Source organism: Meriones unguiculatus, chromosome 2 (assembly GCF_030254825.1).
Source record: "Meriones unguiculatus strain TT.TT164.6M chromosome 2, Bangor_MerUng_6.1, whole genome shotgun sequence".
Taxonomy (NCBI): domain Eukaryota; kingdom Metazoa; phylum Chordata; class Mammalia; order Rodentia; family Muridae; genus Meriones; species Meriones unguiculatus.
In genome coordinates this window covers 99,984,826-100,129,004 of record NC_083350.1, presented here as the reverse complement: position 1 = coordinate 100,129,004, position 144,179 = coordinate 99,984,826, and the positions used below count along the sequence as shown (strand labels likewise).

Sequence of the window (144,179 nt, the reverse complement as noted above, 5' to 3'; positions counted from 1 at the left end):
GAATGTGCTTCTTCTTGCTTGTTTTTTCAAAACAGGGTTTCTCTGTGTAGTCTTGGCTGTCCTGGACTTGCTTTTTATACTAGGCTGGCTTCAAACTCACCACAAACTGCCTGCCTCTGCCTGCCTCTGCCTCCCTCTGTGCTGGGATGAAAGGTGTATACCACCAAGCATTTCTTCTTTTTCTTTACTATTTTTTTTAATACAAGAACTTATATATATCAGAATGGCCTAAAATTCCAAAAATATCACCTTTGTCTTTTCAAAAATGACTTTGAACTTCTGACCCTCCTTCATTTCCAGAGGCTAAGATTATGGGCATGCCCAGTTTCATCTATTTCTTATTTTATCATTTGTAATTTTTGCCCCAGGACTGTTGCTGTGTTCTTTGGTAAGCCCATATTGAGAATCTCTCTATACCTTGTAACTTTAATGCTATAAAGTATACTCTGTGTACTAGTTATTACTTTATATGGGAAACTGGCTGATATCACAATGTCTGTCTGCCATTTTATTCTCAATCATTCTTAATCTCTTTCCATTTTTCCTTTCCTTTCTCTTCTCTTATCTTTTCACAAATTTGAGATAGGGAAGATCTCACTAAATAGCCCTGGCAGGCCCAGGACTTGCTATGTAGACCAAGATGGTTTCATTGTCACAGAGATCTGCTTGCTTTTTCTCCCAGAGTGCTCTTAATAAAGATGAGTCACCATGCCTCTGTCTACTGAATCATACAAGATGGAGATCTTCTACAAATATTTTTCATTTTGATGAAATTAGGTCAGTTTTCTGTAGCTATATGACACATGTATTTGTCTTAAGTTTGTTATTTTTTATGTTTGTTTTTCTTGCTTTCATTGCTTTTAAATATTTTACATGTAGCTTCTTCTTTATTGCTCTATGTGTAGGGCTTTTTTCTAACAGCTTTGAAGATGTTTATGTGTTGCTCATATTATTCTAAGTACTTTTCATGTTCTGCTGATTTATATAAATATGGGTTTTTCTAAAAAGTTTGAAGCCTTTTATGGTGTGTGTGCTTGCCTATCTTTGTAACAACTTTTCATGATATCAACTATTCTCACACATTAATCTACCATGAGTAACAATAAAAGGCTTTCTCCTTCCCTCTAGGCCCCGCCCCTTTCCTCCTCCTCTCTCTTATCCCATGGTAGATGCGCTTCTATCTTTTATGACTACCTTGGCAACACTGAATAAATGTTTCCTTCTTTTCCACTATGTGTCAGCTTTAATTGATTTTCTTTGGTCTCTGTCTGTGAAAAAATATTAAGAGAAATCACTGTGAACATTTCACATTCCATCTTATATTCTCAGAGTTTTGAGGCCATAGCATTTCCAATTCCCCATGTTTCTACCATTGTGAAGTTTTCTTTAAGACAATGCCAGTGCTTCTTTAAATCTGAATCTTCCATTGGAATAGATAAAATTTCCTTATTGCTCTGTTGCAGTAATATTTTAAGTTATTACTTTGTTGGCACATGTTTACCACCTAGCAGAATCTTCATGAAGTAGTCATATAAAACAGCTTTTGAATTCTTCAATATTTAAAGCTAATGATTTTCTTTGGACCTGAGTGGAGTTTTGACTACCTTGATATTTTAACATGACACTGTCTGTTCTTTAGGGCTTCATATGTTATAGATTGCTTCGGGAGATTGAAATCAGTGCTCTTCGTTTTCATTTTTACAAGTTGCTTTATGACTTTGACTGGATATCCAAGAATGGGTTAGCATTCCCTAGCAATGCATTGTGACTGAGAACTTGGAGACATTCCCTCCCGAAACTCGGGAATGAAGCACACTTCTACCAGAAAAACTAATAATATATTTTTCTAAAACTGGAATTTTTTTCTTTATGTGCTTTAATGCTGATCTTCTTCATTAATTTGTTTTTTCCCCTCAAATTCCAGTGAGTTCATCGTGTTCCTGAGCCTGCTCATGTAAATACTCTTAGGCACCGTCTTCCTCCATTTTCTCACCCCTTTTTTTAAATCTCTCTTCTCAGCCTTCACTTTCTTCCCTTGGCCATTCCCTTCTATCTGCTTTCTCTTGCTTCCTTACTTCTGTTCTTCATACCACTTTGTGTGATTTCAGGGGAGACCGTACTCTTACATTTCCACTGATGTGTCTTTATTCTTTGGTTCCTGTTTTTTTCTTTTCTTTCACGTTCTCCTCAGATCTCTAGAAGCTTGTATTTTATCTCATACTGTCTTCTCTCCATCTCTTTCCTAGGGCCCAGTACTCTGAGTTGTTTTATTGCATCATGGACTCAATCATATTTCACTCACAGTTAAGCATATCCTTATGCTTCCATCTACCTTGTTTACACTTTAACTCCCCCCACCCATCCACCCCGTACCTCAAGGCTGGGGATGTGGTGCAATGGCTGGTAGTATAAGATCCTAGGCCCAATTCCTCATACTGGGAAAAACACATATCATTGTACTTATGCTTCTCTTCCTTAATTGTTTTTATTGTAGCATTTCTGTGTGGTATTCTTATATATTCCTTTTTTAAAATATTTCATCTTGAAATTGGTTTCCATTTCCATGACCACTATTTGTGGGGAGGTTCTGTGTGGAGGAGACCCCAAGGCCTTACATTAATTGGCTACAAAATTTTTTCCTAGAAGATTGTGTGTAATTTCTTTGAACTTTAAATATCTCCCTAGATCAGATATAGATTCAGCTGTGAAGTGGTTCATGATACAAACTTTCTTTTTTCCCCACAGTCACAGGACCAAGGCTAAAATGGCTGAATATTTGGATTTTTTTTATTTTTTATTTTTATTTTTTTAGCTTTACTCCTTTCTTTTGGCACAAATCAAACCCATGGACTTGCCAGGTTTGGTATCACATGCTTAAATTTCAGCACTTGTAAGAATTTATCAGGAGGGTTACAAGTTGAAGGCCATTGCTAGATTTCACTGTCAACCTGACAAAATCCAAAATCACCTGAGACAGAGTCTCAGCTGAGGGATGACCTAGACCCAATTGGCCTATAGGCATGCTTAGGCTGAGGGGCATCGTGGTTGCTAACTGATATAGCAGGGCCCGCCCAGCTGCGGGCAATGCCATTCCCTGGGTAGGTAGTCTTGTGCTACATGTAAAAGCTAACTAAGGGGGCTACAAATATGGCTAGTGATTAAGAGTGTGGATGGCATAGGGGGAGAAGAGGGCGGAAGGGTAGGATTGGGAAGAGATGAGGGAGGGGGACACAGCTGAGATACAAAGTGAATAAATTGTAATGAATAATAAAAATAAAAATTAAAAAAAAGTGAATGGCTCCTGCAGAGGACATGAGTTAGGCTCCTAGCACCTTTGCCAGGCAGCTTAAACCACCTGTAACTCCACCTATAGGCCACTCTGGTACATCCGCACTCATGTGCACGTATCCTCACACCAATATACACATCATTAAAAAAGAACTAAAAAAGATATTCTTAAAAATGAGAACTGTTAGTGAGCATAAGCCTGTGAACCAGCCAGAGAGCAGCTGGTTTCTCCGTCATGTTTCTGCTTGAGTCCCTGTTCTGACTTCCCTCCACTGTGGACTGCGTGTAACCTCTAGGCTGAAATCAACCCTGTCATCTCTTAAGTTGCGTTTGCTCTGAGCACTTTATCACAACAGCATAGATGACGCTAACACAGCCAGCCAAGGCTACACAGAGAGACCCTCAAAAATAAAATAAAATATCCAGGTGTCTTCTATCTCCATCTTGTACCTATTTCATCTCTCATGGTAGACTGTTGAGGTCTTTTCCTTATATTTGTTTTATAAAGTATAATGTGTACAGAGTAATTACATATTAACTTGAAATGTTCCTAATTCAGTACACTTATTTCAGGTACTTAAATACATTTAAGTACACCAGTTACTTAAATGCTTTTTAGTATGGTCAGAAAAAAAAAAAAAAACAACTCATCTCACAGTGGGCTGATGGGAATATTTGCATTTACTACACACGCTTATTCTGGTCAGCAAATTTTAATAATCAGTTCATTATGTGTCATCATTTTCTACAATGAATAAATAATAAATAAAACTAAGTTTTCCTTAAAATATGCATTTTTGTCCTTTGTTTTAAAAGGATATAGGAACTAACGGACTCTGAGATGTAAAGGGTTCAGTGCTTAACTTTTACAGGTCTTTTTTTATTCATGATAAAAACAATAAAACAACTAGGTATATAGTACATGTGTCCTATCAGAGCTTGATGACCTTATCTGATTTCTGAGTCTCCTAGTCAAAAAACATTTGTGACTCCACAAGATGACCACATGGTAAGAGCAGCACTAGGGATCTGTGTCTGATTGGAAGTAACTGGAAGGTCTTGACTAGAAACCCTGGGAACAGAACTGATAGAAAACATACAGACACAAACACAGACGCAGACGCACGCACACACACACACACACACACACACACACAAACGTGTGTGTATGCAGCTTATTTACTTTTATATTGCCATGACTAAGTTAACTTACGCAGAAATGTATTTATTTGGGGCTTACAGTTTCAGAGGGTTAATGTCCATGAACATCAGGGCAGGGAGCATGGCAGCAGGCAGGCAGGAAAGGCACTGGAGAGCTTACATCCTGAGACATGGATATGCATCAGAGAGCTAACTAGGAATGGCTTGGATTTTTGAAACCTCAAAGCTGGCTTCCAGGTTCAGGACCAATCATTCTCTTTAAAACCACCATATGATTAAAAGAGGATTTATTAGATCAGTTTATACAACATGGTTCTGGTGTTCCAACAATTGCTGCCTCACACAAGAGGATGCCATAGTTGTTCAGCTCACAAAGCTGGCTAGGTCTCTGCAGTGCCAATCTGAGGCTGAAGGCCTGGAGGATCCCCAGAGAGCTGTTGGTCGTCAGTCTATTTTGGAATCTTGAAGCAGGTTCTAAAGTCAGGGAAGGAATGCCACAACAACAGGGTAGATGAATTTGCCACTGAGAGTGCAGACAAGGAGGCAAAGTCCATTTCCTTATTCCATGGTCTTTCATGTGGGCTGCCACCTGAAGATGCCACCCAGATTCAGGAAGAGTCTTCTTGCTTTAAGTAATCTGATCAAGAAAACTTGTCGCAGCCATGCCCAGCAGCTTGGGTTTCAGTTGGTCCCATATGCGGTTGAGTTGACAACCAAGAATGACAACCAAGAATGACCACCACCACTACTGAATTGTGTGAATTGCTGCCGAGGGAGAAAAGCTTGATAGGGATCCTCCATGGTAACATCCAAGATGTTATATCCAACATCCCTGACTTCCAAACTCATGAGGTGTTACCCTCCTTGTCCCATCTGCCCTAGCCTACAAAATCCTTACATGGTTCTCCATCTCTGTTAGAGTGTCATGTGGAAGTCTTAACATGGAACCTTGCCTATGTGCTTCACCCATCCACCTCTTGCCCATCCACCTCTCTCTCTCTCTCTCTCTCTCTCTCTCTCTCTCTCTCTCTCTCTCTCTCCCTCTCTCATAGCCTCTATCTTGCTTTTACTGGGGTAGTAATCCTTATATCCTTCATACTTGGCTTATTCCCCCACATCAGGGCCTTTGTACATGCTTATTTCCTTGCCTGTAGATGTTTTGTCTCTCGTATCTTCCTAATCAAGTAGTAGTATCCTCTAGACTCCAGATTACACATCTTTTTTTCAAGGATTCCTTTCTGGTCTTCTTGATAGCAGAGTTAGTTTTCCTTCTCTTCAAATCTATCATGTAATTTTCAAGTCCCCTCTAGTAACTACAAGCTCTGTGAGTCTACCTGTTGGCACAATATTTCACTCCCAGTGCTTATCACAGTGTCTAGAACCTAGCAGGTACTTAATAAACAATTGTTGAATCAATAAGTGGAACAATTAGTTAAGAAACTATCACTGAGAACTAACTTGTATCAGCCATCTGTCTTATTTTATCACAAAACAGGCATTCATTTGAGAAATGATATAAAGCAAAGGTATTTTTAAAGAAGAAATAGAAGGAAGAAAATGAGTCTATTTAAGGGTCCTGGAGGAAATTTTTTGATGTTGTTAAGTTTTGCATATTTACTTCATGTGTTGCTTGAATATGAAAGGTACCCAGGAGCCTCAAATTTGCATCCAAACTACCCAAACTCTTAAGTTATAAAAATGAGCAGGGACTCTTTTAAATACATTTCTGGACATGTAGTTGGCTTTTTCTGCTTGTAATTGAATTAGAATTACAAGAAACAGATCAAATTTTCCCCCGCATTTCTTATTTCACCTCTAGGTCCAATACTAAATCAAATAGATGATAGCAATACATGAAATAAGCTTTTTCATGCACTGTGCTCTAGGCCTCTCTGTTCTGGAACAAGATGCATCTGCTACAAGTTCAGAGCATTAATTTCTCCGGTTTGTCCTGTGTTGTTGTGCGTGATAAGCATGGCTACTTACGGGACTCATTTGGGTTTGTGAGAGAAGAAAGGGGAGAGGGAATGGTGGGAGATGAAGGGTAATTCGTTCAGCTGCATTCCTTCTCCAGATGAGGAAGCTGGGGAGAGAAAGAGGCCAGGTCCAAGGCTACACCTGATATGAGTCAAATAAAATTTTCTCATGATACTGGCTTAGGGAGAGAAAGTAAAAGTAAGTGCCAAATAAGTGCCAAAATAATGTAATAAATACATACCAGTTTTCAAGTTCATGGTCCTTAAACATGTGTGTGTATCTGTGTGTATATGTATATATGTGGATGTTTGTGAATGTGCGTGCATGTGTGTGTGTGTGCATGTTGTATGTGTGTGAAATGTAAAGTGCTGGTTTTGATCTAGGTGGTACTTGAATGGCCAAAACAGTGCACAGAACCTTGGCATTAGAAGATCCTTTAGTTATTAACTGAACAAAGTTATGATTACATAACTCTCTCTGTATGAGTGGGTATATGTGTTATGTTATATGCATGTGGTGTGTATACACAAATCTGTATCTGTGTGCCTATACCTGTAGGCATGAAAGGAGACCAGATTAGAATGTTGAAAGTCCTGCTCCACTATCCTCTATGTTATTCCCTTGAATGGATCTTTTAATGAACTTAGAGTCAGATTGGTGGCCAAACAATCCCAGCAATCCTCCTGTCTCTGTCCCCAACAGTGCTGAGTTTACAAGCATGTGTAAACCGTGCTCAGCTTTTTACATGGATGTTGGAACCCAAACTCAGGTCTTCATATAGTCACAACAAACCCTTTGACCCATTGTGCCTTTTATCCAGCCTCAGAATCTTAGTTTCTGTATTGTCAAAATCAGAATATTGGAACCTGTTTCCTAGACAATCTCCTTTTTCAGTGAACCAATATGCAGACAATGGGCAATTATGACATTAAACAGCTCATTATTGCTGTAAGGAACAGGTGCTATAATATGTGCGTATTAAAGGTGCATGCTTCAATCATATATCCTCTTTGTCCTAAGGCTGACGGCACCATTTGTCTCTTCTTGGTTGGAATTGGCTCTTTCATCCTACAGGGGCAGGCCATTGAGGGCTCTCAGGAAAAGCACCATAGAAATCATCACGTCAGCCTTACCTGACGTGGAACATGTACTGATTTTTTTTCTGTACTGTTTAAGCGGTTTATAAAGTGACCCCTGTGGTGGTTGCTGTTGTAAATGACAGATAAACTTTCATGCTCTTGTGACTGAAAATTGCAGCTATGGGCACACCAAACTTCCGTTAATGTATTGATGGGGACAATATTTGCATACTGCTTCAAAGTTCTTCCAGTTTAAAAGACTTGACTATCAACCAGGAAAACAATATGTGTGTGTGTATGTGTGTGTGTGTGTGTGTGTGTGTGTGTGTGTGTGTGTGTATTAGTGCAAAACCAGCAAATAAATTCAGTCTGTCTCAAGAAGCAGATTTAATCCCTCAGGAGAGAGCAGCTCAACAACAGTAAAAGAATATAATGTAGTAAGCTGAAATGTTCCAAACCTGCAGGTTCTGGGTTTTTTCCATTAGGAGTGCTACAGCTTTGCAGGAGAGGCAGTTGAGTTTAGTGGGATAACTAACATCAACTTCTACTTCCAAACACCTTGAAGAAGGGTCTGAATTAGCTTCTGGGTGATACAAAGTTGTTGAAAGATTGGTAATAAGAACTCGAACTCTGTTTTTCCCTGGCATATCATGGTGCTTGATAAAGCCACATTTCTTTCTGTCTACGCTTCCTTGTTAGTGGTAGTAGGCTTGGAGGAGGCACTAGCAAACAGACAAGCAATCTAAGACTACCCCGCTTCATAGGCGTTTTCCTACTGGTGCTGGGCTCTAGTGCCTGGCATCTCATTTCAGATAGGTGTCTATGTGTTTGTATACACAAAAAGCCCTCGAAGAAAACATATTGTTAATCTGTTTCTATCCTTGGCAATTTCTAGGCCAAATGTCCTGATGGCTGTATATAATGGGGTAGTTTGAAGTTAGTCACAAATGACTTTACTGATCTGGATGAGCTCATGGGTCCTTGATGTAGCCTGGATTCCTGCATTTGTGTATAATACTTGTTCAAGGACCAATACACAAGAGAAGACAGAGGCAAATGTTTCTCTACTACACATCCACCTCTCCCCGTGTTCCCAAATAAGACTTAAAACACTGATGTTAGCCTATAAAGCTCTTGACAATGAATAAGATGAGTATGGCTTGGGATCACACAAATGTAAGAACTCAAGGCATCGGGTTGTTTGTGCTGACACTAATCTATTCAACCATACCTACTAGAATTCCTCTCAGAAGTTGGCATCACACGCATGAATTTGTAGACTGAAGGATCAACAAGTCTTCTTTTTCATCACGTGGGTACAACTCCTTATCGTTTTTTTTGTTGTTTTTATTAATTGCAGTTTATTCACTCTGTAGCCCAGCTGTAGTCCCCTCTTTTGTCCCTTCCTAATCCCACCCTCCCTTTTCTCCTCCAATGTCCTTCCCCCAGTCCACTGACAGGGGAAGTCCTCCTCTCCTTCCTTCTGATCTTAGTCTATTAGGTTTCATCAGGAGTGGCTTCATTGTCTTTCTCTGTGGCCTGGAAAGGCTGTTCCTCCCTCAGAGGGAGGTGATCAAAGAGCAGGCCACTGAGTTCAAGTCAGAGACAGTCCCTGTTTCCATTACTAGGGAACCCACTTAGACACTGAGCTGCCATGGGCTGCATTTGTTCAGGGGTTCTAGGATGTCTCTATGAATGGACCTTGGTTGGAGTATCAGTCTAACGGGTGCCCAGATGTTTTTCTCTCCCCTTGTGGAGCTCCTGTCCCTTCTAGGTCTTTCTATCTCCCCCTTCTTTCATAAGATTTCCTGCACTCTGCCCAAAGTCTAGCTATGAGTCTCAGCATCTGCTTTGATACCCTGCAGGGTAGAGTCCTTCAGAGGCCCTCTGTGGTAGGCTTCTGTCCTGTTCCCTGTTTTCTCCCTCTTCCATTGTCTGTTCTGAATGAGGATTGAGCATCTTACCCAGGGTCTTCCATCTTGCTTAGCTCCTTTAGGTGTACAGATTTTAGTATGATTATCCTACATTATATGTCTAATATCCACTTATAAGTGAGTATATACCATGTGTGTCTTTCTGGGATATCTCACTCAGGATGATCTTTTCTAGTTCCCACCATTTGCCTGCAAATTTCATGATTTCCTTGTTTGTAATTGTTAAGTAGTATTCCATTATGTAAATGTACCACAGTTTCTGTGGAGCTCTGGGTGTCTGCCTATCTCGACCTCCTTAGACCTGGAGTTCAAAGCAGGAAACACCACACAGAGCTTTTTCTCATGAGTTCTTTATTACTCTATGATGCAAGTACTTTCCCAACGAAACCACTGTCCCAGCCCAACCTTTCCTCTTTCATCTTCTCCTCTTTTTTTTAATTTTTAAAATTATTATCATTTATTACAATTTATTCAATTTGTATCCCAGCTGTATCCCCCTCCCTTGTTTCCCTCCAATCCCTCTCTCCCTTCCTCTTCTCCCAGAATGCTTCTCCCTTTGGACTTCCTTCTCTTCCATCAGACCCTAGCCTATCAGGTCTCATCAGGACTAGTTGCATTGTCTTCCTCTGTGGCTGGGAAAGACTGCACCCCCAGGGGGAGGTGATCAGAGAACCTGTCATTGAGCTCATGCCATAGAAAGCCCCTGCTTCCCTTATTAGGAACCCCACTTGGAGACTGAGTCTATGGGCTACCTCTGAGAAGGGGTTTTAGGTCCTCTCCATGCATTGTCCTTGGTTGGGTTGTCAGTCCCTGCAGGGCCCCCAGGGCTCAGTTTGTTCAATGTCCTTAGTCATCAGGGAAATGAAAATCAAAACAACCCTGGTATTTTGCCTTATACCCATAAGAATGGCTAAGATCAAAAACTCAAGTGATAACGCATGCTGGAGAGGGTGTAGAGAAAGGGGAACCCTCCTTCATTACTGGTGGAAATGAAACATATACCACCACTTTGGAAATCAATCTAACACTTTCTCAGAAAATTGGGATTAGTGCTACATCAAGATCCAGCTATACCACTCCTAGGCATATATCCAAAATATGCTCAACTATACAACAAGGGCATTTGCTCAGCCATGTTCATAGCAGCCCTATTCAGAATAACCAGAAGCTGGAAACAACCAAGATGCCCCTTTATAGAGGAATGGATACAGAAATTGTGGTACATTAACACAATAGAATACTACTCAGCTATTATAAACAAGGAAATAATGAAATTTGCAGAAAAATGGTGGGAACTAGAAAAGATCATCCTGAGTGAGGTATCCCAGAAACAGAAAGACACACATGGTATATACTCACTTATAAGTGGATATTAGCCATATAATATAGGATAAACATACAAAAATCTATACTCCTAAAGAAGCTAAACAATAAGGAAGACCCTAGAGAAGATGCTCAGTCCTCATTCAGAAGGACAAATGCCATAGACATTGGAAGCAGGAGAAGACAGGGAACAGGACAGGAGCCTACTCCAAAGGGCCTCTGACAGAGTCTACTGATCGAGGTATAAAGGCAGAGGTTGAGACTCATAGCCAAACTTGGGGCAGAGTGCAGATAATCTTATGAAAGAAGGGGGAGATAGAAAGACCTGGAGGGGACAGGAGCTCCAAAAGGTGACCAGAGCCTTCTGATATCTTAATTAAGTTCCTGTGCAATGAAAGGCGCTGTCTCACAAACAACAACAAACATATAAGATAGATGGCTCATAGGAATGAGACATGAAGTTCACCTCTAGTCTCTCCAAGCACACACATGTATGTTTGCATACACACGCATACAAACATACACGCACACACACACAATTAGTTTAACTTCAAATGTCTTGAAGCCAAGATTTTATTGTATTGTTTTCAGAATTTTTTTTTTTTTTTTTTTTTGAGACAGGGTTTCTCTGTATAGCATTGGCTGCCCTGGACTCACTTGGTAGACCCGGCTGTCCTTGAGCTCACGGAGATCCACCTGCCTCTGCCTCCCTGCATGCTGGGATTACATGCGGTGCCATGTGCCACCGCAGCAGGCATTTCAGAACTTTGCTTTGCAGGCTGTGGGCAGAGCATCTGCCTTCTTGTTTTCCTGGTTTCTTTTTTCTCTCCTCGGGTTTTCACACAGGGATGCCCCTGGACAACTCCCTGATGTTTTGAGTTTGTAATTATTGTTGGTTCTGCCCCTTTGAATGTGAAACAGAATCACAATGGGTTTCTGTGTCCTCGCTGACACTGTGCTGACTGCTGCGGAAGCTTTCCTTCAGTGTTCCTCCTAACTGCTCAATATCTCCATCAATGTTGTATAGTAATAACAAAGAAACTGTTTGTGTTGGTGCTGCTCAGGGAAACCAGCAATGATGGAGACCTGATCTCACGTTCAGATCTTCCGTGCAGTATGCAGATGTGGCAAGCTGAGCTTACTTGCAATGTGGACTGTTGTTTCACTTGTGAACTTGGAAGCCAGTTCAAGGTTCAGGTCATAGCTCCACTACCCAGAGACTGTTTAACTTGCAACAAAATTGTTCAGCAACTTTGTGTTTCAGTTTCCTCATCTATGAACTGGTTACAGTTGTTAGGTCCCCTCACAAGCTATTGAGAAGATTAAATGGGTATATTTTTAAGGCATCAAATATTTAGACTAACACTGTCATACACAAGATCTCAATTGCCATTTGTCATTACATTTGTTACTAATTGAAACAAAAGCAACATTTCCTGATCCCTTACTCCTTTCCCCACATAATCTACCAACTACCATGTATCAGCTCTTCCTTCTTGTTGCTACACATCTCTGTATGTTTTCAACAGCATTTCAATATAATGTGATAGTCTCTCTCCAAGGTACTGGTTGACAATATGGGGAAGCATTCACTACTGTTTGTCAAAGCTGTTGCCTCAAAGTCAGCTTTCCACCCAGAATTGTCATATGCTGTCTTAGCTTCTAGCACCTTCTGAGGTTTGTTTGTTTGTCTTCCTTAAAAAATATGTAACAAGTAAGGAGTTATTTTGCAATATGGTGGGGTCTTTAGGGTTCTCCCATCCTGCTGGCTTCAGTCCTCCCTTTTAATTGGCCACTGCCCAACAACCCTAGCCTTCCATTTGCCATCTCCTCATCTGTGATCTTGACAGAATATAGCTGAATTCACTAATTATTATCCACATTCCAAAACCGAGGAAAGCTAAAACCAAGCTTGCTTCTTCCTTCTTCCCTTTCTTCCTTTCTTTTTCTCTTCATGCCTTCCTTCCTCCTTTCATTGCCTCCTATCCTTTCCATGTTGCTACTAAAACTGTTTTGGCCTAAAGAACTAACATGAACTTACCTGTAAAGGTTTCCATCTTTATATTATCTCATACTATGCCAAATATGATAGCTCACCAATATATATATATATATAAATTCTTTTATAGTAACCAGTGCCTGAGATTGTGGAGATGATGACATTATAAAATAAAAATATATCCATTTTCTTTTAATCCTGAAGTACAAAATATCTCTTGATTTTGAGTTTTAGCATCTAGATAAGAAACTTGAATGGTGTGTGTGTGTGTGTGTGTGTGTGTGTGTGTGTGTTCAATGGAGGCTTGAGGTATACTTCCTCTGTTGTTCCTCAGGAGTCATCCACGGGGTTTCTGTTACTTCACACGGGGTCTCTCACTGTCCTGGAGCTCAATCAATAGGCTAAGCTGATTGTCCATGGAGTCCTAGGTCTCTGATTTTCTCTATCTCCATGGTGTTGGGACTACAGATACACACCAAGCTTTTCTATGTGGATTCTGGGGATCCAACTCAGAGCCTCAGGTTTACGTGGCAAGCACTTTATTGAGTGGGCCATTTCTCAGCCTAAGATCTGGATTTTTTTTAGCTTAATATTTTTCCATTGAAACCCTGTCTTATCTCTATAAACTGTGAGATATTAAACAATCTAGTTGACCACAAGTACCTCAGATCATTCAAATACCCTACCTGTAAACAGAAATGACAGTAGTGTCCACCCATGGAGGTTAAAGCAAGACTGAATAGCTCATGAAATTATCATAAACATGGCCTTAGAGGACAGATTCGCTTGCTTGTCAACACTATCTTAAAATGTCCGTTTTTGTTTGTATCTCTGGGTGTTGGGCATCTTTTGTAAGAACACACATTAGAGACTTGTGTAAAAGCTCTTGAAAGGGCTGAATGAACAAATGACCTCATTTGGTCCAAGTAGTGATGCCTTGTTCTTTCTTAGAATATAGGTTTTTTTTGTGTTTGTGTTTTTAACTTTTCATTTGTTATGCTTTTCACATAGCTTGCTTAATTCTGGTCTTTTCTTCTTGACAGACTCTGCATTCTTGCTTTCTCCATCCCTGAAAAGTACCTTTCTTTCTGCCTGCTTATATGCTTTTTCTTTATCCACACCCGTTTGAAGTGCACTTGATAAACAGTAATGTTTTCTTTAAATCTCTCTTGTTACCTCTTCTTCATCAGTTGTATTATTTTTCGGAACTGAAGTTCTAATGAGCTCCCCTTGCCCTTGAGGCATCTGCTTTAAGTTATTCCTCTTAGAACACAGGCACAGGCATCCATCTGCATTTGCTAGGAGCCAGCTCTGAATGCAAAATGTATATTTCCCTCTCATGGCTACTACAAACCACAAACAATAGAGATGTTGTAACAGCCATCGTCATTGGCCTTAATGAAACTATGCTACCAATGATCTTTCAGTTTTCAAACTTTCATTTCCCTCCTTCCCATCTCTATTTATATTAAAGTCTTCAACCTCAAACTCTTCAAGAGCTTTAGCCACTGACCCTGGCCATTTTTGTTCCCTGAGAAGGTTTTTCTTCAACCCTTTCTTCATCTGCTAATATTGCCAGGGTCCAGAAACTGTTCCTGCTGTTTCTCTTGCCACGTCCTCGGGCTGATGCCTTCTCTCACAGAACAACTCAATTTCATTGGTGGAAAAAAGCAAAAATGGGTCCAAAGTTGTGCTTCACTTTACATTGAAGATGATAGATCTTAAAGCAGTGCTTACATGGGCCTGATCAGCCTTCCATACTCTCTTAGGAAGTCCATATTTCCATGTAAGTGACAAAGTATCTCTCCTTGACTGGACTTCAAAAACCTCCTCTGAGACCATGTTCCCAAATAGCTCAAACCATGAGCTTTTTTAATAGCATCATAATAGCATTTTAACCACAATGTTGAATCAATTTAGTGAAAATTCCTCACCTTCATTGTTTGAACAGCTTCCACATCTAGTCAATTCCTCATCCCCACCTTTTAATATTTTATCTTACCACTCTGCCTTACGTTTAGCTTCTGTCAGACTTACTTAGACAAAATTCCTCTTTCTTAATATTTTCCTTGGCATTTTCCATTCATTGGCCCAACTTCAGTCCTTGGCATTGATGTTCAGAGTTTAGCTGAACTCCTTCCCCACAGCAAAACTCCCACTTCAGTAGTTATTGTTGGACAAAGTCAAGAATTAACCCCCTTGTCTTAACCAGGCATAGTGGTGCACACCTGTAATACCAGAACTCTGGGAGGCAGAGGCAGGAGGATCTCTAGATCTCTGTGAGTTCCAGGCCAGCCTGGTCTACAAAGTGAGTCCAGGACAGTCAAGGCTACACAGAGAAAACTTACCTTGAAAAACCAAACCAAAACAAAACAAAACAAAACAACAACAACAACACAACCTTCTTTTGACAAACTCTATGTACTTCCCTGCTCCTTTGCTCTTGTTGCCGATCTTCTCTCCTTCTGCAATGTAAAAATGCCTGCCTCTAAGTGAAGGCTGATCCATCTTCCATATCCCATCTCTCCTTGCCTTGCCAAGGATTTTATTGTTCCTTTATCCTCTCTTTCTTAGTAAATACCACGTATTTCTTAGTAAATACCCTTTTCATAGATAGCTGTATCTTGTCATCACTTATATGCTTTGGGGAAAAAAAAAGATTGTCCCTTGGACACAAACACAGGAACTTACCATGTCCCCCACAGCTCCTGGATAATCTGCGGTCTTTCATGACCAAACTTTTCAAATAGCTACAGGACATAGATTCTCTGCTTTCTTACTTCCAAGTTTTCTCTCTCAGCCTGTTTAAGATGGAACTGCTACTTCTAACATCCTGTGTAGGCACCTGTGAATTCCACATGTCTTAGCCCAGAGGACTGCTTTCTCTTCTTCCTTGACCTCCAGCAATGATACACACAGTGGACCACCTCCTGAGATGGCCTCTTTCATGAGTTTCTGAGGCTCCACAGTCACTCTTTCTTCACTGCCTCTTTGTCTACCTTTAAATGTTGGCTGTCTAAGATCTCCAGCTTTTAACTTGTTCTCTACATTCTGTGCAGTTTCTGTGTTTGAATCTTTTTTTTTCAAAAAAGAAAAAAAGTTTCTCTATATGCTTTTTCTATGTTGACATTATACAGACTTGCATGTTCAACCCAGACCATCATTTTTCCCTCTGTATTCTTCACCTGTCACTATCACAGCCCCATTCAAAACCAGCCCCATCAGCCACAGTCTGCCCTACCCCACATACAGACAGCTCTACCACTCTCTCTTCAATCCTATCTTCATTGTCTTGACAGCAGTCCTCCATCTTGGCCCTTAGTACCTTTCACTGGCTCAAATAGTTACCTCTGCACTTATCTTCTTGGTTCTACAATCATCTTGCTCTAGTCTAGTTTTCACAGGGGATGTAAGATTATTATTAAAATTAAATTTTGATTGTATCTTCCCCCTGTTTAAAACCCTTCAAACATAGTCCCTTGCAGCTGGCACAAAATTGAGCTGTGCCTTAGTTTTTGTTTCTCTAACCATCACCTTACTTATCTCACTGCATCCACGACAGGGTTCTTCTCGTCTTTCAGACACAGAATGATCTTGCTCTGTCTGGAACATTTCTCCCACACAACCCACATCTCAGATTACAGATGTCTGCTTCAAAGACATTGCTATTTTTCCCTAATTGGAAATTAAAAACAGGAATGTTTTATTGGCTAACTAATTTTCTATCACCAAAGCATCTCCTACTCAAATCGCAAGTTCTTTGAATGCAAGGGTGGCATATTTTACCCAAGAAACATGTTCCTATCTTGCCAAAGTGTCAGCCATGTAATGAGTTTAAGAATTTCAATGACTGAACTAAGAGTTTAGATGATAGATTCTAGTACTTCTTAGGGTCTGGTTTTAGACCCTAAGAAGTTTAGAAGTACCTTGTAGATTGATATAAGATTTCAGTGTAAATTATTACTTTGCATTTCATAAAACTATGCTCCTTGTCAAAGTATAGGAAAACAGTACCTTTTGACCTTCAAATAATTTTGCCAAAATAGAGTCTTTTGGCCATCTCCACCTGCCCTACTGTGTCTTAGAATCCTCACAGTACATGTCAGCCCCTATTTTTTATTTCAAACTCCATTTCGTACTGATTTTCTAGGATGATAGTAAAATTTAAAAACCAGGATGATAGTAAAGTTTTAAAAAAAAAAGAGTATTACTAATCTTACTATAGTACATAATTTTGTTAACTCTAAGAACTCAGATATTAGCTAGCCAATTTAGGCTGAACATTCCTTAGAGATTTTAACAAAAGAAAGTATGAGGTGGAATAAAGTATAGGTTGTAATAACCATAAAGTGAAACCTGTGGGTCTCTATATCTATATAGAAATTAGTTTTTAGTATAAAGCATATAATAACATGTATCTTTACTACATTCATAGAAATGTTTTTTTTTTCTTAAGTGACAATTATTCTTATATTGATTGCCATCTCCACACAGTAATATATAGAGATAAAAACACTCACTACAGTAATAATCGACAGTGGTATTCATTTTCTCATGATCTGAAAAGGTATTTTTTTGAAGCTAAAGTTTACTTGTCATACAACTACAACTCTGTGACAAGAATTCAATATATTTAATAAGTAGTTAGAAAGCAGACATTTCCCTTGGGAGTATAGCAACCTCTTACTATGATTATTCAGTACCCACATTATTAGATATGATGAGGACTAGAAGAAAAGTCAGTGTTTTATTTATAATTTATTTAAATACTCCATTTTAACAGAAAGAAGAAGCACATGAAATGAGAAGGGGGACTCATTAATGGCTGACTTTTTCCTGTAATGGATGCCTAAGAGCAGTGTTTGATTTCTTGCACAGATTTTGGCTGTTGGACTAGGAGCAGGTAATGTGCCCTGATTAGAAAATTTTTATGTGTTTTAAAAGAATTAGGAAAAAATGATGCACATAAAATAAGTAAACTGAGAAATAAAAGAGAAGAATCAGTTCTGGATTACACACTGCTGTAAAACTAAACTAAATAAAATGAAATGTTTTCATTGTGAACTTTTATGTTTAACAAGCCCAGACACTCAGAACCCTGTAAGCGATATTAAAGCCTTTTATGAAGGGATTATGGTTTGTATGATGAGTGTTTTAATATAAGTATGGTACACTGCATAAAACATAACTACATTTAACTCACAGTAATTATGAGAGTTCAGGCAAAATTATTTTTCTACTGTGCTATCACATTGATACAGAAATAAAAAATCTTCTGGAACCTTCCAGCAACGTGTCTCTGTTTCAATTATTTTTGGCAGTATGTACTACGTCCCTGCCTCAGCTACCTTTTATATCGACAGTTGGTAGCACAAGCCTTTTAACGCACAAAGGGCAGCAGCGCTTCGGCCAATCTGTGATAAAAGGGAAAAAAAATGAAATCACTATGGAAACTGCAAGAAGGATCTAAAAGCTCTCTTTATAAAGTAAATGTCTGATGTTTGTGGCTATGGGGCTAAAAAATTCATAAATCTCTACGATGCTATCATTTCTGATTTGTTGTCGCCGTAAAAACCAAGTCCACGCAGCTTGACCTCCGCTTCATTAAGTGTCCTGTGTTCGGGAACAGTGAGAATTCAACGGGAAGAGGATCTACGGTGGTCCGCAGGGAGCACCGAGGGGCTCAGAGCATGGTGCGGATTGAAAGAAGAAACTCATTTGCCTAGAACATCCATTTTCTTTTCTTTTCTCACCTGCTCTTCTTTTTCTTTTGATTTGCAGTGTCTTTATGGACTCCATAAAGTCTGTTCTGGTCTGTCTTTTGTTTTGGTGTACTCATTGAGGAATAAAGGTCTGGCACCCAAATTTAACTCAGAAAGCTGTTTCCTCCCACTGCATATCAAGCTTTGATCTTGTGTCGGACACTGCTAACCCTCTCCTCCCCATCCAGTGGAAAGTCACTGACGGAGAAGTGCTTCTCTTCCTACTGTGTGTCCTGGAAGAGGGTACGAACCTGATGGAATTGTGACCACACAGCTCTGATGACACTAATGTGACAATGGACAGCAGCAGGCACCTGTGGTTTGAAGCAGTTTCCGAATAGAAGTCAGTGCTCAAGAGTTTAACATCTTTCATAAAGTACCTAATTGTTATTCAAATATGGCTTTTTTGTTCTATTCGATAATGGTTCAGCAGTGGAAGAGGGACCATGGGGTCAAGAGGACATGGAAAAGTTCTCAAAAAGTGAAAATTTTCAACTTGTAGAATACGTACTTAATTCAGAAGAGGATAGACATTCAAGTAAGTAGAATGTATTTTAGAATCATTTCTCCAATGTTTGCAATTGAGTACTATTTCATATGTTTAATTTTCAATAATAGTAACTTGTTTTTTTTAAACTTTGTGGCAATTTTACTACAGTGGTGAAATGTCAGAGACTGATGTATGTGGTAATTGATTGATTTCATATTGTCATGCTTTATTTAGAAGATTATTAACATTGCTAATCTAATGTTTCAAGGTACTTATGGAAAATTAACCATCACACATTGGCATCTCAAACACACTTTATATGACGACAGTATCCTGAGATAAGCTCTACCATCCCCAACGGGTATTCAGGAAACAAAAAACAGAGAGCAAGACAGAACTTTTCTAGGATGGAGACTGCAGAAAAGTCAGCATGATTTTCAAGGAGGACTCATGGCTCTCTAAGCGACTTGGTCAAAATAGTTCTCTTACTACTAATGACTAACCTGGCTGTTGCTGTGGCCTTTCCAGTTTCCATGGGTACTTTCTCTTACATTAGTGGAGTGCTAATGACCAGTTACACAGACTCCAGTGAGAGTGTATCTGGGCACCCCAGACATAAATTCAGACTTCCTTTCATTTGGAAATATCTAAATGCCTCATGCATACTGACTTCACTGATGCTTTTTGTGCATATAATGAAAGTCAATTATCTGTGGAGAAAACTTGACTGGGTGGAAGGAAACTAAATTGTTTTTTAAAGACTTCCTTAAGCAGCAGTGGCTAGGGAAAGGTCCAATAACATTTTGGTTCGGATTGTAATGACTTTGCCGTATTAATAAATCATGCCTTATTGTGACTTTTAGCAAAGGGTGGGGAAGATAGTGTAGAACAGAAACACCAGAGTGGAGCACACTCTGTGAGGCTCCTTCTCTATCAGGACACGACCAGTTGCTGTACAGCTCTTTCTCGGAGAAGCCAGGTAGGTCCTATTTCACTCAAAGACCTGACTAGAGAATACTGGTTACCTATTAAGAAAAACTCCCCAAACCAGAATTCCTGAAGGAAACATTTGTTCTAGAATGTTCTGGGTTTGTTGTTGTTGTTTGTCTTTCTTTCTTTTTTTTTTTTTTAAGGATTATATGAAGTTGCAAAGGAAATTTTTTGCATTTTCTTTCCTCCTTGCCTAATCCCCTTGTGGGAGTTTCCTAACTTCTGTGAAATGCTTTTGTGTTGGGTATCAACTCTCATCAGTCAGTTTTATGCTGACTTCTTATTCATTGTGCAGGAAGTCTGAGAGAACTTGGGAGCACATTTACAGGAACACAGAACAACATATCGTTTCATTTACACATGCTACAGTGCAAATGCTTTCCTTTTGCTGCCACTCAAAATATTAACATTCCCTTCCCTGTGTGTGTGTTCTCAGACTTGACTTCCAGCAGCTACGGTAGAATAAGGAAGGCAGAGTGCTCTGCCATTATTTCAAAGCGTCCTACTGCTTACTAACTGATGAATAAAAATATCTCACAGGGCTTTTCTAAAGCCAAGTAGTTATCACATTTAAACTATATGGCAGGGAATAGATGAGGTAGGCCACAAAGTAGACCAAATTGTGGGATAGTGAAAGAACAACAAGGCAAAAAATGTGTAAATTTGTTCCTAGTAGAGAGACTGCACACTTTGGAGGGTGTCGAGTACCTCCTAATGTTTCCCATTAAATTATCCATGACCTTTTAAAACAAAGGTCCCAGGAACATGCTGTATTTACCCACCTAGGTATTCACCAGGTAAACAGCTTATATTGTATTCTAGATCTGAAATTCTGCAATGCCTTGGTCCATACTTTATTACATGTTCTCTGAAGTGCATAGTCAGATGTTTAGATTTTTTTTTCCACTTTGAATGTCATTCATGCCAATACTTCCCCCTTGTGTCTTGAGGAACTGTTAGCTTTCCTAACTACTCTTCACTAACTTTTAGGAGAGTAAAGTTCTGGGGAGTGGAAGTCGCCAGGGTATCTTCATGACACTAAGTTGTCATGGTCTTAAGAGATTCTCAAAATTTGTCCATTGCTTTAATTTTCTTCCTTTTGCAAAATCTCTGTAATTCTGCCACTATCGTGCACCCATCAGAAATCACCATTCCTCACAAGTTTTCACTCCAGATCAGAATTTACTCTGTAATCTCAAATCAGCCAATGTAGATAAGACAGAGACTTTTAATTAGAATTTTAATATGTAATCTGAGCCACTTGCAGATTGCGCACGGAGGTAATTTTCTGAGTATCTAGTAGCTGCATGGAGAACTTAGATAGTGCTTGATTTGGTGGAGAGACTGTTTTTAACTTGACTGCACTTGGGTTACTTAAAGGGCTCCTGAAGGGTCCCTCAGAAGCTACACCAGCATGGGGCTTATTGTGGGGGTGAATAACTGAATGAGACTGTGGCATGTCTTACGGGGAGTTATTAACAAATTGGAATAGTCCCTAATATAATGGAGACATTATATTTCCTTCCACATCTCTTCTGGGAAACTCCATTTTGGGTCTCTTAGATCAAGCTATATAGATAAAAAGGGTTAAATGCCCAGGGAACACCAGAGGACTCTTGGCTGCTGTGAAGGGTAAGGGCCTCTCAGTCTCCTGTGTTTGGACTTCATAAACCCAGCATAGGAGCATCAGATTTTCCTTCTGGAAAACTGTTGGCATATCCTGGACTCTTACTTGAAGGGACTTATTTCTCAAATTGGGAGCCAGTGTGAATTATAAGCTTAGACCTATATTGTTGTAGTGTAGGATGACAGAGGCGTTGTAGTAGGAACTTCATGAAAGAAAAACAAGTAAGATCTTTTCCCTACTCCAAAGCCCAGAAAAAGGCGTGTCCTGAACAAATACTGAAATCCACTCATGCAGGGCAGACACAGGTATGTATACATTCTCCTCAGTGTGCCTGTTTGTGTTTCTCTGTGCACATGACTCTCATTAACACTGATAGCCCTCTTCATGTGCACCCAGAAAATGACGTGATCTGACTTTGAGAACTCTCTGTGTTCAAACATGTTAAGAGCTGAATATTTACAACCAATTTGGCACACCAAAGCTCAGTTTTCTGAAGAGGACAGAAGTGGAGCAGAAAGATCAAAAGGGGTGGGGCATAAAAGATAACATCCGGATGGGGTCTGGATAATACTCTAATTAAACACACTTACTCTTAAGTCTTCTCATGTGCTGAGGAGTGAGAGGCTACATGCCCCCTTGACACTGTAGCCTCAGGGGCTAGGAATTGATTCGGTCACCTCTACTGAGACCCAGGGCTCTTCTGTAGAACGTGCTATATTTTATTATCATTGTTTTCATTGGATGGGCTTATGCTAGTTTGCTATTAAGACAGTCATAACAAACAAAGCTGTCCATTAACAGAGAGCATGTCCTTTAAAATGGGTATGTATATGTGTGAAATCTGATTATGCATAGGGAAAAAGTGAGCTACAAGATCCTCTTGTTCTCTTTCTGCTTATACATTAAGTCAGGTCCATTTGGAAAGAGTTTATACTTTTTCTCTTTGCTCAGGTGGAGTCAGTTGACATCTTGAGTCTAATAGAAGTCCCCAACCCCCTCCCCCTGATCAGAGAGCACAACGCGGCCTTTTCAGATGTCACTAAGTTAAGCAATCTTAACTTCTGGGTTTCTAAAGCCTGAATTAATTGGTTAGAGTCCTCGTTAAACCAGCATGACTTGAAATGGTTTCAAAATGCTGAAATTCAGGACTAGAGACACTGTATGCTTTAATGACCCCCACCCAACCCCATGCAGAGTTTTCTGAAACACCCCGATGTAATCTAGGACTAGTTTGCTTTTAAAAAATAAATAAAGCCAACCTAACTGCTTGGGTGAAACTGTTCGGCAGTACATAGCTGTGTTCTACATGTCTCATTACCATTAACAGCCATGCATGACTAAACCTCCTTCTATTGCTTTGAGTATTTACCCTCTGGCTTTGTAAAGTGATGCCTGAGTGTGGATTTTACAAAGGAATTTCGTAACCATCTCTGCTTTCTGCAGCACACCTACAATTTCAGAATATGCACAGTTTCCCTTGGGGAAACCCTGGCTACAATTAATGCTGTTCATTCTAGGGAAAGTAAAGTGCACTCAGTGAGTCTTTTCTGGTTCACCTCTTGTCTTACCTCAATGACAAGCTACTTTCTATTCCCTGTTTTTCGTTATTATCATACAACCAAAAGCAACCAAAAAGCCTCCTTTTACATCCTATAAAAGAAAAACATTCAGCAAATACACAGAGATGAAAACTAGACACAGTGTGGTCTGTGGAGGTCCAGGAATTTTCTATCTTGATCTTCAGACACACCAATAAGAATGGTGAATAAGCCATTTTTCTCAGAGCTTCTGTAATTTGTAGGCATTGGTGAGGAACTGGAGAAGAGAGACATTTAGGGGATTCTTGAGAAAGCAGCAGAGTACACACACACACACACACACACACACACACACATATATATATGTATGACTCATATATATGGGACAGGGGGACCAAAGAGAGTTCAATCCCTAGGAAACCGGTTTAGTAGGGTGGCTTTAGTAGGATGGCTTTTTATAGAGAATGTTTGAAGTGGGTTTTATCCCTATGCCCAAGATGGGGCCCTTTTGGTTTAGAGGACTCCGTCTGTGTGGGACACACACATTCACTGTCAGGGTATTTGAAATAACCTTGGTTTCCGATCTTCCTTCCTTACTGATTTGGCAGCCCTGCTCACACTGCGCATCCAGGTTTGCCCTTATGCACTAAGTCTTCCTCTTCGAGTCTAACACTTCATTTCTTCCCAGAAAAAGAAGGCATTTACCTTCAAATGCAACATTTCAGGACCAGTAGCTTAAGCCCCTCTTTGTAAGGGATGGAAGCTTAGTTCCCGCCATGAGATCATCTGCCTCAGCCCCATCTATTTCTCATGGGTGATGAGAAGACCCATCCTTGTCAGCAAAAGGCACTAGGAAAGAAGGAGTTAAAATGAAGGCAGGCTCGCTGGTTTGCTGAGATCTGTCAGAGGCGGACTGGCTGGCTACATATCTGTCTCTGGAACAATAGGTACCTGTATTCTGCACGGACTGCTGGGCAAAGCCAGCACTCTGGAGAAGGTCTGCCTCTGTCTGCGCCTTCCTGGTGAGACTCCCCAATGACAGTCCTACTTTTCAGAGGAGAGAGAGAGAGAGAGAGAGAGAGAGAGAGAGAGAGAGAGAGAGAGAGAGAAAGCTGTCTACTCTGTTGATGAAGGACAAAGCTTTGATCATTTTTGTTCAGGCTTCACTTGGCGAGGGGTTTTAGGTTCTTAGTCTCAAGTCAGCAGTCGTGCTCGCCCTTTCTTTCTCTCAGTCTCTCTGTAGTGCTCTCTCTTCTCTCTCTAACTCTCTTTCTTTCTCTTTCTGACACCCTCCCTCCCTCTCTCATTTCCCTTCATAGGTTTAATGCAGACAGATGAGTGTCACAGCTGTAACTGAAGCACAGAAAAATAATCAACATATCCGAGCCAATTCCCATGATGGCAAGAGGGGGGACCAGAGGAGGTGACCACGATGACAAGACCATTCTTCCGACAAGTTTTAGGTAAGAAAATGTTTATATGCGATTCTTGTATCTCTGTATCTTTGCGACTGAGAGAGACATCTGTGATGAAAAGGAAGTCTCTATAGATAAATATTTTTTGAGAGGGCATCTTCCCTGCTGTCTCTTGCTTGTGGAACCTGTCTGTGTTCACGCAGGGCATTGTGTTACTAGGATCTTCAGAGGTGAGGTGTGAGCAGGACTGGAAGAAGGGTGAGCTGCTTTTTATGTCTGTGTGGTGACATTTATCATGCTGTTTAAATCCATATCTGTAAAAAAATGATACAATTTCTGTTTGACGATAGTAACGTTTTGTGCAAGGCAGAGCATATGGCTGTGCAGAATTCAAGGGATGTTCTTTCATTCTTAATTTGTAATTATTTTTACTCTCAACTGTACTGAGGTCAGAGAGTTTTAAAAATTAATGAGATTCCCTGTGGAGTTCAAATAGTAATATCTACGTGAGCCTCCACAAAGAGATAAGATTAGGGCAGTTTGCCCTAGACTTGGCTGTCTTACTTTGAATACACGCCATTTGAAACATATGTGGGGTGCAATAGTTTCTGGGAGGTGATGTGATTTGGAGACTAGCCCTTAGTTTATTGTTTAGTGACCAGGCGACTCCGTGTCTCAGACTGCTGAAGATGAACACTGTGTGTGGAGACATTCCTAAAACTTCACAGACATTATTGTCATGAAAATGGAGGGTGTCTTATACTTTCGAGGAAACAGCAAATGATGAATGAGGTACATGATAAGAAGAAAGCCTGCAAATGTGTTTTTATTTTAAGTACCATGTAAAAAACTCAGCAGCTTTTCAGGATCAAAGATTGCTGGAATGAACAAAGAGGCGAGGACCCACACAGGTGAAAATTCTTTGTCATAAAATGAGTCTAGAGCCTGGATTAAGGACAGTGAGTGATTTTCTTTTTTTTTTTAATCTTCATTCTTGCCCAGCAAAGATAGTTCACTGGGTGAGTCCAGGCATTTAAAAAGGCACCTAAGAACTTTCATTTCTCACAATGTTCACAATTTAAAAACATTGTTTATGTTCCTGGTGCAAGACACTGTTTATATGAGAGGCACCACCAAGTAGTCTGAACATAGAGTAATCTGGTCTAAAGATGTTTTTATCCCCAGCTCCCCATTTACAAGATCCATTCTGGGCTTCCTGTGGTATATTGTTATGTAAATACTGTCCGGCCAGGGAAAGCAGGGCTATGGAGATTCAATTTACTTTGAAAGTTGTTCATTATGGCAAGGATGAATGTTATTTATTTGATGCGATTCAAAGGCTGGAAATGACTTTTTCATTGTGGCACCTTTGGTGATGGGTGCAGGGTGAGCTAATCTTTTTAATTTTGGCTTTCACACCAGTGGAGATGAAAAGAGATCTGAACTCATTTATCGGTTGCTAGGTCCTTCTGGAAGCCGAAGTTCTGCTTGTGGTTGCTATGGCCAGGCTGACCTCAATCTCTGTGGTTTGACGGACTTAAGCAGTCTTTTTATTTATTTTTTTTAATTGTGGAGCACGTACCTTGATTTATGTCCAAAACTGTAGCTGAACGTCTTTGTCTTCGGGTGATATATGGTGCAGAACAATTCATCAGTTCTTACGAGTAAACACCGCTGTCCCACTAAAAATATGTTTTGTTCGGAGTTAATGGTATGGAACAAGGCATTCTCCACAAACAGCTATCTTTTATTGTGTTGGGGCCGCGGAAACGCTGAGCAAAGTGCAGGAAATTGGCATCAGTCCTCGCGTCTATTAGCATTTCATTTGTGAGTCGCATGATGAGACAGTAGGTGGACAGAGAGGGCCAGGAAGGGTGTTTCGCTTCCTCACTTTCTCAGCTGGGGCCGCCTAGACTGTACCCGCCTTCGCCAGGACGAGTAAGTCAGCCGGCGCTAGCTCCCGTATCCCAGTGAGCATCGCTTACCCAAGCGCTAACGCACACTCAGGCAGACGAGCGGCGGCTCTGTGCTCGGGTCCAGCAGTCTTAGGCGGGTTCCTTGAGGGAAAGTTGCTGGGTCCGAAGTCTAGGCGATATCTAGGAACCTAGCTTCTGTGTGCTAGTCAATGGTCCGGGTCGCTTGCTTTCTAGACCCTTGTTAGAAAGGAGCCCTGGTGAATCAGAGTCTACGGAGAACGCAGATCAGCAGATGAGCCCGCAGACAGTCCTGCTCCCTTAAAATCTGCTAATTGATGGATGCTGCGGGGAACACTGCGAATAAGATGATAAGGGCAAACTAGGAATCAGGAAAGAAAGGCATATATAGCCACTAGCACCAGTAGATTCATTCTAAAAGCGTCTTCTTAGGTTTTCTTCCTTCTTTTAAAATATGCTAATGATTTTTATTCTAAATCGGCCAGCACTGACGATCCTCAGGAAAATGAGATACAGAAGTGACGCCCTCCTCGAACTAAAAGGTAAAGAAAAAAATATATATCTATATATCTACATAACGTTTTTCAAACATTGCATGTTCTTGCCGGAAGCATTGGAAAGTGTTTTCTAAAATATGAGTATTTAAATTTTGAATAGTTTTCTCTTAGCGTGTAAGGTTTGAAGAGAACCAGTAAGAATTTTGTTAGTCATTTTCAAAAGACTGCCTAGCTTTTGTTAACCAAGTGCAATCAGACGCTGCTTCCTAGGTTCCTTTTTTTTTTTTTTTTTTTTTCAGCCTTGGGAATAGAGAGCTGCTGATTGCTTTGGTGTCGATCCTTATAGAGGGTGGGGGTGGGGGGCTGTCAGCAAAAATAATCTTTTCCGCCCGTAGATTTCATTGTTAGAGCTACCAAACTTCAGCCAGAGCGAGGTCTCTTCTGCTTGAAAATTCTTTAGGGTCCTAGCTTTCCAAAAAGCGGGAATAAAGATGCTTTAATTGTTTAATTGCAGTTGTTCAACTCACGTTCAGCTTTTAGCTGAGAAGCACTGAAAACTTACTTCTGTGTTGCCTTGCTTAAATAATGCATGGTGGCTTGAATTAATTTTGAAATAATTAATTTTTCCCCACAAGATGTTTTGTTTTGTTTTTCTTTTCTGCTATGTGTGTGCTTTGTGAACCTTAGCTTTGCAGAATTGAACTCTGACTCCCTTTCCTGGGGTTTCTGGCCTCAGGTCTTCTCCAAGGCGACATTTCCATAAACAAATATTTAATTGTAGGTATCTGAAGACAAATACACCCTGGTACGTATATGAGTGCGCTTCAAATTGTAATAGACGATGTCATAAATTTCACATTGTATTTTGCTTTGCTGTTATTTCAGAGGATTTTAAGTGAATCCTGGATAGCACTCAATTTCCAGAAATGATTCAGTTCATGCTAAAGAATATGGGGGGAAAGGCTTGTAATGACATTTTGATGACTTTCATTTTAAGGTGTAATAGAAATTGAGTAAGACACTTTAATAGCTACTCTCTAATATCTCACTCCAAATGCTATGTTTTTATTGCTCATTCTAGCTTACTGTTTTCAGATGCTATTAATGTTGGCTGGTAATTGTTTTCTTGTATGAAGGAATCATTTTATCCTTATGTAAAAGTTATTTCAGAGTAGTCTTATTGTCTTTCTCTCAGTTCATCTTGAGATGAAACAGTATTTCCAGCTTGTATCTGCTTTCATTTGTCATACTCTAAGGATGATTTGTTGGTTCTTTAAAAAAGGAGTATTCAATATGATAACCTGTGGTTTAAAGAGCAGACAGAAAATGGCTTGCAAGTCAGAGGAGACTGAGAAAACAGAGGAACTGTCTGATGTGTGCATATTTTTAAATATTTTAACTAGACTAAAAATAATGTACATAAATATGCAGATATTATATTTTTTATTAATAGGTAAATGCAGATATTTCAGCTTAATGAGATCGCAGTTAATATTACCAGGAACATCTTTGCACTTCAATTCTTTCGGGAGCTGTACACACAAGCAGAGTTAATCACATAGCTTTTACAGAAAAGAATCCTTTGGGAATTCAAGTTGTGACACAGTGGATCAGTTTTCATGGAAGTCAAATGAAATCCTTACATCAATTTTCCTGTGCAAGTTACACAAAGTCAATTGCTTCCAAACTGTATTGTTCTAAATGCTAATTAGGAATTAAAAATACAATTTAACTTGATGTGAGTGAATATTTAAAGTCGGAATATAATCCTGCTGAACCAATACACCATTAGTTTCTTTTTTTTATTATTATATTAGAATCAGACCCTCATATCTGATTAAATTATTCCATTCTTGTCATATATTTGAAAAGATCTTGGCATTTGCTCTATTTCTGTAAATGGTATTCTTTTCCAAATATCATTGTAATAGTAGTGCAGCTGGTTACTGAAAGGCTATTTTTTTCCTTTGCTTACCCTAATATTGTCTTTTGTCTTGTTCAAATATTGTTCAAATATTCTTACCTGTCTTCAAGAAAGTTGTATTGACTTTGAAGCTATTTACCTCATCTGTTTGTCAGAGTTCTGGATGAAAATTACCCCAACTTGTTTCATTAGAGCTTGTATCTGAATTATCAAAAGGTCTGGGTTGGCCTTGGAATGTTGTTATTCAAAGGGTCCTTAAAATGCGTTTTCCTGGCTGAGAAAATTTCCCTGTGTCATTCCATTAAGTATTTCCTTAAACTACCTCAGTTTACTTTCCCCAAACAATATTACCCAGTTAAATTACTGTAGAGTGTTAACTGCCAGGGGGTGGTACTTGAGGGAGAGCTGGCAAAGACATCATCTAATTAACTGGTCTAGAAGGTTGGCAAGGGTTCATGATAAAGTTTCTCTACCCGTTTGTATTTGATCATGTCTGTGATCACACAAGAGATTTTAATTTGCACGGTCTTTGAAATGATACCATAATGGTTTGAGAAAATAAAGGTTATGTTCAAAGTTGAATTGTTTGCCACTTACTAAAAAAGGTTGGCTTTGGAATGCAGAGATTGTATTAATGGTGTTTTTAATCTGATTAAGTGATTCTTTCCTCCTGATCTATTTCTTAGTGGATGGCCTGTACGCATACACTTGTAATGACCTTGAGTCCTTCTGAAGTTGCTAGACTTTATGATTTTCTAATAACACACCATAGCACACAGAATCTCTTTGCATCCTTAGTGATGTCTCTAAGTCACATATTGATGCCCTTGATGTTTCTTGACATTATTTAGCCACAGTGTACTTGCATTTATAAATCCAGAGGTTTTCTGCATTTTTCTGACAATTGAGTTCACAGTTCAAATGCAAATCCTGAAATAAATTAGACGACCAGGAGTTTCCTTAGAGACCGAGAGATAAGGTCACAGGTAGTGAAGAGGGACATATGGCGCATAGGTACTTATGAAACCTTGAACATTGAAACAGTTTGGTATAGACAGTTTTCAAATACTGATTCTTCAGGAAGTATTTGAAGAATTCAATTTACTAGAAGTTTAAGAGGTGGAAATCAGACATATTTTTAAAGATACCCTCCAGAAAGCATTCTTAAGTGTCTAAGTGTGTTCATGTATCCCTAAGTTTTCAACAGTATTTATCTGGTTTTGATATATATAAAGACATTATAGATGTACGTATATCATCTTGGAACGTATTTTTCTTGTTGATGTTTGAAATGGCTTAAACATGTCACACACAGTCATACACACACAAACAAACCCACAATCAAACACACACAAAAGCGACATACACACACAAACACAAACCACACATACCACACACACACACACACACACAAACCACTTACACACAGAAACACAAACCACACACACACAAACCCACAATCACACACACACAAGCCACACACACAAACTATATACACACAACACACCAGTCTAAAAGAATGCATGGATAGGTCAGTCGGCATATACTTCAAGGCGTCATCTCAATAACATCCATTTAAGCAGATTATCCAGAAGCATCCTTTCTCTCCCACATTCAGGTCTGTGGTACAGCACACACTAAGGGTCCTCTTCCTTTCCTCTTCCAATGCTTCTTAGACTATGCTGAGACTTTACACGATATTCTACTAGTCAAAGAACTTTTAATTCTTGTTATTAATGGCTAGCACCTATTCATTGCATGCTAGATGAGGCTCTAAGCCCGTCTCTCTCGTTGTCTGATCTTCATAATTACTCTGTAGAGAGGTGTCACCACGCACTTGATTGCAGATGAGGACAGGGAGGTTTTGAGAAGTTCAGTCACCTCTCCCAAGGTCGCAGAGCTGATAAACAGCTGGGAGGACTTGACACCCAGTTTCTTCAGGTTCTGTTAATTTCTCTAGTCAGTCAGCAAATATTATCGAGCCCTTGGAATAGCTTAAATTTGTTTCGGACACTCAAGTCAAGGTGTAGACACGGCAGGCCTTAAAACCCCTGGACTCAACTGCCCTGTCTGCCTAGAGAATGAAGGCACCTCTAGCCACCCTGATTCTACGATGGGACTGATATTTCCTCAACATGCAGTGATTTTCTTGAGCCAAGAGAATGGGATCATAAAATGCCAACCGTTTTAAAACCCCTTACCAAGTAGCTTCAGTCCTTCTTTTTAGCTGCATCATTGCCTGTTTCTAAACAGGAATTCTACACCGGAAGGCCCATCTTCTCATTGCCCCACTAAAGCTTGTCTTGCATCTGTTCTGATTATCCCTGTACCCAAAACAATTTTCCAGTGCCCTTTCAAACAGTTTCTCCTGTGCTCTGTTCCCTGAGTACAAGCTCTTGGATCCCAAGAAGCACATCTTGGAAATATAACCCTCAAATCCTCTTATCTGCAGTGATCATTTGACCCATGACATTTCCAACAACTAAGGTGAAAGGAACCTGGAAAAAATTTTCTCTCATCTTTGGTGTCTGTGTCTGTGGATATGGCCAGCTGACAAGTTGGCAAAGACTTCAAGAAAGCAGCAGTGAAACAAAAGAAGAAAGTAAAAAGTGTAGGTCTGGCAAGCTCAGGGCTAAATGCCCCACTGCCTAGCACAGTGCCTAGCAGGACTGAGCAATTAGCACATACCCTGCCCAGACTGGAAGGGTGAAAGAGAGGGGAGAGACACTGACCACTATTGGAGACTTAGCAGGAAGGGGACATCTTAAATTCAGAACTCAACATCGTTGAAGACTTTCAAATGTTTATATCATGTTTAGTGGTGTCATTAAGGAATGTGCAAGTATATACACTATGATAATCTTCAGCTACGTTTTGTCTCTTGATATAAGCTACCATTTTAAAGCAATGTTTGTGTTTGATACAGATGGACATCTGTTGTTTCTAAGAGTAAAGTGCAATGGTGACATGCTGATGCACCCCGTCATTTGGTCCACAGTGTAGATGAGATAAACTGATGTCACTGGCTTCCTGGTTTTACTCTGCATATGATTATTCCTCCATTATCTGAGGGCATGTTTCCTTATTATAAAATTTGCTCCTCACTCCCCACCCTCACCTTCACCCAAGAGCCATCTCCTTAATTAATATGAAGTTTTACTAGTTAACTCTTTATGGTATATTTCACCTTCAACAAAAGTCAAATCCAGTCTTCCAGAGAACGATCAGATCTTCTCTATGAACATTCAGTTCTTGAGGTTATTCTTATTTATAGTTTTGTTCAACTATATTTTAAAAAAATGTAGCCTTGATGCATGAATAGAAGAACCTACACCTGTTATACTAATATATATGTTGATATGAATATAGAATAAGTATATATATATATATATATATACTTTTATATATATATATACACACACACATATATATGTAATGTGAAAATGTTACTGGAAATTTTGAGCATATTACATTATGTTATATACCCTTTCTGACTTTTAGGGATGCATGCCTTTGAAACTTCTCTGTGACTTACGGATTCCTTGTTCTTTGAAATAAGGGATGGTTAAACTTTGGCCACAAGTCTCTAAGCGGCCTTATCTTTGAAAAAAAAAAAAAGATACTTCTGCAGTGAGCTGTAATAGCAGCAGCTGAGCAGGACACTGGTATCCAAAATCAAACTGAGCTCCATAAGCTTAATCATACAGTGTATTCATGCTGATAAAGGGCAAAGTATGAGCTTGGAGTTCATTTAAGCCCAACTTCTATGGTTCTTTCATTTTGACATTAGTTTTAGATGTGAACCCTGCCTGGCACTTACATGTGTAATTGTTCGTGTCTGGCTGCCATCTGGATGCACAGGGTAGAGTAGTGGATGGTTGAAGATAGTTAGCCCCTGTGATTTTGCCATAAGGACAGGCCACATGAAGTTGATAATAAATATTCAATTAGCCAGTTTTCCCAGTGCATTCTCAATGAGTGAAGCTGGTTGAAGACCCTGACCTACTCTGAAGTTGGAATTATCTCCTGTCTTGAATTCAAAATACATAAACTTAGTGACATTACGTAGTAATTGGAATCAAGAAATATAAGGAAGATACTTTAGAAATAGGCTATTTATAGCTGTTTTTATCAAAAGCTTACAGAGAAACCCCTTTGCATCCACTACTTGGTTGGCTGGATGAGGAATTAAGATGAAAAGAGAAAAAAATAAGGAAAAGGCTGTAAGTGACGCACGAATAATACCATTCTGTTTTTAGGCGTGTTGAATGATGATGCTGTTGATCTTTAAAAGAAATTCCATGTGGTGGCATTTACAAAAATAGTTTCATGTTACCAGCTTTTAATTTTAATTTAAAGGATATATGGAGAATGGTGAAGCTTCCAAGCGGCAGGGCAATTACCTGCAAGGTGCACATATCCTTGGTGGAAAAAGAAGAACCTGGTGACTCTCATTCAATGGTGTGATTATGTTTCACAAGCATCTGCTACAGAGTAAAACTATTTGAGTGAAGAAGCTATCATTTAAAATACCTTTTTAAAGTCCAGTGATTTCAAAGAGCTAAAACGATTTGAATCCTTTCAATAGTCCTCATCTTCATTCCATAATTGCTTGCAGTGACATCTTGTCCACTTGAACTCACCCAGCATCTGACGAACCTCTAACATTTATGAGCATCTTACACTCAGTCTTTCTGGTGCTTTTACATTTTTGTTGGCTAAATACATAAAAAAATGGCAATGGCGTTTTAAAATTTTAATATTTCTCTAGGGCTTAGAGAACGTAATGTTTACATTTCAAGTAAGGACAGAGTTGGTGTCATCTAAGACTTGGTTACTCAAATGCTATCTCTTTCATTCAATAAATGGGATTGTTAAAAACTTGGAAGATGTAGGTATTCATTCACTCGCTATTTTATTGGCTTCTCTTCTCCCTTAGTTGTCTCTTCTAGCTAGTGTTGCTGAGACTACGAGAAGGGTCTTATGTAAGGAGGAAATGTGATCTTTCCCTCATCAACTGTAATAATCAGAGAGAGAAAATGAACCTTAAGGAACTAATTGGTTAATATAATGAAATTACTCTCCAGCAATCGTACTTTAGCACTAGAAAGGAAAAAGCTATTTCATCACAGGTACAAAGCAATATTAGCAATTAAATGTAGCTTTTAGGCTTAGAATATTGGCTCAGATTATTTGTGAGGAATACAAATATGCAGAAGGAAGGCTGGCTCTTGAAAATGGGCTTGAGATTTTTATTCCCAGCAAAAACAAAAAACAAAAAAAAACAAGATGTCTGTCTCATCAGAACTTTTGAAGATTAATCATGTAATTAATTAAACAAGCCCATGCTTTATTGGAGGCTCATAACAAAATGAATGTGTGTGTGTGTATGTGTGTGTGTGTGTGGTTTTGGGAATTGAGGGTTTAGTAAAGTTGACTATTACCACAATTATACTACAGAGTATTCTTCAGAAGTTTGGACATAAATATAAATTGAAATATTTGAAAAACTCTTCATCATTGCTTCGCCATTTGAAATACTGCTGTTTATTTCCGTTCTTGAGAAGACAGGTTCAGACACTGTGATGAGAAATTTGTAAAACTGTCTTTAAAATCTACAGATGTATGATGTCCTATCCATACCTTCATCGTCTAGTAGAAATAATATGACATTTTTAACCCACTTTGATAAAAACATTACTATAATTAAGAGCTAAGCTTAAATTCTTAATTTCAATCTTAAATGTAAATTTTTAGGATGTAAAAAGTGACTTTATTTGCATGAGAATCATAATTTCCCACAAAATCAAAATTTGTCAGCTACAATATTTCAAAATTTCATTAAAAAATTAAAAGCATGGCCTTGTTTTCTTGTGTTGAAAAGCAAAATCCCAGTAATGACTTACTCTCTTCTTTGTTGTAAATTTTGAGAGAAGAGGTGTATTATTTATTCCCTTTACTGCTCAGGTAGGGGAAGATAGAAAATAATACAGCCATTCTTGTGACTTATCTCCTAGATATGACATATGCTGTCCTTTAAGAAGATGAAGGCTAACATCATTTTATTCAGAGTTGGGGGAGAGACAAACAAAGTATAGGTCCTTTCCTACACGAAAGGAGACTTAGAAGAAAACTTTCTGGGACCACTTGTCATACAGGTTGCAGTATCCTATGCGACATGCCAGTCACAGAGTCTCTGTATCTTGAGGAGACAAGGTTCACCATCCACCTGTCTAAACAGATACTTACAGCAGAGACATGACACACCTCTTGCCTAGGCCTAGGATTGCCTTTGGGCCTCCCTCATAAAGATGCTCACCCATTCACAGCTGCCTTGAGTTATATTTCATTTTGATAGCTGTTTGTAGAAGGTGTCTTTGAACTTTATACATTATGAAAGGTGCAGCTGAAAAATCATTCAATGGGATTTCTTCTTTCACATCTCCATTCCCCACAGGGTGACACAGAACATAAACATTAGAGACAAGAGGCATTGCGTCCGACCTGCCACACAAACTTTAGGCTCATAGTGTTTGAAGCAAAGAAAAATCATAGCAGCCAAAACCTGAGCACATGCAAATACTACACACTGGAAAATATAGTAGGTGTTTAAATTTGTAAATCAGGGGAGAGAAAAACAATATTTTAAGGAAAGGGTCAAGTGTTCATTTATAGTCAATTATTTTCATTTTTACTTTGCCTTGCTAAATTGTGCTGCCCAATTTCTTGTTCGTATTTAGTTTTAGTGCTATATCTCTGAAGTAAATATGTTTTAGGGTAGGCATCCTTAAACTTCTCACTCTCAGGAGATGGTGAACCACTATGGTGTGTCTCCAATGTGCTTATTCATAATAATTTAATTTTGACATAAGTTGCTTATCACCATCAAGGTCTCTAGCCCAATAATGTAGCTGACTTATTTTGAATGATGGTCTTCTTAAAAGGCAAATACAATTTTCTAGGCTTCAACTTGAAATATTTAAATGAGCAATCGGGTTAAATTGTTGTGTTAATGTCCAGGAGCACAGAGCAATTTTCTTGGCCCTCTAGTGAATTCATTTCTTGTCAGTAATCAATGCATTTCTGATTCTCACAGGCATGTTCATTTTCTCTTAACATGAAAGCACTGATGGTGGTTTCTGCCTTTTTTTTTTACATTGGAATTTAGTATTTGGTTGATAGTATTAGGTGTTCTCTAAAAGTCTGCTAACCTAAATTTGAGCATACATTTTGAAGAAAGGCTTGTTAGAAGACCTCTGCCCTTGTGTGATGATAGCTGGGGTCTTCCCAGCTCCTTTTCTTGTTCACTTTGAGACTCAAAGAAAATCATTAAGCTTGATGGCCAGATGATAGCTAGAGGCTCTGATTCAGACCAAATTAGATCAGAGTTCCAGACCTACTATTACCTTGGACCATGACTCAGCACTTAGAATCACTTTCTTCTGTAAATAAAGGTTATACTACTGACTCTGTTACCATCTTTTTGTCCATTTTCTTTATGTCAGGCACCATAGCTATAAATAATATGGGGAAAATGTTATAATACGCCATCTATAAATAACTACTTAGAGGTTTGGAGCAGTAAAGAGAAACATCACCAGATAGCTACTTGTTAAGTTCTCATTACTTGGTTCTGTTTCTTCAGTGGACATTACTTTCAGAAAAAGGGACAAAGGGTAAAAAGATACATACATAATTTTTTTTTTTCAAAAACTGTCACTTAGTTTAAGCCTTTGTGTATAGGACTCATGTCTTGCTGCTGTGTCACCGCGGTATTATAGAACTAGAATGCTCATTTCACCCGTGTGGTCACACTGCACAATGATGCTATCTGAAAATATACTTTTAAGTGCTATGAGAGAAGCTTCATGCTTCTCTTTGTGAAGACGTGGATGGAACTCTCAACTTGATGGACTTGACTACTCAGTAAAGACTAGATAAATTCCACTGCTTGGACTTGAAGGGCAGTCTACAAGGCAACCTCAGAAAGGAGTTGATACCATTTGCAAAAGAGTCTGACATTCTCAGGGAGTGTCTTCATAGCTTTAAAGAATTCTCTGTGATTTGTATGACTTGATAACGAAAGAGAAACATGATGATTTGCCTAAAATTTAAAACTTTCATTCTCTTGTAGCTTTATCTGCTGCACATTTTCAGGTCTTTTTTAAACTCTGGCTTCTCCTACTTCATCTGCAGGCTCTTGAAGTCTGTGGGATGCCCAAGTGTGTATAGAAACTCCGAAATAGCACAGTCTCTTTAGTTAAGAATAACATGTCAGTTTTCTTCTCTTGCCTTTGTGTGCTCTCCGGAGCTCACCCATGCATGATATCCCACTTGACTTCAAAAGCAAGTCTATGGCTGGATTAGCTCCACAGGACAGAGAACAAGGTAAGAAACAGTCCTAGTGTTTTTATGGCCCATGGGGGAACTGGTAGAGCCAAGCAATGTGGCTACCAGGATGGGTTTTTTCATTGATGTCCTTCTTGTCTGGACAGGCAAATTTGCATAATACTTAATTTTATTGTCACCATTAATTTTTTATATTTGAAAATCATAAGTACTAATAAATAGAAATTTCTAATTATCAAAGAAGGTTTATATGTAGCTATAATTTCTGTACCTGAGTTTCAAATCCAATGAAAGAGATACAGACATAATCAATTTTTAAAGAGAAAATAATCCAAAGGCAGGGGGAATTCATATACGAGGGGATGTTTAAGCATTAGAAAAGGGCACAGAGTAAAATGTGGAGTAGATGTAGATGCTACACCTGAGGGGTGCTTGCTTTCCATATATTTCCAACAGGATTGATTTTTCTGTCAAAGATCAGGTATGGTCTTGGCTACCAGAGGGCAGTCTGAGTAAGCCGAAGACATTGCAAACTCAACATGTATTCTGGAAGAAGGAATAGAAGTGCTAGAAGTAGGCATGAGATGAACATGGCAGGGGCAAGAGAGAAGAAAGGTATGGAAAAGTAACATGTTCACATCACTGGCAGGTTGGGAAAGCCAACTATATATCAATGTAGACAAGAAAAAGGAGTCCAGAGAGAGGTCACGGGAAATAACACTGCCAGTTCTATGGAGTACTGATGACAGGGTTGTTTGTGAGGACTGAGAGCTTTAGAAAAAGAGCCAAAGAAGTTTCCTAACTCTTCAAAAGTTTTACTATGGGGGACAGGAAATTTTAAAATGGGGCAGGGGAAAAGAATCCAAATGAGTGATCAGTGAGTCTTGAACTGAAACTATAGATACAATATAAGATAAACAGAACTAAATTCAGGATTTGGAAAGGATAAAATCACGTAAAACAGTATTCAATTCTGTAGAAATAGGTATCAAAGCAGCCAAGGGTGTGACAGAACTAAAAATTGCTTGACTGGCTGAGGCAATGCAGCTTTCCAGAATAGTCTAGAAAAAGGACCAACCGTATTTACTGTCATGATTCCTTCCATTGGTCTGTCAAAGAGAGAAGAAAGAGCACAAGGATAATTCTTTGCAATTTAATTTATCCCATTTTATCTCCAAGATCACAAGTATGTGTTGCTCAAATTTACATAAAGCTAAAAGCAGTTTTTAATTGCCTGGCCCCGCTTACTCTAAAGTTCTTTGAGGCCATTTTGCTCAGCATTGTCCATGCTGTCTCTACAGGAGGAAACAGCTGTCTGTGTGGTGACTGAGTCCATAGATTTTGTATTACTGAATCTCAGATTGAATCTCTACTGTGGTTATGTTCTAGAGAATAGAGCAGAAACAGAAAAGAATCGTTTGTCTCCAAAAGCTGCCACTCTGAAGCTGCTTTTGGAGTGGCTGGCATGTGTACCGAGGTTGGAACAATGCTGTTTTGATTTGTCATCAAGCCCTTGGTAGTAGACTTTGGAAGGAAAGACAAATATAGTGAGATTCAAATGAGCTTTCCATGTAAAAAGAAAAGCCAGCGTGTGGAGCTATCTTTCCCAATTATTATCAACAAGTATTACTCTCTTAAGGCATACACCAGATTTTATGACCCCTGGATTGCTCAGTATTTGCTTCCCACCTGTGAAATACTTTTATATTTAATTTCCTATATCTTATAATGCCATGCTAGGCTGTTTACCATTATTTTATTTTACTTATAAATTCTGGAAGAGGGAATCGTTTGTAAAATAATAGTGTAGATAATTTGATGGCTATAATGAAGACTGAATTTGGAGATGTTGGAAAAACTCAGAAGTCTATTTATACTAAGATAAGTCTCTTTTTACTATGCTGTATAGTATAGGAGTTTAAAAATTCAGAGAACCATGGGTGAGTAATTTTTACTCATCAATAAATCAGGTCACCTGTTGGATGTCCCACACTGTACTGATGTATCTATTGTAAAAGATTTATTGTGAAGCATAAACACTCTGATAATGGCGGGCAGAGGTCAAGTAGAAATGAAAGAAAGAAGTTATATTCTAAAATATTAATTATGTAAGAAACAATTTTTCCTTTCTCTCCTTTTTTTTTTGTGAGGAGATGTAATCATAAGAAAACACCAAATCTGACCTTTTCTGTGTTTTGCTTGCTGAAGATGCTGAATATAAGGACTAGGGCAACTTGTATGGAAAGCGTCTCAGATGTGAATATCATTGAAAACAGATAGAACAAAGGGAAAAGGGACAAAGAGGAAAGTTCCCTGAGGAAGCTAGGGGTTCCTCAGAGGAAGCTGAGGTCCGGGCTGGAACTCAGCACACATGATCAAGGGTTCAAGTACAGTGTTTCTATAATGTACTCCCATAGTCATGGTCCCTCCCCATATTCATTCTGGTCTCTCCATCTTACTTAAGAATGTAACCTTGATGGCTATGTACTTGAGGTATGTCTGTTTCTGCTTTAGAGCTTTAAGCATCTGGTGCCTGCCTATAAGCCTAAGGCACCACTGAACTAAAGATTTCCGGGTTACAAGTTCCAGTTGGACTCTTTGGTTCTTTCTTAGCTTTCCCTATGTGTTTGGTCCTGATGATCCATTCTCTCCTGAAAGTTTCCACTTCCGAGGCTTTCATGGTAGCAGATCATCCAAAGAGTTGTCTTCCATCTGTCTCTGTCACAGACTTGACTACTGCTTTTCCTCTAAGTTTATCCTCAGCTCATTGTCCTTCATCCAACACACATTGTTGCCCTATGCTGTCACCCCTGTAATGATTTACAAGATTTTTAGACTTTACATATGTCATTCAAGTCCTTTACATAAAATTCAGAGTTGAGTTCCCAGCAACTTGCCTTGTGCATCAGGTACCCACAAATCAATTATATCCAAACTCATGTTTTCCCTGGTTTCTCATTCTATATTTTCTTTTGGGTTCTGTGATGCCATTGTCCATTTATTCATCAGAAGTAGAAATGCAACAGTCATTTTTACTCTCCTTTTGCCATTTTTTTTCCTACTTCAGACCAAGGGCAAGCAAGAACTAGTTAATTCTCTATCCTAAATATTTCTTGATTCCCTTTGCAATGGTCATTCGTTATCATCACCATTTGTAGTTCAGAATGCTTGTCTCTCGGGGTTTGTCTCCTGCTGGGACATCTAAACCATTTATGTGTCTGATCCATCAACGTCAAGTCCATCCAATACAGAGCCTACAGCAGATCAGCTGTGGCAAAACCAAAGGCTTCCAGTGGTTCCCCTCCCTGCCAGATACAGAACAAAACAGCTCCAACCTACACTCTACGTGAAATCTACCACTTCCTGCCTCTTTCTAGTTTTTATTTTCTTTGACCATTCAGGTCTTATTTCAAAATTGTGTCTCTATCAATATACAATAGTATAGTCTCATACATATAAACAGCATTTGTTTTCTATGCTGCTTCATACTCTACTTTTGTCCTTCTTTTCTGCCCTATGTCCAGCCCTCTTTTAGTTGACACTGTGGCCATATTCTTGAGGGCCTCCCTTTATGTGGCTTGGCCTCTTACCATTCCCAATGGTACTAAGCCTTATCAATACACTATACCTAAGCCAGTCTGTGCATTAATTATATGACTTTCCAATTTGTGTTGATAGCTGTAAGCAACTTGCTTCCTTTCACCAAATTAAGACTTTTTAAAATAAGAATTTAGCCCAGAACTGAAAAAAAAATGTTTGCCCATTTCACTACTGATGAGTGAGCTACTTTCAAATGTTTATGTACATATGCATTTACCTTTAATTTTCTCTTTCACCCCTCAAGGAGTCACATGCTACAATTATATTTATTTTACCTTCTTTCCAAGCACATACACTACATGTTACCAATATCTTATTCTCAGAGATGCCAAAAAGACTAGCTTTCTGGATTGCACAAAGAATCATAATTAAAGAGTCACAGGAAGCTTTTTTTTCTGGATTTCCGATCATTCTCCTTGATGGTATAAGGCACTGCTTCTCTATGATTTTTAAACATTTAAAGGTGTTTTCCAAACACTTTCATCCATTCACATGCCTAGAACATGGAGCTCCCAAGGTGGCCCATTACCATGCCAGAGAGGCTTTTGAAAGCTTTATTCATCCACATTTCAGAAATACATTTTTTATACTAAAAAGTAGCACACTGAGTGTTGCTGTCCCCAAAATACTACATATGCTATTTTCTCAGGAAGAGAAGTGAGATTTATTTTTTGTTAATGAAATGCCAAACAAGCACAGCCAGCATGCCAGGCAGAATGAAGTCGGAGAGCTTTGGCAGTAGTCTGCATTGCTCTATCCACACAAATGTTTTGCTAAAATTTAGCTTAAGCAATTATAATTTTTTTTCTTTTGGCCAGGTTCTTTTCAGGATAAAACTGGGGCATTCGGGAATTGAGGAAGTAGTCACAATATTAGAAACACTTGAAAACACATTAGACAGCACCCAATAGGATTTCAGTTCTTCAACTCAGGCCTTTCTTTGTGCACCCAACCCAAGACTTTGGTCTAGGACCAACAAGAATGTAAATAAGGTAACAAAATTCAGATTTAAGCTTCCCATTCTCTCCAAGAAGGTTTTATAACGAAGCATATTCATTGTCTCTTTCTGTTCCTCTGCATAGCAGAGGAAACAAACACATACCCATGCCTCAAGAACTAACAATTAGAAGTTTCTTTCAAAACAGGATTCTTCCAAAGAGCAGGTAAAAAGTAGAAATTAGACTCAGAGGTATGTTCTGTTTCGCAACCACAGCGTCGACATTTTATTAACACATTGGAATGTGTACAATCGGTGAGTGTTTTAGCTTTCATGGAGAACATGGAAGTCTTCAGTGAAGACTCACCTTTTCTGCAGTGGCTCTAAAGCAAGCAGAGAATATGCTTAAGCACACGACTCTGATTGTGTCCCGACAAAACTTTGCTTACACAAGCAGATAGCCTCCTGTATCTGGCTCCCGGTGGCTCTTTGCTAGTTCCGGTTCATCTCCCATTGCTTCCACTAGTAACTCTTTTTTAGATTTTGATTTTAAAGTCATGAAACTGAAAATGGATATTTACCCCACCTTGTGTAAAATGTTAGGATGTATTCATAGAAAACAGTTGAATTTTTTTAAGGTTTAGGAAAGATTTTATGGATCTTAAGATTTAGTTTTCTTGTATTTGATTTTTTTTTAAATTGTAAGTTAAAAAAAAAAAGGCCGTGGCTTTTATCTGAGTACTTTATCCTCTCTAGTTAAAAATAGGGGAATAGGGGAAAAAAATTCTATCTGCGGTAAACATGAGTTCGCAGCAAGGTGAATTTACCATTACTTTTTACTCCTCGGACTGAAGGTCCTCACGGACACAGTGTTCTGGTTGGGGCTTTGGAAGGTCTTGTGAAGGGTCAGTGGCTGTGGGCCAGGGAAAGTACCTCTTCCATTCCCATCAGGTACAAATATTTACTTGACAGAGCTGTGTGACCAGCAGGCACAGATGCAAGCCTGATTGCTAAAGACTCAGGTTCCTCTCAGTGTTCTCTGAGTACAGTTGCTATGGCCTTTAATTTCTGTATTACTTCAAAAATTAATTATAAAACTAATAATATGCATGGTAGAATTTAAGGAGTACAAAGACATGTCTAGCCACTATTTCCTGCTTACTTCCCCTTCTTTTCCCAGACATAACAGCTGTGAATAGATTGATTGGTTTCTTTCTTTAGACTCTCCTGTAACCCAGGCCAGCTTCAAGCTCACCGTCTAGCCTAGGATGGTCAAATATTGAGTTTTCTCTTTAAAATGTTATTCTTTAGACTCTCATGTAGAACAAAATGATTTCAAGACCAATATCTAGCCTAGAATGGTCACAGACTGCTTTTTTTTTTTTTTCTTTAGACTCTCATGTACCCCAGGCTGGCCTCAAGCTCCCTATCTAGCCCAGGATAGCCTCAAACTCCTGATCGCTCTGCACCTTAAATGCTGGGATGGCAAACTTGCGTCAACAGGCACCGCTTAAACATCGTGATTTTTAAGTACACTTCTCCATATGCATACTTGTCTGTGCGTAGGGAAACATGTCCCTAGTGCTATGTTGCATTTCATGGTCTCTGATTTGCATTCCCACCCCACACTTGCAGTGTGGTCATTCCACGCCAGCGTGTCTCTCTGAATGCCTCTCTCCTTCCTACGGATGTTTTGCTCTTTCAGTCCTTCCTGCTTAAGCACTGTGAGCTGCATCCACTGTGCCTATAACAATATTCTCAATGAGTTTGCATTAGTTAATTAAATGTATTTCTTTTAAAATCCCCTTTCCTCTGGTGGGAGAAATGACTGTGTGCTTGTAATCTGCTACTTTTACAAGCAGATTGCTGGTGGCATTGCAGAGTTTTATGGCACTCTCCTGCGAGTGTCTTCTCATCTTGTGGTGGTGTGTATTTCCGCATAACTACCTAGGCAACCACACATTCTTGATCATCCACATATACAATTGTGTATGAGACAATTCAAATAGCCGACCTCAGAAAATGAAGAGCACTTTGATTGTATCGGTTGTGACAACGGCATCCATGTGGAGAGTGTGCACAAATGCTGAGCTTCTAGGATATTCTCTAATCCTTATAATAATTGCTACATGCTTCCGGCCACATTAAAAAGAAGAGCACTTAGCCTCTTGTGTGCTTTAAGCTCCATTCTTCAAAGATAGTTATTTCTACATATTCAGGATTTGCTTGTAGCCTTACTTCCTGCAAGATCTTTCTATCTATTTCAACTGTGTCAAACTATAACAAAAACAGAAGAAACAGGGATAGACTAATATGTCATTCATGAGAGATAAGCTGACAGAGCAAGAACTGGGTGACGAAGGAGAAAATGTGTCATTTGAAAAAGAACTCTTCTCATTCTAGCTATATATAACTTACCCATTGTAAATGACTAAGGTTATCATTAGTTACAATAACACCTTACATGTGTCTAGGGCCACATAACTTCCAAAACCCTCTTCTCTTCGTTAATTCATCTCATCCTTTGACAGCCTGTCAATCTGCCAGCACAGACCTTATTAGCTCCTCTATGTGTCCCAGCCCTGCAGTTACTTCCTGCTGCTCTTTCTAAACCTGGTACCTCAGATCATAGACACAGGAGAGAACCAGCCATGCACACCTCCCAGAAAGCACAGTGTCTGGCCATCCTGCTCAGGTGATATGTGGAAGTTAGTGCACTGCAGTTCATTTCTCCTCAGACAGAATTCAAACCACTGAAAACCCGAGGTCAGGTAACTAACATTATTGAGGTCATGCTATTTTTTCTATGGAGACATGTGACGGCATTAAATATGGATAGTATGGATTAATTCCAAAAATTTATTCTCTTTTATATCATCAAGTCACTTGGGTTCCATCCATTTCTCTTGTAAATTAGCCTCTGATAATCAAAATTATGACCCCTATGTGCCATAAGACAATGAAATACCTCCTAATTACTAAGAGGTGTTTTTTTATGACTTTTTGATACACAGTTTCAAGGATTTTACTGCCTTGTCATGTCTTGAGATCAGGTGATCTGCTCGTGTTATTAAATGTTTCTCACAATAATACTTCTGTAAAAACAAAGTCATATACTTAGTATTGAATGCAGTTAAATCATATAGGGGATTTTCCCTTACACTTATGGTTAATGCCATTTATTCTGACTTACTTGCTCATTATCTGTATCCTTATTGAAGTAAAACAATGTTGAGTGAACACCGTTAGGATGCTTTATCATGAGTGGATGCCTTCTCTGCCACATGCATGATCAAGTATCACATAAGACCCGTGAGGTATTATTCCCAGCATCTTATAAAGTCATCCCCAGGAAACATACGTTGCTCAAAGCCAAATGACTAATAAGTAGCACAGAAACAAAATTCTATCTATGTAAGTCAAAAACTTTCCACATCAAACCACAGGCATGCCAGAAACTAGTCTTACAGAATTGATGCTGGGAGCTTCAGCCAGCCCTTTCCTGAGCTTGTCAGAGGAGGTAATATCAACCAACAAATCAGAGGTTGAGACATCTTGTTGTCATCTTTATCATTAGTGCCCAATGATGTCCTCAGTATTTTCTTACATTACATCCACCTTGGGAGAGGCCTTGGGAGAGAGCACCCAGTGCTTTATTTTGTGAAGGTGCTTTTATTCATTCAGAATGGAAGCAAGACCATGACATAGCAGGGTCCTTTGTAATCACTTTTTTTTCCCAAGTATGAGAATAGGGAGTTTTAAAAGGAGATACTGGTACAGGAGTTCTCCATTTACCTTGGATACAAAATAGATTTTTTTTCTGCCTTTGTCTGATGAACAGAACAGGAGGTGCTCACTTTTCTTGGAGAGTGTGAAATAAGAGATAGCTTTGAACAAGGGCATCCAGACCAGCTTCTCAGTCTAATCAGAACCCGTTCTTAAACAAACTGTTCTGATATTAACAAGTGACAGAGCAAAGTCATTGCTTTGAACATGCCCACCTGCACGGTGGCAGGAGAAGGTGAGGGACATCTCTAAGGAAGGCAAGTGTGGGCTATTAATTATGTGTAAGGAACGAACAGCCCCTGGGAAGCCACACGCAGCTTGAGAAACCAAAACACTGCGCAGACTTCTACTTTTTAAATGAGAAATTGCTGATTCCAAATGCAAATCGCCCGCTCGTGGAAAGGTGCTAACAAAGCAACACTGTGCCTCTCTGCTCAGGAATACTAAAAATAAATGTCTTCTGTATTTATTAAGCACTTATAATTATTCCTGACATTTCAAGTATAGTGGGAATAGAATTGGAGATTAGGGGAATATAATTTTAGCATGATGTCAGTCTTTAAAGAATTGAATGAGTGGACACAGAAATCATCATTCTTTAAGTATGACTCTACCATTTAATTAGGGAGAGAGAATGAATGAATGAATGAATGAGCGAATCAAGAATGAATGAAAGGAATTCTGTCATCGTTCTTGGATGAGTGTCATTTTGAACAGATGGGCATAATGGCAAGATCAAGATTGATGTCACGCAATAAGACTTATTAAAACTTAAGGACAAAGGGGAATAAGAGGTATGTGACAATGGAATTGGAGCGATGATGTGGGATACGTGAGGGCCCGGTCCCCCATTCCCTCCTGTGACCTTGCTCCTGTGGAAAAGTAGCAAAGCCTAAACAAGGAAGATTTCTGAAGAAAAGGAATTCCAGTGTCAGCACCCAAAAAGGTGACTTTTGCATCTGGAATGTCGGAGGGCTTCTGAAGTGCTGTCTCATTAAAATGTATGACCAGAATTAATTCACATTCATTTTGTTAAGAGCCAAATCACCTGGGTTGAGTTTGTGTGTGGATTCATAAAAAATGAATAATGAGAAATGACAACAGATCCATGCAGTGGCCAGGGAGGAGGGTTATAGGTAAAACAGAGAGTCTTCTTCCCCTCTGTGGGGGAGGGGGTGCCTGGGGAAATAGTTCAGTCACTAAAGTCATTGTTTTGCAAGCACGAGGACCTTTTTCCATCCCCCGATCCCATGTTAGAAAAAAAAGGAGCTGAATATGGTGACACTGTGGAGGAAGCAGAGACAGGAGGAAGCCCAGGACTTACTACCTAACCAAATTAGTCTGCTCCGTGAGTTCAAAGCCAATGAGAGATGTGATGGGTGCTACCTGAGGGATGGCATTAGATGTCTTTTGCACATATGTAAACCCATACACACGGGTATGTGCATAAATATACATGCATACTGGAACATGCATACACACATACCTACATCCAAACACACAAGGACAAGCACACATCCAGAATTTTCATTTGCTGTTTATAGGAATTATTCTGAACCTGTATATGGTATAAAATAAGTAGAATCTTTAAAACAAATGAAAGGCTAAATTTTGTAAATACCTTTCCATGGATTCTAAATATGTGGTAATAAGGGAAAAAGGAAAGAAAAGAAAGGAAAAGAAAAGAAAAGAAAAGAAAAGAAAAGAAAAGAAAAATTTCCAAAAGAAAGTAAGAATTATACATTTTAGTAAGAAAACCTGAAAAGCACATTTAATCGTCTCTTGGAGCTGGGGTGAGGAAATAGGACCCAGTGGGAGAAGAGTCACGAAGTGTCCTCAGACTCTGCTGCATATACCAATATTTTCTGAAGATAATAAAAAAGGCCAGGTGACCACAGAGGTAGAAAGGGAGAGCCTCAGCTCATGTTATCTCAGAGCCAAAAGAACACTGTACTTTAGGTACAGGTGGCTAATCTTTATAATTGAGAGGCCAGACTGGAAGACTCAACCTCTTCTCCTCACTCTGCACAATTTTTGGTTGCTTATCACCCAAGGCAGCATTTTCTTTCCCCACTTCTCTTCTATACAGAGTTCCCATAGAACGTGCTGTCTTCCCTTGCCAGGTTAAGGCATTTATGCTGAACTGATAGCAGGAAACATGTTTTCCTAAGACTTCAACCACTCTTGACCTCCCAATGGATCTAATTTTAGAACTGCCCCTGAATGGCAGCTGGTACCTTGGGGACACACCATCCTCATCTAGAGGCTGAATATTGCCAAGACCTCACTTCACAATGAGAGTCTCCTAGAACATAGAGTGACAGGTCCCTTCTATCTGAGGAGAGGCCTGGATATTGATGGGGAAGAATTTGTGAAGAGATGCCTGTAGGATTAAAAAAAAATGAGAGAGATTGGATGGCCTTTGCTTCACCATCTCTTCGCTCATATCAGATGAGGCTGTTTACACATCCCTTTATCAAAACCATTATTCTGGACTATGGTGCTGCTTTGTACATTAAGGTTTTCCTTTCCTTGGGTTTATCAGGTAATGTCTGATCTCTGAGGCAGGAAGACTTATAGGAGACATACAGGAGCCTCTCACTGTCAGCCTCTTGGGGACCAGAAATTGGTTGTCTCATTGGATGGCACGCAATCTGCTAAGGCACCTCAGTGTATCCCGGGGGGAATGACGCAAAATAGCTTCTCTTTGGCTCTCCTGCTGGGCCTCTGAGCTTTTCATGCTATCTGGTGACAATGTCCATTTTAGGACCAAAGGGAAAGAAGTTTTAGTTCATTCCAATGTGTGTGTGTTAGTGTTTCACTTAAGATACAGTGTCATAGAAATGGGCACAAAAACCTACAATTGTTTCCTAAAACTTGTATTACTCTTACTTTGGGATATTTATTTTTAATAAGATTTATTTATTTATTTTATGTATATGAATGCTCTATCTGCATGTATACCTGCATGACAGAAGAGGGCATCGAGATCCAAGTAGAGATGGTTGTGAGCCATTATGTAGCTGCTGCCAATTGAACTCAGGTCCTCTGGAAGGGCAGGCAGTGCTCTTAACCACTGAGCCATCTCTCCAGCCTGGGATATTTATTTTTATTTGAGGCTCCTTGACAGCCTTTCTCAAGACATCAATGTGGCCCCAAAGGCATCTAAGTACTACGGCAGTGCTTCTCAACTTGTGGGTCATGATCCCCTTGGCAAACCTCTATCTCCAAAACCAAACCAAACAAAACCCACTTACATTACAATTAATAACAATAGTAAAGTTACAGTTCTGAAGTAGCAACAAAAATAATTTTATGGTTGGGGGTCACCCCAACATGAGGAACTGTGCTAAAGAGTAGCAGCATTACCAAGGTTGAGAACCGCTGACAGAGTTCCGAGAAGGGAAGCTGGAAATATAGAAACAGCTATAAAGGGCACACACTCAAATAGAATAGTTGTTAAACTTGTGTCACCACTGTCTGGACCAAATGGACTTGTATGACTATGTGTTGAAATCTGGCTCATGATATACGAGAACAATTAAGTCAGTCATCTTGTCACAGTACTTCAAACCTTTCCTTCCCATATAGATGCAGCTTTCTCTGGCTTGTCAGATAAACGTCTAACATCGTTAGGTGATTTTGACACAGTCCATGCGATCCATGTTTCTGCAGAATAAAGTCATGTGTAGCTATGGGTGACAATACAGTTTTAAAGTCATGCTGTCCCTGTGCCGAAAGGGATTCCCTGTGTCCACCTCTGCCTTCTCTGAAGTGTGTACTTTCTCACCAAAAGGACAGCTTTTGACTGCAGGTGCCTCATCACAGCTAGAGGCTCATGCACATAAACTAAGTGTTCTCCAATGTGCCCTGCACTGAGGTAAGCATTTAGCATAGATTAATTCGCAGTATAGTTATTTTTATTCCTATTTTGTAGGCAAGGAAGCCAATTCATGAGGAGATAAAATAACACATCCAGCTTGCAAGGACAGAGCCAGCATGTGACCTCAGGGGCCCTGATTCCATAGGTGACATTCAGGTCAATGGTCTCCTAGAAGGTTCTATTTAGTTATTTTTATGTGAATGGAAAGTAGCCAAATAAGCATAGTGGTCAGGACAGATCACAACATCACTTTAGTTTCAAGCCAGTGGATTTCATTCAGATAGGAAGAAAAGAGCCAATATAAAGAAATCACCTTTTTGCTTAAGGCTCCAGGAATTGAGAACTTTCAGATTGGTGACCTATGCCTCAGACAGCCATATGTCTATGCAGTAGAAGCACAGACACTGTAGAAAGCCAGACAGGGTTAAGTGCACTGTGTCGGTATTTGCTTTCTAGGCATCCTCATGATCTTCGTAGGAGATGTGGTGGAGATACTGGCAGTGGGAGAGGCTCTCTGTGTTTAGATACTCTCAGGACTCCTATGGGAGAAAATGTAAAACACAACTCCTATTAGATGAATTTCAGTGACGATGACATACTTTAGTTGGTCTAGGACAGTGATTCTCAAATCAGATATCTGATATTTACATTATTATTCAGAACAGTAGTAAAATTACAGTTATGAAGTAGCAACAAAATAATGTTATAGCTGGGGAGGGTCCTCACAACATGAGGAACTATATTATAGGGTCACAGCATTAGCAAGATTGAGAACTACTGGTCTGGAACTCATTGGCTTTATCTCATTGAAGTTGAAAATGAAAATCTAATCAACCAAATATATTACATGTCCCTGTGTTAAGTTACAAATTTTCACCTGGCCAAAGGGGATTTAACATAACAAATAGATTGCATGATTTTCAAACTGAAACAGAGACACTGAAAATTTATTTCAAGAGTCTGAATGGACAGATGATTCAATCATCAAAGTGCTTGCAATGCAAGCATGGAGACCCAAGTTCAGATTCCAAAAAGCTGGCATGGAATGTGTGCCTGTGATCTCAGTGATGGAGAGGCAGAACCAGGATGGTCTCTGAGGCTTTCTGGCCAGGTAGCCCAGGTAAATCAATAAGCTCCAGGTTCACTGAGAGATCCTCTCCTCCCAAAAAATAAGGTGGACAGTGGTTAAGGAAGTGCTTAATAATAACCTCTAATCTCTATACGTTCAACCACATGGATGAGTATGAATGCTACATACACAAATACACACATACACACAGTCACACCAGCAAGAAATTGTCAATCTTGACATTTCAGAAAGTTGGAAATATTCTTCCCTGCAAAGGCCAAGTGATTAGGAGTCCAAAATGAAGCATTTCATCTCCATAATTCATCTTGGGAAGACGCTGTGGTTTATGTGATCACTTTAGATCTGATGGATTCCCACACATTCAAGTCTTCACTTCTGTGTTCTGTGTTCTGTAAAGTCTCAGACTGGATTTCAGGAAGTCTTTAGAGGGCTTTCATGGGGTAAGATATGCTTTATGACTTTAAGGCAGATTGGCCCAACTCTGCCAGCTCACCAATGAGAAAGGTTGGCAAAATTCCAAAGTTGATTAGTCTTATATTTGTTATTTCACAGGGTGGAGTATGTTTGGGTGGATGAAAGGGAAAGCCTATAATTGTATAGCTCTTAGTAGAACATTTCTGTTAAACCTCTTTTTATTCTTAAAAAAAAAAATGGTTGAAACAATCCCAGCACTCATGACAATTCTAGGCCACTCTGTCACCAGAATAGAATTCACCCCAGAATAGAATTCACCCAAACTTGGTACTAAGTCTTGACAATACAAGTCATCAGAGTGTAAATATCAACTCCAAATGCTGATTGCTTTTGTCCTGTTCTTTTTTTTTTCTTTTTTAAGAACAAAATTGTCTTTTGTGAAGGTTTTCCTGTGTAAAGAGGTAGGGTTTTGAACTCAATCCTAACTACTCAGAAAACATTGTACCACACCTGTGTTGTCTAGAAGAAGGATCAAGGTCCAGCTCACTATGGAGCCGAGGAGTGTTTTCATAATTGTAGCCATCACTTGTGCCAGATGCAAACATGTTCTTCTAGCTCCTCGTATCACGTTCTAGGCCATTGCACTGTAAACAAATTAGAACAACAGTCATGTCTCACTACCTCGTTGTCATGGGTCATCCTCACATGATGCTCAGTGATTTCGTTACACTTGGTTAATTAGGTACAGGAGCACCTCCTGATCATCCATGGGTCAGCTATGTGGACTCTAGCTGCCAAAGGCGCTTCTCCTTCTGAACAGAGCGCTTTGCTCAGCCAGTGTAGACATGGCCTGATAAACAATGGAACTTCTCCCTTGAGAACTGGAATGTGGATTGATCTAATTCTTTAACTGAAAGTTGTTCACAGGTTTGATGAATGGTTGAAATGACTGCGTTCTAGTAAAATGGACCCGAAATTGACGATAATGTGATGAGTAGCATAATTTATAATGAACTTGAAAGGGGTAGCACTGAGTGTCGCAAAAGCTAATCAAGGGACTATCAAATCAAGGTTTTTATGTGAGCTTAACTATGTGTGGCAGGGAGGTTCTTGCGGGCTTATATCTGTCAGGTCTTAACGCTAAATCTGTCAGAGTGCTGCCTTGGTCATGTCACTTTTAACCAAGATGTCACCTACATCACGAGAGGCATCCTGCCTTGTGGTCTCCTCCCTCTGTTTTATTGGGGATAGCAAATGCAGAGGGGCACCTCTGTTAACAGTGCACTTTTATTTTGCAGGCTCAGGCTCATGGAGTGAGTGAGGAGGTGCTTTAACAGCAGCCATTGCACTCTGCACAGGATGGCTGCAGGGAATGTATTCAGACATGCCCCAGAGACAGCTGCCCAGGGTGACTGAGGCACCTCTGAGATTGAAACCAGGTGTGTGAAGGGAGCTAGAAACCTGAACTGTTGCCTGTGTTTTTCTTTTCTTGTACTTAGGCCTGCCAAGGAAATTGGGGAAGCTGGTGGCTTAAGACTTAAAACACATCTTAACACCCAAACCAATCTCTCTTAGAATTTGACATATACTCCTACACAGGCTTTTCCCGACTCTCTGTACCTCACCAAAGTTCTAAGCTTTAAATCTTAAAAGCAAGATTATGGTTTTTCATATATTAAAATGGACTTGATTTTAGAGTTGTCTTTTAAAAGTTAAAACTTGAACTTTGATATTTTTTTAAAATCAGTGGTCTATTTCCTCCAAAGTATCTGGTTTGTGGGGGAGGGGAGAAGAGATAAGTGTTATTGGTGGTATGACTCCACTGTGAGAAACCTAAGAAAAATATTACCTTGAAACTCTCTTCAAAATTGATATTCACATTATCTTTAATGGTTGTTAAGTGGTTTAGGAAAACAGCTAGCAACGTTAACAGCTTCAGAAAATACAAACCCTTTCTCCTTAGAAGATTAAGTTGTGCTTAATAGCCTATACGCTTAATTTGTTCAGAATCTACACAGTCTTTGTCGCTGTATTTTGTTAGAAAGGAAGGAGAGGCTGTTTCTACAGGTGTCACAGAAAAAATCGATACTGAGCCACAGATTATTGGATCCCATAGAACCGTGGAGACTTGGCAGTGAAATTCTTCCAAAGGTGAGTAGGGGCATTGATTTTCCTTCTCATGCCTGAGGAAATATGGCACAAGGAACAGAGACTAAATTTAGATTGGAAACAAGTGTGACATGACACTTTACTTCAAAAAAAAAAAATTGGTAACTTCTCCAAACTCTAAGTGTGGAAATTTAGTGATGATCTGAGCATATAGTTTGTTATCATTCAGTTTTTATAGATTTGCATAAAAGTGTGTTTGTAAATTAAAAAAAAATAGCACAATTGTTCGGCATTCTTTCTGTAGTTCAGATTCAGCTTTTGTGTGTGTGTGGGGGGGATAAATCTATCATGTAATGTGGAAGTCTCCCTCCTAAATTCCTGATATGAATACAATAACCTGTTAATTTCTAAGGAAAACAGTCCCAACATTCAAGTAATCTCACTTAAAAGTAGGAGCCTATCACTAACCTTTATGCTTAAATTCTTTTTTCCCATATAATTTGTACCGTGGCTTTTAGACACACACTCAACTTGCGTGTGTGTTTACATTACAGTTTCCTCTGGATGTCTGAAAGTTGAAAGGAAAAAAACAACAAAGCTGTTCCTAAGTCCTTGGTTTTACCGCATCACTTAGCAGTCCATCTGCGCAGGCAGAGGTGTTCCTGGTTTGGCAACTCTAAATCCTGTGTTAAGGCAGCTGAAGAACATTTTACACATCGCTCATCCTATTATGAGCTGCTCTTCCGTCTCTCAACAAGGTAAGAGATGTAGTCTGAACTGACTGCAAGGAGCAGAGGATATTGCATGTAGGAAAACCTGCTATCAATGCACACACACATGTGTATATATGTGTGTGTGTGTGTGTATGTGTGTGTGTGTATATATATATATATCAAGTTATACTAGAAAATGTGGAACTTACTTTCTAAACAAAAGCATAATTGTAGCAATTAAGCTACTGGCTCACCTGACGGCATGCTCATCTGTCCGTGGCAGTGCCCACGTGTTCAGTCCTGGGGCCTGGGTTCTGGTTCTGTCATGTTGTCTTCCTCCTGGGGAGTGATGTGGGGAATTTTTAAAAATACAATGAATTTGAGCAGAGTTGATACCCAGAAAGGGTTACTTGTGCTTAAAAACAGAAAATAGCCAAGTGACTACGTTAATCTGGCTAGCAGGAGATATAGCTGAAAGAAACTCATTTGTGCAATCAGAAATTGATTATAAAATGTCAAACTACAAAAGGCTTGCTAGTTTATAGTAATGAATATGATGATCTTGGCATTGTTATTTTTTAATTGACAACTTTTTTTAAAAAAAAACCTCATTCTCTTTTCTTTAGTCTAAACTTTTTAGATTGGCTGAAACACTAAAGGCTGCGTACAATCTTTACTGAAACTTGGTCACCTACACAGTATGCTGACTCTGGTTGTACCCCGTGTCACTGTTCTGTGCAAGACAACCCACCAGAGGGCACAGAATTGTTCACAGAATAATGGAAAGTTTTTGGATTTTCCATTTAATGAGGTAAGATTTTATCGTGTGCCATGAAACTGCGTTTAATTTGATTACTGTCCCAACATGCTTCACATGCCTTGTCTGGACTGTGGCTCCTTTGAAATGTTTAAAACTAGTCTGTTTAATGATTTTTATGTAGAAATCAAAATGTTTTTACTCTTTTCCGTATTCATTAGCATGTATAACTCAGAATACCATACAAAGTATAAAAATGAAGCAAAAATGGTATACATGACAGCTCTTTGGGGGCAAAGGCCATGCTATTTTTTACTCCTTGCTGAGGTTTAATAACCGGTGTATAAATTCTTCAAAGTGAACAAACCAAAGACAATAGCATCCTTTTGAGTGCTTTGAGGTTCAAATAGGAAACAGAGATTTTGTGATGAGTAATAACCGAATGTGCACTGTTCCAATAGTGAAGTGACTTTGTGAGAAGAGTAAAAAGTACAACCCCCAAAGGTGAGATGACACAGGACCTAAGCCTGGGAACAGTTACGGAAACCTGTGCACCCAATTCAGAGCGCACCAGGATCTAGCGCTTTTCATTTGGCACACATATTGTGTAAACCAAAATGAAAACAGTTTGTTCATGTCTATCCAGAATATTAAAGTGGAATCTCTCATGAGTTACTGAATACTGGTTATTTATATCTGAGCAGTATGGTGCAGCCATTTTCATTCCAGGTTAAGCACGTTTTATGGATTTTTCAAGGTGAATATTTCCTAGAAAATTTGGGGAAGTGAAAATTCAGTGAAGCATGCTTGTCTTTAGTGTTTGAGCTGTCGGAGATGCCAACATGGCAGAATACAATGTCTTCAGCTTGGAAATACTTTATTTGCTTGTTTCTCATCATCCTTTGGGGTCTTTCTGGACTCCCCCTCTCTTCTATTTCTCTTTGATGCTTCTATTGTATTCCACTTGGCAGCTAAAGGACAGAAGTAGCAATAAGGCTGCCTGGCTACATTTTCACAGTGCCACCAACTGCGAGTTAAGCTGACAAACATTTTGAGAGCTCGGCCCATTTCATTCACAGCAGGATAGCAGGTAAAAGCATTTCTGTATTAAAATATACATTTTGTTTCTCTGGGTTTTTGGGTTTAATTTTTCTAGCTTGACAATCAGGGAAGAAATGGCAGTAAAGCTGGGGATCAAATGCCTGGGGTATTTAATCAAATACCCAGCAACTCCTGATTACAGGATACGGAAATTCCACTCTTAAGGATCACTATGGTGAATTTTGTCAACTCAAATGGGTTCCCCCTTCCACACACCATGAAATTGGAGTGCTTCCTTCTCACCCAAACAGAGTACAGTGGGGGAACTGCAATGTGCTCTCCTGCTAACTGCTGGGCTATTGGAAACGAGATGTGTGGAGTACAAATTCTCTTTGCATGTGTATATCTGTACACAACGTGCACAATGGCACAGTTTATGTGTTTGATTTATGAGAGGGAGCCACTGAGGTTCGGTTTCACTGTGTTCTGCTGACTTGATGGTTCCTGAAGTGCAAGCCGTCTTCCATGTTGGGTGAAGCTCACTTAATCAAGCAAACATCCCAAAGCAGATTATATGCTGATCTTTGACTGTGTGACCTTCCACCCCACTGGGCTAAACATTCCTACAAATGGGAGTCTATGGAGTGGTAGAGTGAGACAAGACTGTTTGGGTTTGGTTTGGTTAGGTTTGTTTTTTTCCATGAGCAGGAGTAGATTGAAGGAGTTTGCCTATGATGGGTAAAATTTGGATAAATAAAATCTAATTGCATTCATGCTGGTTATATGTTTAAGGTTAGACCTTTATATGAGAGTCACCTAGGATGAATCAGTATGATACTGTCACATTCATGGTGGGAGAACTGAAGTTCTGAGATAAGGCCTGTTACAAGGATTATAATATTACTAGCTATGAATGAATCAAAAGTTCCTCAGCTGGAGTCCAAATACACAGCTTCTGGAGTCAGTTTCACAGAGCCTCTTCCGCTGGTGTTAGCATCTATGCATGTGCTGTCTTCGGCCTGCCTTGGAGCTTGACTGGCATTTTGTTTTGCATCCTATAGATATTTCTTTTCAGACTAGATCTTATGTTAACAAAGGGTGCAGTGAAAAAGTCACAGAGCTCTTTTCAGAAGTTTGATAAGACAAATTATTAGTTGAAGGCCCATGTATGCCTACACTGTGAGTGTGCCTAGAGTCTTTCTTTTTTAATCATTTATTACAGTTTATTCAATTTGCATCCTGGCTGTACCCTCACCCTCCTCTCCTCCTAATCCTGCCCTTCTTCTCTCTTCTCCCCCTGTGCCCCTCCCAGAGTCCACTGACAGAGGAGAGTCCTCCCCTTCTATCTGACCCTAACCTATCAGGTCTCATCAGGACTGTGTGCATTGTCTTCCTCTGTGCAAGGCTGCACACCCCAGGAGAAGGTGATCAGAGAGCCTGGTTCATGCCAGAGACAGCCCTGGTTCCCCTTACTAGGGAACCCACTTAGGAGTAGTAGTCTACGGGCTACATCTGCGCATGGGTTTTAGGTCCTTTCCATGCATTGTCCTTGGTTGGGGTATCATTCTCTTCAGGGTCCCCAGGGCCCAGATTTATTTAGTCATTTATTTTTTGGCTCTGTTGGTCTCCTTGTGAAGTTCCTGTTCCCTCCAGGTCTTTCTATCTCCCCTTCTTTCATAAGATTCCCTGCACTCTGCCCCAAGTTTGGCTATGAGTCTCAGCCTCTGCTTCGATATTTCAATCAGTAGAGTCTTTCAGAGGCTGTCTGTGGAAGGCTCCTGTCCTGTTCCCTGTCTTCTCCTGCTTCTATTGCATTTGTCCTTTTGAATGAGGATTGAGCATCTTCCTTAGAGTCTTCTTTGTTGTTTAGGTGTACAGATTTTAGTATGTTTATCCTATATTATATGTCTAATATCTGCTTATAAGTGAGTATATACCATATGTGTGTTTCTGCTTCTGGGATACCTCGCTTGGATGATCTTTTCTAGTTTCTACCCTTTGCCTGCAAATTTCATGTTTTCCTGATTTTTAATAGCTGAGTAGTATTCCACTGTGTAAATGTACCATAATTTCTTTATCCATTCCTCTGCTAAGGGACATGGGTTGTGTCCAGCTTGGCTAGAGTCTTAACAAAGGTATAAGGTCCCTTATAATTCAGTGGCTGGATAGCTCCTTTAGCCAATTTGTCCAGGCTGACAAAGTTTTTCAAGCCTAATGTTCTGTAGAGTCTACATGGAGCGCTGGATACTCATTTGATCTAGGGTCAGAATCAATAAGTTTAAAAATATTTCAGAGTTACTTCTCTGCCTAAGGCAGCACCATTCAGAGAGTAGACAAGTCCAGCTCTGCTGTGCTCTAAGTACAAGGTGGGTTCATTTTCTATGATCAAGAAGAGGCCTTTCATTTGTTCATTTGATGTGCTTTGCATTTCCAAATAGTTTTGAAGGGTAGTTATATGTGAGGTCAAGGTTTGGGATGGTAGAACACAAAAGCAACCTTTCAAAAAGTTTTTCTTTTCTTTTAATTCTAATTTGTTGAAAAAATGCTAGAAAAATGTCTTTGTTTTGGGATCAAATGGTTGAATAAAATGCAGCATAGCATACCTGTAATGAGAAGGAGTAAGGGAGGGAAGGAGGTACCCTTAGCTGCTATGGCTCCTAAGGGCCCACTAGGCTAATAAGCTGCTAATGAACTCGAAGCTAAAAAGATGTACCAGTGCTGTGTAATGGTGCATGAAGATAACAGTCCACCTTGATCTGGTTCTTTTCTAATTATTAATCCCAGTGGCCCACAATGCAGGTCAAATACCTGCACCTGTGCCTTTCTGCATAGCGTTCTGTGCACATCTTTCTAAAGTAACGAAAACGGCTTGGGAGGGAGACCTCAATGCCCAGCTGTGTTGCCCCAAAGCAGTGCATTTTAAACTTGAAGTTTGGGGCTGTATTTTAGAAACACACATTTTGCCTTTTATTCTAATTTAATCACATGTACTTCCTTGTTTAAAAAATATTCTATGTGATTCTCTTTGAGTAAAGCTGGTGTTTAATGGACATGCCATATCTACCCCTCTGGACTCTGACAGACTTTTGTTGAATGTTTCCTGTGTTCCACCGACTAGTCTTATGTCTGGCAACCTAGAACACATATCACTCCTATTCAAGTTTGAAAAAATACAGACTAGAGAAACATGGAGTTGTGACACTTGAGTTGGAAACAGGGGATGCCCTGTAAATGATTGTCACAGACCTGAACACATTTTTCTACCCAGAGACTGTAGGCAACCATCCTCGTAAAGTATAAATGAGTTCCCTCTGAATTTGCAAAACCGTTTTGAACTGAAATCAGTTCTTCTTGGCTTTAGGAGGCTGCAGTTTTGTTGTTAGCATCATAGTGACATGGCAACTTCTTCTTGGTTCCTCATCACCACCTTTGACAAATGTTCCACACATCAAGATTGTATTTACCTTTCACTTCCCCCCCCCCCCGTTGCACTCCATTTCTTGACTCAAATTTTATGTACGAAGGTTGGGCAAAACCAGAAGAATGGTCTCTGTGTGCGTGTGTAATCCATTACAGCTCATGTTGGCGCACACATGTACTGGTTAAAGTGGCACTGACTTCAGTGTTTGAATTCCTGCCCATCTGGTCAAATCTCTGCAAGATTTTATTTTTATTTTTATTAATTACAGTTTATTCACTTTGTATCCCCTCTGTAGCTTCCTCTGTCCTCCCCTCCCAACCCCACCCTCCTTCCCATTTTTTTTTTCATCCATGCCCCTCCCCCAGTCTCCTGATAAGGGAGGTCCTTCTCTCCTTCCCTCTCATCCTAGTCTATCAGGTCTCATCAGGAGTGGTTGCATTGTCTTCCTCTATGAAACATTTTTAAACCTGTTTCTTCACCTATAAAATGAGACTATTTACTCTAACCCCCATAGCATGAAACAGAAATTCAATTGTACGATGAACCTAAGAACAATGCTTAGTGCATGGCGAGAGGTCAATGCACATTAATAGTCCTCTTTCATGTATTTATTGTGTGCCTGCACACACACCTATAACCCATATACACCCTTTTCAACATACCACATTATTAATCAAAGCATACTGGCTAATCTTCAGGGGGAATCGTGAAAAGGCACTGCTTGCCATCAGCATTGGCATCTTCCAGTGAGCAGGTGCGTCCTCTTCTTACTCAGTCGCGGTGCCCGATGCCCTGCCTCTCTGCTCCTCTTTGCTGGCAGACTTTTTCAAGTCAGAGCTTGCAGTTCATCCACACAAAGGTGTAGATGACTGAAAACATTTGCTGTGCCACCCTTAGAAAGGCCACTGACCTCTTCTCAGGAACCAAGTGCTGAGCCGAGGCGATCGCGGGCACAGGCAGCAACTGGAGAAATTATTCTAACTGTGCAGTCTTTGCCTGTCCTCGGAACGTTCCCCAGAGTGAGGAGGGTTAACTGGGCCAAGGAGTGAGGTTAGTTCAGCTGCTGACGGTGCCTGCTAGGGCTCTCTGTGGGGTTTGTCTGACATTCTCAAAGGCAGCCTCTCTCTAAGCCTGGGGCCATTTAGGAAAGTCTGTCAGCTTTTCCACTTTTTAAACCATCCCCCCTTTTAATTTGTGAAGGTGGATTTTGAACCTTGCTATGCTTTAGACACAAGCGATAGCACTTTGAACATTTTCCCAATATTATTCTTTTTGTTTGGATATATGTTTTTCCCAGCCCATATCCTATTCACACACTTTCCTCATACTTGCCCGTTGTATTTCTCTCACAAAGGTTTGTGATCAAGGTTGAAAGTTTTTTAGTGCATCAGACAGTATTTCTGACACTTTCTTCTGAAATATTCTATTTTGCCTTTTATGCAAATTGTAGGCAGATTTTAGAATTTGAAGGTTTCCACTTTAAGGTGCAGCCTCACTAGAGGGTCACACTTCAGTAGCCTTGTAATTTATCTTGCACATCTGTCTGCTAAGTGAAAGAATTCTAGGGTGGCCAATGTAGCTTTGTTACAAGATGGCACAGAAAAGCCCTTCCAGGCAATGAGGGGAATTTAAGGAGAGTTAATCCTTTCTAGTTTTTACTAACTGCTTTGTTTATCCCCAAGGTGGTAAGAAGAGGGACTGACCCTCTTTATAAGAACCAATATCATCCGAGGTGGTAAGAAGAGGGACTGACCCTCTTTATAAGAACCAATCAGATCATTGCATTCTGTAAACACCTAAGTGGTGCAGACATTGTTCTCAGCTTCTTAAAAAAAAATCTCAGCACTCAGAAGGCAGAGGTAGGTGGATATCTGTGAGTTCAAGGCCACCCTGGGCTACACCCAAGATTACACAGTTAGACTCTGTCTCTAAAAACAATTTCTTTTTTCTACATCAACTCTCCTCTCAAGTAGTTTTGTTCTAAGAAAGGACTTAGATTAAGCCAGTGTGTTTGGTTGTTTGTGGAAAATAGTTCAGATTATCTCTCCTTAAATTACCCACACAGACTGGAATAGCTTTTTTTGTGGCATCCTGTAACACAGCTGTCAATGGCTACCCTAGAATTCTTTTACTTATTGTACAGATATCCAAGAGGAGAATTTTCAGAGAGAGACATGACAAATGTCCACTTGTAAACAGATGGGCTACCCCAAGGTCAGGACAGTGTGTGTTGCCTGGCCAGGATCAGGGCCCAGGTCACTCTGAAGTTTACATTAAGGCAACAAGACTGTTTTCAAATATTTCAGAATATTCTGCACACATGAGAAGAGATGAATGTTAATGTCTATTGAGTACCTACTGTATGTGAGACACATACAATCATCATCATCATCATCATCATCATCATCATCGTCAGTGTTACATAACAAAAATAATAGTCGTGACGGTAATAGCTAACATGGGGCTCTACAGAGCCCTAAAGAGGCACCCGTGTGTACAAGTTGTCTAAGTTCCTAATCCAACCTGTGACATTTATATCACAGAGGATAATGGTGCACAGAGCAGTGCTTGTTACGTATGGTTCCAAAGATTCTGACATATGGATTTCATTTTGTGTATTTGGGAGCTGAGGTCACTGAACAAGTCACTTGTCCATGTCGCTCCTTGTGGAAGATCTGGAACGCATGAGCTCACTGTACCACACCTGCTTTTCTGATTAGAATTCCTCGAAAGGACTTCCATGTTGTTTCTGTTTTGTTTTGTTTTTCCTCTTGTCTCCAATTAGACAATTTGTCTACTTTGTTTAGTAGAGACAAATATAATCTTCAAATAGAAAAAAGTGAAAATACTAGAAAACTAAAATGACAAACACAAAATAAAAACAACTTTTGTTTTGATTGTTTCTCGAAACAGTTTGTCTGTGTAGCCTTATACTGTCCTCAAACTCACAGAGATCCACCTGCCTCTGTCTCCTAGAGTTCTGAGATTACAGACTTGTGCTGCTACACCTGGACATAAAAAGCAACTTTTTAGAGCTTTTATACAAGGCTGGCTCAACAATTAAGAGTACTGACTGCTCTTCCAAAGGACCCAAGTTCAATTCCCAGCCCCCACATGGCAGCTCACAATTGTCTGTAACTACAGTTCCAAGGGATCTGACACCCTTACACACACACACACACACACACACACACACCTACAAGCAGGCAGGACACCAATGTACATAAAATAAATACAAATAAAAATTTAATAAAAGAACTTTTATACATTATATATGTAATGTTTAGTTCTTATTTTTTTTTTTTAGTTAAAAATCCATACAATATATTTTGGTCATGTTTCCCCTCCTCTAATTTCTCCTCCATCCTTCCCATCTCCTTACCCAATGTGAAAAGATCTTTACCAATTGTGTCTGATAGAGGGTTAGTACTTCAAATATATAAAGAACTAGAAAGAAAACCTCAACACCAAAAAGGAAAAGTCAATTTAAAAATGGCCTATAGAACTAGGCAGAGAGTTCTCGAAAGATGAAATACAAATGGTGGAGAAACACTTAAAAGAAAGGCTCAATATACTCAGCCATTAGGGTAAAATCAAAACTGCTTTTGTCTTAGTGTCTGTTGTGCAACTGAAGAAATTACCTAGTTCAGGATGGTGGAGACCATTACAACTGGCAAGACACACTGGTGGTGAGGATGTGAGGAAGACACACACAAGGGGAACACTCATGCATTGCTGGTGAGAGTGGAACAGCCGTTATAGAGATCAATGTGGCAGTTCCTCAGGAAGCTGAGATCTGCCTCAAGATCCAGCTATCCCAACCTTGGACGGGCATATCAGCAATGAAGATTTAATATTTACAGCAGAAGCTGGCTGGGCACAACACCTGGGTCATACCCAGGTGGAAAATAGATAAAAATACAGTTAAAAGTCACTCTCCGTCCTTTCCGTATTTTTATTTACCCAAACTTAGATAGAATGCCTTAACAGTATACTCATAAGAATTAAATTCGTTTTGTTTTTCATGTGCCTAACACTAAAGCCTGCTGTCTCATCCCTCACCTCACCCAGGAATGGAGTCCCCACTAAATGAGTTCCCTGGAGATAACAGACATACCACTGTATGGAAGGGATATAGCTTTCCTCTCTGAAGGGCAGGCTCCGTTTAGGGAGGTTCAAGAAGCTAAAAGAAGTGATAACAAAAATAGGAAAGCAAACTTTGTAGGTTCTCTCTACAGCGATGGGAGGGATCCTCCCCTGCTGTGGCTTCCTGGGCAGAAGAGACCCTTAACTCTCTATACTGTTTGTACCACTCCCCCAGACAAATCTCAAAGTAATAGGACAGCAAACAAAGAGGCAGCTCATCTCTCCCAGGGCCGGTGTGTGGAGCAGGTAGTTGGTGCCAGAGCTCATTCCATCTGCAGAATTTATGCTCAGAAAACAGGTGAGAAGGAAAGCATGAGTAAACAAAAAAAGGTCAAACCCCACGTTTATATTTATTTAAGATGCCCTAGACTTCAAGACAAAGCTTAGTTTCTTGTGCCCTTGTTCACCATTCTAAGCACACCACCAACTTCTGTAATGTTGTATTATGTCATTATGCTCACGTTGGAACCCTTGTGTTTTCCTATGCTGAAGATGCCTTAAACTTGTGGCAGTATTTCTGCCTCCTGGGTGCTGTGTTTATATGTATGTGCCACCATCCCATGACTACCCTGGATTCAGCCGAGCTTCAAAGAAGAGGTGGCTGATCAGAGGTTCTGTTTTGACCCCTGATTATGCTTCATGTGTCACATCCATGTTAGTGTAGAGCGTCCTCTGAATGTAGAAGTGACGAACTTGGGTGGTTGGAGTCAGGAAATGCTTCAGCAAAAGATTGTCATTAAGTCAAATTATAAAAACAAACAAACAAACAAACAAAAAACCTAACAAGTTGTAGATGACTACTCACAGATTCTTCATGCACATCTCTTTTCCCTGGGACTCTCTCCCAGCACAGTAGCTGTGCTTATGGAATTTTTCATGTTGTTTTCTTGCATCCCCATGTCATGCTCTGTACAACAGCTAAGAGTAAGTGTGGCTAAAAGCAGATTTTACCTATCTTATAGGTAACCTGATTAACACCTATCACATATTGGATGTCAGTCTCCTAGTTTCAAACATTCAACACCCACTGAGTATCTTTATTGTCTTCTTATTTGACCAAATAACAGTAGTGAGTATTTCCTCACTGTTAGATGGATCTTTAGCAGGCATTTAACTTAAAAAAATGCAAGCTTATGTAGAATCTATTTAAAGTATGGACTGTGATAAAAAGGGGCTTTCATTTAAAGAAAATGAGTTACCAAATAAGATAATTTGAATCCCCTTTCTTTCTTTTAAAAAAAAGATTGCAGAAGGCTGAGGAAAATCTGGTCCAGTGTTTGACTAGCCAAAAGATTTTGCGTTTCATTCCCAGCATTATAGATGAGAATATTTTTTAAAAAGGAAATAAGGAAAAATTATAAGTAAAAATAATGTCTAAGTTTGCACTGCTAAATGCAAGACAAACAGGGCCTGGAAAGAGAAGAGATAATATTTTACATGTGTACACAAGAGCATAGGGGCTGGTTCAATATTTGTTGGTAAATGAGGCATTCATGGATCCACACAGAATTGGTGTCATAAACACCAACAATGCAGGAAATGCCAGCTGAAGTGTGAAGGCAACAAAACTCTGTATATGCCGAGAGGGAAGCTAACTAGATGTCAGATGTCAGTAGTTCAGTTTTGACACATATTCCACTCCACCTAGAAGGCCACATGTTTAACATGAGTAGAGTTATGCTCAGGATGGTGCGGATAAACAGGCCTTGATCAATGTTAGCACTAGAACAAACAAACAAACAAAACCTTGGCACTGTCATGGGCCAAAGCTTTTAGTAATTTCAAGTTAAAGCTAGGAATTCAGATACTTATGTAAACTTGTTCTGGTATATAGGTGTATATCTATCTAGTTCACATACTAAGCAAGAGGAATGGATCAATGTGAAATACACACACAGAGAGACAGAGACATACGCAAACATGTATGAATTATAACCACTGTACCGCACCCTCTGGTACAGATGAATAAGGAAAGCCTGTCATATACCCCCCATCATTTGAACTAAGTGTTGTTGCCACATTAGTAAACCACACTCTTCGGCATACAAAAAAAAACATGGGGCTAGAACACAGAGGGTGGGTGCAGACATGAGGTTCCTTTTCACTCGACAGCTAAGACATTTTCCTCGCGAAAACCTGCTTGCTGTCTCATCTTTTCTCTCTCCATCTATTTAATGTACCCTCAGAGCCAGGTTTGCTGACTTCAGAACTGAATGTGCCACTTCCTTATTAAAATGTCAGGCAGCTCTTCACGCACAGCCTCAGAATCCAAACCAGAGCCGCGTACACTTCCTTAGGCTGTGACCTTCTCCTACTCACCCACCTGTCCACGTTGTTCTATGTTTTCATGTAAAATTGAACTTTCTGAAACTCATTTTTTCTTGGAACTCAACCCTTAGCAGCAGTTCTTTTAAACCACAAGCACACAACTACAACATTTGTGCTTATTTTTAATGGCATTCTAGAAATTTTAAGCTGAACAAGAAATGCAAAACTTGTTAATTGTTTATTATAATGACTCTACTGAATATTAATCTAACTGGAAGTCAATGTAAGTACCATATTATGAACTCATTAGACACTCAATTCAATAATTAGGCTTAATCTAAACTTTAAAGACCAGTTTTCTTAAAACGTTTTTCTTAATGTATGTCAACATTTACAGCCTGGTGTAAACTTCCTGCCCTAACACTGTTACCTTCACATCACCTTTCCTTTCTCATTGCTCCTTCCCGACTCCTTACCGGATAGAGGAGTTGATGCTTGCATGGCACCAACAATGTGCCCCTTAACTCATAGTCTAAGAGAATGAAAAGGAACACGGGGAAGTATGCCACAGCACAGTTGGGATGTTGGCACTTTTGTCAGTTTTTTAAATTTATTTTTTTATAGTTTATTCAACTTATATACCAATTGTAACTCTCTTCCTAGTCTTCTCCTGGTCCCATCCTCCCTTCCTCTTCCCCCTCCCCTGTCTTCCTCCTTTAGTCCTCAGAAAGGGGGAACTCTCCTCCCCTACCATCTGACCCCAGCCTATCAAGTCTCATCAGGACTGCCTGAATCCTCTTTTTCTGTGGCCTGGCATTGCTCCCCTCACCCCCACCCCCCAACTAGGGGGAAGCAATCAAAGAGCGGGCATCAGAGTCCATGCCAGCTTTAAGGTATCAACAAAATGGAACAGTATGTCAATGGGTACAGACTGAAGCAAAAGAGACTTAGACAAGAGTTATAACATGGAAACCAAGCAAAAATGGCTACCAGTTTGAGAGGTTCCCTGGTGTCAAGATTCATTAAGTTACAAGCAGTGGAAAGACAGACAGGAGTAGAATCAGGCTCTGGTGAGAAATGAGGAAGTTTATGGATATCTCAGAAAGAGTGAATTGGTGGAAAGGAATGGACTATGGGCATGAACTGAAGCTGAGTCAGCATGGCAGGCAGCTTACAGTTTCTGATAGTTTGGTGTTGAAGTAAAAGAAGGAGAGGGAATGGTTACTACACGTGATGATAAGACCAAAGGAAGCCTTTTGAGAAAGTGAGGCCTCTCCAAAGAGAGGTGCTTGTAAGGAAATGGAAGAAGAAACACACATTACCTACATAGCTACTTAGAGCTAGAAGAGGGTCCTTGGAAGAAAATGAGAATATCTTTCTCTTCTGAGAGGAAGAGAGAAGCTAAATTTGTCAGTGGGTAAATTTAATCAAAATGTACTCTGGAGTTCATTGGTCCTCAGGCAGTAGGAAGTAAGATGGTCATCAGAGCCCTGGTGTGTGGCATAAGCTTGGAGGACTAGAGTCCTAACAGGCATCTGAGGAGGTGCAAATGGAGACATTCATGAGAAGCAGTGTAGTATCACTCTAAGACCTAAGACCATACCTCTTTGGTGTCAGCCTCTAGCCAGGGCTTCATTCTTCTCAGCATCATTGAGTAGCTTGGAATCAGGAGTAGATAAGGGCTTTGATGGATTTACCCAGGGTGGGCTAGTCATCAGAAGTATGGCAGAAGGACAATGGGGCAAAACAGAAACACGTGAGAGGAGCAAGACAGAGGGTGTGGTGGGTAGAGCCTCAGTGCTTGAGGCTTACTCTGCTTTTCCTTGCTCTAGTTTCAGAGATGTAGGCAGAAAGACTTAATTTATTCCTAGGCAGCTTTAAAAGAAGGCAAATATTTAGACAGGAATCAACCTTTCTTTTTTTTTTTTTTTTTACTAGATTCTTCATAGTGTAAGGCAACATCGGCAAAGGAAAGCAAAAGTCTTTGGCTTAATTTTCCTGAGATTTTTACAGTAAAATGAATTCTCGGAAAGTTCATCCTTTGAAGAGGGTTTTAACCAGGGGATCATCAGTCCTTTATGGGAACACCTACCTCTGTAATTGCTTACATTTCCCATTGAATTCAGTTGGTATGGGATAATCAGGGCTGACCTCTGGGGAGAGATCATTACAGATTTATTTATGAAGATTCCACTGTGGGCATATGGATGGATAATCCTTGAGATTCTATTCTGTTGTCATCTGAAGCCAAACCTTTAATTTGCTGCCATCTAAATTTGCTGGTCTGCCTTCAAGGATAAAAATTAAGTTTCCCTCAACACATTCCATGGGATGTGACACAGTTGTGGGGCACGCTGAACTCCCTGGTCCCATTCTACCCTCAACCACTTGAATCCAAATACTCTGCATCTCAAAGCCCCATATTTAAAATATGAATTAAAATACCCGTGTTCTCCTCCAGCTGCAGACTGAGAGCCTTCCTCACAGGAAAAAAAAAAATGATCTTTCAATCATACCCTCACAGGTGAGCTACACAAGGGTTCTTTCTAACTTCTCCTTCTACCTTTTTTTCTTCCCAGCCTTCTACCCAACCCCTTTGTTCGTCTCTTCTCCTTCCCCTCCTATCCCCTCCTCTCTCATACTGAATGAAGTCAGATTGTTCTGGAGACAAACACTAGTAAGGTCAAGCATTACTTTCTTATCCATCACTCCAGTGCCCTGCATTCAGCATCCTTAATGATGTAGAAGCTGTTCCACTGTGTTCCTGATGTAGCAATGATTCATTCACTTCTTCAGCCACTCAACTAGTATTTATTGAGATCCTGCAGTACAGATACCCTCCTAGCTTCTGCAGCCATCTGTGAACGTAAGTGGCTCTAATGCTATTCTTATCCCAAGGTACTGAAGCTTTGGTTTTCAATTTGATTTAGCAACTACAGTGACGTGAAAAAGAAGATCATGATGCACTGAGTCAAATCCCCACCATCTAGTAGAGTGTCAGATGCAGCATGGGTGGTCAGTAAAGCTTTTTGGATAAGTTAATCAGAAGTTAATGCTTCATTAATATACATGTATGTGCATTGCTACTCTGAGTCCTATAATAGAGGACACATATTTAAGGATGAATTCATGTTAACTCTCCGTAGTGCTGAATATAAAGAAATTCATTTAAGTGGATGTGTCTTTCCCATGACTTAACAAATGAAAGCAACTATGTAATTCTGATGCAAATTTCCAGTTAAATTTCCACAAGAAGAGTTTTCTGAGAGTTTTTTTGATGAAGGTGTTATGAAATTCAGAGGCATATGAGAGGCATATAAAGCCCACAAAGAAAAGATCTGCAGTTTTCATTGCTGTCATCTAATGAGTGATTTCTTACTCACTTATTTGTTTTGTAACTGAGCAAGTTATAAAATGAAATGAGCATCACAGCTTTGTCATAGATGAAGATGGGCTATCATGAGCTGTTACTTAATAGGAAAATTTCCCTGATCCTTAAAAGAGTTTGGTATGTTACATATCCATAATAACATTTTTCAAAGACTCCATCATTTTGTTTCTCTCAGTACATGGTTGCCCCATCTGAAAGGAGCATTTTCACCAAAATGGCAGATGCTTGAATTCCTCAGTTAGAATCTCCTTAATCTTTTTTCACACCATGAGCTATGGCTGCAGAGTAATAGGTGAGATCAATATTAATCAGGAATGTTCTCTCTATGCCTCACACATCAGTACTGTAGCTGAATAAGAGTCAGCTAACCTGCTGCAGTGAATTGTGGAAAATGTTTAAAATATTAATTCATCACTGGTCTATTGGCATCCATCAGGCAAGAATGTAGATTCTTTTTAAATTTAATGCCGCATTTTCTATTTTTCTGTTTGAATTCTGGGGAAATTGTGTGTCACCTCTTCATGAGGACACATACAAATTATTCAGAGAAGCTTTTCTTCCCTGCTCCTTTCCATAACTACCTTAGAAAAATCTAAGAAAAATTGTATGGATTAGTGAAATGAATACAGGATTTGCAGAGTGTCACCATAGGTTACTCATGCATTTAAAAATCATTTCACATCAGTAAAACTCAACTTGCCCACATGTTATTTAACCAGCGGAATTTTCTAGTAACTACTCTGAATACAAGTTTTTAAAAGGAGCCAAGATTGCTAGGAAATAATAGTCATTTCCATTGTATTTCTCTATCCAAAGAAAGGCTATTTTAATTGTACCATTATGTTCTTGTGTATACTTTCTAATTCCAAATTTATAATGTCAATGTAGATTAATTTTAAAAAAGAAAAAGAATATAGGATTTGAATTCTAAGACATCTGATCTTATATGGTTTCCACGATTCTACCCAAAACAAAGTTTTACCATGCCTCAATTGTCTCCTGTGGGAATTGGTGCTGTTTAGAAGATCAAATGGAATAACTTCTTACTGTAAGGTTAAAAGCAGAGTTTCAGTGAAAAGAGTGGTATTCACTTTGGAATTGAAAACTATAGGGCAGTGCTTCTCAATCCGCGGGTCACGACATCTTTTCACAGGTGTCACCTAAAACCATTGAAAAACACAGATATTTACATTACGATTTATAACAGTAGCAAAATTATAGTTATGAAGCAGCAACAAAAATAATTTCATGGTTGCAGTCATCACAGCACGAGGAGCTGTATTAAAGGGTCACAGCGTGAAGAAGGTTGAGAACCACTGTTCTACAGAGTGTGACAAAGTAACTGAATCCACGCTGGATGGGTAGTCGAACTGGACCAAACCTTAATGCTCAACTTCCTATCATTTATGTATTTTAATGTAATTAATGAAGCTCTTTGTCTAAACCAACAAGACAATCTTGAGCACATCCAAAAACCCTTATTTATATCCTTAGGGACAGATTTCCTGAGCAAAAAATATAAAGAAGCTGGGTTGTTTGTACGTAGCAGGGTCAAAGAACTTGATAGCTGGCACCCAGCAAAGAGTCAGGGGAAATCACACCTGGCTTAAATCTCCGCATAACTGATCTAAAGCCTCAGTAATAGACCTGGCTTCTGAAATTGCAATATAAGACTAGAATTAAGGAATAGCTGTTTTTAAAAATGGAAGAAATCTTCTGATTACAAGAGTTATTCTGTGAACAAGATATCTAAGGGACATTGTCACCAACTTTATCGTTGCTAAAATAATTAAGTAGAAGCCAGAAGAGTAGGGTCAAGGGTATGTCTGAGTTGAGAGTGGGCCTTGTGTACCTGAGTCTCTGAGTTTCTAGAACAAGTTTTGATCTATAATGTATAGTTTCTTGAAACTCAGAGACTATTGACTGATCAATTAATTAATTTTGTGTATATGGATGGGTTTGCCTGTGTGTGCATGCATGTGGAGGCCAAAGGACAATTCCAGGTGCTATACCTTAGGTACCGTGTATATTTTTTGTTGTTTTTGAGACAGCATCTCTCACTAGCTTAGAACACATCAAGCAGGCTGGAAGACCTGACCAGGGAGCTCCAGGAATCTGCTTGCTTCTGCTCACCTAGTTCAGCCTTTTTACATGGGCGCTGGTTTTCAAACTTGGCTCTTCACTCTTGTATAGCAAATGTTTTACTGAGTGAGCCCATCTTTCTAGCCCCAAGAGCCAACAGATTTCTACATGACAATATGCCTATAGCTGATAACGTTTCAGGGTTTGCAATTTTAGAATTATTTCTCTGCCTAGTGGATTTTACAGAAAACAGAAATGAAGCTTTTTCTTATTTACCAGCATTGTTTGCAAAAAATGATGATATGTGATTTTCACTTTTTTTTTTCAATTTTAAATGGTGACCCTTGGAAATTTGACTGTCTAAATCCATTTTCTTGTCAGAATTAGAAATGACAGGTTATTCTAATGCCCCAATACTAATTTCTATGGCATGTCTGTGTATTCCATCAGCAAACACTTCAGTGAATTTTCTGGATTTCGATTAGTTTGTCCGAAACTCTTGGCAAGCTAAATTTCACTAATAGTCTTCAATTCATTGCATTAAATGCCTGTTCAGCCTTGGATGATATATTGATTTTTTTCTGAGCAAAGTGACAAATACCATTTTCATGACCATAATAGAGATTGATTATACTTTATGGAACACACGCAGTGAGAGAGCTGATCTCAGTGAGACAACATGGGCCTTGGAAAAAATGAAATAAAATATGAATTAATAATGAAGCTAATGAATTCTTCTGTTGATGATGAGAACATAGAAATAGTATTATAAGAAAAAGCGGAACATTGTACAGCAGAGCAAACACTGGAGAACTAAAGACTTTTAGTATTTTGAAAGGTTCTATTTCTCTCAAGACTTTTAAGAAAGTTAGTAGTCGTAGTCTTCAAAGCTCAAGCTTTGACTTGGCCCCCAGCCTACTTGAGCAAGCTTGAGTGTGAGCAGAAGTAAATCAAGATCAATGAAAAGTTAATTTGAAGTATTACAAACCTATAGCGACTAGTCAAAGTTTCTGATGTGATTTATGCAACATACATTTAAAATTCAACTGGTCTCATTTTCACTCTAATTTTTTAATAGTTAGGATAGAGCTATACCTGGCATTAACGTCTTTATTATTCTGCCTCACTGCTCAGCACTCTTTAATTTAACATCTAAGAGATATTGCTTATATCATAAAAATGCATACCTTGTCATAGGTTTAAATTATGTAGACCACTGCAAGGAAATGAAGAGACATTAGAAACAAGTAGTATTTGTGATGTTGAAACAAACTGTGGTAATGGAAGAATCATTGCCAGGAGATATCACAGCCTTATTTTCTCTGGAAAGAAATGAAGAAAGGAAGGAAGGAAGGAAGGAAGGAAGGAAGGAAGGAAGGAAGGAAGGAAGGATTAGTCAGTGTCTGCCTTCCTAGGACGGTACCTATTTATCAGTCTTTTGTCTTCATAAACGAGCATTGTAACCAATATAGTATACAGCATATAGTACAAATCCCCAAATATCTGCTAAATGAACACAACATTTCTGCCAGTGAACTTAAAGTTCTAGAAAAACAACTACAGAGTTACATAAAATACTCAATAGACAGACAACAGAAGGGCAACCCTCGTGTAAGCATTTCCTTACAGAAACATGGGAGACAATTAGTAATTACAGAAATAAGGTAAGGGAGATATCAGTACACACATACTATTACACTCCATGCAATGATAATCTCAAATTCTGAAAAAAAAAAAACTATGCTATTGTGAACCGATATTCAAGATAAACCATTTCTTTGTAAGAACAAATTAGATTGGAAGATGTCATGTGACTTTAAGGTAGGCAGTGACGGAGCTTCAGTTTTCAGAACATTCTCCATTAACAAAGCACATAACAGTTATTATGTCTTGAATTGCTAATGTGCGCTATGAGATACTGCATGGTATAGTTCTTATCTTTATCACTATATGATGCAGAGTGATAAATACCAGGAGTGGGATAAGTGAAGAAAGAGGGACATCAATGAAGCTGAAAAGTATTTAAATATATACAGAAAGTCCAGGAAAAAAATGTCAGAGGCTTTTTCTTTGGATTCTGAATGTCAGGGCAGGAAGATATGGTGTCCGTTTATATAGATTTGTGGCTGAACCTTCAGAATCTAGAGTTGACTATTTCCTTTTATCCTACATTTAGAGATACCTTCACTATTATTTTTTAATTTCCTTCAAATTTCTAATTTTACATTTACAGGAGAATAATTTCATGCAATAACTCAATGAATAAACAACAGTTGCTCAAATATGCCCACATTTTAAAAAATGACCATGAATGTTGTTCATGTTAGGGCAGTGTGCTTACTGCGGTACTACCTATGGAATCGTGCAATCATACCGTTTTTGCGTTTCCTGATCAGGCGTGGTGAAGCTGTTTCTAGTCTTGAACAGACAGTGAGGGGTATGAGTATATTAGCTGTGCTATTATATTTAAAATAGTTGAAATTTGATTTATATCATAACTATTTGATTTAATTTATGTCATAACTATTTGATAATTAGATGTTCATGTTTTTTAATGTTGGAGTTCAACTAAACTCTGATTAAAATCAACACTTGAAAATGTGAAAATAATGACAATTTCATGGCTGAATATTTTCTTTATGAAAATATTTAAATCCTCAGAGACATTTTTGGAATTTAATAATTTATAAATGAGTTGTTTCTTTAAAAATTATTGTGATGAGTATAGAAAAAGGTCCTGCTGGCCCATGTAGAATTACTGATCTCAACCGTCTATAAAACAACCTTTTCAGAAAGAATTGCTATTGCCTGCTTCCTGTTTTGAGCTACAGCATTTCATGACAACCAGATTCCTTATCATATTAAATCAAGGAAGGAGAGGAGGGTACACCTAGCTATTATGAAGTTAGTCTAAGAATTCAGATGCCTGCCATATGCAGGTATTTATTTCAAATTCTGTTTCTTGAGAATTATGAATACAAAATCTCTTCCATCAATGAAAAGATTGATGGGTTAATTAAGATAAAAGTTTCTTTGTAATGTTGAAGTCAGTATGTGTGCCCATTAACTTTTCTAAATGATTTTAAAGGCTGCAATTGCATTAAAATATGAGACTTAATTAAGCAAAAGGAACAGACTCCAGATTCCCCTTCTAACCATCTTTGTGATATGATTGTCTGAAAATTTTAAAGATCTTTGATGCACATTTATTTTTTTCAAATGACTATAAATATTTAAACTACTTGAAACTCAACATGTTTCTGTCTTTTAAATTATAAGTTTAAACAAGAATTTTTTTTCATTGTTAAGAAATTAAAGTGATATTGCAGTGTATAAATTGCAGTGGGAAGTCTTATTGTTGTTCCATTTTTTGTGTCCACTGTGAGTGTAAGATTTTCTCAAAATTAAAGCTCAGACATCATTATTCTTGAGAACACATCATTGTTTAACTTAAATGTCAAATGTCATAATTCAATCTAATTTGCTCTTTCAAATCAAATGATTTTTCTTGAATATCATTTCATAATAGCACAGATTATTTTTAAGAATTTTTTGATGTCTCCCTTGCCTTACTTCTTTATTTGCTAATTGTCTCCCATGTTACATGTATGTGTACCTTCAGTTATCTGCTTATAATGTATTATCATGAGACATTGTAGCTGCTTTTTTAAGCTGGCTGATACTCACTGTTTTACTCTTGCTATAGAGTACATGCAATGGGAGTTGCATGAATTAAAATTATAGATTACACTAAGCTCCATGGGTTGTTCCCTTCCAGAATCTTCACCAGTACTGAATATTCTTTTCTTTTCTTTTCTTTTAACTTATTTCCTTATGTGACAGTTTTGTAGATATTTTACTATTTTTCCTTAATGGTTACTCAACCTAACATTCATTTTTTTTTTTTAGTGTTCAAGGTTAATTTAATAGCAATTGAACTAGAATTATGAGAAGCCGAATAAAAGATATTATGTTAAAAAATGACCTAATGAAAATATTTGCTGACCTCAGTTAAAAGTCAAAGTCATTCTTAAAAATAATCCAGACCATTCATATATATATAAATAAATTATATATTTATATAAATTATATATTATATATATTACATATATATATATAAATGACAAGATTTTGGCTTCTACTTTTAATAAAAAATGAAACTATTAATGTTTACTTTGGGCAAAAATAATTATCGCTACTATATACCTAAATAAAAATGAGTTAACTTTTAACTTTTTGATCAGTCTTTCTTGTCTCTTCTTTAGTTCTCATCTAACAAAATGTTCTTTTTTTTCTTTTTTTTAAAAATTCTTTATTAATTACATTTTATGCACTTTGTATCTACCCTGTGGTTCCCTCCCTTCTCCAGTCCCAATCCCTCCCTTTCTCCACCCTCTGCATGTATGCCCCTCCCCAAGTCCACCAATAGGGGAGGACTTCTCTTCCTTCCTTCTGATCCTAGTCAATTAGGTCTCATCAGTAGTGGCTGCAGTGTCTTCTGTGGCCTGGTAATGCTGTTCCCCATTAAATTAAAGAGCAGGCCAATCAGTTCATGTCAGAGACAGTCCCTGTTCCTATTACAATGGACCCCACTTGGATATTGAAATGCCATGGGCTACATCTGTGCAGTGTCTTCTTCTGTGGCCTGGTAATGCTGCTCCCCATTAATTAAAGAGCAGGTCAATAAGTTCATGTCAGAGACAGTCCCTGTTCCTATTACAATGGACCCCACTTGGATATTGAAATGCCATGGGCTACATCTGTGCAGGGGTCTTAGGTTATCTCTATGCATAGTCCTTGGTTGGAGTATCAGTCTCAAGAAAGACCCCTCTGCTCAGATTTTTTGGTTCTGTTGCTCTCCTTGTGGAGTTCCTGTCCTCTCCAGATCTTACTGTGAAGACAGTTTTCCAAGAAAATGGACCCAGGAAGCAAGCAGGAGTAGCCATTCTAATATCTAATAAGATAGATTTTTCAACCAAAATTAATCAAAAGAGATAAAGAAGGACACTTCATACTCATCAAGGGAAAAATCCATCAGGAAGATATCACAATCCTGAACATCTGTGCCCCAAATGCAAGGCCACCACATTTGTAAAAGAAACTTTAATAAAACTTAAACCACACATAGACCCCCCACATTAATAGTGGGAGACTTCAACACCCCACTATCAACCAAGGACCGGCAAAACAGAAATTAAACAAAGAAACAATAACTTTGATAGAGGTCATGAATCAAATGGACCTCAGGGACATCTACAGAACCTTTCACCCAAACACAAAAGGATTTACAAAATGTTCTTAAGGTTTCCTGCTGCCTCAGAGAAATTAAAATAACATATCCTCTAGATGTATTCAAATCTCTAGCCCCAATGTCTTATCTCTAATGGTTCAGAGTCTCCATGTCTGAAGTGACTCCAATAACTTGAGAGTTCAAGCAGAATGCTTGCCAGGTGATTCCCAAGTCTGCATATTGAGGAAGACTGGGAAAGAAAATTTAATTTGCTCATAGAGTATTGAAGACTCCTTATACTGAAGTTTGTGATCTTTTTTAATGGGCACATCTTTCTTTCTCTCCTCCTTAGACAAATAGAGTCACCTACTCACTCATAGGAGAGTCCAGTCCACTCCATCTCTGTTCCTCCCCTTTGGAAAGCCCTCTTCTCTACCTGTGTTTCATTACAAAGTCCTAAACGTAATGCCAATTCTTACACATGTATGTTTTCCACAGTGGGCTACTTTTATAGGTATCTCTTTTCTCGTATGTGTGGCATTCAGGGCATCATTTTCTTGCTTGTGATTCACATATGATTCTTCTCTATGTCCCTCACATTTTCTTATACAAGCAACACTCCACAAACATGGTTGAATGAGACAAGGAATGATGAAATCAACAGCAAGCCAAAGCCTCCACTTTAACTTCACATCAGGGAGACTATACTGCTCTAGGTTCTAATTGCATGTTCCTTCTTTTGGGGAATACAACAAAAGTTAATGCTTTGCATCGAGTGTATTAACTGCGTATTTACACCACGGATGTACAGTGCTTGAGAAAGCCAATCGACACCAAAGATAGAGTTTTTAGATATTATTTGAAGTTTATGTTATGAAAAGTACTGGCACCCACTTGTCATTCTATCTTGCTAAAGACTTAGCTTGCTTAACTTTAAAAAAGTAGTTCAGTTTTCTTCACAAAAAATTATTTTAATGTTCAGAATAATTCATCAGTAGTTATAAGCTAACACTGTACTAAGCTCATTATAATAAACTACATAGGCACAGACTCTTTTAAACATTTTTAATTCTTGTGGTGTGTTCTTAGAACATAGAGCTAAGATATATGATTTGTATTGACATAAGAAGAACTTGGCAATGTATTTATAAAACACTTGAGGTCTTATTCATGTGACTAAAAATAATACTTTTTGAGTATAAAAAATAAAAACCTATTGACCCATGTTTGTAAGATTGTCTTCTAAAAAAAAAAAAAGCACTGTTTGTTCATTTGAGGAGAATGAAGTTCATGAGTCAGCCGTTTTCCAATAAGATTCCAAAGCACATTTCATCATCTGTTTCCTCTCTTATTTTGAAGGTCGGGTGCTGGATAAGTCACCTTAGAGAAATGGAAGCAATTTATTAATTTGTCATTTGCAGGGAATGAAATTGTGTGGAAGAATAGAGCAAAGTACTGGACACATTTTCTGTTTTTTAAAGCTAGTGATATCTTTGGCCACATTAGTGTCCTGTAGGTCGGTGGGGAGGAGCAGGTGTGAGCTTCCAAAGTGTCTTTACAAGGGTCTCAGTGGGGCTCCCTCCCTCGCCTCTGCAGGAGACAGCTCATCGGTTTAATCCTTATGTTTTAGTCAACCTTTCTTATTATGCAGACAGGGCTCTGAGGCTCAGCTGGATTTTGACTCTGGGAATGAATTGATGGGGCTCTTTGATCTTAGCTGTGTATCGCATCTGTTTTATCTTTCTTCTTAATGCAGTCTTCCAAACTCTAATTCTAGCTAGTATTCCTTGAATAAATCCATAATTATGCAAACAAACAAAGAAACAAACAAATACTGCCATTTAAAACTCAGATTGAAACCTTATTTCCCTCCATTGTGGCATGGTGAGCATTCTTGTTAAAAAGAAAGAAAGAAAGAAAGAAAGAAAGAAAGAAAGAAAGAAAGAAAGAAAGAAAGAAAGAAAGAAAGAGAGAGAGATAGAGAGAGAGAAAGAAAGAAAGAAAGAAGAAACAAACAAAGAAACAAAGAAAGAAAGAGAAAGAAAAAAGAAAAGTTTAATACTCAGGACAAGACTACTAGATTTGTGAATATTTCGGTACCAACTGATATGAATGTATCCAATGGAGTAGGATCCCATGGAACAGAACCTACTTAGAAATTCTACAAAAAAAATATGAAGATCAAAAGATACTTTTCCTTTTTATGAGAATAAGAAAATCTGGATTGCAGAGAAGATTAACTGAATCAAAATAAATGATACAAAAAAGTCAGTTTCAGGATTTCTGAAATATCATTATTTTTCAAAATAAGATCTTCAAAATGAAATAGGTATGTTCTGGAATGAAGTTGGAGTAGAAACAGATAGAGAAATGTAGAGAAAATAATATAGGTTTTATTTATTTATGGTGTGGTTTGGTTTTTGGGTTTGTTTGTTTGTTGCCATACCCCTGAAAGCACACAGAGTAATGACTGACTAGTTAAACTCTAAGTTGTCAAGTTTTGATGTGACTTTGATATTAATCTAGCCTTTTAGAGACTTGTATTATTTTTACTTTTAATTCTCATGGATCTTTATTTTTCTTTAACTATACTGTGATCTTGTGATGATAATGTAATGTCAAACCTGTCAGAATAATTCAAGCCTAGCAAGGAATTGATGTCTCCTAAAAGCCAGAGGCTTTTGAGAGTTATGCAAATGTCTCTCAGAGAGGAAGATGGTGATATGGCTGCAGCTCTGTCTGCTCTGTTTAATGCAGACTTTATCCCAACATATGTGGACTAATCTTACTAATAACGCTTAGTGGATTGTCAGAATATACATTATTCTTAGGTACACTGAAAGATAAAACAAAACTTACCAAGAATTCGGTTCATCAGCATGATTGCATATTGCTTCTATAGCACTCTCAGCTGTGGTCCACACTCAAGGTCCTGTGAGATCTCCAACTCTGAACTCAGACTTTGAAGGCTAAATTTAGTTCTTAGAGGGAATCTTAGAATAACTCTGCAGGAAGGAGGTGTGGAAGGTCTTTCTGTAGGCAGAACTACTCAGAGACACATAGAAGATAGCTTCACTCTTATTATCTACTAGGTCTGTCTTGCTACCAATTGGAATACATTTTTAGTTATTTAGCCAATTAAATGTTTCCACTGGAGAGAATAGACATAGCACCCAGTCAAGTATAGCTCTGTGGTTTCAGTGTTTCAATCAGTTTCCTTCACCTTTGCTTGCTTGGTTTCATAACCCACACACCTGATTTCTGTGTTTTTCTGATGGTGAAACAAAATGTCCATACTCGAGTCTATAAAGAGTCTCAGCTGTTTGAACTTTTTAAAGGCTTTTTTTTTTTTTGGCCTTTCCCATCAAGACAGATGAAAATCCCTGGTTTGGTGTCATGCTTCCTTGTGATACATGTTCTTGGAAGTGTGTTGGAATGATGGCCATTCGGACTATTGATGTAGTACTAAGGGGAATGTAGCTTTCTACTGTAGAATACGTATCAAAAATGATACTAGACCCATGTGCTTATCAATTTGACCTATTTAATTTTCTCACCTGCTTTACTATTAGTTTCTAGTAGTAACTGAGCAGTGAAATTGACCTCTGTCACTGTAAGTCTCCAGATTTCAGCATATAGCTCCAGAAAAGGTGCTAGAGAAAACATTTGTATTGAATTTATTGATGGGAAAATGGTTTCTCTGAAGGACTCACACTAGGATGCCCTTGCATCGACTTTCCCCGGTTGTTCCTTTTGGTCTGTGGCTGTCACACTGTAGCATCACTCCCTCCTTGAAACCCTTTTGTACTCATGAATTTTCAGAGGACCAGGTTCAGGTTCCAGAGTTAGCCAAGTGATTGTCATTTTCAAGACCCAAAAGCATGGCTCACCAGTTAAAACATCATGGTGAGTCTTGGAAGATGACTCAGTTTGTAAACTCACTCTCAACACAGCCGTGAGGTCTGGAATTCAGACCCCAGCACCACACACATGTCCGCTGGGTGTGAAGGCCTACCCATATACATAGAGTTCATATCCCAGCACTCACTCTGATGGTGCCAGTGTTCCCGGTGCACAGAAGGCAGAGACAGGGGAACGCCCAAAGCAGACTAGCTGAATAGGCCAGCTGACATGTTGAGCTCCAGATTCAAACAATCCATCCTGCCTCAATATATGACATAGAGAAATCAAGCAAGGGCCCTGACCTCAATCTGTCCTCTATACACATGCAACACCTGCCCCCACACATGAGAACATCACACACACACACACACACACACGCAAATAGAAGTGCTGAAATCCACTAAACAATTTAAACTAAGACAAAGATTATAAATATCAAAATTCACTGAAGCTAAGTATTGCTTCATGGATATAATTTTCTACAAATGTATTTTGAGTCTGTGATATTCTTTGCTATGTTATAAATATTTTCCTATGGATTTCAATGGAAGAAATCCTGGAAAGGGAAACAAAATCAAGACAAAATCACACTGTATATCCTCTTGTAAGATTTTACCTGAATGGTAGACAACATCTACCACCACACAGACACCAACCCCAACACCACCAGAGACCACCACTCCTACATCTACCACCACACAGACACCAACCCCAACTCCAACCACCACTACAGTCACTCCAACCCTAACACTAACCACCACAGGGACCCCCATTCCAACATCGAATACGACACAGACAACAACTCTAAATTGAGAGTATTATTTTCCCATTCTCCTTTTAAAATAATTATCCTCCAGCAAACCAAGGGAATTAGCTCTTGGCAAAAATAAATAATCATGGAAACTTAGCAAGTGCTTCCAAAATTATTGCAAGTTATATCTGTTTATAGTGGTCTTACTGGTTAAACCATTTAGTTTTAGGTAGCTATAAAAGGAAAAGACATGAATATTTAGTTGCACAAGAGAAACATAATGATCACAGTGAAAAGATTATGTTAATACATTATTTTGTCATTGGGCCAAATATGATGAATATAAACTCTCACTCCATACCTGAGTTTACAAGAAAGAAAATAGATCTAGGTAGGTTAAAAGAAAGTGTGTCTTTACTGGTAAAAATGCTTTGCAGATATGACCCTTCTTTTCACTGGGAATTATATAACCATTTATTTTTCTTTGCTTGGCATCTGCCAGGAGTTAACTAACAAGGAGCAAACTCAAAATTGTGCTTTTATTGTACATTTGCATTGAATCTTAGGACAGAAAATGGCTTACATCCCGCTCAGCAAGGTAAGTGAGAATGGAGAGAAAGAATATCCTTTGCTCTTGCGTGATATTCACGCTTGTTACCAGGCATGACATTCTTACTCTACTGTCCATGATAATTTACAGCTTTGATATCCATGGCGACCAGCAAGAGTATCTGTCGTCATCCAAGAGCTTGGTAGAAATATTGAATGTCAAACTCCATCCATAACTCCTGAATCAAGATTCACATTTACCAATAGTCACCGTATTTTCCATTATCATTTAAATTTGAGAAGAACAGGTAAATGGTATATGTACTGCCAGTGGACATATGGAACTGTGTCCATTTCCTGGATGAAGTTTTCTCCTACATGAAAAACTGAAAGCAATAGTAGCTTTTATGCCCTACAGCTGGCACTAATTACCCAGTGCTGCTGAGAATGAACTGGGAGGATTTTGATTATGACATTATCTCTGATGAGACTACCCATTAGTTATCAAGTACCTTCAGGTATTGACCTAAAGTTAATCTAGCCTATGAACAATAGAGCAATCGCCTTTCTCATTTAAATTCCGTAGACGTTTTCACAGTGAGACAGTTGAAGCAGTTGCCTACCCAAGGCCATAGGTCCTTATCAGTGCAGGTGTTCCTGTGCCTAGCACCAGCTATGCCCAAGACAGTTTAATTGATAGTTGCATTTTTAAAATTTAAGAAACTTTTTGTATTTGAATGGGGAAAATGTGACCCTTGATATATTCTTAGGTGAGTACTGGGAAACCTTAAGATGATATTTGCAGTAAGCATTACATTGTCAGATTTTCATATGTAAGAAGCCAAGGGATGCCTTGGGTTTTAAGCACATGTCAACCTTTGATATATCAGTTCACACTTTATTGTGTACCAAGAACATGTGATATGTGGCTTCATTTGCCCCACCAGAAGCCCTCAACTATGTATCCTTCTGGCATCTAGACATCTTGATGTCTTTCCCTGACAACATGAGAAGGCAGCTCCTTACTTGATTTGACTCTACAGCTGGAGAGAATTTAGGACTATAATTTGAATCTCTCACTCTGAATTAAATCCTGTCTAAGGAAGGCTTTCTTAGAGAGAGGAGATGATGCGGGCATGTAAATATTTTGACATTTAATAGATGAAAAAAAACAACTCATGGAACAAATGGTATAGAAAGTAGCATAGAAATGGGGTTTGGAAGCAAGAAGCAGTGAAGGTTAGTTATGGCACAAGTGGACATAAAGGGCTCTATGCCCTGCTCATCATCCAGACACACAAAAACTGTGAATACCATTCAAAGCTATGAAAAAATGAAAATATCCAGAACTATTTATACAAAAATTAAAATTAATTACCATTCAAGCAAGAACAATGGCCTTTCTTTACAATTTTATATATGTTAATATTTTAAAGCTACACGTATATGTGTATGTGACTATATCACAGAGTGTGTACATCTATTTATCTATGTATGTGTTTATATCTGTATCTATACCTCTGTCTGTGTCTGCATCGATATTTATCTATCTATATCTGTACAAAGTATATTTGTACAGCCGCAAAGTATATACTATGTAAAATAATTCTTTTTATTTCAAGACCTTTCTCTACTCTGGCATCCATCATGAGCAATTCCTAGCATAATTTTTACAGATAGTCTCCCAATATATAAATTAGACACAATACTCTTCTCATACATTAGGATGATATACAATACACATGATTCTATGCTTTTCCTTGCTTTAAAAATGCATCATAGAAACAACTTCATCTCAGAATTTCTTCATTTAATTTAGTAACCTTCTGACATCCTTAGAGTACACTTCTTCCTCTTGCAAATAGAGCTACCTAGGTTCTTTCCATGTGTATTCAATCATATGTAGAAACATCTCATGTATTATAGATCATATGCCATGTGTATGTACATACATACACAGGCTGTGTCTCTAAGTGTGTGTGTGTTCCCAGATTTTTACTGTAAAAGTCTTCATTTGTTCTGACCGAAATGAGTTAAACAACAGCAAATTACTAACCAATTAGCCCAGAAGGCAAAGCAATAATAATTGGCAACATCATTTACTATGTGTTACCTTGTAATTACACCTTTAATTCTTATTCGTCGTTGAGGAAGATATTACCACTTGTATCAATGTTGTTGTTAATCAGTGGAGAAAGGCTGGCTTTGAGTCCACTCATGAAGCTTAACCCTGGACCCTTTGCTGTTCTTCAAAAACAGCGCTGATTCCTGGTGATTCTGTTGTTGCCGTGTTAATGATGGGATAGGTACTGCACATCCATTGTGCGCTAAGCAACTGGCATGCACTATGTGCAGCCTTTGTCAGCGTGCTACAGTATGTTATTGTTACCTAACGGTCCTACTGATGTTTAATAACCTTCCCAAATTCTCAGAGGTAATAAGTTAAGGCCTAAGAATGGAAAGGAGATAGACCTCAGACCCCGAGACTAGGACAAGCAGAAGAGAAAGTTGCAGGCATTCACTTATACATTTGATGCTCTGGAAGACAGAAACACACACACACACACACACACACACAGACAATAGAAATATTATTTATGTGTGTATGATGTAATTAAACATATTCAAGCCATCAGAGGGCTAAGTAGAAATAGCTGTCCTAAGAGCCAACGGGAGAAGGTGCAGGGCATACCAGAAAGAACATGCCCAGTAGAGTCAGGCTTAGTGACCTGTGTAGAGCCCCAGGGGATCTGATCCCAGGAGAGTATTTTCAAATGGAGAGTGACTCACTGACACTCATTCTGACTGCTTCAGCCTCTAAAACAATTCCCACGCACATGCGTCATGTTTATATAACAACAGCCGCCTGTTGTCATGAAAGGTACTGGATGGCTCTGCTCTGAGTTGGCCTCTGTGGCCATGGAGAGCAGAAATCAGCAAGGGTCAAACTAGGTGATGTGAATGCCAAGCCTAGCAGGGGCATGCGGCTTCTCCCGGCCATTCTCTCCGTCATATCCATGGTCTAATTGTCATGTAGCAGGAAATGCTCTACATGGATAACCACAGCCACGGTGAATTCACCTTTACAGCCCTTTAATGGGACCTGTGTATTTGACATGTTGTCTAGGTCAAGTCATAATTTGTGACTGAAATTTTGTGTATTTTGGAGCTATTATTAGTATTTTTTACTGTAGATTTTGTTGTTGTTGTTGTTCTGCAAGTCTTGCAATCTTGGTCATAGCTACACATGATTTTTTGAGTTGAAAGTACCACATTTTCGTTGTTCCAAAACACCTCATTGAACTTCATAGAGATTGGGTAATGATTATTAGAAAGCCATAAAATTCATAAGACTTATTTATATGCTAATTATATTAAGAGTAATAATGAAGCTACAAAATGAAGTTTAGGACATGTGCAACAGATTTTACATGCGTTATGTTACCGTGTGTTAACACCAAAGTCCTACCATATAGTCCACCTGATTACCGTCTTTTATTCTGCCATTGAAGATGAGCAGTTACCATGGTGAAAGGGGCAGGCCTTTCTCATATTCCCTAACAAGCTTGGTGCTCCACAACTACCAGTTTTGTGCCTGTGAATTCAATCGCCCACAGGTTGGAAGATTCAGGAGAATAAAAACGGTGATATCAGAATTAGAAACACACAGATATTTTATGTTACCTCTACAGTGTATTAATTATCTTAAGTATAATTCAGAGAATAGAGAAGAGAGTTGCATGGGGTATTTGTAAACACGGACTTGACCAATGAGACTCTCGGGGTCTCCCCTCCCCTATACCATGAATGATGAGGAATGGCTGAGGAAGGCTGTACTTCCCATTAGGCATTGCTCCTTCTAGACTATTCAGTAAGCATTATCATAAAAACTTAGTTTTCATCCTAAAAAGTCAGTTTTCTCAGTCTTCCTTATAATCACATCATGAGTACCTATGAGCAAATGCCAAAATTTATTTATTAATTTTTCTTTGGAGACATAAAATTCATTCAATTTCATACAGGTTCTACAGCAGTGAAAATTTTTATGTATAGCATATTTTATTCTCTTTGAATTTTCTAAGAGAAAAATTGCATTCTCAGGCTGAGTCAAGATCTTTTAGAGAAATTGTAACTTCCTGAGATGAAATCATTTCATGGGAGAATTGTTGAAACACTTGGCTTTCCTTTTGAAAATGCCTATTTTAACTCCCCCTTTTTTGGAATTGTCTTTTCATCATTTAAAAAATATATCTTTAAAACATCTTTAAATAAATATAAATTAAAAAAATAAATCAATGCATGTTCATCAATACCGGGCCTCAGGAGTGAGTTTCTGCATGATTCAGATGATGTGTGTAGGCTAAGTAGCCACTCTTCATCAGCATACGTGACTCGATTGACTACTATGGGGTCGACCTGGAGCAGCTGCCAGAGCTGTCACAGTGAACACTGTAAGAAGGGCCACTTGAAAACAAAGCATATGGCAAATGATTATCAAAGCTTCTTGGCTTGAAACTGAGCTATGGCAGACAAACTTACATCCTCTGACTTTTCCTGCATCTTTGTTATTTCTCTTTCTATGATTCATTTTTTTTAATGCCACCCTCAAGTGATCAAGGCTAAAGATTGTATTACTCTCAAGAAGAAACCTAGATCAACATAGACATGAATATATAAATAAATTCCAAAAATTTCCTACGTAATTCTGATGGGATTTTAGCATCCCCCAACAAACACCACCCCATATGATATATCCTCCTATTTCCATTGGATAGCTTTAAGTTATATTAAAATAGACGTGCTTATTTTCTTAGGTTTCTAGGCTAATAAAGCAAATGTGGAGGCTTTGAACCCTGTTGTGGTGACGTCCTCACATGCAAAAAGAATGAGCGGAGATAATTTCCTGTGAGAGCGCAGCTTACACAGGCTGATCTGAGGCTACCCTGATATGAAGCCAGATTCCCCAGGTGACGCTGCTCCTAGACACAACGCTGCTAAGGCAGAATGGGATGGGAAAGGAGACCAGAAGGGCACCTGAAAAGGGAAACTGATGAGTGCTTTTTAATCTATCTTAATGTGGATCATCCTGTAGCTTTAGCACTGGGGCTGAGGTTCTTCCTCTCTTGTAACTTTGCACCCAGCCTGTTGTCTGAACTTGAAACCCTCGGAACTGCGTGTCTGAGATCTGAATGTGTTCCTGGTCTCAAATCAATCTTGTCAGTCCTCGGAAAGCAATGCAAGATAATAAGTCGTATTCACCTGATTGCTTTCCTGCGCAGAGACAGCTAGTGACGCGTGTCTCCCTGATAACCAGGAGTTTCAGATCTGAGGCAGGGATAAAGGGAAGCTCGGGAGCTGGCTGAATCTAAATTTGACAGTCGACGGCCGAGGGAAGGGTCAGCAGGGATAGAATCTGTGAGAAGGGAACAAAATTTATCTGCCCTGCTTGCAATGATTAGATGTCTCTTTGTCTGGCTTCCTTACAGCGGGTGACTGATTGTCCCTGCCAGCTGGCTAATATCATAATTAACAAAGTTGCTCCCACATCTGCAAAGTTTAATCGAAAAATTTACCAGTGGTATGATGGCATTGTCACCAAGATCACAAGGGACTCGGAGTCGGCTTCTGCTCCAGGTGGAACGGCAGGGCTGTGTAGCCGAGAGGAGAAAGTGGTGTACTTGTTCAGCCGAAGGTATGTTTCCTTTCTACTTCTGTCTCCAGGGTGGTCTGGTTAAGATTTTTGTGTGGTAGTTCAGTGAGTTCCTTCTTGTTTCGTGACTGAAATGCTTTATCAAAAAATACATATGGGTTTTTCTTTTGATCATTGGTGTGACATTCTCTGAAAACTTTAAGATTTTATTTTTCAGAAATCTGAAAATTCAAAAATATTATTAAATAGCTTTTGATACCAAGGATGGATTGTAGAACAATATTTTGCTTTTCCTATCTGGCTAATTTTTTTAAAAAAAAATCATTTTCAGAGTAACTACTTGGTAACAAATAACAATTGAATATTTGTATTGTGGAACGTTGTAGGTTTTTTGCTTAACCATATAAGCAAAAAGCCGTTGTTTTACCTTCTTTTATGTGTCAGCCCAGTCAGAGAGGGATGGAAGGGCAAGTGCTGCTACATAGTGGGTAGAGCCTTAGTTTGAAGAAGGGCTCCAGTTGGAGAGGGTGGGCTTTGCAGTCACTCAGCACACAGAGTGAGTACCCTCTTCTGCTCTCAGAATGTCCCCTGACACATTGTGCCACTCTCCCTCGTCAGTCTGGTCTGTGATTGTCCTACCTGTATTTTTTTTTCTTCACTGTGATTTGCTTGGCTTGATTGAATATTCAAGCTCTGGGGTGTTTCTCGAATTATAGCCTTCACATATTGTTAATTAATGAGTGTGAATATTGATGAGGAGAGCCCTGTGTGCCTTTGTGAATGTGCCTGTGCACTTTATCTGAGTACAAAGGAGGAAGGAAGGGTCTCAAGACTATGCAAAAGGCAAGTTTGAGTTATTTATGCTGTGTCACACCACCGCCATAATATGCTGGTGATTAATATGCAGGAGAGTTGGGGACTACATTAAGGCTCCTTTGCTTTCTCTTAATCCGGGCCATTTTATCACCACAAAAACCAGTGATTTGACTTTTGCTATCAGTATTGTCTTATGTCTTAAAAGCAATCTTTAAATTCCACGACACCTTTTAAAAAGGGATGCGTAGCATATGAGTTTTAAACATGCCCACTTCAACTTTTCATGATTTGATTCCTAGCCTTAGAGGGTGTTGCACTCTCAATATACGGATTTGAAACTTTGATAATCAGATTTCATATTATCAAAATAAGAAATGAATCACCTAATGGAATTATGAGTTTTGAAGTACTTAGGTATGCAGATAACTTTAGCCACTGTTTACCAAATTGTGGTATAAGTTGAAGTAAACTTTCTCAAGACTTCACTAAAGGTTAATGAATCTGATCAGAAAAACTGGAAGTGAAGATTTTCATTGTTTTACTATATTCTGAGGGTCATTTTCATAGGATAATGTATCATAGTAGAGATCCTTTTATTCTTTAAATAAGAATCCTCTTCCTCTATATTTGCCACATAACAGACAAGACAGTCAATGTATGTCTCAATACACAGTTACAGACTGAGCTAGGGAATTTAAGTATTCAGTTCTTCTTCAAACAGGATTCACATGTACTTCCTCCAAATCAATAGTTTTGGTTCCCAATAAGCTTCATCAGCATAACCAAGTAGATGGTTAGCCCAGTCCGAGACAAAGTGGAAGTCCCTGTAGCCACACACTGCTGCTCTCACGAAACATTACTTTGTGTACTTGAGATCTGGTAGTGTAAGAATAGCTCTAATGAGTAAAGAATGTATCTATGGATTTCAAAGGGCTAGAGAAGTCAATCACAGCTGATAGCATAATTTGTGGCTGTTAAAAAAATAAGATTATCTCTTAGGGTATGTAGAAAAGAACTTTTGTTAGAGTTCTAAAAGAATTTAATATTTTTAGTCGAATGTGGTAATGCAGAGAGATGATTGTGACACATGATGAATAAAATGTGCTCTTTTACATGGAAATATAATACATGTCCTGCAGGTGAGTGGACCCATAGCAATTTTACTGAAGATTAAAGTTTGACTGACCTTTGGTAGGGTGATTAACCTTTCTGAAATTAAAAGCTGCATCTGAATTAGTCTGTCTAATTTAAATGCAAACATCAAGCAGGTCCCAGTCGTTAAAATAATAATAACAATAAAATCCCTGTATTTTAATTTTCTTTTTTGCATATCTCAATGATGTGCTGCCTGGAAAGGGCCAGAGCTCTGGCGAGAGCATTGCTCAAGCAGGAAAATCTAGAAATAATGAACACATAATGGGGAACTGTGGAGGGAGAGTCCCAAGTAGTGTCTCTCTGCTACAAAACCTAAAAGCCTCCAGCACACCCAAGGCAGTGAGCATGAGGCCCAAGTCTGCACAACTGAAAATAAACGCTCTCCAGAGGGAAGCAACGTTCCGAATGACAGCAAGATCTCTGCCCTAACGAGCAGCAATGAACACCGCGTGCTACGCCAGCTTTAAGTTTATAGAAAGGTCCCTCGAAGCATAAGCCTTCTACCTCAGCCTCTCATTAAGCCACCCTGAAAGTTGAGTTCTGATATCTGGCATTTCATTCCCATGATCTCCTGTAGTCTGTGGCTGCAGTCAGTATTTTTACTGGGCTCAAAAACATAGGAAAGAAAAACTCCATCTCTTTGGAATTTCATGAAGTGATTTTGTTTCATTTCCCTTTGGTAAACTTTCTGGACACTTTTGTGAAAAGTTCGCATATTCACAGTGCTTCAAAAACTATTTTGCTTCTCCAGACTATATTAATTTTCTTATTACGAAGTCAGTGGATCTCTTTAGTAGTGGGTTCTTCCACATGGTGAATGTGTCCTCCTTTTATGTGTCTGTGAACTATTAAAATGGTAATAAAGGTTCTTTTCGTACCGTATGCAATTCATTTCTCTCTCTTTTCATCAAAGAATCCACTCTAAATGTGTGAAGGTAGAAAAGTCCAAGGCATTATAGTATAAAATTAAGAAGCCTGAGGTGCTATCATTTATTTTTGCACAAGCTTTTCATGTGTGCTCTTAATGTCCTTCTCAAAAATAGGCTTCTACAGTAGGCCTGTGAAGAAAGTCACAGAAGAAATACTTGTGACAGAGAAACTGAGACGAATCAACCGGCAGAATGACTCTGGCCTCCTCCAGAGACTTACAATACCTCAAAGCATAGATCAATATTATGTTTAACTAGAGTCTGTTTGCTATACGGATAATTTCCTATTTTTAATCACTGAACAAAGACTCACCATAAATTCCGGACAAATGTGTTGTTCTTTACTCTCCGATAAGATGCAGAATATCAGCCTAAGCCTTGGCACACTGAACTGTCAAACTTTTAAAAAATCATTCTTTCTATGCTAATACTTGTTTGCTCATTAAAATAATTCTTACTAAAACCAAAGCCCCCTGAAATTTAAGACCCTCCAAACATACACTACTCACTCTTCAGGCAGAATTACAAATCTTCTTCTCTGACTTTTCACAAGAATGAATGAATATAGATTTCTGTGAGACATTGTTGCAAGTGTAACAACATTCTGTGTGTGTAAAATGCTAAGATGCCAATGTACTGACAGGATCCTGTACCACACTGTCACTAATCACCAGGAATCTTTTCTTACATAAGAGAATCAGTGCTGGGATGGTGAGATGTACATTTCTTAGTGTGGAAAAATGAATTAGTAGAAAAGGAAATGGAAGGGAAAATAGGTTCTATGTTGTTAGGTCTCAGCTCCAATCATATATGTTGGTTCAGTGTGCTTTGAAGGTGTGTGTATGTGTATGTGTTGCCTTTGTTTTCTGACAGTTCCCTTCTGATCTAACTATTCTCTGACATTTTCCCTTGTGGTTGTGAAATAACGTCATTTACCATTAAAAAGCCAAGATTAATCCATGTGATATTTATGGACTACATATTTGAGTTGGGGTCCTTCTGTTTAAAAATGCAGACTTTTAAAAAGCAGCCATTGGTGGTATTTAATTCATTGCTTATTGTCCCTTGCTGTGTATTGTGGCAGCAACTTGAACTCACAAAAATCAAGAGTATGCCTCCCATGAATAGTTTTATTTCACCGAAGGAAAGAAAAACAGAGAGTGGCTGATATAAAGGACTTTCAGGATTTTCTTTCCATAGCTAAAAAACAGTCACCTACAACTTTTTCTCTTCAACAGACACTCGAGTAAAAGTATTGGCTGATAGCAGTAACTATTTCTTGTAATCTGTGTGATAGAATCTAAAAGAAGAAAATACAGAAGAAATGATAAACACTATAATATTAACTTTCCAGAATAGTGAGAGCCATTAAATTCCTTAATTCCAGTTTTCACATAATGTTGACCTAGTAAAGTCAGATGGGTGTGTGGCATAGTCAAATGACATAATCTGTCCAATTGTACTAAAATTATCACACTATTTAGTTTTCTAACAGACAGTAGGCACTTAAAAGTTTATCTTCAAGAGGTGGAAAGACAGCTCCACAGGCCTGAAAACCTAAGATCCAGTCTCTAGCACCCACTGTAATAACTGACACATAGCACAAATATCTATGAATCCCAGAGCACCCCTACCTGGAGGAGGGAGAAAGAGACAAGGTGTATCTGGGCTAGCCTGAGGTCTGCAAAAGCGAACATGAAACACTGTCTCAAACAAAACAGAATGACTATCTGACACCCAATACCATTCTCTGAGCTCCAAACATATGCACAATGACACCCCTTACACACACAACTTAAGCACATACAATACACACACACACACAATACAGACACAAACAAATGAAAAGCTGTCTTTAAAATATTTATGCTGATTTATCTTTCATTTAAAGCTCATAAGAAACTTTGTTTACCTAAGGAGTGTATTTGCCACATGCTCTTTACACCAGTTGGTGATTGTAGTATGACAATCTGTTGATAAATGTGCCTTTCTATTTGATAGCTCCCATTACTGAAATTGTGTCCCAAAGATAGCATCTGTCACTTTTCTGGGTTGTAGGAAATTGTCCAGTTGTTTACGATAAATTTATCTAAAGGCTACATGGAAGAAAACATCATTTTGATAAACATTAAAAACAAAGAGCAAAAAATTGTACTGGAATCCTATAACATGAGAAAAGGGTGGCCTGCTCTTTAACAAGGTGGCTTTTCTTCTCATTTCCTAATTTATTATCAGAGGCAAAGAAGAAGAATTATTCTGAGTTAGAAAAAAAAGCAAACCTCCGTAAGATTAGCCCAGGGGGTTCAGGGCTGGGGAAGGCACAGATAAAATTTTACTTAGTGACTTTTCCACCTTTAGAAGTTGCTTCTGTTGCCATATAAACTCTTGTAGGTTAGCCCAAAGGAGAAGGAGACCTCCAGGTTCACCTTTGTATTCTCCTTCAGGATCTTAGGAAGTTCCTAATACATGGCAGGAATTAAGAAAATGTTAGGTAAGTTGTATCAAAGGGACCTAATACCATTCAAATAAAGCTAAGGGGACTGAATTAGGAATTCCTACTTCATTAGGAAGGCAGGTGTGCAAGAAGCACAACAGAGTCTGAGGAAGAAAGGACATTGGGAGAACAGTAGGAGGAATAGGCGCAGGAGCCATTGGGTGGTGCAGCAGATGGTTTTTAAAGTAAGTCACTCCTTAGCCACTTATAACTTATCAGAATCCAACTAATTTCTCTGAGCAGGTCAGAATAGTTCTTCAGAATTACCATTTTGGTTTATGCCTTTAAAGAGACAAAAAACGAAAATCAGACAATTCATCATATCTATTTTGAAACTAAATTTAAAGCCTAAGTAAAGGGCATTGCGTAGAATTAGGGACTAACTCTGAATAATATTGGCACGGAAGTGGGGTGGGGGATGCTACTGTGACTCAAGCTGGAAAAGCAAAGGACACCTGGCAGAGAGGAGCTCAGTGTATGGTGAAATGAGTCACCAAGAGTCCTGCCTGGAGGTATGAGGCAAGATAGATTACCAAGTTTGAGCTCCAACCCCAAGTTGTATGAATCCTTGAGGATTCATTAACCATTTGAGTCTTGCTTCATGGTGATTACACAGTTAGGCAGATAGGAATCAACTTCACTATATGGAAACATTGAGGAAAACATTTATGAAAAATATGATCTAATTTCTGAAAATACAGGCCAATTAAAGACTGAGATTTAATTTCAGAATTTTACTCTGTCTACATTATATATATATTAATGATGATTTTTTCTCCCCTCATCGTTCCTCTTCATAAACAAAATGGTATTTTTTGCTTATTGATATATTACTGAAGAATCTAGCTTTTTCCCCAAAATTACACATTTTTTGCATAAATGCGCCTAATTACCTGAATTCAGTTTTGATTAGCAGTGTTAATGGATGCAGCTGTGGATGGGATCTGTTTACCTAAATTACCATGTGCAAACAGCAATATGTCTGGAAGTGAATGTGCTAAAGCGAAAATACTAATTAGCTAAGACAGATTGTTATTCAAGTCACATTGTAGAGCTTTCTAGTGAAAGCCCGGGAATGGCAGGGCTTCACGACATTCAGACAGAAATGTCTATATTACATATGATTGCTAAATTTAATTCATAAGAACAGATGGGATGTCAGCCAGGCTTCTTCTGTCTTATCCCTTTATTAATGTGAATATTTTTCTCAACTGGAGATATATTCATATGTTTTTGTAAGAAACTCGTTCTATGTTTTGACAGCGTGCCCACCCTGCACACAGAGCCTCATCTATTTCTTGACCAATACATTCACAGATGATATCCTCCTACTGTCCCATGGATGAAGGTAAGCTCACCATCTTGCAAGTTTAATCACACCATTTGGTTCATTTGACCTTAGCACAGAAGGCAGAGTTAAAGAGCTTACCCCATTTTATTTTTGTGCTTTCTCTTTGCATCCCAAATAAATAACAAGGATTCAGTCCTAGTATTTTCAAAAAATCCTTGACTGTCCCCTGGGTTGAAAGGCAAGTATTCCTTGTCTGTACACAGTCCCTGTCGTTATTCCTTTCAAAAAGGCTAAGGAACGGTGATTCTCTTCCAGTGTCCGGTTCAAAATGTTACAGCCTTTGTGTGTGTGTCTTTGTTTCTCATTACCCTTGTTTACCCTTGTCCTAAAACATGACCTGCTTTGCTTGAGTTTTTCTCCAAAGAAAATATTCATATTTTTACTATCTGCTCCGGCCCTCAGCACTCATTAATGGCACTGTAATTCTCAAGTATCCAAAGATTATTGTACCAACCCTACATGTCACAGTAAAGAATAAATGGACCATCTTTCCTCTCCCAAGAGGCTAAATGATTGTGTCTAATACATGATGTCCCTTCCACCCAAAGGCTGAAGAGATAAGGCCTCTTGACTTTACCTGAAGGGCTTAAGATCCCCTGTGAGATATTTTAAGAAGCCAAGAGCAAAATGGGGATAATTTTCATGCTGCAAATTTGAACATAATTATAGTTTGGCATATTTAATTTAGGTTTAAGTGAGAATTATAATTACCAAAATTTAATTATTTCAATTATGCTAATTTCTATCCCCAAAGTTTTGTGTAATTTGGGTTCTCTAAGATTGACTGAGACATAGCAAAATTACAATAGAGTTTAATAGGAAGAATAAAACATATGAAACAATGAATCTGTTCTAACCTCAGTTTTGCTATCAAAATGTAAATGCAATGCTAACTAGCCCAGAAAAACATGAAGTGCTTTCTAGGCTTAAATAAAAAGCATGCGGAGTGTGGGACAGACATTGTGTATTAAGCATTCCATTCTCTGTATCAATACCAATGCTAGCATATAATTGTTCTTTGACTGTTTACAATCCAGTTAATGCAGATAATCTCAGTAATTTTCCAAATGAAATTTACATGTGTCATAATGATGATCTTTTATTAGCATATTTGATGACTTCCCTTGCTTTTGATTATTCACTAACTATAATTCTTTCTAAGGTACCTTGAATAGATTTCTATATTTGAAGTTAAAAAAAAAAAAAGCCATGGAAAATTTTATTATTTACCAATGACTGAAAGCAACTTGCTGAATGTTGTATGGCTGATCTGAGATAGTTCAGCACAATAGATTTAAAGTATGTGTGTGTGTGTCTGTGTATGTGTGTGTGTGTGTATGTATGTGTGTGTGTGAGAGAGAGAGAGACAGTGTGTATATGTGTGTGAGTGTGTATGTGTGTGTATTCAAAAATACACCATATAAGCAAAAACTTTGGATGCTGTTCCTGGCCAACTGGTTCAGTTATCTGGGAGGGATTTTTTTCCTTCTATAGTTCTGGGTTTGCGAAAGAAACTGCTGGAAACCCCAAAACTATATACAAGATGCAGCCATAGGAAGCAGCACCCCTAAACTCACAGCTCCCTGTTCTCTGCAGAGCAGTATCTGGGCTACTCCTTGCTGCCGCCCATGAAATGTCCTAATATTTCAGTGAAAACTGCTCTTTTCTTTTTCTGATTCCATGTGCAGGCGTGAGTGTGCTTTGTGTTTGACTCCGTGCCAGCACATGTAAGTGTTTCCGCAGGGGTACTTTAACAAGGGGAAAGGGGTCAGCGATGTCAAATGAGAGATGGGACTGTGGTATTTTATCAGACATTCCAGTAAACTGTCTTGGGGAAAATCATTTAACCTTGGTGTGAAAATTAGTTAATTTTAAGAATAAATACATCTATCTTTCTGACTTATTAAGGATTTATCACATGTGCCCAAGGTTCAACTGATCTCCAAATGAGGTGTATGCATCTTTTCTTTGAACTCTGACTGGCATGTGGGGAGGCAGGGGAGTTAAGGAGTGAAAGACTTAAACCTTTGAAGAAATTTTGATTTAGTTTTAATACTTCTAAATATTGCTAATGGATTCTAAGATTAATTCAGCTCTTACTACCTCACTTCTTATGGTTTTCTTCCCAAGGATAGATTGAAGGCTCCCTGAGGGAAGTCGGCCGCATCACTGTCTCAGTAAGCCTTTCTCACACCCTCCACACAGTTTTATTTCTAAGAGGCAGTACTCACACAGTAGGTGCTGTAAGTGCCCTTGGAGTAACTAGTGGTTACCAGATTAAGAATGATGACCATTGATCCTATTTGTAACCCTGAGGAAATACATTACAAGATCTACATCCCTAACCTAGGGTCTAAAACCTTCTGAAGACACTGGGTTCTAAAGCTCAGGATTCTTTGAGGAAGCTGTTGAGTCTTGACTACTTTGTAGTCTGGCCAAAGGAACTCCTGTGTGTCACAGAGATGTGACTAATTTGAACTGGTTGTCAGATAAGTGTGGCAGTTGCTACCTTCAGTTACCGCACATTTTAAATGAAAAGGTTGCGACTACTGAACAGAGCTCTGTGCACAGGTAAATTCCATTTTAAGGTTTGCTAACAGTATACCTTCGGGGCCTTAGTTTACCCACCTTCAAAACAGAGATAATAAGAACTCTTTGTGTTGGTTGTGAATGATTTCTGCTTTAACCTAGTATCATGAAAAAAGTGCTAACTGTAGCCACTATGTACAATGCAGTAACTGTATTAGGAACCAGAAGACATTAGGCTGGGGAAGTTCTCTAGTCAGAAAAGCCTTGTAATGAAAGCACAAGGACTTGATTTTGCATCCCTAATACTCACACAAATCAGGCATGGTAGCACAAGTCAGTTATCCCAACGCTGGGAAGACAGCGACAGGCAGACTCCTGGAGCTCATTGGCCAGCAAATCTAGCTAGACTGAGCTCCGAGTTCAGAGAGAAACCTTGTCTTAAATAACAAGGTGGAAAGTGACTGAGCAAGACATCAGTGTCAGCTCCTGGCCTTTTACATGCATGTACATGAGTACACATGAGCATATGCATGTACACACACATGCAAACACACAGAGAGAGATAGAGAAAGACAGACCAACAAAAGCAACTCACTAGCTTATTTAAATTGCTATGGAGTAAACCTACATGCATATATATGTCTTATGTCTTGAAGTCTATGTCTGCTTGCTCAAGTATGTATAGAAAGGATAAAATCTTGGCTTTGTGAAAGTATGTGATACACGAGCTTCTGGATTCCTGCTTTTCTATTTATTTTTAACCACTAACATTTCGTAGCTCAAAAGTTATTCTGTCCATATTGTCCTATGTTGATGTCATAGCAGCAGGGCAGGACAAGCAGCACTGTCCTCTCAGTTACATATGGGACATAGTGACTGACCTCAGGCCTTTTCCTGCGGGAGGAGAGAGGGGATCGTAGAGGTAGAATACACTTGACATCTTTTCCTAGACTATCTGGATAGCAGCACACAGTGCTGTGTGTTTGTGGGATATTCCATGTAACAAGACTGTATCTGCAGCCAGAGTCCAGAAGTAAGACTATTGAGAGGTCCAGAATACTAACCAGGCTTTGACAAGCAAAAAATTTAGTTCCTCCTCCTCAATACACATTCAGTCAACTACCCTTATATGATTTATAGTAGTTAAACATGTACTATCTATATTATTTTTAGGGCTTGAGTGGAAATGGGGTGTGTCACTGTTAAAAAAGCTGAGACTAGGAACTGAAGTCTTCCTTCAGCCTGAGCAAATGTCCAGTTATCTAAACATGGGGAGATGAATAAGAATTTCTTAAGAATTTAGTACATAGCTAGAAGTAGTAGTTACACCTTTGGTCTCAGCATTTTATCAAAAGAAGCAGAAGGATAAGGGTTCAAGGGTTAATTCCAAGACCTGGGAGAGAGCGGAGAGGGAGGCACAGACACCTTCTATCTGTGAAGTAGTTTTAAAAGGTATGGAAAAAAATTAAAAAAAGAAATAAAAGGTATGGAAAACATAGACGAGTAAGAGGCATTGGGCCTTTAAGAATTCTAAACCACCAACCACTAACCTATGATTATACACTTGTTCTTCAAAACTATGGTGGTTAATGTTGTGAATCCTGCCTCTTTTAATACCTAGGATGTTAAGAGAGAAAGGCATCACTCATTCCTGTATCCATTCAGGAAGTATTTGTTCCTCCTCACAGTGGATAGCAGAATACAGGCATAAGCTTAGAAGACAGATGGCCTGGGTTCCTATCCTTGCTTGTCCTAACTAGGGGCAGGGTAAATTACATGAATTTTCATCTCTCTTGTCTGTAAACATGGGCTGACTATGATAAGATTGACATGGGGATTAAGAAGGTGTGTAAGGAGCTTTCTACTGCATAGTTCACACACTTGAGGATGGAAAAGTAGTTAGAGAGCTGAAATAGTCTTATACTAGAACAACAGCTATTGAATCCTGAGATAGCTGATAAATAAGTGCCTTCGAACACAGCCCATATCCCATGCAGTTGCTAGACTGTAGAACTGGGAAAGAGCTTTTAGAGACAGGATAAACAATAGCAAAGATACTTCCTCTACAGTGTGAGGTCTAGAGAAAGCCATTCTTTATTCAGTATGTTCAGCCTGATGAACATTTCCCCAGTAACCACTGTTAATTTAGGGACCTATGACATCTGTGCAGTTTAATGGGACCTGAGCTCAAAACCAAACCACATAGGGCATGATTTTCCATTCATCATGGTTGAATAGGGCCATATCCATGCCTGGCCTTTGATTCATGAACTCCATGGGGCTAACTGACCCCGAGTTGCTGCCCTCTTTGACAGTATGCAGGGTAGTGTTGGGGTGAGTTTGGACTCTGGATTCCTATGTACAGAAAATCCAAATTAGATTTCCGTCATTAGTTTGTCAAGCTTATCTTAAACCCACTTAATGAGGTCTGCAATGGAATGTCTTTTATGCTCCGTGGCCTTTGTGCTCAGCCCCTGCTACCCTCCACTGTGGCTGAGGTATTAACGAAGTTGCCACGGTGTTCTCTTGAGGTCTGCTGCTTTGGAAAACATCCCTCATATGTGTTTGAGTATTTAAATTCTGTTTTCCAGCTTTTAGGGTTTACATCCTGGTGGCACATTCAAGTGCAAGGGAAATGGGACCAGATGGAAGTGACAAGCAGCCATTCGGCAAATTGCATACACATTACATTTCAGAAAGCCAATGTACATATGTCTGTCTGGATGTGTTCATATGTTGGATTATTTCTGTTTCATTCAAATGGTTGGGATTTCAGTGAAGCGGTTACCTAGAATGTCAGCACAGGAATTTTTCTTGAGGGGAAAACAGGGCCTTGTGCCTAGCCATTTTGTCAAACAGAGCTCAATGTGGGGGAAGATGAATGGCCCATATGCATTTTTTCCCTAACTTTCTGTAGCTGTTTTCCATAGCACTCAATAACATAACAATACATAATGTAAATACATTTACTGTATTCCATACCCTACAATGTTAACTCTAAGGGCATTTTTTTTCCTTGCCATTTTACCCTATAATGTTTGGCAGGTGGTAATGTATACATTGGCAATGACTGAGATGATGAAATGGTATTTTGTTCTCCCTCATGTTGAAGGCAATATAGCAAGAAGAGTTTTTGTGTCTTTTAAGTGATAGACATGTGACTGTGAAGAAGGATGAGGACAATGCCTACCTCACACTTATATGATATTTGGTATACGCCAAGCTCTATTCTCAGCGCTTTACCTCTAACACAGGCAAAAACCTTTGTAGCGGGGGCCACAGTTCTCCCAGTTTTATGAATGGGGACACTGAAACATTCATACTGTGTAACAGCCTCATTGAAATCTGTTAGCCTGATATTCTACATCACATATTATTGAAATGTGGCCTCTGGGGTTTGACTATAAATCATCTCAAGAATTCATCCACCCTTGCAATTAACAAAACCTATTACAATCATGATCTGTTGGTTCCCAGTCATTCTTGACATGCGATTCAGTTCAGCCCAGCAGTGCAAGGAGAATGGTCCCATCTTTACTCGGAGTCACTCATATTCCCTGTTTTGAATTGCCTTCTTTATTGATCTCCCTGTCTACCTTCTCTTCATTAGAAAAGGAAAAAGAAAAAAAATAGCCCAGCATGATTGATGCTATAAATTACCACTGTGAGGGTTTGTGCTGGTTAAAATAGTGTGTTAACGAGCAGAAAGCATGTTTCCGGCTGAATGGAAAATTTTGTATTGAAGATTTAATCTTAGCTTAGTCATAGTGAGTCAAACTCATTTGACACAAATCATGATAGAACTGTGAGGTTTAAATAGAAGGATTGACACACATACAACATTTAGGAACAAATGTGTCTGATCAATTGGGTTGATTAGGTTTATTTCTAAAAATCAGTTAGCAAACAACAGATATGGAATTTTAGTCTCTGTCCCTTGTGAATGCTGGGAAAAATATGGAGAAGCCAAAATAGAATTGTTAGTCCCCTAAAACAGATGAACACTAACTCAGAGGCGTGCAGTGAGCACTATAGAGGATATAATGGCTACGTCCTCCTGTCTCAGCACTGTGGGTATCAGGGGAAAAGGCATATCCATTACAATTTAATTGAATAAAGGTTTTATATAGAGAGTGCACAACTTGATGTTTTGAAATATACATACATCAGAGAATGGTTCAACTGAGCTAAGTAATTCACAGTCCCACAGATATTTCTGTGTTTGGTGGGAACATTTAAAATCTATTCTTAGTAATTTTGAAAAGTTCGTGTGTGCTGTTACAAACTACAGTCACTTGGCTCAAAGCATAGCTCTCTCGAGCGTATTTATGCAAAATCAATTTTGTATCTTTTGAACACATTCCCTCTGTTTCCTAACTCCTACTTTCACTCCCCAGTGCCTCGTACCATGTTGCCCTCTTTGGGTTCAGCATCTTTAGACTCAGTATATAGGAGAGATCTCCCTGTGTCTGGCTTGTATCACTCCCCACATTGCCTGTTGGTTTCGTCTATGCTGTTGCAAATGTCAGAGTTTCGTCTGTTTAAAGGCTGATAGCCTTCCAGCTTTTATTTATACCTCATTTTCTTTATCCACACATCTGTTGAATGAAACTCGGGTTGATTCTGTTTCTGGACTGTTGTGATGCATGCTGCAGTGAACATGTGGGTGGCATAAAGATACCTCACCAGCATACTCATTTTGTTTTATTTTTGTAATTTGTACCCTGTGTGGGATTTCTGGGTTCTGAAATGGCTGTACTAATTTACACTCCCACTGATGGCCTACAAAGGTTCCCATTTCCCCACATCCTTGCCAAGGAATTAGTTTCTGATAATAGTATTTTAAGAATTGTGGCATCACTTCTCAACGTGGTTTTAATTTGTATTCCGCTGGTAATTAGTGATAGGTGAGCATTTTTCCATATACCCATTGGCCATTCGTATGTTATCTCTTGAAAAATCTACTTCATCTTTTTGCCTATTATTTTTTGTAGTTACTTGTTTTCTTGCTATTGAGTTGTCTGATCTACCTGTATTCTTCACGTATTAACTACTTACCAGATATGTAGCTTACAGACATTTCCTTCCATCTCATTTTCTGTCCCTTCTCTCTTGATTGGTTCCTTTGATGTGCTGCTTTTTAACTGGTTGCAATTTCTATTTGTCTAGTTTTCTTTTATTATCTGTGTTCTAGGCCAGACGATAGTCATATACCCTACACCCCCATGCATGCAGGCGGCACTAAGTGGACTCAGTGGGTCATACAGGAATGCAAAGAAGAAGATAAGAAATTGGGAGAAGATAGGGGGAGGGGACAGTGGGGTGAATATGATTAAAAACACTGTATAGGTATATTAAATTTTCAAAGAATAGGTTAATTATAAAAAAAATCATAGCTTACCCCAATACCAGGGAAATGTCTCTGTTTTCTTCTAGTTGTTTTACAGCTTCAGGTCCTATACTTAAGACTTTAATCTGTTTAGAGTTTCTATTTGCCATAAAGTAGATTCAGTTTCATTTTTCTGCACATATATTCTCAATTGTCCCAGCGCTGTATTCTAAAAAAAGCAATCTTTCTACAATGTGTATTTTTGGCATGTTTGTTGAAGATCAATTGTTAAAGTGTTAGTTTATTTTAGGGCTTTCTAGTATATCCCATTGGCCTAAGTGTCTGTTCTTATGCTAGCTCCATGCTGTGTTGATAATTATAGCTTTGTATATGTTGACATCAAGTATTTTAATATTTCCAGTTTTATTCTATTTAACAAAGAGGGTTTTTGTTTTGTTTTGTATTATATTATATTATATTTATTATATTATATTATGAGTTTTAAGACTTTCTCCCATTTTGGTGGAAGACATTATGATAATTTTGATGGACATTTTACTGAATGTCTAATTACTTTGGGCAGCATGTGAATCCTAATAACGTGAGTCAATGAACATGGGGAATCTGCTATCTTCTTCAGTTTCTTTCATCAGTGTTTTGTAGGATTCCTTGCATATAAGCCTTTCATTGCCTTGATTAAATACATTCATAAAACTTACTTTTTAAAGATACAGTATTATAGATGAAATAATTCTCATGATTTCTCTTTTAGGTAACTTGTTACTAGTATTCAGAGATGCTTAAATAGGACCTCTAACACAATCAACCACAAAGAATCTGAATTTTCCTAGGAAATTTCCCTGGTGGGAGAAAAGGCTGCGTGCTGGTACAGAGCAGGAACCCTCCAGGAAGTGAGCTCCCCTTCCTCGAGGGCCAGCTCAAAGCTGCATTGGAGTTGTCTATCTCCTAGCTTTTGGTTCATTTCTTGTGTGAAACTATAACACCGATACATGCAAGGTAGAAAGAAACTAAGAGCTCTCCTCCCCAAATTTGGAAAAAAACAAACAAACAAAAAAAAAAAACTGTAAATAAATCTATTTTCTTCCTTAAAGAGTTGTTTCCTAACTTCATTTGAAATGTATAGAAACCAAGTTGGTGGGTTTATGAACCTAAGTAGCTGGTGGCACTTTTCAAGTGAGAAGGGGAGAAAAAAAAAAAAAAAGCAAAACTAGCTTCACTAGTATATTTAAAAAATGAAAACAACCATGTAAATTTTAAAAACAACAAATAGAGATGGTCTTGGGAAGGTTTAATTTTATTTTATTCTTTTTGTGTGGTCTAAAGTTTTAAACCAATTTTAGGCCAAACATTATATCTGAACATTATTAGCAGTAAAACAAAGCCCCGTGAGAAGGCAGAATATTCTTAACGGAATCAGTTGGTAGATCCTGAATTCTTTGGATGGCAGAGAACCTGCTTTCCTTTTCCCATTGACTGGCAAAGCATGCAGAATAGCCTTTATATACATTTGTATTCTGTGAACCCATGAACCTGGCCCTTTCTCTTCATAGCCATGCATTCTCATCAACATGCAAGCTACCGTAATGCCTGTACCTTCTGAAACCCAATTAAATACTATCTTGTGCTCTGTTTTCTGCCATTTCCCTTTTCAAACTAGTCTGAAATGCAATACACTAGGCCCACATATCATCCAGTGGAGAAGAAAGATGAAGACTGAATGACATTTGGAAAAAATGCCCTGCATGGGATGCCGGTCTCATGACACAGGCTCTGTGAGGTCAGATTGAAAGGGAAGAGGTAGACAGAGTCATGAGTCTGGCCATACAGAGAAGTTAAGTTCCTCAGCTGAACTGCGTCATAGACACAACTAAGCAGCTCATTTGTTAGAAAAATGCACAAATGCTGCCTTTCTCTCCTCTTTTGGTTTCATTGTGGTTTGTCAGGAGCGCGTGAGGTCCTGATGAGACCTAAGTAGTCAAGAAAGGTAGGTTTTGATGACAACAAGCTCTGAAGGCAAGCAGTGTTAGTTAAGGTCTGAGGCATGAGCTGCTGAGGAAGAACAGAGACACACAGCATGGCTGACTTTCTCATTTCTGTAGAATCTGTTATTTGACAATATATGTTTCCTTTCTCCTTCCATATGCCAAGAGGCCAAAACACTCCTTTGTGAAGTGATTATCATCCATTAGAAGTTCAAAACTGCAGGAAAATTGAGAAAACCAAAGATATTTTGGTGGAAACACCCTTTCTTGGGCTATATTGACACCTTTTAAAAGTAACTAATTGTTAAATGAACATCCTGGCATGGTGGTGCAGGTCTCTAATCTTAAAACTTGGAATCAAAGGGGAGAAGATTTCACAGACAGCATATACAAAGATACATAGAGAGCTCCAGACCAGCCTTGGATATGGGGAGGGGGGGGCTTGTCTCAAAAATTAACAAACAAATCAAAATACTGCAGAACAGTCTAGATACGAATACATTGTTTCAGCTATACAACATGATTATTGCTTGAGGGATTCACCTATTTTGCTTGATTTAGGTAATTTAACATATAGTTAGTGAATTGTTACTTCTATATTATACTCTCTAAAATAGTTGTAAATTTCTGCCAGTTGTTACAAAGTTCACTTGAAAGCTCCATTCTTTCTTCTATGGTATGAATTTTAACTCTAGAATCTTTATTTTCTTGACTGATTTTTGGAAAGAGAATAGGTTTTGATAATATCATGTCAGTACGGATCCATTGTCTTCTATGGTATCTTTCCTTAACATCTTTAGGACCACTTATTTGTCTAAATGCATACAAAGATGAAATGGCCTTTAACTTACTAACTCCGAAAATGAGAGAAAGAAAGAAAGAAAGAAAGAAAGAAAGGAAGGAAGGAAGGAAGGAAGGAAGGAAGGAAGGAAGGAAGAAACCACAAAATGTTGAGTCTTCAATAATGTTCTTGAAGGTGACAGCTACAGTGCCCAGGATCCATATGTGCTTTATACGTGTCATAACAATCTTGACTTACCCTAAAATTATCACATATAGAAAAGGGAGGACTGACTTAGTTGTAAATAATCTTTTCCAAAGTTAGCTCAACATGTTTTAAAACGGGGACTGACTCTATAGACTATGGTTTTGCTGTCATGTTGTCCTATACCATCCTACTATCTCAGAAGTAACATTGATTACAAATATTAAAAAATTGGTTTGAGTTTATGGACCATTACTAATACAAACACAGAACATTATCCCATGTTTAAAACTAGTCTTCCCCGTCTTCTTGGTAATGAAATTACTAATTCCAGTATTTTGTTATGCCATCTAGAAAACTATGGAAAGCCAGATAAAAGCAGGGGGTTGGAAAAAAGAAAATAGAAGCTTTATATCCGAGTATTTGGTGGTTTATAAAGAAAGTAAAGGGAAGATGTTTGGCTTTTTTTCTGTTTAAAGAAGAAAGGGAGTGGGCAGTGTGGGCTAATGGATCAGTAAGAGAATATTCATGTGTTGATAATGACCAAATAAAGCAAAGGAAGGAGGGGTAATCACTGGGTCTTCTCCATCTCCCTGGTCATTGCACCCTTCACCGAATGAGAATGTTCATTCTGGCTTTCAGGCTGGAGTTGTCATGCAAGAAGTATTCACTAATTTTGTATTTTCTCATCACTTTCTTTTGGGGATAGGCATTTGGGTTTTCAGCTGTTTTATTATTTCAAAGGCATCTATATGCTAATACATTTTATGCTAATTATTTTCATGTTTGCCCCTCAGGTTATGCTTCGCATCACCCACCAGGGAGGATCATCTCTCATGAAAACTTTCAAATTTGATTTTGAAAATTTATTCAGAAAAAAATTTAAGCCACGCTTTTTCCCAACACAAGAAATGATATGCTCCAGAGAATCCTCTAATTCACAGAAAATGGACTGGGATAACATTTGGGTTCTCATACTACCACAATCCTCTTGAGAAGGACAGCCAGGTACACAAAGCATTTAACATTCTGACATTGAAGTATCAGAAGAATGATGAAAATAAAAATCTAATAATGTGCTTTGAGAAATTACTAAAGTACTCTGCATGGCCCAGGAAGGAGAAAAGGGCTGTTCTCATTTCTCTGCCTTGTCTGGGATGTGTTTCTGCTTCTGTTGCTATAGCACCATGTTTTAATTGTGTGTCATCTTTCCTTATCATTATTTCTAAACAGTTCATTGCAATTGGGTTGGTGCCCACAACTGTGTCTGTATGCACAGGAAGGACCAGGTAAAGCAGAAAGCTCATGCAGTGATCTAGTATGATGTTTCTTCCAGCACTTTCATGATGGAGATTTTCTTTATGAAACCATCTTTTGTCTTAAGAGCAAATTGCTACCTGGAAAATATTAAATTAGCCAATTAGGGTGTCTTTAAAATATTTTTCAGGGCATTCCTCTTTTGAAAATAAATAGGCTTGATATATAATTCCTTGACAGAATTCATTGAAAACAAACAATTTGGGATGGTATTTTACATTCCTTCTTGGTTGACAATTAGACTCCTTTTGTTTCCAAGCACTTTGGGAGTACCAATAACCTTCTGTTACACTCTCTATATTGTTCTCAGTGCTGCTCTGTAATGAAGAAAAGCCATGAGTCTGAAATATTGGGGGAGCGGGGGAAGCCATCCTGCAGATGGCTCATTCTGGGATCAGCCTCTTCTTCAGCTGTTCCTCTTTGCATCTTTCAGTAGCTGTTGATAGCCTTCCTATATTTTAAATGCTTCCTCTGTTAGTCCTTAAGAAAAACATGATCGCTGTGCACAGTGGCACTTGCCTTTAATCCCATCACTCAGGGAGCCAGAGGCAGGCAGATAGCTGTGAGTTCAAGGCCAGCCTGGTCTATAAAGTGAGTCCATGACAGCCAAGACTACACAGAGAAACCTTGTCTTAAAAACAAACCAAAACAAGAAAAAAAGCAAGCAAACAAAAGACATTATTTTTCCTGAGGTGCAGCACAGCTGAAGGTACATCTTCCATTGATTGACTCACTGTGATGGCTTTGACAGTAGGAAAGTGTCTTTTCAGGCATCGGGGAAAAGGGTCCCTTTTTGTAAGGGGACCTGATACCTTAAGGAGCTGCCTTCATACATAGGGTGATGTGAGGGTGGAAGCAACAGGTGGAGAAACCGCATAGACAGCATGTGCCAGAAAGCCAAGCAGTATTTTGACATTTATAGCCATAATCTCTAAACAAGATGAACCATTGCAGGGATACAGTTAGTAAATCAGCTAAAATAAATGTTTGTCAAATACTAATAAAAGAGCATTTTGTTGAAATCTGGCTATGTATGGCACATTCTGCTGCAATCAAAGGCCTGTGGCTTTTTGTGTGCTAAACTCTAGTGACCCGTCATTATTTTCTTTTTATCCTACCTACTTACCTGTGATAATAATGAAATAGCTGAACATTTCCCCTTTCAAAGTTGTGTCTCAAGAGTGATTCATTGAACTAACACATTAGCCCTAATGCAACTCCAGCTAAGAGGCACTCTCTTCTCCTTTATTTTTTTCAGTGCATAATTCAAAGATAACCCAAATAAGATCAGTAATTTGTGTGTCATTAGGCCCCAAAATTTATCAAGTGACTCTGAACCATGAACCTCCCAACCTGATTAAGAAGGCTGCCGTAAGTGTATTTTGTTCTTTGTGAACCAAGTTCTATGAGGACAGGAAACACTTGAAAACAGCAGCTGGTTAACAGCTCCACACTCAGCCAGCTAACATCGGTTGCGTGGAAGGACATTTTCAGCGGCCCTGGCTCAGCCTAGAAGAGCAGCATAGCTGCTCAGAACAGCCCCGGGGTCTGCAATGTGCAGTGTGACTTGGGCTGGCCTTCCTGGCTCTGCCTTGCCTGTAGAATATGGATCCAAGCTTAGAGCTTTGGAAGAAATAAATCAGTCTTCATTGGAGTCCCAGTTTCAATGCCTGCACATTTTCAAGTCCAGACAAATATCCTGCCCTCTCTCGGCCCCATTCTCACATTATGTTTACTTAAATTGTCTGTGAAGACTAAATAGAATGACGTGTCTTTTGGATGTTCCATGTAGTACGTACTCAACTAATGATCACTCCAACAAAATATAATCCTCTATTTTTACTGCTACTTTAATATACATGCTTTTTGCTATTATTGTTACTAATGATATTAACAAATAAAAAATAGTAAAAACCTGTTTGTGCAAATAAAACAGATGTCATAAATAAAAATGTAACAAACATCATATCTTAAATGTGATTTAGTGGAGACCTATATCACAAAGGTCTAGTATGACCCATGAACTTTGTTATTTTTTTAAACTTCTAAAATGTTTTTATGAGGCAAAAAAGTTTATAATTCCACCAAATTTTGTTGTTTATCTCTAACCAATACCAAATATTGAGATGACACCTAAGAAAGAGGCAATTACAAGCAAGAACCTTCTGTTCTCACTGCCAAGTTAATGGGCTTTGTTGACATTATTGAAAGCCTTCTTGTACCGGCCTCCTTCATTGCTGGTTGTGATGGTCTGTGGATAACAGGGATGGAGACCTGATCAGCATGATGGCTGTCCATAGGAAAAGACATCTTGCTGGTTGAAAGGCTCTATCAGGCTGCCAAGATCCCCGGTGTGTTCAGAGCGTCTTAGGAAAGCCTGCAGACAGGTCTCAGGGCCATTAAAAAGTTTAGCTCTGCTTCAAAACAGGAGTGAGCAGGCTCCGTTTGCTTTCCCACAGAAAGAGAAGTCAGATGTTAATTAAAACTTTGCAGAGCTGGAAAGGATCATGGCATCCTGTATTGAGAAGTCAGCTTTAACTTCTAATTGGATGCCAACAAAAAAGAAGAGAGGCAGACAAAGAAAAAAGACCCACAAATACATTTGATAACAAAGGTTCGCATTGCGTACCAATCTCATTTAAAGAGAGAAGTCTTTGTTTTCCCTTTGTATTTGGGAGGACTTTAATGACAGTAAATCGTTAGAGAACAATATTTTCAATGGATATTTCCATGCTTTGTTTAATTTCACCCTCTGCTGTGGGTTTCCTGCGTTCCCACAACCAGCCTCAGAAGATATGCTAGGAGAAAACTGACGCTCACACACTGAGGTTCTTCCTAGCATGTCATCTTGATCATTTCCCAGGGCAAAGTGCAGCACCACATATGCTTCTCTGGTCTTAGCATACAGCAGAAGAAAACTAAGTGGCAATTAAGAGGAAATAGCTTCACTAGAGTTATATTGATGCTTTCCTGTACTGCCTTCCCCTTCTTGTCAGCCTGCAGAGTAGTTTCTCTTTAAATGGGAAAGGCTTGGAATTTTTCAGTCACGAGCCAGAGAACAAAGTAAGAGAGGTTTTCATTTGTAAGATTGCCTCTCTCTTATCTGCTGGTCCTGCCTCCCAGACTGTCTGTCTGTCTCTAGAAAGCAAAGTCAATAAAAATGATTAGAGTTGGCATCTCACAAATGTACACCCTTAAACCATGAAGCAGTGCTGTGCAGGAAATATTTTTCTGACCTTTTCAAATTGCATCCAACTGTCTTGGGAATTTCTCAGGGACTCGAGGTAATAAGGTTCAGTCCGTTTTACTGTCTGCCTTCAAATTTGGTTCCCTCGGAGCAGGAACTTATCTCTTTCTTGCATCCTAGCCCTAGCATCCAGTCAGTACAGAAATCCATGCATCTCATCTTTTTCACCCCATCTCAGGTTTTTTTTTTTCTTTCACCACAATATGGAATCTACAACCATGCAGTCTTTCCACTTACTGCCCTCTTCAAAAGCAAAATGTTAGACAGACAGAGAAGAATTTTATTATGTGGTCCTTTGAGAAGTCCTTGTTGAATTTAATTAGCTTTTAAATTTGATTCTATCTTAAATCTCAATTTTTTTCCCCTATGTGATTTGTTGCCTCAGTGCTCTTTTTTTTTTTTAAACTTTTTCAACTTAACTACACTGTGGGTACTCTCTAAAAAACATACAAAAGAGGCAAAAAACATGGGAGTTTCTTTTGTTCTGAATCGATTTTTGCTTTTCTTCCATGAGTCCAAATGGAATGGACAAGCTCCCTGGAAAGGACGGGAATTATCCAAGTGTGACATGTTAAAAGGCAGCTGAGTGGCCCCATTCTTCACTGTGCTCCTTGAAGGAGAACAGAAAACAGAAGCTGGGGACAAATTCTCTGACCTCTTCAAAGCTCCTGGTGTCAGGAAACCTTGACAAGCAGTTAAAGAGCTCCCGTGACTGACTCCCATACTCACAGCATTGTGCTCCGTGGGACTCTGGTGTTTCAGGACATTCCGGATACAAGGACACCCTCTGTTCAGTTGTCTGATCCCTTCTCCCTGGACTGCTTTCTGTGGAGAAGAGGCTCTCGGCTGCAAGGCCACATGGTCTGGGCAGCCCAGAGCCCTTCTGACTTGGGAGGCAAGGTCTCAGGCAAGCAGGCCCCCAGAATGAGGATGCCTTTTTCAAGTTACCCCTCTTAGAGTCCAGTCTTTCTTGTGTAGTAGTTTGCTGGGTTTGACCACATAAGGTCTATGGTTTCCTAAAACCAGGCTGGTTCCAGACGACCCTATCTGTGCTTGTATTTTCAGCAGTGGGGTTTGGTTTTCTAAAACCAGAGAACGTGTACTTATACCAAAGTTGTTCATCTTTCATAACATAGCTTTCTTTTCCATTTTAAACAGTGCCTAACTTTTTTTTTTTTTTTTTTTTGTAAAGTATAAAATGTCTTCATAATGTGTTTAAGTGTAAGTGGCTACTTTGTCTTTTGGAACTTAATCCATCTTATAAATGGCCTTGGGTCCTGACATCCTTTGACAACCTGGACTTGATTAGCTGGCACTTCAGTAGAAAGGAAGTTAAAATGTGGAATGACAGCTTTTAAACTTTGCATTTGCCAACTATCTGAAATAAGAGTAGTGCCTTCTTGCCAATTGAAGAGTAAAGGTTTCCACATGTGGTAATTAAAGAGGGTTGGCTTCTGGGAGGGGGGGAGTTGCAGTGTACCTGCGAATTCAGGTGCCCACACCCGACATCTGTACATGTGTGTGCAACCATGAGGGATGTGTGCACACTAACCTTCCAACTGGGTTTGGAAGGAAGGCAACAACTTCACAGACCAAAGGATTCTAGTTTCTTCGCATGGATACTTTCTCTTATTTCACTGGGGGCTTTGCTGTGCCTCATCCTGGAGAACACAGGGTACCTGTAGTTGTCCTGCATGTGGTGGTGTTGCCTCCTTCTCATTCATAAAACACCATTTTTTCCTGCCCCCAGGACCCATAAGTAAAGTGAAATCACTATGTAGTCTTGCCACTGAAATAGGAGAGTGATTTGAGTCTGCCAGAATTAAGCCTGGATGGACTCACACCACTGGTTTGCACTGTTCATCTATTTTGCTGCATGTTCTTAGGCAGGCTGAAGCATGAAAGAAACTTTTAGAGGGAAAGGCACAAGGGACAGAAGAGCACTGACTAACAATGCCAAGAACAATACTAGCTGTTTCGTAAAAGATGATGACGGCCAGGTGTCTCATAGACAGTAACATGGGGACAGCAGTCTTCCATATGGAGAGGAGGCTGTGAGGATTTACAACTAGATTTGCTTTGAGGAGGCAGAAGGGAGATGTGACAATGGTTATTTTTACATGAGAAAAAAAACACCAACCACTGAGTTGTGCTGAGTGGCGCTTCTGTTTTTCCTGATTTCCTTCTCTTCTTTCCACATCTCTCCCTCTTCCTCTTTCTTACTTTGTTTCTCCTCCTTTGTATTCTTTTTTCCAAAGAGAGAACAGAATAAGGCTGGACTGTTGAATCACCCTTTTGGCTTTTTAAAAACAGGGCTGCCATGCTTGCTCTGTCAGAGAGTTGCCTGCAGTAGAGCTACTAGCTTTACTGGTGGCCTGAAGTTCTGTCTGGTGGATTATGTTGTCACAACATACATTATTATTAGTTTAGAACAACAATACAGGTAGCAGGAGACAGTGATCACACTTTATCCTCACAAAACTTGCCCATCTTGGTTTATGTTAATATCCACCCAGGGTCAAAAGGGGAGGAGTGTGAGAAACAATTTGAGGCGAGAATGTGCTCAGAGATCTTTTGTTTGTTTGTCTGGTTGGTTGGTTGGTATTTTTTGTGGGCAAACTGTTTCTATTTGAATAATGCTTGTCTATTAGGATATCTAGGAATATTACACTCCTTCAAATATAAAGCTGAGAGTTTGTTTAATGTTTGCCTCCAACATCTCTGTAACAAAACCCAAACACTCTGGATTGCCAAGGCAAGCTTTTCACTGTGCTGAGCACTCAATGGAGATATCGACACTCAGGGATTTAATTTTCCTCTTATGGTAATGTCTCATATGCTTCACGATGGGGCTCAGGAACAGGGCTCTGTTATTTATCCAGGGTTAACTGGGCTCTTGGGGTTGCCACAGCATCACTCAGGCTCATAAGCCAGGGTGGGCACCTGCCCAGCACATTGTGTGTTTCCAGGCATATCAGCGAATGGGAAATTGATTCAAATCTAATCAGAGTAGTAGGATCTTGAAGGCTGTCACCAACATCCACTGCATGCACAGTCCTCCTAAAGAGGCTGCTTGGAAAATTCAGTAAGCATTGCAATGGAAACAAATATACCTCCTTAAAAAAAAAAATTCAGACAGATGTACATGGAAAGAGTCAGGATAGCTTTAAATGCAAATATAATTTCAAAGTGTCTCTCTCCTTCCCTTGCCCCTGCTTTCTTTCTTCCCTTGGGTCTGAGATCTTTTAAATATGCATGCAGTCTCAAGTCAGGGTTCAGGCAGACTTTGTGCTTTGCACAAGATCCCCATTGATTGCCACTATCAACCTTTTTGGAAACACACTCGAAAACATATGAGCAAACAAGAATAAATCATTGTCAAGCCACCAGCCACACCCAGCTCTTCTCTGGCACTTTGCTTGCTGACAGCATGGCTCAGTCTGTGCATGGCTCAGAAGGGCACACCTGCCCATGTGCTGTGATCTGCTGGTAATCTCCTCTTGCTGTCAGGCTGCAGCAGTATTTATTTTGCCTTAATTGGAACCCCACTGGCACCCCGTGGGATTTCCCCCTCTTGGCAAAGCAATATATCTACACAGACCTATAGCACTGTTGCTGTGCTGGTCGGTTGTAATATTATGTTCAGAAATATTAACATTGGGATCAACAATTAACCAGAAGCTAGGTTAATGGGGTTTCTCAGTGTTTTTATTTTGGTTTTGGTTAGGATAGTATTAGGAACTCATGACTTTTCACAGTGTTTATCTTCAGGTTGAAGCACAAGTTGACCACTGAGAGTTTCTTGTGCTTTAGCTCTTTATTTCACTGCTTGGATGAGAGGGAAACATGAGAAAAACTGTCAGCATTGCCAGCTGTCACCTATATAGAACCAGTAAGCAATAAACACAAATGGCATGGCACCCTACTTAGAAACAGCACCCTCATATTTATGTACTTCCCCCTTTGTACATGAGCTAGCATAGCAAAATGGCTGGAAAGCCTTACTTTTAGTAAATTTAAATTAATTAAAATTTACGACTCAGTCCTGCTGATCTTAACTTTGGGTGTCAAAACAAGGTTTATTTCCTAAGTCTCAGTGGACATCCCATTGTGTATTTTTGGTTTTAGCATCTGCTTCTCTCTTGTGCTAATTTTATTTTCATCATTAAAGTTCATGAAGACTTAATCATTAGCCCTCTAATTTTCCAGGAAAAAAAGTGTTGATTTATTGAACTGGCTGCAGCAAAAGAAGATCAATCTGACATTATAGGTTAATAGTAGGGAACAAAACACATCCATAATTAGGAGAGAAAGGACTTCCCTTGTTCTTTCCAGTTCATAATAAAAAGCCCCTTGCCAAAGTGTCTTGGAAAATAATGCATTCAGACTGAGTCGAATTACCGCCTAGCACATTCTATTTATCTGTAGCTTAGAAAGCAGCTGCGGTTTTTGTAAGAAGCAATGAATGTGGCATTCCTACTTAAAGGTAGAAGAAAAAGAACACCCCTTGTTTTGTAATAAGGGGATTTTCAATTTAAAAGAGAGAGCGAGCCTGTTGTGTGAAGTAGGGTTATTCCAGCCACTGTATTCTATCTCACCCACCAGGAGGCTAATAATGAAGGGGCCAGGGATGGAGGCCAATGCTACAAGGGTTATCTCTCAACCTCAGATGTTGGATAAGTCGAAGGAGGCAGAATCGCTTCTGGATGATGTTCAGAAAGGCTGGAGTGATTATTTGGAAGAGAAAAGCCTGCCTGTTCTTTCAAAGGTAAACAGTTCATTTCATTTGTCAGTCGCATGTTGTAGAACAACAACAACAACAAAATGTTTCTATAAAGATACCTATAAAGTCTGCCTTAAAAACAACAATCTTTTTAGGTACGCGAATGCTGCCGAGGCCTTCCCACCTAAGAGTGCAGCCTTAGAATCCTGCCTTAGACAAAGGACGCACGGGAGCTCCACCACACCTAAAACCACGCTTTGAAGGATCTGCCAAGCTCACTCTTAATCATGAGAAAGAAATTACCCACATGGAGACAGCAGAAAATGAGAAAGTAGAGATCGTGCTGAGAATAATTCCAGCGAGTGCCAAGGGGCTAGTTGAGGAATGGCTTCATGAGGTGAATATCTTTAGCTTGTACTTAGGGTTTGGTTAGCGTATAATCATTTTCTCTTTTAGGAGCGAATCTGATCCTGAGTGTATTTCTCGTCCAAACAATGCTCAGGGCATTTGTCAGAACGTTGACAGATTTAATATCGGCCTCGCCCTTGCTGTTATTTATGAAGACTAATTTTACATTTATAAATATGCAAAAATCAATTTAGGTGGAAAGGCTCTCTGAGCACCACGTCTGTCACTAGCTGTCTGTTTTCATGTGCAGTGCTGTGCTGTGTGACATGTCCAGTAATTTATGTTTTTGTGTATGTGTGTTCTTCTTGTTGTCTCCTCTGTGTTGTGAGTGTGCATTGGGAGAATTAGCCTGATAGAATCCCAAAAGATGGGACCCAAGACTTTCATTTGATTTCTGGAACAGGAAAAAAACAAAACAAAAAGAACAAAAAAGTGCCACTCATTTTTAACTCATACCAAGAGGGAAGGTGCTGATTGGGTATGAGTCATCACATGACAAAGCAACCAGGTTTCACATTATAACCTTCAGTGTCAAATTAGTTGGAAGTCCCCTTCTCCTTTATAATGGCTGGCTTAACCTCTTGATGTTTATTTGTTTTAGAAAAGGGGTGGGTCCCTGAGTTTATTCCCACAACCCTGTAGCTTTTTTCTCATTTTTCTAAAGATTAGATCTAAGAAAAATAAGAGTTGACTATTTCAAGACTGTCATCACTCAATTCTCCCCCAAATGTGTCATTTCTTTGTGTGCCAACTTAATGTGTCATCAAGATACGTAAACAAATGGGTGATAACATTTTGCTTTTTATTTTAAGATTAATTTTGCTAGGGTGTAGGGACAGGGACAGTCAAGTGTCTTTGTGAGTCACAGAGAAAGAATGCAAACCCCCCCCCCCCGACACACACACTTTTGGTCTCAGTCTTTGATTTCCCACACAACCAAGTCACGGGATTGCCATGCCAACCTCAAACAATTTTGACTCCCAGCAATCCTGCACCGGGAATCTTTCAAACTACTCTTCAATTCTGGCCGAAAGGGCCACAGCACAGATTTGTAGAAAGAATGCATTATCTGAGAAAATGCCAGGCTGCTTTCCCATTGGCATATGTGTTTGGTACCACAGTTAAGCATCACTGGGGTCCAGGATGTGGATGCTCCCCTCTGTGGAGTGTGGGGACTCCTGATGAAAGGGAAAGCATTGAAGTGACTGTGAAAAAGAGTCATTCTTCCATGTGTTTTCAAAAAGGACAAGGCAGGGGTCTTTGATATTTTCTGTAAAGGAAGAAGAGACATAGTAGAAGAGGGGAGCCAGCTGGGGGGTGGGTTGTGTTGGGAGGGGAGCCAGCTGGGGAGTGGAGTGAGGCAGGGGAGATAGCCAGCTGGGTGAAGAGGTAGAGGTAATGCAGAGAAATAAAGGTGGAGGCAGATGAGCAGCTGTGTTTATTTTAATACATATCATTTAACCCTCACCTAAAAACAAATTGGAGAGGTTTGGGAGTGCATTAATCTGGACCCAATTAGCATGTCTTTCCCCTTCAAAAAGTGCAACCTGAGATTAATGAATGTGAACCAGAGTTTCAGATGCAGCACTTAAATCATTTGCATGTTCGTGCATGATAATTGAATTTATGTATGCACTTCTTTTCATTTAACTATTTCCAATCTCCTTATGATTTGTATAAGCCCAAACTTCATTATAGTGATTTCTAGGTAGAATAGCTTGCCTAGCATTCTATCTCTAATGGAAAAAACCCCAAGTATTTGGGGTTTCGTGCATTCAGATTTCAACACACATTTTTTTTTTTTTTAATGTACACGGCAGTTGATAATAGTGTGGAATGCTGCTACTTCTGGAGTTGATAAATAGGCACCTCAGATTTAATTTTGAAAGGCTAGAAAAATAAGGAAATTTCTAATATCAAGTTTTTAGGGTTTCGGTATGGCCACTAGTAAGTGTTTTTATAATGCCAGGAGCAAGGCCACTGGAATGCAGCATGAAAAATGTTTTTGGAGTCTGGACCTGTGTTACTTAGATCACATCAATGGACATCTGTACCCAGCATTGTTTCTGGCTTTGTTAGAAACTTGTTTCCATAGGAAGGGGTGGGAAGAATGCCTTCAACCTTTGTGAATGGCTATGAACAGGCAGGCAACACTTGTGGACACTTGATGCTGTGGGTTTGAGTCCTCTCATTTTTCTTTCTTTCTTTCTTTCTTTCTTTCTTTCTTTCTTTCTTTCTTTCTTTCTTTCTTTCTTTCTTTCTTTCTTTTTCTCTTTCTTTCTTTCTTTCTTTCTTTCTTTCTTTCTTTCTTTCTTCCTTCCTTCCCTCCCTCTCTCCCTCCCTCCCTTCCTTCCTTCCTTCCTTCCTTCCTTCCTTCCTTCCTTCCTTCCTTCCTTCCTTCCTTCCTTCCTGTCTCTCTTTGTCTTTCTCTCTCTCTCCCTGTCTTTCATTTTTCTTTCCTTTTTTTGTTATTTGTACATAGACAGCTTAATGATGACAAAGCACACACAAATCTTAAGGTTCTTCCTCTCCACTTGGTACCACATGAAATATCTGAACACAGACAGTGAGTGTATAAGAAAGCATCCCATGGGAGAAAGTAGTAGCAGGAGGCTTGAAATAATTCTCCTGGATTCAGTTTGTACAGTGATTTGTCTGTCTTCTGTCTCTCCTTATGTGTTTCCAAGTTCAATGTCCAAGTGACAAGCTTTTCTCCAGGAATTCTCCCCAGTGCCCTTTGTTTCTGATGACATTCGATGGCTAAATGTTACTGAGTGTCTCCTGGTCTTGTTTCTGGTCCTCGTAGCTAAGAATGTCATTGAAGGATGAAACCTTGTTAATTTGTGATGTTACAACTTAAGTGTGCTTTGTGTCACTTACATGTAGCTTAAAATGTTCCTTAATGTAGCATGAAATGATTGGTTAGCTTGGAAATGGTTGTGAAGTCATGTGAAGAAAATAAGTTTTACATCCGACCAAGATAAATTCACTCTAGTGCTTTATGGCTTTTTATTCCTATGTGATCGTAATAAAGTCTCATGTAGGGATGGAAGCCATGAAATACATTGTGAAAATTCATCACCTAAGAAGGGGCCGTCAGGATAGAGAACTGTAGCCTGTGGAGCGTGCTGGAGACGTGAGCTAGTGGACCTCTCTGCTACCCTCTTGTTGTTCCTTGAGTGTCTTTATCCTTAGGCATTGACAGCTAAAGAATGGAGGTTGTGAGAGTGTGTTCATTTTCTTGACCACCAATTAACATGCACATTTGACTTTGTGCCTCTCTGTCTATCATACATTTTTCCTCCGTTTTTTCTGTTGTTGTTTGTTTGTTTTTTCTACTAACGAACATGCTCTGGGAGAATGTTAAGAGCCCACCCATTTGGAGGCAGCATTCAAACCTTCTGTGACTTTTTGTTTTTGGACAACTTTTGAGGTCTTTCTTCTGAAACAAAGAAGAAATAGACAAACCAGATTTGTCCTCTTGGAAATGTGGTCCAGATTTCTCTACTCCCAATCTCCAAAAATAAAGGTATACTTTGCATGGGCTAGCTCCATACCTAGATCTAAAGATCCCATAAAGGCCTTTTTGCCTTTACAGGTCTAATATAGTGAAAAGGCCTTTGAAGCTTTGAAGGGGGTTGGGTTGTGAAATCTTCACCAAGTCAACAATGTGACAGGGCCATGTGAAATAAATTGTTGGACTCTCTCCTTGTCTTTAAAAATGGGGGAGGGGGAGGGATGACACCAACATTGTTATAAGGATTAAATGAGATAACACATCTGTATTTTGCCTGACAAAGTATTGGGCCTTGAGTTTGTTTTAAAAAGCTCATGAAATATTAGTTTTTCTCCCTTCCCCCCTTCCTGTTCCTGTCTTTCCCTACCTCCCTGACTCCTACCCTTTCCTTCTTCAGATCTTACTCTTTCTAGAACACCACCTTTGGATCTAAGCTGGACCTTTGAGAAAGAAGAGACTTCAGTGAAAGACCCCTTTACATACAGTTTAATTTCCTTTTATCTGAACTGCTTAATACCTACTATCCAACTGTATTCATCTTTTCTGCCTCTTGTGTATTTTTTTTTCTGAACTGCTTTAATATTGACTATTGAACTACCTAGTCATTCTGAAATTTTAAAAGAGAACTCTAATAAAAAGCTTATCTGTGTTATTATCTTTTGTCTCTCTGCTTCCTCTGTACAATGCGATGGTACCCTGTGTTTTACAAGTGTCTTTCCTGCTATAAGAGGGCAAATGATACTTCTTAGAAGTCACTCACTGAAGGTACCACGAGAACTGTTTTCCTCTCCTTCACAGCTCATTGCCTGTCAGTGTGTGGGAACAAACTGCCGGGGTAATTGTAACTTATCTTTTAAATAACTAAACTTCAGACTTTGGAAATCACTAAGGTCTATAGAATGATTGTGGGTAAAAAAAAGAACACTGAAAGAGCACACATAATAAAAATTTTAAAAATTCCACAGTAATATAATTGCATTGCTATCAAAACAGAATATAGTGAGAACCAGAGACCCTTTAGTTGCCTCTGTAGTGCTTTTATTATCATTGAGTTTTCTCTTTAGACCCAGTGCTTGCCCTTATCTCAGTTCTTATTTAATGACTCCAATATGCATGAGGTATGCAAACATTTGTAAACCAGTGAATGAGGGAGAGAGGAGGATAAAAAGAAGGATAATATAGGGGGAATTAAAGGACTAAAAAATATGGAAACATATTTTGTTTAAGGAAGAGAGAAAATCCATGTACTCAAATAAATGCTCACCTGTGAGAATGAAGAGAGTTTAAGTTTGTAACACAGCAGTTAGCACTGGGCCGTTCGAGATAAACGTCACAGGCAAACTTAGTGTAGGGCTCTACACAAGAGAAATTCCCTAGAATTGGGGGAAGGGGGACTCTGTGTTAGAACCTAGAGTAACAGCCCCATCTCCATAGGCCAGAGTCAAAAGACTTGAAACAAATTTGTCAAGAAATTTATGAAAAGCTTTTATGAATGGTTCCTGGAAAAATTTCCAACATGTAAAGCACTGTACCCTAGAGAACATATTTACTTGTAAAAATCTTCACAAGTATCATTAGGAGCAGAGAGAGGATTTTAATGGACACTGTTAGATTAATTAATGACTGCTGAGTCTCAGTGGGCCGCAATTAGCTATTAACGCTGCAGGAAAGGCTGAGTCTAAGCTGCCAGAGTACCCATGAGTTCAAGGATGGCCATGTATTTGTGTGCAGGCACACACAGGCGAACATCCTGCCCATTCATTTTGAGTGATTGTATCTAAACTCTAACACTGGGAGGAGTTAAGACAGTTTGTGAGATGGCGATTGTCTTTAGGGAGAGCTTCTTACTCTACATGGGCTCATTGGGATTATGGTTTGGCAATGTATCTCAGGGGATAGATATTCTTACTTCAGAGGCCCGTAGAGCAGAAGGCTGCAAAGAGAAGCAATCTCATTTACTAATGAATGGGCAACCTCCCCTCCCCCCCACACCTTGCCAGGGTGTTAGCACCATCAGGAGATACAAAATGTATTGTGAAGTATGAGTAATTTACGTGCTGCTCCATGAGATGGTTCTGCTCATTAAAGGCTTTACCAACAACTTCATGGTGATTAGTGGAAGATAGTATCTGTGGGTCTGGCTTTGAGCAGCTTAAGAAAACACACATTATCCTGTTGGTGCTATTTTTAATTCCTTAGTTTGGGTTTTTTTTAATTATTTTTATTTTTATTAATTACAGTTTATTTACTTCGTATCCCCCCTGTAGCTCCCTCCCTCCTCCCCTCCCAATCCAACCCTTCCTCCCTCTTCTCCACCTGTGTCCCTCCCCCGCTCCACTGATAGGGGAGGTCCTCCTCCCCTTCCCTCTGATCCTAGTCTATTAGGTTTCATCAGGACTGGCTTCATTGTCTTCTTCTGTGGCCTGGTAAGGCTGCTCCCCCCTCAGGGGAAGATGATCAAAGAGCAGGCCAGTTAGTTCCTCTCAGAGACAGTCCCTGTCCCCATTACTATGGAACCCACTTGGACAATGAATTGACATGTCTACCTCTGTGCAGGGGTTCCAGGGTATCTCCATGAGTGACCCTTGGCTGGAGTATCACTGCCCAGGGTGCTCTGACCTGGAGGGCACTGGACACCTTGCAATTTTGAATTGTGTGGGTTAATCTTACATGGATGGGGCAGGTGTGCAAGAGCTCGTGCAGTTCCATAGCTGACAGCTGTAGGTCTTCTGTGGACTTTGATCAAGGGTGAGGTGTACAGATGAGGTTGGTGACTTCTCTGCCAACTGAAGAGTCTCAGGAGATGTTGTCTGTAGCTGCCATCACAGTAAGCCAGCAGGTGAAATGACTCGAACATTTTCCTGCCTGGTTGGAGGTTCAGACCCCTCTTTGTCCTTTTCAGAGTTCGTGACAAGTGAAAACACCCAGGCCTGGACTCCTCTCTTTTGTAAGAACGTGGGCAGTTTGGGCTCCTGTCACTGCCCTGGTGGTCCCATTGCTTCTCTTAACTTGGGAATAGTTTGGGGTTTCTTAATGTCTCCACATTCCTTCCAACCTCCCATCACTAGGTAGGAGACAAAGAAGGTTAGGAAGGACAGGGGACATAGACCTCTTTAGACTTAGCTCCAGTTGGTTAGCGTTGTCCGGTTCTTTGGGAAAATACCAATCTCAGTCATCAGGATATCTACAGTCCAGCAACAGCAAAGGGCAAATGCAGCAGGACAAACAAGCAGCCTTCTTCCCCTTCCTGTATCTCCTTGAAGCATTCTTCCTGACTGGTATTTAGACCCTCTCAAAGTCCTTAGATTAAATTATCTCCAGCTGACAAAGACCACACCTCTCTCTTAGCTGCACCAAGCAATTATCAGCTGTGGACAAACTAAGGCAGTCCCGTATCCCATACTTGGGATAAAAACAAAAGCCTGTTTACATGACATAACTGAATTTTTAAAGAACCCAAACCTTCTACTACATTGTCCAATGCATTAAAATCCAAAACTTAGACTGTAGGCTTGTGGAATCTCCTAAGAAGATGAAATAAAGAGTTCAGAATTTTCTTTTCCTTTGATTGGTACAATAAAGTCTGACTCCATATTCCATGTTTTACATAGCAGAAGCTGATCTGTTTAGTCACAAAAAAAGACTCATTTAGAAGTGCTGTCTTTGCACAGGTGGGAAGAGGCTCATGCCAACACACACACACACACACACACACACACACACACACACACACACTTTCTTTCCCTTTCCAATCCCTTTTACCGAAATCACCTACATTTGCTCATGAAGCATGACAGAGGGGAAATCTGCAACTCCATATTAAGATGAAGTTCTACACAGAATAGTGAGGACCCAAAAATGCCAGTTGTAATAATTAACCTGAATCTTGAGCAGGAGATCCAGGTTTTTCATCTCAAAACCAAAGCTGAGAACCCAGGGAAGGTTGTCACAGAAAGGACAGATTACACCATCATTGGAGTGAAACTGCTGATGGCCCTAGTGTGAAGTGGTATCAGTTTAAGAACATCTGTCATCATTCTGCTAGGTGGTCCTTCTCCCTGTAACCTCCTGTGAAGAAAATTCACATACTTATGGCAATCAAGACATAGTTAAAGGTAGTAACGACCTCGTCTTCCAACCTTGATTTAACTTCCAGTCCTTATCAGAAAGAATATAGAGTTGCTTTAAGGTAATATTCATTGTTTGGTTCCAGCTTTCTTCTCATTCTTGTGTTTGAGCAATACCAAACGCTCTAGGTAAGGTATGAGAATTATCCCAGAGCATATGCTTTAGCAGAGAATATGCAAGCAACAAGTTTGTAGTAGTCTGAAATTAAGTTTCACAATGAAAGTTCTATTGGTAACTTAGCTGCATGCTTGAGTTCCAAGTCCCTGTAGTCACACACAGGCCTACATGGCCTATAGTCATGCATCTTTCTGAATTTGTCTGCCACTGTCCCCCAGCTCACTTACACCCCTTGCCTTATTCTGGGAATATATCTAATAGGTTTCTACTCCAAAGTCTTTGAGGGTGCTGCTCCTCTTCCTGATTACTCTTCAGGGGTACCTACCTATGCTACTCTCTTACTGTCTGAGGACTCTGAGATAAAAATAGCAGAATTCTCTTCTTGGTGATATTTTTCCTGATTGGTTTTGTTTGTTTGTTTTGAAAATTTTACTTTATGTGTGAGGGAGTCAGAGCTATTGGAACTAAAGTTACAGACAGCTATGAGCTGCCATGTGAGTGCTGGGAATTGAACACGGGTCCTCTAAAAGAAATAACCAGTGCTCTTAACCACTGAGCCATGTCTCTAGCCCCCAATATTTATTTATGTATTTATTTTGTATACAATGTTCTGTCTGCATGTGCACCCACACACCAGAAAATGGCATCAGATCTGATTACAGATGGTTGTGAGCCACCATGCTGTTGCTGGGAATTGAACTCAGGACCTCTGGAAGAGCAGCCAGTGCTCTTAACCTCGAACCATTTCTCCAGCCCCTACCCTGATCATTTTTTTTTTTAATAAAATCATGTCTCTGCCTCCTCTGGATTCCAGTCTACTTATCCTGACTGGCTCTTTTCCATAGATAAAATTGGCTTTTCTTCAGTTCTCACCATCAATACACTACTATCTACTTGTTGCTTGTTCATGTGTTGTCCTAATGAGTAGACCATAAGTTCTATAAGGCCAGGGATGGACCTGCCTCTGTTGATGACTTATGGTCTACTGGAGCCTAGAATCACAGCCACACATCAAATAGGCACTCAAACTTTGATGAAGTTACCATGTATCTGAAAGTTCCTGGCATTCACAGCTCTAGATCTTGTTATTATTTAGTACAAAAAAAATTGATATTTCTCACTGCATGAATTAGCTATATATTTTGTTACACATACAACTTTGCTTTTCTTCTTTTTCCACTTAGAACGCTGTTCCGATATATCTTTGCCCATCGAGTTTTATCCATTTCCTTCTTGGAATACATTTCAAATTGGAAATTAACAGGTAGATGGCATATAACTGTAATTCCAGCATTTGGGAGAGCCAGGGAGCCCCAAAATTGATATGTTCAAGGTCAGTCTGGACTACAGAGCAAGCTCATGTCAAAAAAAAGTAATATTTATTTTTGTGACTCTTCACACATGTGACCAAACTATTTTCCAGCTATAATACACCAATCCCACTTTTAAGAGAAGGTAAATATCAGAGAATCACATTGACTGCTTACATGTCAATCTTATCCTGATTTCTACAAAGTCAGCCAGATCTTCAAATCCCTGTTGTCTCCATCCTTTGATTTGTTTTCTGTAGGAGTATCCATCAAATTATGATGTTTTCATTTTCTTTACAGTTTAAGAAATGTTGGAGGTTGGTCTGATGCATGTTACTGGTCCTCAAGATCTTGCTACACCTATTCTTGTTTTGTAAACCTGCCTAAAACGTACCTGATTGGTTGATTAAACAGCCTATACCTGGGCAGGGCAGAATGGGGTAGGCGTGGCTAAGGCTCCTGGGCTTTTGGGTGCAAGAGAGAATCATGGGAATCAGATGAATAGGGAAGAGGAGAAAAAAGGACCCTACAATGGGTTAGGTGGAACCACATGGGATTGGAGAAAGGATTCCAAGAATGCTGTAAAAAGGCCCAGATGAAGAATCAATGCAAGTATTTATAACATTATGGATGGAAGACAGTTCAGACGAGGATAGATAAGGATGGCATTGGATGGGGGCTGGGAGGTGAATGATGAGGTTACTGAGACAGAAAGCATAGGGAGAAATATCTGCCCAGTCCAAGGTAAATAAGGCAATTATAAAATCTAACAGCTGTCTGTGTCTTATTATTTGTGATAGTGGGTTAGGCAATACCACTGTGATACTCTTAGGGCCAACAATAAACGTTATATAGCCCAACACTCGTTTTTAAATTTACTACAACAAAGAAATTATCTCGAAATAATTAAGAAATTATTTCAGAAGCTAAAGGAAGCTACAGATTACATTTCAGCACACCCTACCAGCCCGCCATTATCTGTCTGAGGAATTGTAGCCTGTTGCCATTCTGCTGAGGATTCAGAGTGAGGGACTTAGCAAAGCTGACTTAAGTTACCACTTGAAAATGGTGGAAACCATGATTCAGCCAACGCCCCCCCCCCCAACATCAGTGTCTGCCTGCCCTTATGAAAATGAGTGTCAAGTGTCCAAAGAGTTATGTCCTGATGCTGAGAGATGAAGTATGTCCATGGCGTGTTGGACATAACTCCAAGCCACATGACATGTTCTGATGCTGATGAGGTTGTCTTAGTTTCTTACACATTCTGTCTCCTTCACATCTATTGTCTTTGTAAGTTTCATAACAAGAGTAGATAACCACAGACTAGTAGTGTTGGACATATTTCTTTGAGTACAAATGTAGGAAATATATAGACTTTTTACTACAGAGAAAATGTGTGCTTTTTTGCAGTCAGTGCAAAATTGTGATTTGGAGACTCTTGGGGGAAATGAGTATTTAAGCTCACATATCTGTTTATATACCCTGTTGGAGACAAATCAACAGCTATTTTCAGAGATAAGCCTGCATAATCCTCAATTTCTATGCAAAGAAATATACGTCAGCATAATGCTTGGAATTTTATTTTGTCTTTCTTTTGAAACCTTCAAAACTGGTCCCCTATTTTTTGCATGTCTTCATAGATTTCTCTTCAGTTAAGGTGACCTTATCTTATTCATATATTGAGTAATTATAAAAATGTCATGGCAGAAGGTCAAATGGCAGTTAACACGGTTGATTACAAAAAAGCACAATTAATAGGTTCTGTTTCAGTCTGGAGATTGTGAAGAAAAAAAACAATTAATAGATTAACTAGGATGCTGTGTTCTGACACAGCCACTAGTATATACATGTAATTCTTGGACCTACATGCCTTCATTAAATGCAAGATGTCTAAACTATGTACACAGAGCACAATATTGCTTACTGATCTTTATTAATGTCTCTAAAGAATTTATAAAAGCCCACATAAAACAAATGACTCAAATTGACAGGCATACTACCCCAGGTACTATAAGGAACGATTTAACTGTTGTTTATGATGGTTGTGTGGAAGGTGTGTGTGTGTGTGTGTGTTGTATTTCTGTCCATTTTGTTAAGGAACCTAAATTGATTTGAAACTCAAGGACAGAAAGGCAGAAGACCCTCCTGAGGGAAACTTCGATTTGAAAAAACTACTGCAATTTTATCCTTGCTTTGAATATATATTCTTGATTAGGCCATGCTCTTACCAAGATTATAGGATGTAATTTCAGCACATATTTTCTTAGCTTTGTCATATCCAAATTGTGAAAGCTAGTTGGATTCCCAATATCTGTCAACAGTTGCAGTCTGTCAAGTCTAGAAATCAACTTTGTCTTGAAGTGTTTGTGGCTTCACTACCACTCACTCCATCCCTGCAGACTCCACTTCAAAATGCATAGGAACCAAGAAAGCAACAGTCTCTCCATGACATATTAAAAGCCATTTCATTCAGACACAAGTCTGACTAATCTTCTCAACAACATCACCAACAGGCTTGTAAACTGCAATGAAAATGAACAGGATTTGAAAACGGAGGCTCTGTGATAGTGTGTGTAGTTAATTGGGTTCTTTTTGGCATTATGCCTACATGGTCCCTGATGTCAGTCCTCAAAACTAAGGCATGGGTCTTATTGAAGGTGCTAACTATCAAGAGATCATCTCTCAACTCCAAACTGCCTTGTAGGTGTTGCTTTTAGTTATACAACAAGGACCCTTCTCCTTTTCTATGGTTTAAGATCAAGGCATGATCCCTCACTGCTTCTGTCTATAAATATACCCTTGTGCTCATAGCGTCCAGTGATTAATCTATCCAGGGAAGGAAAGACTGGAACCCTTCGGTAACCTCCCTGTATCTTTGTGCCCATGTTGGCAACCATTTTTTATAGTGATTACTGAAAATCAAAATGATGCCAGAAGAGGCAGGGGAGGTGCTATCAAGGCACATTGTCTGCTGAGTTTGAATAAGGACAAGAAAGGGGAAGATTTTTTTCCCTCCTTTTTTTGCAAACTTATTTGAATAGGGCCTGAATCCTAATTCTATTAGTACATTTAGAATTTAATAGTACATCTGCTGTGATATAAAAAGCTTAAGGGAAGGAAAAAGAAACTTTAGAAACCCCTGAATGCTTTGACACAGAGCACGGGAGAAAACACAGAGCACACACAACTGGAGAACAATATAGCAGAACAAGATTATAAGTTTCAGCTCTGCCACTTGCTGGATGTGTGTCCATGAGGTTATTTATTCTCATCAAACTCATTAGTCACCCAGAAATGATTCCCATTCTTTCCACTTTAATGTATTCTGAGCATTAACTCAGGACACTGATCTCCTGAAATGTTTTGATAAACTGCAGCATCACTGTGAACATAAAACTTCTGCATAGTTTTTATTTTGCAAAGTGAGGTATAATGCAAAAAAAAAAAATGTCATTTCATTTAAAATTTACACATGATCCTGGCCCAAAGGCTGAGAAGCAATTTGCTTGAAATTTAATATACGGATTTTAAGTTCAGTCTTTAATTCATGTGCTGTGTCTTGTGCCCGAGGTTGGAGATATTGTCAAGAAGAGAGTAAGTAGAGTCTCCAGGAGGGACTAATGACACAATGGAAAGGTAGAGAGTGAGCAAGTAGTGAGAGTAGAAAGAATATTGGGAAAAATATGTACACCCAGGGTTCAAGAGAGATGGTTTTCTAAGAAGTGACATTTAACCCCGTCTATTATTAGTTTTCCATCCTCATAACAAAATAGTGAGGGAGAGCTGGAAGATTGGTCAGTCAGTAAAGCGTTTGCCTTGCAAGCACAAAGAGCTGAGTTCTATAAATACAACCTGCACAAAAAGCCAAGTACAGCTGCAAATGCTTGTAATCCCAGCCCTGAGGTAGTGGAGATGAGCAAATTCTTGGGACTGTCTGGATAGCCAGTCCAGCATACTTGGATAACTCAGGCCAATGAAAAAGCCCTGTCTCTAAAAACAAATAGACAGCACCTGAGGAATAGTATCTAAGGTTATCTTCTGGCCTCCACATGTGTGTACATGTGTATACATGCTCACCCATGCACATATATACATTTGAACATACAAATACACACACACACACACACACACACACACACACACACACCACTCCATACTTGAAACAGCCTAGAAGGTATCAAGATGAGATGTCCACATTGCTATGGGGTTTGCTATGAGACAAAGTCTAAGTGAATGAAGCCCACTGCTGAAAAGAACTCACAGGAACTATAAGCAGGAAGAAGGAAGGAAAGCAAGGAAGGAAAAGAAAGAAAGGGACAAAAATATGCTTTTCAAGAACATGCCCAGTGACCTACTTTCCTCAAGTGGGGCCTATCTCCAAAAGTTTCCACTGCCTCTGTCTTAGTGCCTTCCACCACTGATATGCCAAAACACCTGAGCAAAATTAAGGAAATAAGGGTTTATTTGGCTTATACTTCCAACGAGGCTAGGTAGGCACACTGCATAGTCAGGAAGCTAAGAGTGATGAATCCAGCATTTGGCTAGATTTCTCTGTTATATATGAAGTTCAAGATTCAAGCTCATGGGACGGTTCTGGCCATTTTTGAATTGGTTCTTCCTACCATAAGTATCCCAATAAAGATAATCCCTCACAGGCATGGCCAGAGGCTAGTTGAATCTAGATATCATCTCACAAGTATGTTTGGAAGCTTATCTTCTAGATCATTCTAGATCCTAACAAGTTGATAATACTAGCTACAACAGCTTTCCAATAGAAACTATGAGTCCATATATGGATGGGTTTATTGGTTCTGATCTACTAGATTATTAAGTGTGATTCAATTATCTTCTGAAGCCCCCACCTCTAAACATTGCTGCCTTGAGGGCTGAGCCTCCAACGTATAAGCTTTTGAAGACCTTACACATCAAACCATGACACTCTGGTTTTAAAGGTTGTGGCCTTCTTACTGTAGAAACCAGGACTCACATAGTTCATAACCCACTGTGTTGTAATATCTGTACCTTATCAAGATTCAAGGCAGTTCAGTCTTACACACACACACACACACACACACACACACACACACATGGGTGTGAAAATAAAATTGAAAAGAATTTGTAGTTAAAGGGGGGTAATTTTCTCAAAGTATTTTCCATGTTGATTGATCCTGCAGCTGAGCAGGGCCTGATTCTTTATCATGGTGGCATGAAGCAGAGGTACAGTTCCATTTCTCCTGACAGGTGTAAAACAGCAACCACGTCTCTCCTTTCTTGAGGGCATGAGAATGTATTTCCTATCTCTACATATGCAAGCCAAGGGCTTCCCACTAAAGGTTAGGTACAAAGCCAGCACCGTTGCTCAGCTGCCTTCAGCCACTTTCCTAATCAAATCTCTTTCCCACACATATAAAACTTCTTGAGAGAACTATCTTTGTGTGTGACCCTGACCAAATAATTCAGCCTCTGTAAGAAAAAATATTAATACTCTAAGGATCCTAGAAGGATCCTGAAGATTAATGAAGAATGACTTAAAATAGTGGCTGGATTGTGGAGCAGCTTAGACAAGTGTAAGCTGATATTGTGATTGCAACCTTCATTTTCATTTTCTTACCTTCTACTTACTCTCAATTCAGTCCAATTTGCCCATACAACATGACTCATACCTGTAAATACCTCTTCTTAAGATCACCAAGAACTTTCATATAGCTAAATCTAATGAACTATTTCAGGCTTCGTTTGCTGATTGCTCTATAACAACCATCCTGCTGATCTGAAGCTTATTTAAAAAAAATACATTCTCTTCTGAGTCATTTTGGCTCGAATGTCATAATTCTTTTTCTTCTTATCTGTGTAGCTACAGATCTGTCTTTCCTTCCTTTCTTTTTGTTTCAGACACAGTTTCACACTGTAGACAAGGCAGACCTCAAGACTGCTGCAATTCCCCTGTCTCAGCCTTGTGAATGCTGGGATTACAGAAGTGGGCCACCACAGCTGGCTTACAAAGTCTTTTGTACATTGTTTTTTTTTTTTTCTAGTTTTGAGTTTGAGCTCTCAAGATTCTGGGATGTTTCCTAAACATCAATCTTCTTTTCTCTCTATAAGATTTCCTGCAGGACCCTGACTTCAATAACCCCTTTCTTAGTCTGTGTAATGGTTAACATGTATTTTAACTTGGTGTTATCTAGACTCACCCAGAATGCAAACCTCAAAGCATGTCTGTGGTGGAAGTTCTAGATGGGTCCAATTGAGGTGGGAAGACACCTACTTCACTGACACCCTAACTTTGTATGATGCCATTCAGTGAACTGGATTCCTTGACTGAAGAAAAGAAGAGAGCTCAGCACCAGAATTCATCTCTCTGCCTCCAAACACATTGGCAGATACAACTTAACCAGCTGCCTCCAGCTGCCTCCAGCTACCCTATGTCTTTGCAGTCACGCTGGGTTTTATCTCTCCTTAAACCATGAGCCAAACTCAATACTTCCTTCCTTCAGTTGCTCCTTATTGGGTGGGCTAGTAACTGATACTGCCTCTCTTCTCAATTCTAACTCCATAAAGAACTGTCTTCTAGATAGTTTTACTAGAAGGTTCCAAGCGCTACGCCATTGCAGTACATTCCAAGGAAATTCTTTTGCCCTAAACCCAGACCTCCTGCATGTTTTGCCAGACCATGTGTGAAGCCTGGGAATAAGCTAAGCCATAGCTACTGATCCACTTTTAGTCTCATACCAATGGGTGGGCATAAAATCATCTCTTTGGTATCTATTAAAGACATCTCTTTATCTGGGCCCTACTGTCATGTGCCAAGTTCACCTATGGCAGAGCTGCCATCCTACTCCACGTATGCACGTGTGATGCTCTCCACCCTCCAGCCTCACAGTGCAACTATACATGACATAGCAGACTGAGTTTCTACAGGCCAGCATTCTCTCTTTTAAGTCCTGTCATAGTCTTTTATGTTTTCAGTGTTTGTGGCTGTAGGAACTGTGCATGCACATTTGTAAAGATGCATGTGGAGGCCAGAGCCTTAGGTGTCTCCCTAAGAAATACCATCTACCACCCTTAATACAGGGTCTCCCACTGTCCTGAAGCTCACAAAGCCTGACTGATGGGCCAACAGAGCCCCAGAATCCTCCTGTGGCTATCACCCCAGTGCCAGGATTACAAGTACACATTGCAATACCTGACACTTTTTACTTTGGATCTAAGAATCAGTCTTAAGCCATCTCACTTGCCAGGAAAAAAAAATTATCAATTTACCCATTTAGATACCGACCCACTCCTACTTTGATGTCTTTCTAAAGTTGCTAAAATAGAGGACAACAGCTTGGGATATACTTTCTCATAAGATCTAAAGTCTATCCCTATTGCTTTAGGCAGCACCTCCACATCTTCTGGGTCCTTAAATGGGCTTGTTTTTCTCACCTCTGTTTTCTCAGATGCTCATTGCTGGAAGCTTCTCCAACATCACCCCAACTTCCTGGCGAGCTAATCTATTCAAACTTCAGTTCCTCATGCCATATTCCTCCTCCTTAGTCATCTGCTCCATGTTCCTTTTTTTTCCCCCTCTGAGGACTCAGCCTTAATTAACAAATTGCTCCTTTGTGTCATTATTATTGTGGTCCTCTTCCAAGTTGTAAGCACTCATGCTCTGTGAAAGCAAGGGCTACTTCTGAATTTTTTTTTCTGTTTTTCTTTAATGTTTACCAGAGGACCTGGTCTATAAAAGGAACTCAAATTTTGCTGAATAATTAAAAAGTTAACAATTTCTCTATTCAAGGATAAGTTATTAGGACAATTCATGTTTCTTTTTCAAACTCCCAAATCATCTTCATAATTTGAACCAGTCTAAGAAATAGATTTGAGGACTGTAATTGAAATTTTGGCTAAGGTTTAATTTTAGCTAAAATTCCATTTTAACAGACATTATATTCCTATAACAATGAGATTTGTTAAATCATATGTTGGAAGAATTTACATAAACAGCTTCAGATAAAACATACAAAGTTCAAATGTCAGTACAGTTGCAATTAATTTTCAACCTAATTTGTATTCTTTCATCAACCAAGTTATAGAAAAATGGCATTAAATAATTGGTATTGTGACATAACTTCATGTGACAGTCGAAGCACTTTGCATAGTTATAATCTCAAATAAGCTTGAGGTCTGCTGCATTCTTTCATATTCTGATTGAATAAATGGGTTGTTTGGCATTTTGGCAGATTACAGAAATCAGTGAATAACCAAGACTTTTCATTCTTCATTATTTTCTTTCTTTGAGTACATGCAAATTAAAAAAAACAAAGGCATGATATTTTCTCTCCCATAATTTTGCTTCAATGCTATATTTTTACTGATAATAATAGCAGTTCATACACAGAAGTTCCCATTATTAATTTTCATATCATTTTATCTAATTAAAATATAATGAATAATGAGAGATGAGCTTAATATTACATTCAGACTTTTGTGTTCTTGTCATTTATGTAGAAGATTACATGTTCTGTTTTCATGTTACTGAAGTGAGGAGTTTAAAACAAGAATAACTTCAGTGGTGATAGAAAATGTCTTCAGTTCTGGCTGCCACGGTTCTGGCTGTGTTCCTTGGGCTGTTGGGTATTCTGGGTGGCCAGCTAAGCAATGGTTTGGTCGGTACCCACACTGGTGAGATTGGCCAGGGAAGAACTTTTTAGTTCCAAGCTCATTTCCTCTAGTCTATTCAGTTAGTGCTGATTACGTAAATACTGCACAGCTGTCCTTCATTCGCTGGGACACTCACAGATATCTGCTTATGCACCACCTCCCCAGCCTCTAACTTCCATAAAGTTCCTCAACACAGCCTCTTTAGTCAGATGTTTGCAAATGCGAGGAGAGAGCATATTTACTACAGGGCAGATTGGTTACGAAGGGCTGCCCGCCAAGCCATCCACTCTGCCTTTAGTGTATAATGGGAGTGCAGTAGATTTGGGAATAGACATTGACTTCTCTCTAGCACAAGACACTCAAATTCGATTGAAGGAATCATCATGACATAGTAGAACAGCCACTGCAGTAGAGGATTGGACCTGGGATTGTCAAGAAGGTCACAGCTCGGGTGAGATTTGAAGGATAACTAGTAGCAGAAGAAAGCTGAAGGAGGAATGTAGACCATTCAGCATAAAAACAGCAGCAGTGGTAAGCTTGGACACATCGTCCGCTGTGACGAGATTCAAGATGTTATCAATTCAGTCCATCACAGACACAAGCAGAAAGGGAAAAGTACAATCAGAAACCTGAAAGGTCTATCAAAGACGTTACATATTATCTGTGTGCAATACAGAGCCACTTAAGATTCAGAGAAATGGGGATTCTGATCAGTCTTGCTCCTCAGGAAGCTCTCTCCAGTTGCAGCAGAAGCAAAAGATAAGGTGTGGGCAGGGAGAGCCATTAGGAGGCTAACACAGTCATCCATGAGAAAATTTGTCAGAAGCCAAACTACAGTGGGAGCTTCAGAGACGCAGACAACAGGAGACAGATTAGAAAGCCATCAAGGAGAAATATTAAGCAGGAGTTTGCTGCTGATTGAAGAAGGCAAAGAAGAGGGGAGTGGGGTTGAGGCCAACACACTGGCTTCTGTGGGCTCCTGCATGGATGAAATTTCACTCTGTGAGATATCATGGGCTCCCTGTTGGCAGTGCTAATTTAAAAAGCCCAAACCCAAACATAAACAAAAAACCAAAAACTGCTAACCTGGATCCTACACAACTGAAATAAAGGGGCTGATGCTATGCTTTAGTGAAAAATGTCCTTCTCTAGGTAAGAGATGAAAGTCTGTAGCTTTTTCTCTCCATCAAGGTTCTTCCGTGAGGGGCGCTTTATGTTCTTATGTCCACCCTCCTCTCCGAACTTAGCCATTTTGTAACACATCTCGGACTACGTGGTTATTATTATTTTCTTTAACAAGTCTCACCAACAAATTGTGAATTTCTTTAAGCAAGAACTATACCTTGCAAAACCATTACTAGGTCATATGTTAATTCAATCACATACTGAACATGCCTAGTGTCTACCACATGTCACATACCCTTGCAGAGTGGAGAGCACATGATTTGCTAGTATTTGCAGATATTTCTCTATATTGAGAGAAAATCATAAAGTCCTCTGCAACAGCTCCTACTGTGCTCCTGTGTTTATTCCCAGCTTGGTTTGTATAATCACACCTACCCATTGAACTCCGATTTGGAAAGAGCACATTTTTCTGTCTACACTTCTGGTTGGGTTGTACTTTGGTATTACCTAATACAAAATGATGTTTGCTTTTGTCTGGTATGATAGTGCTTAATCACAGGCAGCTCACCATCTATTCAACCTATCTTCAAATGTTGACTTTGTTGTCGAACATAGGAGGTTATGTGGACATTTTTATGGCCTCGGAACACCCATGTTTTTCATGTTCACCAGAATAAGGGCAATCATAATGCCTACCCCTAGGTTTGGGTTCAAGAAAAAATGAACCAGGAGGAGCCTAAAGGGATAGTTGTCACACCGAACTCACCGATTTTACCTTAAAAGATTTTGTTTGCAGAAACGCATTTCAGATTTTCAGTACTTGTTTCATAACGTGATAAATAGCACCAAAGCACAAAACCTTGTAGAAGGAAGGAGGGAAGGTGAAGGAGCCGAGATATCTAGTAGGCAAATTCCCATACAGAAAGGAAGCGTCTGCTGAGATCTGCTGCGTCTAGTATAGCATTTATAGTGCACCGATACTGGACTCCACTCACAAGCTAGTTTATGAGGCCTGGCGAACTTAACAGCCCTGACGTATACTCTGAAGAGGTATCCTTTGCTCACTAAGTTTCAAAACCGTCAGAGATAGAATGAATCCACTGAGGAACAGCATTTCCAGTGAGATTTCTAAGTAAGGTTTCCTATAGAGTTTGCTCAGGAAAAAAAAAAATATGACCATCTTTAAACTTTATATTTTTATCATAGACAATCAAAAGTCAAAGACAATTTTTCCGTAAAACAAATATAAACCCAATTCTCTAATAATATTCTTTTAAAGCAATTCTCTATATAATATATTGTTGCACAAAAGCAGAAATATTCAATAAAAACAGAACAGGAGCCACAAATTTAAACCAAACATATAGTTTTAAAATTTCTAAAATCTACATTTTAATGTTAAGACAAGGTATATAAAACTTGGTTTTTAAATTTAATCTAATATAACAAAATATTATCATTTCAATTCATAATCAATATAAAACTCTTGCCATATAATACATTCTTTTCATATAGCACACTTTCCCAATTCAGCATTTTACATTTGTAGTGTGTTTTAATGTATACTAGCTTCTGAAGTTTTCAGAAGCCATGTTTGACTGACTGGTATCGACTGTGTTTGACAACACAGTTCTAGAATATATGTTTTATATAAAATAAGAGTAGTAGAGATTAAAGTGTTTTGATGAGTAGTATCTGGTACAAGACAAATTCCATAGAGTCAGAACGTAATATAGATTGCCTCTAATACTGGGATAATGAATTTGTATTTCTTAAATCTACATGAAGAAAGCACTGACAATTTTGAGAAAAGGGCAGCTGAAAGTGAAAAGCTATATTAAAGTTGAAGGGCAAGGTAAGTATGGCATGGATGTGTGGCTGTTAGCCAAAGGAGAGGAAACAGGATGGAAGGAACAAATGAGATAATACTCACAAAGACATAGTAGTTTACATAATTTCAGATTATGGTGGGCAAGCAACAGAGTCAGAGATGACATCTCTGCAGCTAAGAAGATCCAGGGGAAGAGTTGTTCCTAGCTGTTCATGAGAGGTTTTGTTCGTTTTAGTTAAGGTAAACCTGAATTCTACGCAGAATATTGAAATATGAACTTACGTAGACTAAGAGAGGTGCGGTGTAGACTGTGAAAATAATAATAGATTGAACTGTAGATAGAGGCACCACCTATCTCTAAAAGCCTTACAAAATATTTAGGAAGAGACACATTTACCACTGCAGCACTGACAAAAGAGGCAATATCTGTCAAACCTATAGAGAAAGAATTTAGTTTTTCTGCAAAAGCTTTCCACATAGCAACAAATAAGCCAAGCCACTGATCTTGGGATCTTATCTGAAAGTTTGGTTGAATTGGGATATGTCATAATTACCTCTTGTTGATGTCTAATTGATCTTCTCACTTCTAATTGCCCCTTCTTACTCTAGACTGTCATTGTTTTCACGCGGACATGTAATAAAATGCAAACACACTTTTCTGCTGTGACATTGAAACAATGGCTCTCCCTTTGGCGGGGAGCCGTCCAACAACGCTTCCACAGGAGCCACCTAAGACCATCCTGCAGATCAGCTATTTACATAATGACTTATGACAGTAGCAACAAAAATAAATTTATGGTGGGGGGGTCACCACAGCATGAGGAACTATATTAAAGGGTTGCAGCATTAATTAGGTTGAGAACCACTGATTTAAATCAAGGGCAGAAACAAGACTGTTTCCAGTCTAAACTGAGGGCAGTCTTCAATCCAGAGTCAACAAGTCTCAAACATTTTAAATGAGGCAAATGGAAAACAAGCAAACAAACAAACAAAACACGTATAGTTAAAAATAGAAAAATCTTAAAATAGGGGAAAATGCATTAAATACGACTACAGCTGTATCCATTCTTTGGTTGAAGGACATCTAGGCTGTTTCTAGATTCTGGCTATTACGAGAAAAGCTACAAACATGGTTGAGCAAATGTCCTTGATGTATACTTAAGGATACTTTGGATGTATGCCTAGGAGTGGTATGTCTGGATCTTGAGGTAGCACTATTCCTAATTGTCTGAGAAAGTGCCAGATTGATTTCCAAAGTGGTTGTACAAGTTACACCCTCACCAACAATGGAGGAGGGTTCCCCTCTCTCCAAATCCTCTCCAGCATGCATTGTTACTTGAGTTTTTGATCTTAGCCATTCTGATGGGTGTGAGGTAGAATCTCAGAGTCATTTTGATTTGCATTTCCCTGATAACTAAGGATGTTGAGCATTTCTTTAAGTATTTCTCTGCCATTCAATATTCCTCAACAGAGAATTCTCTGTTTAGCTCTGTAACCCATTTTCTAATTGGATTATTTGGTTTGTTGGTATTTAATTTCTTGAGTTCTTTATATATTCTGGGTGCTAGTCTGTTGTCCCATGTAGGGCTAGTGAAGATATTTTCCCAGTCTGTAGGCTCTCATTTTGTTCTGTTAACAAAATGTGCCCTTTACTTTACAGGAGGTTTTCAATTTGTGGTACATTTCACAATGCTATTAAAAACAAGAAAATCATGAAATTTGCAGGCAAATCGATGGAACTAGAAAAAAAATCATCCTAGTGAGGGAACAAAGAAGCAGAAAGACACACATGTTATATTTTAACTTGTAAGTGGATATTAACCCTATATTATAGGATGAACATACAGAAATCTACAGACCTAAAGAAGCTAAGCAACAAGATGCAAAAACTTCATTCAGAAGGGAAAACAGGATAGACACTGGAAGTGGTAAAGAGAGGGAACAGGATGGGAACCTACCACAGATGCACTCTAAAAGACTCCACCCAGCAGGGGATCAAACCAGATGCAACGACTCACAGCCAAACTTTGGACAGACCATAGGGAGTCTATGGAAGAAGGGATATATAAAAAGACATGGAGGGAACAACAGCCACACACGGAGACCAACAAAGAAAAATAAAAAGCTGAGTCCCTGTCCCAGTCTCCGCAGCTGGGACTGCAGAAACTGATGCATCAACCAAAGACCATGCACAGAGAGGACCTTGAACCTCTTCTCAGACGTAGCCCTAAGAGAAAACAGTCTCCATGCAGGTCCCCTAATAAATGGAGAAGAGAGAGTCTCTGACATGAACTTGGTTGCCTGTTCTTTGATCACTTCTCCTTTGTAAGGTGACCTACCCATTCCACAGAGGAAGAGGACCCAGGCAGTCCTGGTGAGACCTGCTAGGCTAGGGTCAGACAGTAGGGGGAGAGGACTTCACCTATCACTGGACTATTAAAAAGGGTTAGGGGAGGAAAAGGGAAGGAGGTTGGGACAGGGAGGAGGTGAGGGAGGGGTCTATAACTGGGGTACAAGGAGAATAAATTGTAAATAATTATTAATAATAATAAAAAAGAAAAAGGTAGAAAAAAGACTACAGGTGACTTCATAATAGCAATGATGGAAGCAGAAAGACAATGGAGCATCATAGGCTGAAAAAATTATTTCACTATATCAACATGAAGATATCTATTTAAAGTGAAGATGATGTGATGGTTTTGCACTCCAATAAAAACAGCAGACTGCATGGGAATGCATAAGATGCTGCTTACAGAAAAAAAAAATTGATAGGATTTACACAGAGCATTGAAATCTCGGACAAAAGCATGAAAGGGCCAGAGGAATAAACATTACCAGAAAGGGTGAAATTTGAAGTTTTGGATATCTTGTCAATAGTAAAGAACGGTGAGATATGAAAACACACATTTCACGTTTCTGGAATCAAATCCTATCATTCCCTTTCATATTGCTAGGTTTTTGTTCTAGCTGAATTATAGCACTGTATCTCTTCCCACACCAGCAGAAACTGGGACAAATCACTGCACATGTAGTAATGTCTACCTCTGTAAGCACATATGTATTAGAAAAACCACATTCAGAACAATTGAGCACAACAGCGTGATGCATTGAAGACAATAGAAGTAAAAAAATAAAACAAAAAAGGTAATTATTTTTGTTTGAACATTTTAACTCTGTCCATCCATATGGAAAATGTTAAACAGTGTGTTGAAACTAAATACTTTGTTCTTGAATGCTTCTACTTTAAAGCAGTAGAGTAGACCATATACTTAAGAAAACTTCAAACAATTTTCTCAGTTGTCCAAAAAATTGCTTCCTTGGATGTTTTTTTTAAGGAGAAGGGTGCTAGAATACAAGTTTAATAATTAACTAAACAGTCACACTAGAACTGTAAAATCTAAATAAATAAAATAAAACTGTAAAATCAGAAGTAACTGAGGTTTGAGGAAGTTCTGAAAGTATAGACAAAGGTGGGCAGAAGGTCAGTCAGGGTTTTCTGATTTTCTCCTTCAGCCGAAGTTTTTTAGGGTGTTCAATTTCTATTGTATTTGAAGACATATTTCTACTGGTTACATAAATGTTGAAAGAATGAAAGGCTTCAAAGTTAATAGCAACCACTTGACCACTCCAACGCCTTCCATAAAGAAATTAATTTTGCTGAAAGACAATAGACAGAAATTTCATATGAGAGCACTGTGGGGCTACTAAGAAACACATCATTTTCTTGCACTACGAGGACCAAAATACAGATCTTCGCACATGCTAGTCAAGTGGTCTATCCTTGAGCCCCAGACCTGGCCTTATTTTTTTTTTTTTAATTTCAAACAACAGCAACAAAACATAACCAAAACCCAAAGCTTTATCCAGTAGGAGTGCTCATGTGTGAACCCTTACATTACTCAGGCAGGGAAAATTACCTGGATGATTTCACTGGTGAATAAATCAGTAATCTGAAATGATTTAGCATGGGACTAATGGCACTTTATATCATTTTAAGTAGAGTTAAACTTCTTAATTACAGACACTCTAGAGACTTAGAAAAATTGCTACAATAACGGCATGTCATTAATTCTAAGGAAACACAGCTTCCTAGCCAACACCTGCTATGTATATACAGTAGCCGGGTTAATATGGAGTCTTCAAAATTAATAGTTTCCTTGTTCTTAAGCTGCAAAGAACTTCCAAAACTTCTCCCCAGCTGCATGGAATCCACAGCAGTTTGTTTGAGTATTTCATAGTTGAGGTTCCCATTTTATAACTTTTGAGCTTGGGAAGAGTCAGGGTGAACATCACATGTTAGACGTAGAATAGGTAGAAGCTGACTCAAAGAGAGAGCTGCAGGCTGTGAAAATGAATCTTTTATGAGAAGTAATATGTGCTCAGTGTAAGGTGATAGAACAGAAAATAAAAGATGGCACTCCACATATAACTTTTTCACTTTCAACTACAAAAGTTGAGCAAATAGCAATATTCTCCTTTTTATCATTTCGTAGCGTGTGATGACTAAGAAATACATTTAAGCTCATTTTCTTTTGCTTTGATTAAATTATTTTTATCTTTAACTGTGAAAGCATCCCAGTGTTTCTGCCCTTCCAATTCAGTCAGATTTCTGCTTTTCCAACCGCAAGTGTTGCATGGTTATTAGATCCACATTGTTGCATAAAGATTCCTTGTTCTCCTATATAAACATGGTGATCAAAACAGCTAATAACTGTGTATCAATAAGTCTCATCGTGGGTTATTCATGTATTACCCAAGTATTACCCAGTCTAATCAATCTAGGCTCTAATTCATGTTTTGTACATTCAGAAACTTAGGTGCAGGATGGAGAAGCAAGAGCAGCTATTGCAGGATTAACAATGGCTACTTTGAATGTGGAAACTTTTTATGATTATTAAAAATTGATTCTTCTCTCATCAGTATTTCCTAACCACCGTTTCCATACCCGGTGGAATGGAACCACCATTCCAACCACCGTTTACCCCCGCCGCTAGCCCCACACCTCCTCTCCCCAAGACCTCTCCCCTTCTCACAGTGCCTTCTACTGACTGAAGAGGCTAGCAGCCTATAGCATGGGAAGTAGCCCATGTATCTTCTTCTGCTCCTGAATCTGTCATTTTGCAAATCCATGCTTCTTCAATATGTGCTAAAATAGCAAAGTGCACGTGTATGGGATGCCTGCCACCTGTAATGACGCGCCCTTGCTTCTCACTTGCCATTATGTAGGATTTTAATAATCTTAATATATCTTTAATATTCTTACATCCACAAGACTTGCTGGTCCACCTCCACTTGCCTAAGCTTTCAGTTAAGGTCATCTTTCCATTGTGACTACCTTACACTTTGGCAAAGATTCATTCAGGAGTTTAAAGATCACTCCTGTATTATTTTCCTATTATTCCAAATAGTCTTGCCTTTATATGAAATCTCTTCATTACACATCTAAGTCACTACAGCTTCCCATTCAATCTTTATCTTGCAATTATATATGTCTTTTATTATTTCTGTACAATACTCTCCCCTCAGCTTTATGTTCTTGTACAAAATTACTTATCACACAAATCTTAGTTCTTTCCGTGGACTTAAAACACTGCATTAAAGAAAAATACTGATGTTCTCTCTTTAAACTATCAGTAATTTCCAAGGCATTCTTTCTACTATGTCATCATCTTCCTTAGCATCCCAGAGCTTCTCAGTATCATAATAAACTTCAATACTGTAAATTTTAAGTCAATGTTCTTTTTATGTCTTAACTTGTTTTTCTAATTTGTTATATTTTGTTTTAATCATCACTGGATCTATGAATGACCAGCTGCTTCCAGAGAGCATACTGTGTTTCTTCTGTTTCCATTATTATTTTGTACTGTATAAGCTGTGTAACTTTTTCTCATAGATAGTACCATGTGGCCCCTATATAAAAGGGACTATAACCCAAGGCAATAAAATGAACATGCTAAAAATAACTTGGAGAAGAAAGAAAAAAATTTAAAAAAAATCACACCATATGGGAAATAATGGAAAAGGTTTGAAAGGAGCTCAAACAGAATTCCTAAAATCAAAATCTAGAGGGTAAAAATAAAGCAAACATGAAAGACAGCTGATAAGAGAATCAGCAAACTAGAAGACTGGTTTGTGGAAATTCTCCAGGTTGTAAAAAAAGTAAACAAATAAAGCAAAAATTTGCAAGAACATTTGAAAGAAGTAAAAGCATCGGAATTTATGAGTTTCTGTAAGAGGCTAAAGAGATGATTTTAAATTTAATAAAAATGGTTGTAAATTTTTATATAAGTAAGTAAAAAGAAAAGCCCGCATAAACCCATACAGTACTCAATAAAAAGATATTTCAAATACCAAAAGTAAGTCCTCCACAATGAATTTCACAAAATTACGGGACACAAGAACAAACAAAAAATGTTATTTAGAACAAGATAAAAAACAGCCTTCCCAGAAAAAAACAATGAACATAGTGATCACACATGTGCCACAACAGATGATGTTGTGTAGGGTAGAAACATCTGTACTCAACCCAAAGTTCTACTCCCTTCTACAAGTTTATAATCAAGACAAACATCTCTTCAGAAAATCACAGAAAGCCGTAAAATGATGCTGTTCCCTTGAAACATTTTGAATCTATGAATGCATTGTTTTATCTCTTTGGAATTTATATACTCTAAGAAAATGTTACACATTCATTTTCACACTTGTTTTCACTGACATCTTATTTTATACCACATCTATTATACTGCAGTTCTTTTTCCAATTTGTTTTCTGATTGGTATTTGTAAAAATTAACCTTTGACTGTCTATGGAACCCAGATGAAGAATGTTTGCCTAGCATGAATGAAGTCTTTCATTTGCTCACAAGTTCTACGGAAACATAAACAAAAGCATCAAATAAAAGATCATCAGATCATCATCCTGCCTGTGTTTCTGTGTTTGCGTGTGTGTGCTTGTCGCTGAGAATTGAATGCAGGATCTTGAACATGATAGGCAAGTTCTCTACCACTGTACTGATTAGTTTTTTTGTTAGCATAAGTTAAAGTAATTTGGGGTGGGGGGAACCTCAATTGAAAATATGCTTTCTTCAATTTGGCCTGTAGGCAAGTCTGTCTCACATTTTCTTGATTCATCCTTGATGTGGAAGGACCTAATGTAGAGGAATTTTAATCTGGCAACTTGGCTGCTCTGATCACATCCAAGACCTTCTGAGTCTGTGTGATCTGGATATAATGTAGACAAACCCTTAGTGAACACCCTTTTTTTTTTTTAAAGATTTATTTATTATTTATACAATATTCTGAGTGCATGTGTGCCTGTGGGGCAGCAGAGAGCACTAGATCTCATTATAGATGGTTGTGAACCACCATGTCGTTGCTGGGAATTGAACTCAGGACCTTAGGAAGAACAGTCAGTGCTCATAACCTCTGAGCTATCTCTCCATTCTCCCCCTCCCCGTGAACACCTTTAATCCCAAACAATGAAGGTATTTTGTAGAAGGAAGCACTCAGCACTCATGTTTGAAAGTGGCAGCTATTAAGAGGAAGACAAAGTGACTAATCAAAAAATAATTTGACTTATGAGAACAGTGCAGAAAATAAGAAAGAGAAGAGGCAGTTTTACCAAAAGAGTTTTACATAGACAGGTTGAAGAGAGACCAAGATAGATACAAGTAAAGACAGAACGGCCAGACAATGAGAAGGGGCCAGAAGATTAGAACAGATTTATAGAGTTAGTCTGAACCAAGAAGAAGATTCAGTCAGAATCCAGACTGCATCAGTCAGCTTGGAGAGGAATTCCAGCCAGAACAGCTGAGTTGAACTAGCCAGCCAGAGTTCAGAAAGAGTTAGAAAAGGTGAGCTTATTCAGCAGTAAGTCTCAGAAGCCGAAAATATTCTAGACCTAGATTAGATTGTGTGGAGGCTAGAAGCTTCCAGGACTGTGTCTAAATTAGCAGACAGAGGCACTAAACTTCTGAGATGACAATTACATCAGGTGAATAACGGTTACTATGATAGTCTAGCCCATTGATGTTTGTACCTCCCCGAGGTAGGTGGTCTTGGGTTGTGTAAGGAAGCAAGGCATGGACAGAGCAAGTTTTTAAAGCAGTGCTCTTTTGTGGTTTCTGCCTAAGTTCCTGCCTCCAGGTTCCTGCTTGAGTTCCTGCCCTGGCTTCCCTTGAAGATGAACTGTAACTTGAATGATAAGCTAAACCCTTTCCTCCAAAGTTGCTCTTGGTCAGAGCTTGATCAGGGCAACAGATAGCAAAGCAGAACCCATCCCTTTTCCATTTTTTATTTTGAGACAGGATCACTCTAAGTTCTCTAGAGAGGCTTTGAACTTGTGAATCTTCAAACTTAACTTCCGGAGTATCTATGGTTGCAGGCCTTTTTCATGAAACATAACCATACTGCTTTATATTCAAAAACTCTCAAGGGTTTCCTATTCAATAACATCAGGATTCCAAAGGTTGTGTTAAAAATATTTTAAATATTCTGTATACATTGTTTATGCTTGTAGGTTACATATTTTCTCTTGCACATTCTTCTCTGAACACTGTTTATATTTCTTTACTAATATCAGAACCATCACAGTAGATGTGCTCTATAGAAACAGGCCATAGGAGGCATTTGTTAAGATCTCTTTTGTGATCTCCTGATCTAAACTTGTCTTTCAGTGTCTTATGCATTCTTGCATAATTTCTTACAAGTATTATACTACAGAAGAAAAACCCCTTTCTGAGTTATTCAACAGAATGAACTATATTTGCCAAAAACTATAAATTGTCCTTCTGGACTGTACTAAATGTTACAGGTTGCAGAGGAATGTTAATTCAGAGCATGGCTTTTCTGGAAAGAGATCACATCTAATAACCTTCTAGATCTGTGTGATCCAGTTGGAATGCAAACACTCCTTTAATCCAGGAGACAAAGGCAAGCAATCTGAGTTCAAGGCCAGCTTGATATAGAGCAAATTTCAGGTAAAGAAAAGCCTAAATCCAAGCATGGTGGCACATGCCTTTAATCCCAAGCAATGAAGGTAAAGTTAGTTTGTAGAAGGAAGCACCCATGTTTGAAAGTGATGCCTAACTGAGTGGCAGAAAAGGTGACAGGATGTCAGAGAAAGATTTGACAGAGTAGGATATGCCTAACTCTCATGAGAAGAGAGAGGAAAAGGAAGCTACTTAAGGGGAAATTTAGAGACAGAGTGGAGACAA

At 39.0% G+C, this 144,179-nt stretch overlaps 1 long non-coding RNA gene across 1 annotated transcript; it reads left to right on the top strand.

Annotated features, from left to right (window-relative positions):
• The first annotated feature begins 24,066 nt into the window (after positions 1-24,066).
• On the top strand, positions 24,067-118,454 carry LOC110542615 (uncharacterized). The gene is made up of 14 exons (XR_009589978.1): positions 24,067-24,190; positions 24,488-24,631; positions 27,003-27,059; positions 52,296-52,436; positions 53,039-53,148; positions 53,661-53,864; positions 54,446-54,630; positions 55,548-55,666; positions 86,845-87,050; positions 93,666-93,750; positions 105,397-105,607; positions 113,769-113,931; positions 114,042-114,283; positions 117,728-118,454. It is a non-coding gene; the product is annotated as an uncharacterized LOC110542615 (long non-coding RNA).
• The last annotated feature ends 25,725 nt before the right edge of the window (positions 118,455-144,179 follow it).